Source organism: Pelophylax lessonae (genome assembly GCF_965119305.1).
Source record: "Pelophylax lessonae genome assembly, chromosome: 1".
In the NCBI taxonomy this organism is placed as follows: Eukaryota; Metazoa; Chordata; class Amphibia; order Anura; family Ranidae; genus Pelophylax; species Pelophylax lessonae.
The window spans coordinates 646,390,599-646,534,777 of NC_138768.1; positions in this window are offsets into that span (position 1 = coordinate 646,390,599).

Here is a 144,179-nt window from a genome sequence, read left to right on the forward strand (position 1 = left end):
GGATTATTAGGACTTCTTGTCCCTCTTTAGGGGATCAGATGGAGTTTTGTTCTTCTTTTCTGTTTCATCTCCTGCTCTGCAGTGCCATAAAGTCATTGCACGGGACAGCAAACCTTTCTAGCATTATAATGGTCCTCTGCTGTGACAAAGGATGAAGCAGGTGGCATGCAGCAAAGCCGGCTCCACCGCCACCTCCAGGGTGCCAGAACATCCCAGAAAGTTTGTGTTGGAGGAATTTGTTGGTGGGATTTGGATTGTAAAGGCACGCGAGCATCTGCCGCCTGCTCTGTCTCATTACCATTCATACAATTAACTCCAACAGCCAGAGAAAGGCATCCAACAATCCTAATTAACATAAATCAATCTCCACTCCTTCTCCCTGGGACATGGAGAGGGATTCTAGCCTGCATTCACACTCCACACTCCATCAAACGTGGTTTTCTCCTTCCACAATAGCCTCTTATTACACTCAATACAAGCAAATGCTCCATCACAATGCACCAAGATTAGACCTAAAACTCACATTTCTAAAGATTTTTTTTGGGGTGGTGTGGAATGGGGAGGGGGGTGCAAATTGCTGAGAAACTGCTTCTGAAAATCTGGAGGTCATTTGGAACAATTGCATTTCAATTGTGTGCATTTTTATTTTTTTCAGGCGATAATCAACTATTATTATCGCAGAAAAACTCTCTTGGTCAGACAATCCGATTGGAAACATCTGTAAATTGATTGTAAATGAATGAGATTCCAATGTAATTGCTGGAGCCTGGGCTGATGGAACCAAAATACATAGCAGGGGCTGACAAGCTGCTTGGAAAATTGTATAATGGTGCGAACCAAACTTCAGTGTTCATCCAGGGGGTCTTGTTAGTGTAGTTAGTGTATTTAACCACTTTACCACTAGAGCATTTTGCTGTCTTACGTCTGGGCCACTTTTTGCGATTCGGCACTGTGCGACTTTAACTGACAATTGCGCGGTCATGCGACGCCGTACCCAAACAAAATTTACGTCCTTTTTTTCCCACAAACAGAGCTTTCTTTTGGTGGTATTTGATCACCTGTGCGATTTTTACTTTTTGCGCTATAAACAAAAAAACAGCGTTTATTTTGAAAAAATAACAATATTTTTAACATTTTTTTATATGAAATTCCCCCCAAAAAAGAGGAAAAAAACAATTTTTTTTTAAATTTTTGGCCAATTTGTTTTCTGCTACCCATGTTTGGTAAAAAAAATCGCAATAAGCGTATTTTGATTGGTTTGCGCAAAAGTTATTGCGTTTACCAACAAAGGGAAAGATTTATGTCATTTTTGGTGGTTTTTTTTTAACGAGTAATGGCGGCGATCTGCGATTTTTTTTGCGGGACTGCGACATTGCGGCGGACAGATCGGACCCTTGACTGACATTTTTTACACTTTTGGGGGTACCAGTGACATTACTGCAGTAATCAGTGCTATAAATATGCACTGTTACTGTAAAAATGACACTGGCAGGGAAGGGGTTAATTTTATTGGAGAGGGAGGGGTTAATGTATGCCTGATGCTTACTGACGTGTGGGGGGGGGGAGGTGACTGTGTGAGACAGGGACAGATCGGATGTCCAGCTATGCTGAACAGTCCGATCTGTCACTCCCTGTCACTGAGGAGATCCGCCCGCTCTGTTTACACAGGCGGGCGGATCTCCAAACTGGATTCCCCGACGATTGGGGCAGAGCAGCGGCGATCGCCGCCGCTCCTCCCCTGGCCCGACTCCCGCTGTGAATGAAAACAGCGGGAGCGCGCCTCCGGCGGCGCGCGAGCGCCGCCTACAGGGGAGGAGTCTGGCGACGTAGGTCTATGTCGTCAGACCTACAAGAGCCACTTTGCTGCAGTAGTACTACGGTACTCAGCGGTAAAGTGGTTAATCATTGATTTTTATTTTTTTTGCTATTGCTGTAATTAAAAAGGCCCTAAACTCTAGCTGCAAGAAAAAAAAAAAAAAAATATATATATAAACACACACACACACACATATATATATATATATATATGCGGAACTCACTCAATCAACTTTGACAATTTTAATCTTTATGTTGTTGCATTAGTAAATAGATAGGAAAGTTTATAATATTTACTTGTTTTTGACCAGTTTCCCCACATCCAATTCGCTAAAGAGAGTGTAACTAGCTCTCAATGGAGCTGGTTCACTCTGCGGTCCCCATTTGGAAAGGGTTGATTCCGATTCAGGTGCGAAAATCGGAGCTGATTCGCACCTGAATTGGTGAACAGAGATGCACTGGACCCCCTGCTGTGAACTGCAGCTGCATCATGTGGGAAATCAGCCTAAAAACTTTGGTAATCAGCATCCTGTGTGCGATCGGTTGCAATTTTCCTGTAGCAGATAGAAAGGTATATTATATTTGTTTAAAACGTTTTTTTTTTTTATTTCTTCAGTTACTTCCTGGTTTCTGGCCTAGGCAAATGATATAATTTATCCCAAGAGTCTTCAGGAGGGGTTTTCACAGCTAAGTATACAACCCTGCCTGCATGCCGGAGCTAAGGGCAGATGGATTCCAGGAAGTAAATGCTACATGAATGATCTGCCCTTACTCAATACGGCCAGAAATGCTAGAGAGTGTTTCTCAGCAAAATGAAACAAGGAGACATAAATGGGTAGGTGAGTTTGCACCAAATTCTTTATTTTTTTACATTTGCGATCTGACTTCCTTTTAAAGAGTGGCTACATTTGTTCTCTGTGGTCCCACTGTATGTGAAAATATAGCCACCGTCTCTTGTTTGCTGCTGAGATTATTATTATTATTATTATTATACAGGATTTATATAACGCCAACAGTTTGCGCAGCGCTTTACAATGTGAAGGAAGACAATACAGTTACAATACAGTTCAAAACAGGAGGAACTAGAGGGCCCTGCTCGTTAGAGCTTACAATCTAGATGGACTTTGAACTATGGACTGTGGCCTATGCGAGGTATAGTGTGCATAGAAAAGTACACATGACCACCACTAATGTGCATTGCTTCTTACAAACCGGCCGCTGTGTGCTGCAGGGACACATCACGGAATCCCAGGGACAAGGTAAGTAACCTCTACCAGGATCCAGCGATGCTCCCTGGCGGTACCCCGAGTGTGGCTCGGGGTTAACGCTAATGGCACTAAAATTCCACCCCGAGCCACACTCAGGAATACCGCTAAGGAGGTTAAGTAGTGGATGTTTATAGAATATTTTTGGAGAATATGGATATCCTTGTGTGTCATTAACTTTTTTGGCATTAATTGCCACTAGATGAGATAAGGAAGCTCACATGCCTGGTTAGTAGATACTGTAGGGCCAAAAATAAAGAAAATGATGTACCCTGCTAATCAGGAGGGAATACACATAGAGTGCAGCTTCAAATTCTGCCTAAATGATCCCTTTTATTTCATTTATTTATAACAGATATTTAAACTGCAACTATGCATCTATTCACATCAAGCGATCACTTAAAACTGAACCCTGGGGAAAATAAAAATCCTCACAAAGGTCACACTCATACTCAGTGCCGGGACAAGGCCATCCAGTGCCCAGGGCAAAGATGCCAAACTGCGTCCCTTCCTTCCCTATTGGATAGTTACTGCATGTGCCCAAATAATGAGGTCAGCTGACTACCTGAATATACTGAATGACCAGGTTATTCCATCAATGGATCTTTTCTTCCCTGATGGCACGGGCATATTCCAAGATGACAATGCCAGGATTCATTGGGCTCCATAGGTGTGTGCAGCCTATTGCATTAGGGTGTGCACCCCAAAGCTCAAACACATAGACATGTGTATATACTGATGGTGTCAGTAGGTAAGAGATCAGTGTCTATAGTTTTATTGTTATTTTTTATTCTTTTTTACAATTTTTTTTTTTTTGTTAGCCTAGTTAGGGAGCTTTGGTGAAATATCAGGGGTCTAAACAGGGGAAATCTGCACCACAAGGGGTGATTAGGGTGTGCCCAGGCACACCCTGTGCGCACGCCTATGTTGGGCTCAAATTGTGAAAGAGTGGTTCAGGGAGCATGAGACATCATTTTCACACATGGATTGGCCACCACAGAGTCCAGAACTTAACCCCGTTGAGAATCTTGGGATGTGCTGGAGAAGGCTTTGTTCAGTGGTCCGACTCTCCCATCATCAATACAAGATCTTGGTGAAAAATTATCCCAACACTGGGCGGAAATAAATCTTGTGCTATCGTAGAAGCTTATGGAAACAACTCCACAGCGAATGCGTGCCGTAATCAAAGCTAAAGGCGGTCCAACGTGTGTTATTATTTTTTTTTTGGTGGCAACTTTTTTTATGGCCAGGCAGGGTATATGAATGCAGCAGAATATGTGAATACAATGAAAAATGTCCAAAAACACTATCCCTGAGATACTGTCACAGTCAAATCCTCCTTCCCCTCTGCTCTGCTTCCCCAAACTGAAGACAAACTGATGTCAACTTTTCTTTGAAAAAATGTGACTGAACTGATGAAATGAACTGTCCGCATGTATGAAAGGGACCTACATGTATTTCCTTTAAAGCCCAAATCCAGGCTTCAGGATACTAGTATACAAGTCAGTATACTTTCCTCATTCTCTTCTTCTTCTGGTGACGGACACATCCTAGATGCTCTAGACAGGGATGCCATGTAATGACGTACTATTGCTCTTTACAGCCTTCTCCTTCAAGTCCAGGGTTGTGGGCAGGCCCTTGGCCCCCTGGGCTCACAGGAAGTGGGTTGAATGATGCTGAGTGTCATTTAACCCAGAAGAGGACCAAATCATTTGTGGACCTGCAGCCCTAACTCATTTTTTTATTCTTTGCCCAAGCTATACTTTGGCTTTAAAGCCTCAAAATCGACTTTGCCCCATCCGCTTGCTGTAATGTAGCTGAAAAAGAATTGGATGATTTAATTTTTTTTTATGTACTTACCTTGTTATTAAATAAAATATACTTACCTTACTTCTACTTCCTCCCTCTGCGGCCGCGGCCCGCGCCGTGACTCCTAGGAGTCAATGCGCCTGCACCGGCCCTACTCGTTACTTCCGGTGCAGGCACGTTATACCCTGCTAAACAGCTTCTGGGCATGCCCAGAAGCTGTGCAGGGATGACGCGCCTGCACCGGAAGTGACGAGCAGGGCCGGTGCAGGGCATTCTGGGACTCCGATGTCACCGAAGAGGATGCTCCAGCTTCAGCTGCCCACACCTGAGATGGCAGCACTGGACAAGACATTTTCAAGGTAAGTATTTCTTCTGAAAGGTAAGTGAAACAGGGGACAGTTCAGAGGCTATCGTTGCTGAAATGCACTAGCCCTGACTGTCCCGGGGGTCTTTTTATCGAAAACATTTTTTAAGGCCGGAACTCCGCTTTAATATACACTTCTTGATCTTGTTCTCTCTACAGTTAGCACATTATATGGACCATTAAAGGAGTTTGCTTTACTCCTGACAACACATGAGCCCTGTTTTATCTGATCATACATTTAGATAGAAGTCAAAGTGATTGCAAAATTATTTTTGTTCCTTTTTTTGTATATTGATTGGGGTCACGGGACACTTCTGTGTGGTGGTTTATCACCGGCAGACAAAACAAGAAGACATGCACTAAGATTACCATACACCTTACTATGTAAAACAACAACCTGCCTTGTTGGATAGCACTTGTTTAGGTGTGTCCTCATAATATATAGTTTTGTTAAATCTAAAAGAGATTGCACAGAAATTGTACAGATTGTATAGTGTATTTCCAGCTCCATTGTTTGAGCTGTTACAGTGTAAAGGTGGGAACAGACTGTAAGAAAATTGGGCAAACGATCGTCCAGTTTTCCTTGATGTTTCACAGCAAGTCAGAACTGAGAATGGAAATATGTTTGCTGTTTCTGATCATGCACAGTCTTTGGTATCTGATTTCTCTCATACAAAAACAGGACACATTATAAAGATTTGGGTGACGCTATGTCGAGGACCGGACGTGATGCAGGCCCCGCTGTGTGTAAAGCATGCTTAAAGTGTTACTAAACCCAGGACTCTGCATTCACTATATCTGGTCTCCCACAGTACACAGAACATGGAAATGCAATAGTTTTCATAAATATAAACTGCTAAATACCTTTTCTCATCAGCAGTATATAGCAGTCTTGTGACTTCTATTGGTGCCTGGTTAAAGCTTGTAGGATGAGTTTTCATTCTTCTTTGACGGTCCCATGTGGCTGCAGGACCCCTGACCCTCTGACTGGACAGTGCTGATTGGCCCTGTGCTGATCACATGCACTCTTCCAAGAAAAAAAAAAAAAACTCTTTAGCAATACACACCAAACTCAGCATGTGCTGCTTGCCCCCAAGGCTGTGTTCTATCAGGAGATGGATTGGGTACAGTGGAAGAAGGGGAGGATCATAGAAGACAGGATCAAACAGTCTTTTTTCACAATGTGGAGGATTAACCCCTTAGGTTCCACAGTGAGTATAACAAGCATGCTTTACTGCAAATCCAGACTGATTTTACTCATTTAACACTTATGCCTTAAATCAAATACAGTCATTGCAGCATTAGCAGCACTCACCCAGTGTATTGCATACCATGTGCTTCCAAAAGGTTCAAGGTTGGTCCACCATGTTATTAATAAGATAAATAAAAGAGTTCTATTGCTCTGGTCATCCAGAGGATAATAGGAGTGATTGAACACACCAATCCCTTCACCACACCTCATGTGAGCTGCTCCCCTTAGATGTTACACTCACCAGATCCCCAAAAAAAAAAAAAACGCCTTTATTATTGATATCCTTATTTGCATGAAGCTCCACTAGATGCAGAGTCCTCCTCCCATTACAGTGTCCCTCCTACTCCACACTGCAGTGCCGCCCCTCACATCCCCATCCAACTCTGATTGCTGCCCCCTGAATTGGACGGCCCTGCTCGTTAAAGCTTACAATCTAGAAGCACATTCTTATTATTTTTGGTTGGTTTATTTAACATCACATGTGGTAAATGTAAATAGTACAGTTAAAGAAGTTGTAAAGTCAGAAGGTTTTTTTATCTTAATGCATTATATGCATTAAGATAAAAAGCCTTTTGTGTGTAGCAGCTGCCCTAATACCTACCTGATCCCCATCTCTGTCCAGCGATGTCCATGAATGCCTCAGCTGTCTGGGACTCTCTCTACTGATTGGCTGAGACACAGCAGCAGTGCCATTGGCTCCCACTGCTGTCAAGCCAACTCAGTTAGCCAATCAGGAGAGAGAGGGGGGGGGCAGGGCCGAACGGCAGCTCTGTGTCCGAGCTACAGCTTGGCTCGGGTTCCCCCATAGCAAACACCGGCGAGGGACCCGAGAAGAGGAGATTGGGGCTGCCCTGTGCTAAACCACTGCACAGGACAGGTAAGTATAACATGTTTGTTATTTTAATAGAAAGGAAAATGAGTCTTTGCAATCACTTTAAGGGAGTTATAACTGTTTAGTTGAGGTAGGATCAACAATTACATAATTAAACAAAAATCGTTTTGTTCTGTTCAGGTACGAGAAAAGTTTTGAAGTTTGTCCCTTTGGAAATTTTTGAGTCGGATGTTGAAAGTTGTGTACACACTATGCAATAATCAAATGATCGCCTCATACAGAATGTTTCTTCTGATTAAGTAAATACATATTCGCCAGCACACCAAGGCTCTTGCAAAAGCAGTCCAAAAACTTTATTCAAGTTACGAATTGCGATCACATAAAAAAAAATAGTGCAACGTTTCGAAGCCGCACAGGACCCCTTCGTCACATGTCTGACGAAGGGGTCCTGGGCGGCTCCGAAACGTTGCACTATTTTTTTTTTTTTATGTGATCGTAACTTGAATAAAGTTTTTGGACTGCTTTTGCAAGAGCCTTGGTGTGCTGGCGAATATGTATTTACTTGTAACTAATCCAGTTGCCAACTGGTGATCCCGTCAGCACCCAATATACACGAGCCTACAAACCAGGAAGGTGTGCGATAGGAATATGAACTATATGTTTCTTCTGATTTTCTCATAGTGTGTGCCCAGGTTAACGGTGGCAACTTCAACCGTGAGCAAGCATATATATATAGCTATGCTAAACGACTATAGACGTAGCACCAGTGGAGGTCAGGCTGACGGTGAGCATCATTCTATTCATTAGTATCAGGGATAGATGGGCAGGAAAATGTTCATTAATTCGCCATGATAAAAGCTAAAATAAAATCTGCCATGATAGTAATATAGTATCTGCTGTTGCTGGCTTGTTTTTTTTAAAGATGCATTCCATGGGAATGTCATCCTTATCTTTGTTTTACTACTTAGCGAGTCACTGACCTGAAACAAGTATGCGGGTCAGATGTCCCAGCACATCACTGGCTGTATAAACTTTCTAGGACACTGAGCTTCATTTACTAGGGAACAGAGAATGTTCATTTAGTAAAGCGGTGTTCAATCAGAATACAAAATTAAGTAGAGGGGTATTTAAAATATGACTTTGCATAGTTCATAATAAGATGAATAAAGTAAATACAGTTTATTTTTTTTACTAAGTTATTATTATAAGTACTTATATAGCATCATCCATTTTACACAGCACTTATATCATACATTCACATCAGTCCCTGCCCTCAAGGAGCTTACAATCTAAGTCCCTAACTCACATTCATACAGATGCTAGGGCCAAGTTAGAGAGGATCCAATTACCCTCCCAGCAAGTCTTTGGAGTGTGGGAGGAAACCAGAGTAACCCCACACAGGCATAGGGAGAACGGGCAAATTCCAGGCAGGTAGTGTGGTGGTTGGGATATAAATCGATGACCCTAGTGCTGCTAGGCAGAAGCGCTAAACACTTAGCCACTGTGTTGCCCACCTAAGCTAACTAATACTTTATTAACCACCTCTGGACCGGAAAGATTTGCCCCCTCAATGACCAGGCCATTTTTTGCCATTCAGCACTGCGTTACTTTAACGGATAATTGCACGGTCGTACAATGCTGTACCCAAATAAAATGTATGACCTTTTTTTCCCCACAAATAGAGCTTCCTTTTGGTGGTATTTGATCACCTGTGTGATTTTTATTTTTTTGCGCTATAAACAAAAAAAAAATTGACAATTCTGAAAAAAATATATTTTTTTTCACATTCTGCTACATAACATTCCCCCCAAAAAAAATAAAAATCAAAAAATTTCATCCTTTTAGGCCAATTTGTATTCTGCTACATATTTTTGATAAAAAAAAAATCCCAATAAGCGTATATTGATTGGTTTGCGCAAAAGTTATCACGTCTACAATCTAGAGGAAAGATTTATGTCATTTTTATTTATTTTTTACTAGTAATGGCAGCGATCTGTTTTTTTTTTTTTTTGCGGGACTGCAACATTGCGGCGGACAGATTGGACACTTTTGGGGGACTTTTGGGGGACCAGTGATATTATACAGTAATCAGTGCTAAAAATATGCACTGTTACTGTAATAATGACACTGGCAGGGAAGGGGTTAACACAGTGGTGATCAAAGGGTTAAGTGTGAGCCTAGGGGAGTGTTTTCTAACTGTAAGAGGGAGGGACTTGTGAAATGACCACAGAGACCTGTGATCCTATTTAGAAGTTTTCAGCAGCCAGCCATTCTTCTCTCTCAGCCGGGAGCGATTGTGGGTGCCCAGCCGCAATCGCAGCCGCCGATCCCGGGGATCGGCATCCCCGTTGCCTAGTGGGGGCAGGAGCGTGCCACCAGCAGAGCTCCCCTGAACGGGCATACCCATACATCGATTTGCGCAGCCGAGTCATCCTGCCGCAGTATATGTGCAGCAGGCGGTCGGCAAGCGGTTAAAGGCACATTCACTTAAACCCCGCATTTGGGGAGCGTTTTTAATGCTCATTAAATGTTTATCAACCGCACCTATTAATGCACATTATTGCTATAGGCGCCTTTGATAAGCGTCAGTATTTTGAGCAAGTGTGAATGAGCCCTTGGTCATCCTTGGTTATAACATTTTTTTTCCTTCTTAAAGTGACATTATCTTATATTTATAAATATATTAGCTATGGTGCCTTAGTGAGGTTTTTCTCCCAGAGCTCATCTCAGTATTTGAACATACAGTATGCCATTGCTCTTGGCCTTCCCAATATTATTTTCTTCAGTGTGTTATTGTGTACATTTCTTCATTCACAGACCCATGACAAATTTAACTGACCCGTGCGTTTTTCAAATAAAGTAAACTCTGTGTGCCATGGAAAAACAATTGATGTGAGAATCAATTCTGTCTCCTGTGGATAATTTCATCTTCAGGGCAGCATGCAATATTAATTATCTTTGAGTATAATTGTAAAATAAGACGGGATGTTGAGGACCCTCCAAGATCAATGTAAGCAAAATACAATTTCAGCTAAGAGGTTCCGTTCTGTTTAAAATAACATGTTTTCATCTTTCATACTATTTATTTAGGAGGAACATTTTGTACTTAATGATACTAAAAATATTACTATGGAAAACCTTAATAAGAATGTATCATTTTGTGAATCTAATTCTGTATAATGGGAGAGAAAACACACAAATGCTTTGCATTGGTTCATGTGAATATATACATAATGTGCCATAACAAAACATCTTCCCTAAGCAATATCTGCGTCAGATTCATGGCAAAGGTGATGAAATTAAGACTTTTAATTAGGGAAATAACAATTAGACCTCATTTTTATTACTCATTTTCTCATTTTCGTGGAGGAACATGCAGAAACAATTTCAGATTTTACATACAACATTACTCAAGGTCAAGCCTAGAATAATAAACCACACGGTCAGAAATGGTGGCACTGATAATGATATAATCAGACAGACTGTCTTTAAATATAGATGCAATTTGCAGCCTAAAAAAAAAGTTTCTTAAAAGAGCAGAACCAAATTTTTTTTTTTTTTTAAGAGTACCTGTAGCATTAATGAAAAGCCTTACTTATTAGGGATATTAGGCACTTCCAAGTGTCTTGGAAAACCCCAAACCTCTGCTCTGTAATGTAGGGTCCACTGTGGCCCTTCTCTCAATTCATGCACTTCTACTACTGGCTCATCACACCAGTATTGCGAATAGGGACAATTAAATATATGTCTATGGAATATGGCCTGTAATTTTATTACAGAAAAACTGGAAAAACTGGGTTTTGAGGTGCCTAATATGGATAAAAGGCATCCAAGCAACTGGATGTCTCTACTATTTAGGAAAGTAAGGCTTTATAACTTTTTTTCCTGTCTTAAAGTAGGTTTACTGTTATGAATGTGTCCATCGGCAGTAGTTAATATAAAGGATCAACTATGACTCTAATATTTTTATTTTATTTATTTTCAGGTACTTATATAGCACTGTCAATTTATGCAGCCCTTTACATATACATTACACTTTTCACATCAGTCCCTGCCCTCAAGGAGTTTACAATCTAAGGTCCCTAACTCACATTCATACATACATAGTAGGGCCAATTTTATACAGGATCCAATTAACCTACCAGCAGAGTGTGGGAGGAAACCCACGCAGGCACAGGGAGAACATGCAAACTCCAGGTAGGTAGTATCGTGGTTGGGATTCGAACCAGCGACCCTCTTGCTGCTAGGTGAAAGTGCTAACCACTATACCACTGTGCCGCCCTAATGCTCCTCTTTTCTTCAGAGCTCCCCCCAGATTCACTGCTCTTGGTATTGTTTCTCTTCCAGATTAAATTGCCTTGACTACCTTGGTCATTTGACTTCTTGTGTTCCTAGGTTTTTAGGGATATGGCCCCTGGGAGTGTATCAATATGCAGCCAGGCTCATAATTATTATTATTATTAATATTATTAACGATTTCTATAGCGCCAGCAGTTTACGCAGCGCTTTACAATATTAGAGGGAGACAGTACATATACAATACAATAAAATACAAGAGGATTAAGAGGGCCCTGCTCAGAAGAGCTTACAATCTAATGGGGTGGGGCAGGTGTTACAAGAGGTTGTAAGATTAGGGAATGAGCTGATGGCAGATTAGTTGGCGGTGTGATAGGCTTCCCTGAAGAGATGAGTTTTCAGGGATCGCCTGAAAGCAGCTAGAGTAGGAGATAGCCGTACAGGTTGAGGTAGAGCATTCCAGAGGATGGGGGAGGCCCTGGAGAAATCCTGGAGACGAGCATGAGAGGAGGAGACAAGGGAGCTTGAAAGTAGGAGGTCTTGAGAGGAGCGGAGAGGACGGTTTGGGTAATAATAATACTCCTGGATTGAGTTAGCACCCACACATCATTACATGAGTCCCACTCAGTCCAGGAATCCAGGAGGAAGAACCATCACAGATGAAGAAGAGGAAGGAGCCATGACCTCACGTCAGTGAAGAAAAAAGAAAAATTATGAGAATTACAAATAATCCTATATCCGTTGTACATATTTGGGACATAGCATTTCTCCACCAACCTATCTCTACTTTATTAGTGTAGATGAATAATAAACATGTCAAAGTTTTCAACTCAATTGAGTGACAATGGCATTGGTTTCTTTAGATTCTCTGGCCCATTTTTGTTCCCCTATATATGATAAGATTATAAAATAACTCTCCAAAAGTATTCTGCATCATGTAAATATCTCTTCCTGTAAGCAGCCTTTGCCCAAATGTAGACAGCAGTGAAATGAAAGTCTTATTCTTGGTTATAGTAAGAATGCCAAGGAGTGTTTAAGGTATAGTCAGAGATCTAACTTTCCTAAAAAAAAAAAAAAAACCTGAAAAGGAAATATAAATTGAAAAAATCTAACCATAAAATATAAAGAAAGCATTGCTGTAGACTTGCCCAGAGGTACACATTCTATTTTAGTTTGTGTTTCTAGATGAAAAGTATCAAACGGTCTCTAAAATCCAGCATAGGATTTGAAAAATATAGGGCTTTACATGTTTATAGCTTGAATAGCACTATAAGGAATGCACTTATGTTTTATTCAGTCATTTTGATAAAAAAAAAAAAAAAAAAAAATCAGGTCAACACAGCTAAAATGTAGCATACAGGGCTGCAATGCAACATAGAAGCTTTATACTTGGTAAAGTAAATGTTCACTTTGAAAATTGAGAGCTCACTTTGCAAAATGAATGATAGTAAATAGGGCTCAACCTGTGCTCACTTTGAATACACAATCCTGTGCAAGTGGAAATTAAACAAAACATGATTTTGCTAGCACATGATTTTTCAATGAAAGTGCTTATTTACTAAGCCTATTTACTAAGATTAGTGAAAATTCACTCCGCTAAACAAACCGTCTCTATTCCTTATATAAATCAACCCCAATGTGCTATTTTTTTCTGTTATTCAAACTTTTTTTTTTTGTATTTTAAAATGCATGTTGAGGTTTTGTGTCAATATTACTTTGATATACAACTTATTTGACACAGAATAACCAGTTATATGCTTGGCTGATTATATAATCATGGTTATATTGTTACTAAATAGATTCTGAAAAGAAATAAGTAAAAAAAATAATAATACAAAAACAGAGGTATAATGTTTTAGGTCAACCCTGCTTGAAAAAAATAAAAAATAAAATGATATTACCTGCATGTATTATTGTCTCTGATTTTGATCCAAATAAAATGTATCTATAATCAAAACTTTTGAGTAGAGTAGAAACAAATGGACCTTCTGTAAGATATTTATTAGTCTCAATTTACCTATTTAGGATGTCATAGGGGCAGGAAATAAACCATCTCCTACTGGGACAGTAATTAAAACATTTTAAAACAGGCATGTCCAACCTGAGGCCCGGGGGCCGCATGCGGCCCGGAACCGCATGCGGCCCACTGCCCCCGGACAAATTTATTTATTTTTGCTGGGGAGGAAGGAAGGCGGGTCGGGGGCATGGCCACAGTGGCTTCCAACTAACTGTAGGCAGAGGCTGCCTCGGAAGGGATCATCCTCTAGTTGTGTTAAATTAGTGCTAGGGGGGGGGCGTGGCAATGCGGGAAGGGCGTGGCAGCATTTTATTACTTATATACCTTAACTATAGTATATAGTTTATATGCGGCCCGAGAAAATTTCTCTACACTCAATGTGGCCCAGAGAAGCCAAGAGGTTGGACACCCATGTTTTAAAAGAATGAGGAAGGGTTAGAACTTCTGTCATGTCTTTATTACTAAGGATGCAAAGGGAAAAGTGCCATAAAGGTTGTGCGAGCTCCAGAATTTTATCAAATTCCATAATCAGTGAAAAGACAATGTGTATTGGGGATTCAAATAGTTCCCGTTTATAGGGACTACGAAAGATTACATAAGAACTACAATAAGCACTCTATTTGGATGGTACACATAGGGTTAATGTATGTATTCAGTAGGCATGTATAAGAGCTTGAATAATAATTTTTCATTCTGAATGCAGAACAAACGAATAAGATATGAATATTATATTTATATATTTGTCCTGTATTTAGTGTAGTAGTCCATTATTCAATTCTATACACTTCTACTGAATACATATTAATTTTATGTGTGCCACCGGAATTGGTGACCTATTGGTCTTTCTAAGTAATCTTTTATAGCCCTGAGAAAGGGGGAATGTTTGAATGCCCAAAACAGGTTGGCTTTTTACTGAATGGGACTTTTATTATAAAATACTTGTGAACCTCACACAACCTGTCTGTCTCTTTCCTCCTTGCATCCTCTAAAGACCTGATAGAATAAGTTCTAACCCCTTCCCATTGCAAAGTCAATCTGAGATATGCGCCGACCCACAGCTGTTACCCTTGTGAGATTGGGGTGAAAACATTCAAGCGGTAGGTGCGTTTACAATGAGTTGAGCTAGTCCAAAACTGTATTTTAGGGCATAGCAGTCCACTTTTATTCAATAAAAGGAAAAGTTCACTTGTACATCAATTGCCTATGCAGGGGATTCTTCCACATAACATGCATAAACTAAAAGATCGAACTACCTGGATCACTTGATGGCAGTACTTCTGCTCCTCTTACCAATCCCTATGACTGTCTTGTCCAGCTCTCCTGGAACACTTGGCTCTTTATCCTTTAGTCACAGGGTGCACGGTCCACCACTAGCCTAAGGATTGGAGTTCTCCTGACACCCCCAATAGGAGCCAACCTTACTCCTGGAACTGAGAGCTGCTGTCTCTTGGCTTCTGGCTGGATCCTCTGACTCCTTGATAAGACCCTCTGTCTCTTGGCTTCTGGCTGGGTCCTCTGACTCCTCGATGAGACCCTCTGTCTCTTGGCTTCTGGCTGGGTCCTCTGACTCCTCGATGAGACCCTCTGTCTCTTGGCTTCTGGCTGGGTCCTCTGACTCCTCGATGAGACCCTCTGTCTCTTGGCTTCTGGCTGGGTCCTCTGACTCCTCGATGAGACCCTCTGTCTCGTGGCTTCTGGCTGGGGACCCCTGACCTCGGTGGAGACCTTCCATCTCCCACACTGATAGGGGTCTCCAAACTGGAAACGGTCTCCAAACTAGGAGCTCTGAGAAATTCTCAGACCTGAGTATATAATGACCTTGCACACCCGTGCAGTCAGTCAGGTTGCAGTCTTATAGCAAAACCTGAACACAGGATTGACTGTTCTGATCCAAAATTGCAGAATCTGAAAAAAAACAAAAACACAGCTTTCTCCACTCAGAAATTATAGTTCTGAACCTCACATTAACCCTTAATGGGCGGCAACCGTTGTCACATTTTCCTATATTTTTACAGTGACAGAGGCTCCCTCTGTCCCACCATCCAGAGAGCCAACTAAAGTAGCCTTTCTCCCACACCAGACCTAGTATTCAACCATAATTCCTGCCCAAAATCCAGCACCACACACCCTTCTTATTGTTCAGCTCTTCCTTACTGTTTGTGTTTTTCTACTCGAGTGACATCTCTTCTCTCATTTCTCATCTTTGCTTTTTTTGGGGCTAAAAACTGAGAGGATATCTCCTCAGGGAAATGTAGCTAGTAATAAATTGGTGGTAAAACAGGTCGAAAACACATGCCTTAACTGCAATTTGGCTAAAAGTCAGACATCACTTGCAAAGCATAGTCGCAGATCACATTTTTTTTTTCAATAACCCATGTCTAACATGTGATAACATATCACAAAACGGCATCACGGCAGAGCTGATAAACCGTCCAGAAGAGGGAAGAGTCAGAGAGCAGCGAGGAGCCGTTGGATTGCGGATTGCCCGGGTCTATATGCTGCGGTGTCTGTCATCTTGCTGGTCTGAGGGGAGTCATCCTGCTGGTCTGAGTGGAGTTGCCAAGGGTCCTGGTTTGAGCTGGTTGGATCTACTCTTATGAGTGCTACATGCCTGATTATAGCCATCATCTGGTAAGCGCATTAGCGTGATTTAATTCCCAGCACGGTGGAAAGAATATAATTTGGTGGTGGAGGATTCTGTCCCTGAACACTATTTATTCACCTTTGGACTATTTATTCACCTTTGGACTCTTTATTTATTCCTTTATGGACTTTTGTGTTTTACTGTATTTATTGCATTAACCCGGAGTCACTTCTATTGATTTGTTGAATGCACTATTTTTTGATTAGTCACCAATTTTTTTGAATAGTCACCAATTTGATAGTTTATTGCTAGAGATAATTTTCACTCGATTGTTTTATTACATACATCATTTAGCACAGCTTTACCCCCTTTTACTTGTTACTTTGGTGTCTCCCACTGTAGCTGCAGCTTCGATTTAATGAAATTTTTCACTTTATTGGATTTTTTTGTGTTCAGCTCGGTTATTTTATTACACGTTTTGATATCACAAAAAGTATCGAATCAAACACAGAATAACATAGCTTGTTAGCAAAAAGGGCTACAATGTGGGTTGCTAGCTTAAAAAATATAATAGTGGAATTTAAACTGGCCAAATGAGGTTAGCTTAGGGCTAAAAACTGCCTGTTTCTCATAAAATAGCTAAATGTGGGAGGTGAATTGGTTATCTACTATGTTAAGACTTTAATTGATTCACTTTGTTTCATATGTAATCTTCTTCCCTTTAGTGAAAGTACAGAAAAGTCAGTGATGTCACTTAATCAAAACAAGCAAATCAAGTTACAAAGAATGAGATGTAATGAAATGCTAGGGAATTGTTCTTCAAAAGCAGTCCTCCCCCAACCCCAGTCCTGTTTTCAATAGGTGCATTAATGGCCATCTGCCTGATGTAGCAAGTCTAAATAAGCCCTAACAAAAAGAAGTCAGGAAAATAAATAAAAGCTCAGCAATGGCAGAGTAAACTGTCCATAAGGTCTGGGTGACCCATTTCATCCCTTCTCCTTTCAAATTTTACCCCAAATAAAGTCAGACAACAAAATAGTGAAACCTATATTTATTAAAGAATATCAAATTTTAAATCACTACTGAGCCCTACTAACTCTGGAGTCCTCATTTCATATTCCTGGCCCACTTGGACCCCATCCTGAAGCTAAAAATTGTTGCCTAGAGGGAGGTTGAGACAATTTTGTAGAACGCTAACTGAAAGGTCAGAATTTGTTCACACTTTTAGCCCACAGAGAATAACAACATCACCTTGGGGGTGCATTGCTGGCATGTCAAGATGAACCAGACCTGCGAAAAACAGGCAAAAATTGTGTTTGGTGGAAAAGCCTCTTCCTCCATGTTAAATGTATACATGGTAGACTGTACCCACCACCCCTGCCTTCTGAAACAATGGTCTTGCCCTCTTTCTTCTCACACTTGCTGGCCACTCCAGTCGAGTGCCAACTTTTTTTTCCACCCCCTCCTCTTTCTACTCTGCTTACACTCAGCACTCATTTTCTACAAAATAGACTACAGCTATTTTACTAACATCCTCTACAGTCATTATTTATACATATAAGACTGTTCTTACCAACTCTTGCTAATTCTACACAGACATGCTGATAAAATCTCCAGGACTCTGGGACATGTCCCTTCAAATAAATCGCACTCCCACATTACCTCCCTCACCCTTCTTCTTCTCCTGACATCTGGTGACATATCCTCAAACCCTAGGCCTTCGTCATTGAGCTTTGCTCAATGCTCCCATCACCCTTCACCTTCTGGCAGCAGTTGAAATGCACAGAACTTTGTTTTTATTCCTCTTCTTCCCAAAATAAGCCTCCCCTTTGCCCTCTGGAATGCCTGCTCTGTCTGTAACAAACTCATCTACCGCCACAACCTTTTTATCACAAGTTCCTGTAACCTACTTGCCATTACCGATACCTGGCTTCATGAATCCGACATGCACTCACTCCCCGAGACCAAGTGGACAGAAGGGAGGTGGAGAGGGAATCCTTCTAGCCTATGAGATTCTTCACCCACCTCCCTCTCCGACACTCTCCTCTTTTGAGGCACATAGTGTTTGTCAATTTTCTCACTTTTCTCTGAGAATTGCTGTCATCTACTGGCCCCATGGACCGGTATCAACCTTCCTTGATGACTTCTCTGCCTGGCTACCCTACTTTTTTTCTTATGGAATTCCCACAATCATTCAACAGTTACCCATAGAAACCTTTGCAAACACAACCCTTCTCTTCTCCACTCTGCTACTGACCACCTGTATGACAAAATCTCACCCCTGTCCTGCCCCAACCTAGCCACTTATGTCTACAACAGCTCACAGTCATCCTCCCTAGACAAGTTCACCCCCCTGACTACTTGCAGAATCAGGCCCCATCCTCTACAACCCTGGCAAACAGATGACACCAGAAGTCTCAGAAAATGTAGCTGTGCTCTTGAGCACCTGTGGCGTAAGACTAAGTCCCAGGAAAACTTCAACCAATATAAATCTGCCCTCCCAAAATACTGTTCCTGCCTCCTCACTGCCAATAGATCTATTTTATCACTCCCATTAGCACATTCTCCTCCAGTCCCCGTCAACTCTTTTATACCTTTAACTCTCTACTCTGTCCTCCACTGCAGAGCCAGCCCTACCATGGGTTTAACTGGGTCCATTGGACCCACGCAGAACTTGAAAGGGGCAGCAAAGGCAGCTATTTAATTAGGCAAATTAGGCAGTCGTTTTAGGCCTCGTGCTCGCAGGGGCCTCCCGGCCGCCTAATTTGCCTAATTGAAGAGCCCCCTCTGAGCTCCAAAGATTGACCACCTCACTCACATCTCCCTCCTTCCAAGCCAGGCGAGGGACCGTATTGCTCAGCTGGGATTGCCGCCCACACGGACAGCTCTGGGGAGAGCAGGTGAGAGAAGGAGGCAGAGCCACAGCCACCACAGCACCGTGACTGGAACTTAGTCATTACCTCAACCGCCGCCTGCCAGGCACACTGCTGGAGTGGACAGAAATCAAGGACACACCACGTTATTAGAGCCAGCCAGGCCAGCCAGGCCAGCCAGAGAGTGATCACCTCGGCCTGACTGTTTACAGGTCATAGATGAATCCCAGTCTGGACAACCCTGTCCTCTCCTCCTTCCAGGTGGGAGACTGCATGTGGCCATGGAAAGCACTGGGATGTATGGGGGATTGATTTTAAATTGTAAAGTCAACTGTAAATGACATGCTCATGTCATGTGTGGGGGTCTGAGGGGGGCTCCCTATTATACCTGGTTGATTGAGGGCTGGTTAACAGTACACGGTCGATGCGGCTAAGGTGCGCCATGTGCGTGTTTCCCACGCAGCAGGTGAACACTATACTCTTGTGCGTGTACACCATACACGCATCAATTCACGGTGGGGACACCGATTTAGATTGGCAGCTTTTTCTTTATTTTTTATTTTTCACATTTTTTATTTTTTTATTTATTTGATTTTTTGGAATTGATTTACTCCTATCAAACCCCTCTGGGTAGCGCATTGATCCTCTTATTTAATATACTCTTGTGATCTGCTGCATGTGGTTGCCAATGAATTGTTAATACCACAGTGCTTTGCGGGTTTGGTGCAGTGTGTTTTTAAAAGTAGTGAAAACACTACTTTTTCCACAGTGTGTAACATTTTGCAGCCCATTCAAATGAATGGACTGTAAAAATGCTCCACACAGGAAAGAGTGTGTTCACATGTGATTCTGGAATGAACTGGCCAATAACCTAGGTCCACACTTCTATGTTTAGTGTGAAATCTGACTTCCTGATAAATTTTATTTTAGTTTTAAATATAATGATATAAAATAATGGATGTGGGGGCCTTTTGGTGGATGCAATTTTTTTAGAGGGGGTGGGGGGCAGCATTTTATTCTTAGACTCAGGCAGCACAATGTCTTGGTCTAGCCCTGCTTAAGCCCCGGTTCACACTTGTGCGTGTGCGGGGTTCGCATGTAATATCGGAGTGCACTGCTCCGACATTACATGCGATCGGCTGTGCGGTGCGAGTTTAGCCATACAGTTTGTATGGCTAAATTCGCACCGCAGCCGCACCAAACACGCACAGGACCCTTTTTTCTAGCCGCATCAGGATCGGATCGCACAGCGGTTCACACTTGTGCGATCCGATCCTGTGCGAGCTGCACGATCGCACTGCGATATGCGATCAAACTGGGAGTGTCGTTAAGATGACATTGACACCCCCAGCGTATCGCATATGGCAGTGTGAACTGCCGGGGGTGCGTGTGCGATGCGGGAACAGGCTGCGAATTCGCAGCCTTCCCGCATCGCATATATGTGAACCGAGCCTCACTGCCTCCACCCACTAACTCACTCACTGCCCAGGAGATCGCCAATCACTTCAAAAATAAGATTTATACTGCAACTCCCTCCTCATCAGCTAATCTTTAAATAGGCTAGCCCTCCTTCAGTCCATCATGAATGCTGTTGCCAGGCTCATCCACCATACCAACAATTTGCCAATCGCCCCACTGGCTTACACTCACCCAACAAAATAAATTCAAGATACTAACAAAAAACTTACAAAGCCAATCATAACTTGGCCCCCAGCTACATCACTAACCTAGTCTCAAAATATCAACCAAATCATTCTCTTCATTCCTTCCAAGAGTCCCTGGTCACCTCATCCCACTACCACCTCCATGACTTCTCCAGAGCCTCTCCCATCCTCTGGAACTCTCTACCCCAATCTGTCCGACTATCTCCTACTCTGTCCACCTTCAGACAATCCCTGAAAACTCATCTCTTCAGAGAAACCAATCTGACCCCCACCTAACAACTGCACATTTAGCCCACCCCCCCAGTTATTACTTCTTGTATCACTTGACCCTCCCTCTTCAATTGTAAGCTCTAACAAGCAGGGCTCTCTGATGCCTACTGTATTCAATTGTATTGTATTTGTACTGTCTACCCTCATGTTGTGAAGCACTTGGTAAACTGTCAGCACTATATAAATCCGGTATTATAATAATAATAAAGATTAGAGGGGTGGACTTTATTAGCATAAGAAAACCAAAAATAATTAATATTAAAAACAATGGGTTTAAAGCACAGCAAGAATAAACTTATACCATCCTAAAAAAATAATATAATGTCTTCAGGCATCCCTGCTTTTTTTATTGCTAACCTGTACCCTGCAGTAGAAATGGAGATATGTGTCTTAGATCTTAAATAGCTTCCATATTTACAACATTTGAGATACTAAAGAGATGTAACCACTTATCAACCCTTACATAGAGCAAACTCTTGCTTACAAAATGGGGTTCATAGTTTGCATATATCACATTACATGTTCAAGCTGGCCAACTGCATCAACGTGATTCCTCTTTGGCCAGTCCCTACTCTATCTTTCAGATTTGTCAAACTCTTATTTGCTAAAATATTGCACTTTAGAGAGTGTGGACATACAGTATAGTGCCAATGTAGGGCAAGCAGACACAGCTTGGGATGAAATGAGCTCTAGACCAAGGTCAAGTGATGCACAGCCTCAATGGTAAAAGATCAGGCCCGGATCAAGGGGGGTGCTGGGGTAGGCTGTGCCTCCCCAGATTTTAGTTGCGCCCCACCGCCCAGGTCTCAGAGAGTGAATGCACTGATCTGATAGGGGCAATTGATGTAAGGGGGACCCTGATGTAAGGGGGCACTCTGATGGAGATATTGATATAAGGGGGCAATCTGATCGGGACATTTGATGTAAAGAGGATTCTGATTGGGCAATTGATGTAAGGGGGACCCTGATGTAAGGGGGCACTCTGATGGAGATATTGATATAAGGGGGAAATCTGATTGGGACATTTGATGTAAAGAGGATTCTGATTGGGCAATTGATGTAAGGGGGACCCTGATGTAAGAGGGCACTCTGATGGAGACATTGATATAAGGGGGCAATCTGATTGGGACATTTGATGTAAAGAGGATTCTGATTGGGCAATTGATGTAAGGGGGACCCTGATGTAAGGGGGCACTCTGATGGAGACATTGATATAAGGGGGCAATCTGATTGGGACATTTGATGTAAAGAGGATTCTGATGGGGCAATTGATGTAAGAGGGCATTCTAAAGAGGATATTTGATGTTAGGGGAAATTTATGTAAGGGGGCACTCATATGGGGAACAACTAATGTAAAAGGGCACTCTGATTGGGACATTGATATAAGGGAGCACTCTTATAGAGAAATTTGGTGTTAGGGAAACTCTGACGAGACAATTGATATATGGGCCACTCATATGGGGACAACTAGTGTAAAGAGGGGCTCTGATGATGACTCTTTATGTGAGAGGGAACTCTGTATGGCACACCTTATATAGGGCGAGACAGGTTCTCTTTAATTATCTTGCTCTAAAGACAGCTTACTATTGTACATACTAGCATTCCTGGTTCACTCCTGCACTGCCTCTGCACTACCTTTCAGATTCTACTTCTGAGTTGGGAATACTGGTTTCCAGCATCTCTGTCACACTGTTGACATTATGCCCCCTGACTTTCGTCACTGCACCCCCAGATCAGATAGGCTAGATCCAGACCTGGAAATAATACAAAGTTTAGGAGGGTGGACAGCACCAGCATGTAAAAATAGTTATCTAACATCAAACACACACACACACATCATAGGTTGAACTGGATAGATTGATGTCTTTTTTCAACCTCACAAACTATGTAACTATGTAACTATATATATCTATGCATATAACCAGTTGTTTTCTCCACACATAAAAACACAAAAAAAATAATATATAGAACAGGGGGGTTACAGCACAGGGAGCATAAACTTATAGCCTCTTCAAAAGCAGCATAGCAACCCCAGTCACCCATGCCCTTTTTATTACTAACTTGCACCATGCAGTAGAAATGGAGATATGAGCGCATCTGCTCAAATTTTAAAACCAAGAGAAACATCACAGAAAACATAAGCTATGCTCTATAAAGTACATTTCATAAGGGTAATGTTCAATAAAGAACAAACTTACATGTAAAGCATAACCTTTATCATATTAATTAAAGCCATATCAAGAGATTAGCCTGACTGTATTGATTTTACAGGCTTTATTTTACAGATCTAATTATATATCCAATATGTCATAGTGGTCTTTTTTAATTAATGCAATAAAGGTTAAATTGCAAGGATTAGTTGTCTTCTGTAGATCGTACTGGGTTTTTGTTCTAGAGGGAGATATGTTTGGGAATTTAGTGCATTCTTGATGTTATTTAGTTCAGTTTTCTCTGTGATTTTTGGATTCTTATTGAGGTAGTCAAGTACAAAGCAGCATGCTTAAAGAAGTTGTAAACCAAAGAAAAAAAAAACTGAAAGACAAAGGCGTAATGATTTAGTGTGCATCGCATACTAGCTTATTATAAAATACTTACCTTAAATCGAAGCCCCCGCAGCGCCACCCGCTCACAAGTGACACAGCCGACAAGTTCAGCCGTCTTACTTCCGGGTTCATGTCCTCCGGCCATCTGATTGGCCGGAGCTGTGATGACATCACTCCTGTGCGTGCGCGCAGGAGTCGCTATTCACTGCACAGAGTTCTGAAGGAACGGGCGGCCGTTCCTTCAGAGCCCATGCACCAGTGATGTCACTGGCTGCATGCAAAGTAAATATCTCCTAAACGGTGCAAGTTTAGGGGATATTTACAGCCTTATCATAGGCCTACCTATAGGTACAATTTACAGAGGAAGCTTTACTTCATCTTTAAAACAAAATTCTTATGTAACAGTGACATAAGTCAAGAGCCACAGCAGTTGGCACTTAAAGCAGAACCCAGGGCAAAAGATAAAACAAAATGTAACCCAGTTATTAAACATTTTTAAATACAATTATGGCCAAAAATTGGCACTTCTGCATATCTGTCAGATAATGCCCCACTTCGCCCAGAAAATTGTTGCAATTACAAATGTTTATGTGTTCTTATGTTTATTTATTTTTTTTTGTATTGGTATGACACAAAAAAGTGGAGAAGCCAAAAGCCAAATCTGACACATTCCACGCGAAACTCCAAAAATGGAATGGACAAAAATATTGACACCCTCTCAAAATTATAAGAAATATTTAAATTCCAAGTTTGTGATGCTCCTGTAATTTGTATTTAAACTCACCTGTATCAGTTACCAAGTACTGACAATATAGAAATCCCACTTGCAACCAGTTAAAATGGTGAAAAATGTGTGTGCCACACGAAGCATGGAGAAGAGAAAGAGCAGCAAAGAATTGTCTGAGGATTTGAGAACAAATATTAAGGAAAAGTATGGACAATCTCAAGGTTACAAGTCCATCTCCAGAGATCTTGACGTTCCTGTGCCCACTGTGCTCAACATTATCAGGAAGTTTACAGCCTATGGCAGTGTACCAGTAGCTAATCTCCCTGGATGTGGACGAAAGAGAAAAATCAATCAAAAAGTTTGCCAAAACTTACCTGAGGAAGCCAAAATGTTTTTGGGAGAATGTGCTGTGGACAGACAAAACAAAATGACAGCTTTTTGATAAAGTCCATCATTCTACTGTTTTCGAAAAAAGAAATGAGGCCTTTAATGAAAAGAATACAGTCCCTACAGTCAAACATGGTGGAGGTTTACTGATGTTTTGGGGCTGCTTTGCTGCTTCAGGCACTGGATGTCTTGACCGTGTGCATGGCATTATGAAATCTGAAGACTACCAAAGAATTCTGGGGTGCAATGTAGGGCCCAGTGTCAGAAAGTTGGGTCTCTGTCAGAGGTCATGGATCTTACAGCAGGACAATGACCAAAAAGCCCACGTCAAAAAGCACCCAGAAATGGTTTAGGACAAAGCTACCGAACTGGTCAGCAATGAGTCCAGATCAAAATCCCACAGAGCACCTGTGGAGAGATCTCAAATTAGCAGTTTGGAAAAGGAACCCTTCCAATAAGAGAGACCTGGAACAGTTGGCGAAAGGAAAATGGTCCAGGTGTAAGAAACTCATTGATGGTTACAGGAAGCAATTCATTTCAGTTCTTTTTTCCAAGGGGTGTTCTATCAAATATTAAATTGAGGGTGCCAATAATTTTATCCTGTCCATTTTGGAGTTTTGCATGGAATATGTAAGATTTTGCTTTTTGTTTCTCCACTTTTTTTGTGTCATACCCAGGGGCGGACTGACCATTCGGGGATTAGGGCACTGCCCGAGGGCCCAGGGTCAGTAGAGGCTACACACTACAGAAAGAAGCCAGGAACTTCCATGCAGGCTATGTTGTGGTAGATATTTAAATGCCCACTCTATGTGGCTGAGCTGCAACTTGTAGGTGGGCTTTGTGTGGACACAGGGGGCCCCATGATCTCTGATTGCCCAGGGGCCCCATGAGTTGTCAGTCCACCCCTGGTCATACCAATCAGTGGCCCTCAGTGACACCAATCAGTGCTGCCTTTCAGTGCCAATCTGTGCCTGCTCATCAGTGCCGCTCATCAGTGCCCATAAGTGCTGCCCATCAGTGACCATTAGTGCCGCCTATCAGTGCCCATTAGTGCCACCTATCAGTGCCCATTAGTGCCACCAATCAGTGCCCATCAGTGCCACCTATCAGTGCCGCCTATTAGTGCCACCTATCAGTGCCCATCAGTGAGGCATTTTATTGCCTCCTCATCAGTGCCACCTAATCATTGCTCATCAGTGCCACCTCATCGACGTCCATCAGTGCAGCCTAATAGCGCACATCAGTGAAGGAGAAAAAACGGAAAATTGTTATCAAATACTTACCGTAATTTTCCTTTCCTGATGGACTCCATGGCAGCTTACGTGTGGGTTAGTCCCGCCTCCTCCTACCTCATAGGACCCTACTCCCATAAATTTTTACTCCGTGCCAGAGGCCGTGTTCCATAAATAGCCTACTCCAGCAGATGGGAGGGGACTCCAGCTGCCATGGAGTCCATCAGGAAAGGAAAATTACGGTAAGTATTTGATAACAATTTTCCGTTTTCCTGACAGACTCCATGGCAGCTTACGTATGGGAAATAACTAGCCAAACACACAAGGGTGGGAAACTGCTGGCCAAAAGAAATTTAATTTGCACCATCAACAGACAGTACTTGCAAACCAAAGTTAACAGAAGACAATGAAGCTGGCTCAATACAATAATGAGTCATGAAAGTGTTAATGGAAGACCATGATGCCGCCTTGCATATTACTTCAGGGGCCACATGACAAGAAGCCGCCCAGGATGTGGACACCCCTCTTGTCGAATGCGCGGTCACCGCTTCTGGATGGAGGAGCCAAGCCCTTAGCCTTATATGCCCATTGGATGGTCTGAACAATCCATGCCGCTATGGATCTTGAAGAGGCCCGCAAGCCCTTGTTCTTCCTATGGAGGAGAACAAATAGATAATCTGAACGCCTGAAGGAAGCTGTTGCATCCAGGTACAGTCTCAGAATTGCACCCACATCTAATGGATGTGTATTCGGATCATCTGACGATTTGAATGTTGGAAGGACAATCTCCTGGTTCTCGTGGAAAACAGAGACCACCTTGGGGTGTGATCCCAACATGGGGATAAGAACCACACGATCTGGGAAGAAGGTCAGGAATGGTTCTTTGCAACCCAGAGAACTAATCTCGGAGACTCTTTTAGCCGAGGTGACGGCAACCAAGAAGGCCAATATCAGAGACAGATCTTTAATGGAGAGTTGCTCTGTGTGACTTCTTATGACGTCAGAAAGGAAGTTCAAGACGAGTGGAAGATCCCATTTAAGGAACCTTGGCTTCCTCTGTGGCCTGAGTCTGGAAGCTCCCCGAAAGAATTGACGAACAAGGGGATGAGACGCCCAAGAAGTTCCTGTGAAGGCCGAAATAGCAGAAACTTGCACACGTAGTGAGCTAACGGATAATGGTAGGTCCAGTCCCGACTGCAGGAAACCAAGAATATGCTGGATATTCAGGTCATTGCATGACCCCCCTTTCTTGGTAACAAAATACATGAACTTGGACCAGATCCTTCCGTAGACCTTGTTAGTGCCCGCTCTTCTGGCACTTAAGAGAGTAGAAATTGCCCCACTTGGGCAACCTAACGCCTCCAGCCTTTCCCTCTCAAAAACCATGCCTTCAGGTGCAGATGAGCCGCGCATGGGTGCAGAGTTGCTCCCTGGGACAGAAGGTCCGGCCTGATGGGTAGAGGAACTGGATCCCGAAAACTGAGGAGCATCAGCAGTGGAAACCATGGCCTGTTCGGCCAGTACGGGGCTATTGTTAGCACTTCCACATCTTCCATCCTGAGTCTCGCCAGGAACCGGAGAATGACAGGAACTGGGGGAAAGGCATATGCCCTGTGGAATCTCCAATGGTCTGTCAGAGCATCCGTCCCAAAGGCTTGGGGACAACGGAACCTCACATAATACTTCGGAAGCTTGTGATTGCATGGAGATGCAAAAAGATCCACTCCTGGGTGAAATTCCAGAGAAGTGAGCCACTGGAAGACATCGTTGTGAAGGCTCCATTCGTTGTTGTCCAAGCGGACTCTTGAGAGGAAGTCCGCTTGAACATTCTGTACCCCTGGAAGAAACACTGCAGTGAGGTTGACCAGGTGTTTCTGGGCCCAATATAAAATTGGATCTACCTCCTTCAACAGGGAGTGCCTCCTTGTCGCTTCACATAGGAGACCGCGGTCGTATTGTCCATCCTCAGGATCCCAGAAGTCCCTTCTATTAGGTGACGGAATGCTTTCAGAGCGCAGAACGCGGCTCGCAATTCTAGAGTATTTGACATTACCCTTTGAGCTTGGAAATCCCAGCTGCCCTGGGCTATCTCTGTCTGACAGAGGGCACCCCATCCGGTGTTGCTGGCATCCGTGGTAACTGTGATCCAAGAGATGGGCATGATGGAATGGCAATTGAGGAGATTTTTGCTCTGCAGCCACCATGGAAGGCTCTCCCGCATTGATGATGTTATGCGAATGAGGTGATTTTGATCTCCTGGACGCCACTGATGGAGAAACCCCACTTGGAAAGGCCGCATATTCCACTGTGCCCACTTCACCATTGGAGTCGTGGCTACCATGGTCCCAACCAATCTTAGACACTGAGATGCTCGAAGGTGAGTGGCCGTCATAGCTAGGCGTACCCTGTCCCTGACTACCGGGATCTTCTCGAGGGGCAAAGAAATTGTGCCTCGACTTGTGTCGAACTGAGCTCCCAGAAATATTAATGACTGGGTAGGCTCCAGATGGCTCTTCTCCATGTTCAGTAACCAGCCGAACTCGCGAAGAGTGGCTATTACCTGAGACCTGTGTACCAGAAGTTGTTCTCGGTCTTGTGACAGCAGGAGCAGGTCGTCCAGATAATGGTGTAGACGGACGCCTTTGGTCCTGATCAAAGCCACCACTGCTAGTAAGACCTTTAAGAATACCCGCGGCGATGTAGTAAGCCCAAACGGGAGACAGACAAACTGTAGATGATTCTGATCTACTGCGAATCGTAGGAACTTCTGGTAATCTGCTGCCACTGGCACATGGAAATTGGCGTCCTTGAGGTCGATTGACACAAGCCAGTCTGCCGGTTGTATTGCTTGACGGATGGTGAATAGCGTCTCCATCTTGAATTTCTCCTTCTTGATAAAAGAGTTCAGGTGCGTGAGGTCTATGACCGGTCTCCAAGCACCGCTCTTTTTCTGAACCAAGAAGAGAGGGGAGTATAGACCCTGGAACTTCTCGTTGGTTGGAACTGGAACCACTGCGCCTTGAGCCACCAACAGATCTACGTAAGACAGAAGGCCTTGTCTTTTCTCTTCTGACTGTGGCAATGAGGTTGGAATGAACCTCAGTCTGGGCGGACTGCAGAATTTCCAGGAATGGCCTGTTGATACTGTCTTGACGACCCAGAAGTCGTTTATCGAGGTTGCCCAGACGTGTTGGAAGCATAGTAGCCGAGCCCCGACTTGCTCCGCCTGGGCAGGCACAACGTCAAAAAGACTTCGTGGCCTCCCGACCACCAGAAGACCCTCCCTGGGTGCTTTCTGTCCTGAAGGCTGCGGTCTTCTCCAGTTCTTTCGGAATTGATGGCCAGGCTTATATAGGCGAGCATCCCTTGATCGATCAGCCCCTTGCCTGGGCTGAGACCTCTTCTGGTCCAGCAAGCGCCTATCCTGGGGAAGGAACCGTGACTTACCACCTGTGGCATGGGAAACGGCGCTTTCTAACTTTTTGCTGAATAGGAAGGACCCCTCAAATGGAATTCGGCACCAGGCCTGTTTTGACGCAGGATCGGCCAACCAAGGACGTAACCAAAGAGCCCGTTTTGCAGTAACCGATGAAAGCATTACCCGTGCCGCAAGGCGGACCATGTCTAGGGAGGCCTCCCCCAAAAAGCAGCCGCCAGCCTCAGCTCATGTATTGGCGAATTTCTTGCGACTTCTTCCGACACGCTTCTGAGTGTTGTGTCCACACTGTCTGTCCACACCTCCATTGCTTTAGACAGGGCTGCGAGAGCCAATGCTGGCTTGCATGCCATTCCTGCTGACACATAGATGCGCTTGAGGTCTGAATCAATGCGTCTCTCAAGGCCATCCTTAAAGGTCACTGTGTCTTCAAGCGGAAGGGTGACATGACGCACCAGACGCATCAGTGCTGCATCCACCAGAGGTGCAGATTCCACGTGTTTAACCTCTTCCGTTTTAAACGGGTACATTTTGTTCACTTTGGAGAGTAGAGAGTTTTTTCTCTCTGTGCAGCCCCATTCATCTGTAAGGATTTCGCCGACCTCCCCTAACAGGGGAAAGAAAGGGCGTTCCTTCTAGAGGTGCTTAAAATACCTCTTCTGTTTAGAGGGTGACTCTACCGGCTCATCCCACTTCAGGGCTTCCTTCACAGCTTTGACCAAGGAGGGAACCATGGCAAAGTCAAAACCCGCACCAGGGTCGTCTGCTTCAAGCTCACCCTCAGAGTAGTCAGATGAGGAGTGGCTGTGCTGGGAAGGCCCAGGGATATCAATATTTTCACCAGCCGGAGTACTCGCCATCCTGGGGGAGGAAGTTCCAGCACGAGCAGGATCCGAGGTTTTTAAGGACTCCATAACTATTCGCCTGACCAGCGACTCCATCTGCTGGTTGCTGTCTTCCCTTTTGTTTGCAGCATGTGCAAAACAGGGCTCACAGAGCGACTTTCCATCAGGATCTTTTGTCAGAGTGGTGGTGTCCTGAAGTAGCTCCAGACTCTTCACCATGTCGCCTAGAGGACGACCGATGATGATTGATGATGAATGCCGCGTTTGCGACCTGGGAGGATCTTTATCTTCACGGGCTGAGTGACGTCTTTCAGACCTAGAAGGGCTTTAGGAAAGAAAATAAAGACTCAACAGAACAGCAGAAACCCCCCCCCCCCCCAAACATTACAGGGAGAGGAATAAAACTAATCTTACCTGTAATGTAAGGGCTGTCCACCAGGGGGCGGTGAGACATCCATATCACTTTAGGAAACTGCAAGAGATTATGAATGAGTGACATGCAGAAAGCAGGCAGGAAGCCTATTCAGCATAATCACAGCCATCTCTCACCTTTAAAGATTCCTGCAGAGCACGGGGAAGCCGCTGGAAACTGCTGAACAAACCCACAGATAGCTGAAACTAACAGCTATTTGAATTTGCTACTGGAATGATGTCACCGCCCCCATCCCCCCCCACCTGTGCAAACCAAGCCTCGATTCAGATCGAGCCTGGAAGGCACCGCCCCCCCACCTGTGTGAACCAAGCCTCGATTCAGATCGAGCCTGGAAGACACCAGGAAGCAGTGGAGTGGAGGGGAAGGACCTGGAATGGAACGCCATGCATCCCACAGCCAAACTAGAACCCAGGGAGAGATAAGTAACAAACAACAGGAGAATATACAAAAACAAACTGCTGCCATAGAATGTAAAGCAGGATACATCACCACTTCCACGACCAGGCCCTGGACCATACGGACACCACGGCTGCACACATGATGGGGCGTATTAATGGGCCTCCCGCTAATAGCTGGGACGATTGGCCAAATGTCGCTTTGCCTGCCATTGGCCAGGTTTGTAAGCTCTTCCGGCAACTGACTCCACACCCTTGTCCTACCCCGCTAATAGCTAGGGCGTGCTGGACATGAAGGGGACACCACTCGATCCAACGTGCAGACCGCCAGGCCTGAATCGGGAATCTTCATGAGGTAAGATTTGACTATAATCCTTTCAGGAGGAGGACAAAAAAGGAACACGGCCTCTGGCACGGAGTAAAAATTTATGGGAGTAGGGTCCTATGAGGTAGGAGGAGGCGGGACTAACCCACACGTAAGCTGCCATGGAGTCTGTCAGGAAAATAGTTTTTACAAAATTTTCTGACAGAAACTAAGAAAAAACTTTTTTTTCACTATTTTTGGCCTTTTTTTGTTTTTGTTTTTAGCAAAAAAAAAAAAAACAGTGGGGAATAAATACAACCCAAAAACGCTCTATTTGTGTAATAATAATAAAAAAAATAAAATAATAAAAATAATAAAAATTTCATTTGGGTACAGTGTAGCATGACTGCACAATTGTCATTTAAAGTCTGAGAGCACTAAAAGCTGTAGGTTGGCCTGGGCAGGAAGGGGGTGAAAGTGCCCAGTATTGAAGTGGTTAAAATAAGTTCAGTTGTTATTACATCCATGAGCTTATTTGAGATCTTTCAATCTCACAATGTATCTCAATCCCATGATGTACTCTACATGTCTTTGGCAGTAAAAAAAAAAAAAAAAAAAATCATTAAATGTCTTTTTTTTTTAAATAAAAATAGTTGAAGTATCTGAATTTGACCTTGTATCAGTCTCTTGCATTATCCTTTACAGCAGAGCTCATCTGTACTGTAGTGCCCATGAACCTAATAAGGACCATACTGATAGCAGAGCGCAGTGAGAGAGAGATGAGCTCATCAGTCTTCTGCTTCTTCTTTGCCTATCCAGTAACAGCAGACTGGGGGAGGGGCAAGACCTGAAAATGCCACTTATAGCGATTTTAAACCCAAAACCAAAAATGTAATATATTGCATCTTACCAATCCTTAGATGTGGTGGCTACATTCATTTTTTTGGGGCTTTTTCCCCTCTGTTTTCACCTGGTGATCTGGCCAGTACACTTCCTATAGTAAAGCGCTCCCACTCTGGAAGAAGGAACACAGGGAACACCTTTGGACAACAGCATTGTCAGTCTGGGGGAGGGTAGAGTTAGATACACAGATACAGATTTAGATACACTAACAATTTGAAGCCAATCTCCAATTAACACCACAGGTACACAAGCAGTTACAGCAACAGTTTTGTTCATTTTGGATTAAAAAGCTGATCATTGTAATTCCCCCTGTCAGTGGTAAATGGTTTGTCCCAAAGCTCTAACTGCTACATCTGCTTGTTCAAAGATTTACCAGCCAGATTACCAAGGTGAAAGGAAAGAAAGCCTGAAAAAGAAAAAGTATGCAGACACCACAACTAAGAATTTGTAAGCTGCAATATAATACTGTAAATGCTTTTGGGTTTAATACTGCTTTAACCACTTCAGCTCCGGAAGGTTTACCCCATTTCATGGCCAGGCATTTTTTTGCGATACGGCACTGCGTTACTTGCGCATTTGTCCAACGCTGCACACAAATAAAATTGATGTCCTCTTTTCCCACAAATAGAACTTTCTTTTGGTGGTATTTGATCACCTCTCCGGTTTTTATTTTTTGCACTATATAGGTTGACAATTTAAAAAAAAAAAAATATATATATATATATATATATATATATATATATATATTACTTTCTGCTATAAAATACACTCAATAAAAAAATGTAAAAAATCAAATTTCTTCATCAGTTTAGGCCAATATGTATTCTGCTACATGTTTTTGGTAAAAAAATCCCAATAAGCGTATATTGATTGGTTTGCGCAAATATTCTAGCGTCTACAAACTATACAATATATTTATGGATTTTTTTTTTCTTACTAGTAATGGCGGCGATCAGTCATTTATAATGGGACTGTGACATTGCAGTGGGCAAATCGAACACTAAGTAACACTTTTTGGGAACGAGTGACACCAATACAGTGATCAGTGCTAAAAAATATGTACTGTCACTGCACTAATGACACTGGCAGGGAAGGGGTTAACATCAGGGGGATAAAAGGGTTAAATGAATCCTTAGGGGGTGCTTGTGTTGTGGGAAGACAGAGATCTGTGTTCCTGCGTAGCAGAAACACAGGATCTCTGTCTTCCCTTCTGCCTCAGTAGGGAACGATCGGTGGGTCCCGTCAGACATCGGGTCCACTGACCCACTGATTGACTCCTGCTGTGTACAATCACAGCAGGAGCTGGTCGTCAGCAGCACACGTGCGCTCTCCCAACTCGGAAAAGGCAATCGTGTGCAGGTACATGATTTCACCTGTAGAACCCGCTGCACCGCAGTATATATATATATGTGGGGCGGTCGACAAGTGGTAAGAAAAATGCAGGTCTCCTGTCCTGCAAGACATGGCTGTGATGTGTAGTAGAGCTGTGTACATCCCAGAATTGCATGGACAGAAATACAAATCCCGTTGTCAAGTAAGTCATCTATAAATGAGCTGAATTGATTATATACGGAAATGTCATTTTTTGACAGTTCTTTTTTAGATTTTTAGCTGAATTGCAGGAATTAAGTCGAAATGTAGGACTCCTAATCAGCTTTTCTGATCAAATGCCCTTAATTATGAACCTATGACAGCAGCATAATGCTATTCATGAAGACGTCATTGCATCATTAGTGATGATGTCCATGTATGTTGGGAAAGATATAACTTCATCATGCTCACTGTCATTCATATTGACTTTGTCAGCTTCAATGTCACATCACAGCCTCTGAAAGCATAAATATGCCTGTGTGGTAACCATTAATTATTAACATCCATTAATTCCAACTTTCCTGTCAGATAAAATTATAAAAAGAGTGGATTAGTCAGACATGTTTTTTGCAGTTTTGCAGTTGTGAAGTTGGTCATATGCAAGTCCAGTATCGGGCACTAGACCTAATCCTAAATTTGTGCAGCTAAAACCATACAGAGCTCAGCTGTGGGTGTGCAGTAGACTGATGCACTGACAGATGTCAGTTGAATAGGTGACCATGTAGGCAGGTACCCTACTGTGTATTTAGCGCTCAGCTGCCCAACTCAGGGGGAAAAGATTAATGTTTTGCCTCCTTTCCCCTTTGTGTTTTTTGGGCTTTCGATGGGTTCCAACCTCCCTCCCGTGTTCTATTAAAGGGAAGAGGTCTGGATCCTATGGAGGCTCCAGGGAACACTTGGAGAAATGCATGAGGGACACGGGCAACTAAAGACTTCCTGGGACCTATGGTCCGCTCTGGAGCATCTATTCGCCAGAAGAACCCTGGAACGTTAGAGCATTGCCAAGCCTGGACTTTCCTCAAAGAGACTTCATCTGTGCAGGTAACCTGGGGCAGCCACAGTTAGGTTTAGTTATGAAAATAGCGTTATTGCATGTTATACATGTTGTACCAAGTTTTCAGTAAAAGTTGATTCAGAGCCTGGTTTGAAGCTATCCAAGGGGTGCATGTGGGGTCTTGGTATATCACTAAAGAACTTGGGTTCATGACCATGATATGGGGCATGTGTTAGATCACTATGACAAAGATTCATGAGTAATCCCAAGGAGAAAAGGCAAGTAATCATTGGTGTGATACCTGTAAGATGAGCGAAGGGGTCGGTGCTTTGACTCCCTCCCTAGCTCTCTGTCTCTGTCAGTCTCCGGGAGTGGACTAGCATTACAGGGCCCTATGGCCTCATCACTAGGTATGGGAACAGAAGAGTTAATTGAGAGCACGTATGAGGTCTGCGCTATGGGCTTGGTGTGACTCCATTCTGTTACTGGGAATGAAGTAACAGAGGTACACTGAATGGTGGAGTGGGCAGAGGCTCAGCCTGTCCCTCTGAGTGCAACACATTCTTCAGCACACGTGTGTAGGACACGGGACAAGCAGCTTAAGGAGGAACCCTGTACTTTAGGTACTGCACACATTTGGCTCATCTCCCAGTTGGGAAATCTCCCTAATGTTTGATTTTTCACATATCATGCCTCCTGTCTGGTCTTGGGCATTGGTGAACATGCCACCTGATGAAGCGTTACCCCGTTCCATGCCTGGCATAGCCCAAAGAACCCACCCTGGGGTAGGCCTCTTGTGTGACCCTCGAATGGCACCCAATGAGAGAGGGGAAACATGAAGATCGTGAAGAACACCTCACCCTAACTACCCCCCCCCCCTTCAAATAGGTATAGGTGGTATTTTTGTTCCATGTATAGGTGCTAATATCTGCAAATTAGGTCTGAAGAAGCCACATATGCAAGATTCCCCTTATATATATGGAGCAACACCATGTTACCACACTGCACTCAGAGTGTGAAGCTGTTTACTGAAATTTATTGATAGATAATAATTCAGACTGAACACTCTTTTATAACAGACTTGCACAGTGAAATCCAAGATCTATGTGTCCACACATTGCCAGTGCAACCACAATTCCAGTAGCATATCCATTCCCAGGCTTCCCTCTTTGGTAAAGAACTGAAGGTGCTGCAGCTAGAACGCACTGCAGGTCGAAACAAAGCAAAAATAGTGTAGACCCAGGGGTTTGGATAGTTTTAATTTACTCCCATCTGGATTACAATTAAAAGCAGGATTTGTATCATGAACAAGGGACACCGACATACAAGTGGACAATGCTTACATATTAATACCATAAAAATCACAAGTACACCACAAAAACCATCACAATATTGTGTAATATTCATAGAGCACAAAACTAGCTATATAAGCTTTATTAAAATCTCTGTTCCTCACTAAATAGAATGAAAAAATGGCTTTGGTACATGTTCCCCAGGGAAGTGCCCAGCCCCCCATGGCCATTAGTTTTATTTTATTTTATTTTTTTAAACATTCAGCTCCCACTGACTTCAGATTTGGCCTCCGGACCTTCAGTATATTTTGCAAAGTCAAAGTAGGTTTGGCTCATCCTTAATAGGGACCTTAAATTATAATCCAATTTACTATCTAGCAGGAAATTGTATTTACCAGTGGAGCATAGAATACCTTACTACTCAGGAGCAAGAGGACTAAGAGACAACATATTTACCGTCATATGGAGGATTCCAGAGATGTATAATAACGAAGTAGAACTACTTAAGTACTGTACTTAAGTACCGAAATGCGGTATCTGTACTTTCCTAGAGTAGAATTTTTTTCTCCTACTTCTACTTTTACTTCACTACATTTTTTCAATGATTTCGATACTTCTACTCAAGTATTTTTTTTTGTGCTGCATAGTTACTCGTTACTTTTAAAAAAATTACCACTGCCAGAACAGTAGATGGCAGGTTACATAAAGCTCAAAAAAATGTGTATAATGTCATTTGTAAATCAGCGCATACGAAAATAAAGGCTGTGTATAATAAAAGCTGCTATACCAAATCTTTCCAATAAAAAGAAAATATGAAACAAACAAATAAATTGTGCTACAGCGCTAAGGCTCCGTTCACATTATAGTGTATGGATCACGGGCAGAACCGCCGCGGTTCCGCCCGCGATCGGGAGATTATTGCAAATCGCGGGACGCCTGTGCGTTGCCCGTTGATTTGCAATAGACCCCCAAACGCTGAGCGATGTTGCCGTGATTTCCGCCTGCCGAATCGCGGTAACATCGCGCAAAAAAAATCACGGGACGCAATACGATCCAAAGAAGCTCTTGTACTTTTTTGGTCGTATTGCGTCCCGCGATTTTTTTTGCGCGATGTTACCGCGATTCGGCAGGCGGAAATTGCGGCAACATCGCTCAGCGTTTGGGGGTCTATTGCAAATCAACGGGCAACGCACAGGCGTCCCGCGATTTGCAATAATCTCCCGATCGCAGGCGGAACCGCAGCGGTTCTGCCCGTGATCCATACGCTATAATGTGAACTGAGCCTTAAAGTGCATCAAGAAACTACTAACAAACACAACTTGGCTGTGCGAATAAAGTGCCTGTGCAATCGATATAATATAATTGTTGCCCCCAGTGCCCTGCCCACACTCCACACAGTATCAAAAATAAAGTGACATGAATGTGCTAAAGCCTAAATGCAGTGAAAATAATTATTCCCACAATGTAACAGTAAATTCAATTCATATAAAATATGACAATAAATCACAATAAAATAAGTTATGAAATAAGTTAGGTCAGGAGCGTGCAACAAGTTGAAGTGTGTAAACCTATCTATAACGAAAAGTCCATAAATGAATTCCAGTGTGCAAATCTAAAGTGTCACTTCACTTGTCAGATGCTTCCACCTCCTTCAGTGCTCGAGTGACCGACCAACACACTTAATGGTGGTGGCACTGGTGGATAGCGTCTGGGTGGCACTGTGGCACTGACTGCACTGGTTCAAAAAGCCATATATATATTTAATTATTTCAATTCTCAATCTCATAGGTCCTCTCCTCATAAGATATTAATAACTTAAGATTAGGTGATGAACTTCTTGGCGGCCCTGGCAGGATGACGGGGACACCCGCCACTTCTGGAGCCGAGCCGCTGTGATTCCCCAACATGTGACAAAGTGACAGCCAGGAGATCTAGTGGCTAGTAGTGCTCAACAATACCGCTTTTATATATATAAAAATGAAATAAAATATACTGACTCACAATTTAGTAGTAGTAGGTAGCGTGTAGCAGTAGGCAGCACAAATCAATTTAATCAATCCCACAGCCTCGCTCACGCCGCGGCCCGCGGAATCACTGTCATGATCATCAAGTTAAGACCGCACTGGAGGAGCCATGCTGCCGTCTTCCCGCTCAAGGTCTCCGCCTCTAAACGTGTTGTGTGTCACTCAGACTCCACCCCTTAGGGCCCTTACTGAGAGGAGTTGTGACACGGGCGGCGGGACTCGGAGCATTTTCTTCGTTATCTCATCTTCTTCTCTATGAGGTGAGTGAGGTGGACCGTGGAGAGGGCCTAATCCTTGCCATGGCAAATGTGCCATTTGAGAATCAAATAATCAATATAAAATATTAATATATTATATACACACGGGTCATGGGTTGCTTTTTTGAACCAAGAAGAGTGAGACTGAAGGCTATGATGATTATCCAACCATCCATGGTCCATGGACCATAAGTGTTGTGTTGTGGTGGTGCCTGTGCTTCCTGCGGCCTGCCTCTGCCTGTGCGGCTGTGCCTGCACTGCAGTGGCCACTGGCAGTGGCACTTGACTTGAGCAAAGCAAATGAGCACTACTAGTGTGAAGGACAGGTGGTGGAAGCATGTTCTGACAAGTTCTTATAATGAAAATAATATAGACAGCTTTTTGAACCAGTGCAGTGCCAGTGCTACTAAGGTGAGAGGCAGAGAGAGAGGCTATCCAGTCCACCACTTTACTTGAGCAGATCACAGAAGAAAGGTGGAAGCATCTGACAGCAAGTGACAAGCACTGCACTTCTTAGATTGCACACTGGAATTCAGTTATGGACTTTTCGTTATAAAGTTTAGTTTACACACTTAAACTTGAACCTAACTTATTCACAATCACAACTTATTTTATTGTGGTATTGTCATACATATTTTATATGAATTAAATTTACATTGTGGGAATAATTTGCACTGCATTTAGCACAGACATGTCACTTTATTTTTGATACTGTGGGCGATGATTTTGAATACAAGAAGAATATATATAATTGCAGGCACTTTATTAGCATTTTTAGCACAGCCACTTTGTTAGTAGTTTTTGATGCATTTTTCACTTTAAGCGTTGTAGGTTTGATGAAGCTGGCCTGGCACATCATCATCAATTGAGCAAATCAAATCAAACCGCGATTAAGAAGACTGCGCATGCTCCTGTTCTGCCTTTTGATCAGCTGAAAAGATGGATGAACCAAAAACACCACCTTCCACCCCTGGCCCTTCAACTTCAAGTGATCTGCCTGGCTGTGAGAGTGAGGAAGCTCAGGAAGGAGACCACCCCTGGCTTTAAAAGGTGGATGCTTTAAAAGGGGAAGGGAGGGACATACTTTATCTGTTTTTTGTTTACAAAAAGTTACAGCCTAAGGAATTGTGATTGTCCTTTAGGTTAATCATTTGAATAAATCATTTGAAATAATAAAAAACAATATTATTATGTTCAAACTTTTGACTTCTTTCTTTAATAACTACATAACACAGTACTTCTACTTCTACTTTCAGTACTTGAGTAGAATTTTTTTTTTTCAAAAAATTTTTTTTTCAAAACTACTGGTACTTTTTACTTTTAGTACTTAAGTAGCAATTTTTTTGAAAAAACTACTTGCAATACTTAAGTAAAAAAAATGTTGAATACTTTAGTACTTCTACTTAAGTAACTTTTTCTGCGAGCACTTCCACTTCTACTCAAGTCACTTTTTGATCGAGCACTTGTACTTTTACTCAAGTAGAAATTTTGAATACTTTATACAAGTCTGGAGGATTCTCTGCTGATCGTGGTCTGTAAGTAAAATTTATGTTGTTGCAGACTTTGCTCTCTGTTTCTCCCTGTCTCTACAACAATAAACTTTTAAACAGCAAAAGTTTGTTCTTGTAGTGTCAATGGTTCATGTGTGGGCACCTCAAACAATCTCTGTAAACACTCTATCTATACATAGGGTCTGGAATTCTCAGAAAGCCCTTTTAGAAGTTATAGATGCAATGTCATGTAAAAGCAGTTTGGCAATTTGGCTGATTTCCATTGTAAAACCATAAAATAAAGCCATACCATATTTACCACAGTCCTAATTTATGAAGGTGGCATACTTACAACAATGTAGTGCTCTAGCAAAATAGAACGTACAATGTAGTTTTAATGGGTGACTACTAACTCTCCCTCTCAAAACATCTTGAGACGAATTTTATAGTTCTGATGCAGTGGTATTTGGTCCCAGTAAGGATCTCTAAATTTCTATCTGGGTACAGTCCTGTTTGTTTTGTGCATGCAGCCAAGAAGGCACTCATGTTCATATCTGGTGGACCTGCCCTGTTGTGCAACAATTTTGGGCTAATATTTTCAGAATGGCCTCTACATTAACACCACGTTAGATCCAGACCTGTCCCTCGTGCTGTTGAACCATAATACTCTGGACTGTACCGGAGCCCAATTCTGCCTTATACTGCAGGTCATGACAGGAGCCAAATAAACCATAGCATGAGCTTGGAAGACCCCCACACTTTGCACTACTGAAACCAACCAAAGGATAACCAAGGCCATTATCCACAGTAACATTTATGCTACCATTCAAGATAAAATACCTTAATATTTTAAAATCTGGCAACCCTGGGTGGACCATTTTCTACCCCCTGGTTTTGATGAGTCTTTCCTCCAACCCTGGGTCCTCAACCGTCGCAGTTGTTATAGCCTAGTCCTGCTCTGGCTCGGAGCCATCAGCCTCCCTCTGTCTCCCTCCTATTTTCCACCTTCTCTTCTTTTTCTCCTTCTCTTGACTTATTGTCGTAATTAAATGCTCTAATCCACTGGAGCACGATATTGTGAGTTACTACTTCAGTATATCCCTTATTTACCAGTGCTGACCATTTTCTATTTTTCTTTTACTGATTTCAATGTTACTTGTGTTTTTCTTTTGTTATATGCGTGGAGACCTTGTGCCTCTTTTCTTATGTATGCTGCATACACATTGTGCAAGTTCTGCACTGATCCTTTTTATTGGAGTACTTCCACATACTTTATGTATACTGTATGTTACATTTTATTCTGGAGCGAATACAAAATATATGAAATATGCACATAACATACATTTACACCATAGAAAGTGTTTATATGATTTGTAACAATCAAATCAACGCTTACCATCCATCCATTGTGTGACTATGTTGATATATACAGATATACAGTATGTGTTTGTTATCTCAACCCCTTTTATAACAGCAATATGCATATATGCGGTAGCAAAGCAGGTGGCACTCACCTCTGCATATCTGTCGCTGTCTTGTTCTCTTTTTTTTTTTTTTTTTGTGCTCCATCCATGTCCTTAGAACTGTGACTGAACTTTTATGGACATTTTATGGTCCATCATAGTGCTGCATGTTCGGGAGAACCTCCTACCGGCCTCTGACATTACTTCCCATTAAAAATGCTAGCTCCTGTCCACACAAAGGGGTTAACAATGCCAGTGAAGAGGAAAATACCTGTAGATATGCAGCATCTTAAAGTGGACCCATCAGTAAATCCACAGGTCTACATGAATAAATTACTGACATTTCAAAATATACAACAATATAATTTCTGAAAAAAGGGCCTCTTTATTTTAATAAGCAGTTCCTAAAGTGGGACAATACTCCCAAAAGACACTTGATTCCACTTACACTGCAGGTTTAGGAGATATTCACAGTACCTACAGGTAAGCCATATTATGTGCTTAGGTGGGTCGGAACGTTGGACGTACGCACGCTAACACCTGCAGTCTCTTTCCATCTGTGTACACATGCCTGTATTAATATGATCTTTGTAAGTGCGCTACTTTTGAAATAAATTGCCAGTTTGTATAGATATACTACACTATTAAAGTCCATTCTTTCTGAGGTACTTTGGATGTTGGCGGACTTGAGAGGGTCACGGTCATTAATCTATACATTCCTATGGATCGGAATTGATTTCTTGAGGATATCGCTGGAACATCTCATATTCCTGTATAATCATGCTGGTGTTGCCTTCTCTCTCTTCTTGGTCACTCTTCATATAGATTTTTATATGAACTTTCATTATTGTTTTATCATGCATTGGCGCTGCCCTTTTGTGTACATATTATGTGCTTACCTGTAGGTAGACGTGGTATAACAGGGTTTACTACCACTTTAACCACTTGCCGTCTGCTCACATTGCTGCTACTGCAGCAATGTGGCTTGTTATCGTCCAGCGACGTAGTACTACGTTGCTGGACTCCTCCCCTTGTGGGCGGCACGCGCGCGCCTCCGGAGGCTCGCTCCCACTGTGTTCAGTCACAGCGGGAGTCGGATCAGGGGAGGAGCAGCGGCGATCGCCGCCGCTCTTCCCCGATCGTCGGGAAATCGAGTGTGGAGATCCGCCCGCTTGTGTAAACAAAGCGGGCGGATCTCCTAAGTGACAGGCAGGGTCAGATTGCAGGGTTCAGCATAGCTGAACCTGCGATCTGTCCTTGTGTCACTCAGTCACCTCCCACCACACATGTCAGTAAGCACCAGGCATACATTAACCCCTCCCTCTCCAATAAAATTAACCCCTTCCCTGCCAGTGTCATTTTTACAGTAACAGTGCATATTTATAGCACTGATTACTGTAGTAATGTCACTGGGTACCCCCAAAAGTGTCAAAAATTGCAGTCAAGGGTCCGATCTGTCCGCCGCAATGTCGCAGTCCCGCAAAAAAAAATCGCAGATCGCCGCCATTACTCGTTAAAAAAAAAACACCAAAAATGACAGAAATCTTTCCCTTAGTTAGTAAACGCAATAACTTTTGCGCAAACCAATCAAAATACACTTATTGCGATTTTTTTTTACCAAAAATGTGTAGCAGAAAAGAAATTGGCCAAATATTTAAAAATTTTTGATTATTACATTTTTTTGGGGGGGGAATTTCATATAAAAAAAACACTTTTTTTGTTTATAGCGCAAAAAGTAAAAATCGCACAGGTGATCAAATACCACCAAAAGAAAGCTCTGTTTGTGGGAAAAAAAGGACGTAAATTTTGTTTGGGTACAGCGTCGCACGACCGCGTAATTGTCAGTTAAAGTCGCACAGTGCCGAATCGCAAAAAGTGGCCTGGACGTAAGACAGCAAAATCCTCCGGTGGTAAAGTGGTTAAATGACTTGGTTACAGCAGAATTGGATACACAATCATAGAACCATGACCAAAATTTTGATAAAGAAAATCTGTGTCCCTTCTACATATGATTATATTGGGAAGACTGTAATGCATATGATTCAAACCCTATATAAAACTGTCACCCTGCATAGACAACTGTAGATAGAGTAATGTATGTTACAACAGGCAATGCTACAATCTATGGTAACCAAAGCTTAGCCATGCAGGGGGGAACTTAGCGAAGAAACACCTCATTTAAGAAATAGTTTTCTGCAAATTTTTAATTAAAATTATATGTTTTTTAAGGCAATATTTATAGGCATAGCAACTGTGTTCTTGTAAAAAACGATGGTGACTTTATTTGTGAAATGTTCATGGTGGTTATTTTAAATCAGAGCTGGTTTACTGTCATAAATCCTTGTTATAGCTTACTGTCTCTCTTCATGAAAATTGATTAAATGTTACGCTTCTATGTGTGGATAATAAGCACAAAAAGTCTAATGTACACAGACAATAGATAATATTCACTTGGTTATGAACTCTTGGTATATATAGGGATTCCATTAACTCCACACTGTCATCTATTCAAATTAACATTTATTGAAGTGAAACCGCACATTCAATAGGATCAACAAGATAATGGCCAGGTGACATATCAGCCCTTCCCAGCAATTTATCTATCATAAGCATGCTTTGTCTTCATAAAAAATTCAGAGATGCCAACGCTCAAGAAGCTGTCTGTCCACTGCCTGGATGCATTTTATATTTTATAATGTAAATTACAATTTCAGATGGATGACTTTTCTCTATTATTGAGTGAAAGCCCACTGTATTTCCATATTCAGATGTGGAGAAAATTGCTTTGTAAGTGACACCGATGGCTCCAGAAAAAAACATACAATCAGGAACTGGACATGTTTAAGAAGAAATGTTTATCAGGGTTCTCCCTGGATGATGTGCAGAAGCTACTGCCAGAATTATTGGTCTGATCCAAGTTCAAATTTAAAGCCGAAATTGTAGCCATAGCGCCTTATGCAAATCCTTCGACAGTCAGTGGCCCAGGTAAGTCAATATGCATGTAGAAAGAAAGCGGCACTTCCAGTCTCAGGAAAGTAGAAACTTGAGTTTTATTTCTTCAAATCAAAAAGTCCAACATCGACATGTAGCAAGACAAACAGGATATATCCCGTTTGTCTTGCTACATGCCGATGCTGGACTTTTTGCATATGGACTTCTTAGGTTGCGGACCTTGGTGAGCACCCAGTCTTGCAGGACTACTACAGTTTACTTGGGAATCCTACTGGCCCAGCTGTCAGCCCTTTGAGCGGTGATTTGTTTCTTTGCTTCTAGTGGCCCAGGGAACCCCTTGCAGTTAGCTTGCCTAATGATTAGATCCAAAAAAACATATAACAACTACTCTTTAGATTTTCTCATATTTGTTTTTCATCATTGCGTAATTACAAGACAAGACAACAGTGTTCCTTTTTATCAGGTTATACTCCCATAATGTGAAATAAATGCAAAAGAATTTTTGAAGCCTGAGCCCCTGTTGTCGTTCCTAATTATTTGAACTTCACTGGGATTAAAGCCACCCAAAATTACTGTTGAGCTCCAGCAATAACATAATTACTTTGGCTCTTGGAATGTTACACCTTTTCCTTGCTTAACGAGGAAGGAAGCAGCAACATCATTTATCAAGTACTTTTTTGAACACATTTTTTAATCAATGTGTATATAGCTGAAACACTAATACAAATTTCCTGTGCAATGAAGGGGAGAGTCAATCCAATGGTGATATTTTATCGTGTGTGCTAAATTCTGGAAATTTAAACCATCACACAGTTTCTTTTTTCTCAGGGGGACTTTATTGGTTCGATATTTGCTCTGAAGTTCCTCAGTTGGGGCTTTTACGAGGCATTCCACTTTCTCTATAGGACTGTTATCTGGATCAATTTTTTTTTGTTTTTCACACACATATTAAAAATCAGCCTTTTTTCAGGCTGTCGGTCCTTCTCACCATTGTAAAAGTGTTTGGGCGGCTCTGCAGTTGCTAAGATCACTTGTACTAAATAGCTGATCACCAGCTATAAAAAATAGAAACCATTTGCTGACAGGACATTTTTTTCTACTTTTGGCAGTCAGCAACTGGTTAATTTCCTTCATTTATAAAGAATGTAACCAGCAAAAAAATATGGAACATGTATGTTGGAACATTGTGGGGACGCCCACAATTCACAAGTGGACAGAACTGTGACGGGGACATGTTTTTTTTGGAAAAACCAAGAACTGACTTAGCTCACTGGGCTCCATGTCAGTTAAAGATCCCCTCTGGGTTGACTGACCATTTTATTAGTCTGCTGCAATGATAGCTGTTGTATTAGTATCGCAGAAACCTCAGTATTGAGGTTGAGGTTTGAAAGCCAAAATGCCTCTTAAAGAGGAAGTAAACCCTCCTCTGCAAGTTGTACCTATAGGTAAGCCTATGATAAGGCTTACCTATAGGTACTGTAAATATCTCCTAAACATGTACCGTTTAGGAGATATTTACCTTACATGCAGCCAGTGACGTCACTGGCGCATGCGCTCTTAAGGAACGGCCGCTGATGCCGTTCCTTCAGAGCCCCATGCCGTGACCGTCGGCTCCCGCGCGCGTGCGCGGGAATGACGTCACCGTGGCTCCGGCCAATCAGAAGGCCGGATGCCGCGATCCCGGGAGACAGGCGACTGTACCTGTCATACAGGTAAGCGGGCTCGTTCTAAGGTAAGTATTTCAGGTTGTAAAAAAAAAAAAAAAATGTTAAACGAGTTTACAACCTCTTTGAGAATTCTCATCCTGGACCTCCTTTCATATAGGCGAACCCTTATTACAAATACAAATTAGTGCACTTCTTTAAAGTAGAAGTGAACTTTAAAATTGAAGATTTGCTATGCTATAGAGAACATTGAGAAATGTTAATTGTGCATTAGCATTAGCCTGAATAATCTATATTTTGTCTCAAATTCTTCTTGAAAAAGAGCAGTGCACTTCCCAGTATGTTAGGGTCCCTGGGCACTCCTGTACTTGCAGCCTCATAGCTGTATTTCTTTAATGTGAGATCTAAGGTACTGCTGTCTCTAAGTGCTAGTCTCAGAAGATATGAAGTGATATCACTGCTTACTGTTTCTTTCTTTCATTCTTACTGTTCTCCTTGCTGGAGGCTCTGACATGAGGAAGCAAAGTCCTGTCTTTACCAAGATGGCCGCCTTTTCCTAGAGATACAGTGTTGAAGAAGGAATGGAAAGTCAGTAATGGGGAAAGAAACCAGCTGCAGTGGGATAATAGGCAATAAATGCTTAACTCAGTACTCAAAGTGATATTAAAGGCTTGGATTTAGAAAAAAAACATGTCATACTCACCTGCTCTGTGCAGTGGTTTTGCACAGAGCAGCCCCGATCCTCCTCTTCTTGTGCCCCCTGCCAGCGCCCCTGGCCCTTCCCTCATGACAAGTGCCCCCAGAGCAAGCAGCTCTCTAGTTGCTGCTCTGTGTGTCCATTCGCACGGGGAGCCATGGCTTAGCCCCGCCCCTAGCTCTCCTCATTAGCTCACTGGAAGAAGAGTCCCCGGAGAGCCGATGCTCTCATTCACATCACTGGAGGAAGATCAGGCTTAGGTAAGTATTAGGGGAGCTGGGGGTGCTGCTACACAGAGAAGGTTTTTTACCTTTATGCCTAGACTGCATGAAAGTAAAAAACCTTGAGTCTTTGAAACCACTTTAGGTCAAGCTAAGTGCAGAGTGGAAAGAGTTATGCCATGGCCTCTGGAAGGCACTACTTAGTAGAGACGGTGAACCTATGCTTGTAACTTGAACCATGTGGGGCTGTGCCACTTCAAAGTCAGGTTATTTATGTAGAACTGTGTATATTGTTATATAGTTTTAAATGTACCTTGGCTCATGGTTATTTATAAGAGACTGGATTGTCAAATGAATGAACAAAGCTCATGTTGTTTACCACCTGATTCTGCTAGAAGTGTTTCAAATTGGCAACACTGAGTTATTGAGTCTCATGTTTGATTCCCATGCCTGGGGCCACCTGTGTAGCAATGACCCTGTTTATTTTAGTTGAAAACAACCACTTACACTTTGTAAGTGCTGGTACATACAGATTGTAATTATTGCAGGTATATTTTTTATTTTTTTTGCCAAATAAATTCTGTTTTGTGAACACCACATGTTTCACACAATGAATATACACTTTCTTTGTCAACAAATCATTTAAAGGGTTCAGTCATGTCCATTAATTATTATTGCTCATTGTTTTCAAAGCAGGGGTTTGCAATCTTCCTAATTAACATCCAGGACTACATGTCTGTTCGGTATATGCCATGTAACACTGGGGCTTAAACCTTAAAGTATATGAGCTGGAAGAACATCATTCGAGATTCATGGCCACACTCACAAAAGATGTATTTACAACATTTTCACTGCAAAGCACTAGGGTTGAGCGGACACCTAGATGTCCGTGTTCGACGGGTTCGGCCGAACTTTAAAAAAAAGTCCGGGTCCGTGTCCCGGACTTTTACCGAACTTTTCCCGGACACCGAACCCCATTGAAGTCAATGGGGACCCGAACTTTAAGGCACTAAAATGGCTCTAAAACACCAAAGGAAAGGGCTAGAGTGCTGCAAATGGCAGCAAAACGTAATTAAGAGCATGGCAAGTGCTCTGCAAACAAATGTGGATAGGGAAATAACTTAAAACAACAAAAAAAAACAGAAAAATAAAACAATGTTCTTCTTCATCTCTGAAGGACGAGGCCCATATGGAGTAGGAGGGAGGTTGAGGTGGTGGTGGATGTGGCGGTGACATAGGCGTGCGCACAGGGTGTGCTGGGTGTGCCTGGGCACACCCTAATCACCTAGGGCACATAGCATTGCCAGTGAGGAGATGGGAAAGATCTCCCTGGGACCTGCTCTGCTCTATTTCTCCTTGCCTACAAGTACATGGCCCCGATACATTACTCTCCCTGCTGGCAAACACATGCATGTGTATTTCAACTTTGGGGTGCACACCTTAATGCAATAGGCTGCGCACACCTATGGGCGGTGTAGGTGGAAGCGGCGGTGGAGGAGGACCAGGGCCGGATTAACAGCATCATGGGCTTGGTGCTGAGGATTTTGAAGGGCCTTAAGGGCCGTGCCTTGCCATGCACCCAGAGGAGGAAGGGTGCAGCCATGCATGCCTAATTCAACATGGGATGCTGTCTCTGAAGCCCATAAACACATCCATGCATCGCCAACTGTCCCTCCTTGTCCGGCCTTCACGCTGTGTGGGGAGGTTCTGAGGGTGCTGCCTGGGGAAGCGAGCATAGAAGCCAGACTTCTGTGTTTACAAGTGACAGAAGAGCGGTAACAGTGAATATGGCCAACCCGGGGCCTATATAAAAGGTAGGGGCCTGGAGCTGCAGCTCCAATAGCCCCTACATTAATCTGGCCCTGAGGAGGAGGACGAGGTAGCCAACACTGCTTCTTTTCAAAAATTTTAAATGAGGGTACACCCCAAAAGAGTGAGAAAGAGCAAAAATGGAACAATGGGTGGGTAAGGTCGGTATCCATTGCTATTCTGCATAAGGTACGGAAAAGTCCCGTGGGATCCATGCCTGGTTCATTTTAATGAACGTGAGCTTGTCCACATTGTCTCTGGACAGGCGGCTGCGCTTGTCTGTTATAACGCCCCCAGCCGTGCTAAATACCCGTTCAGATAATACACTGGCTGCAGGGCACGCCAGCACCTCCAAGGCGTAAAGGGCAAGCTCAGGCCATGTGCCCAATTTGGAGACCCAGAAGTTGAAGGGGGCAGACCCGTCATTCACTACATGTAGGCGTGTGCACACATACTGCTCCACCATGTTGGTAAAATGCTGCCTCCTGCTAAGACGTTCCATCTGAGCTGCTGGTGCTGCTGTTTGTTGTGGCGTGCTGACAAAGCTTTTCCACATTTCGGCCATGCTAACCCTGCCTTCTGAGGTGCTGGCGGTGCCCTGGTTGCGTTGGCGACCTCCTCCTCCTCCTCCTCTGCCTTGTGCTTCCACTGTGGCCCCGCTGTCAGATGGGAATGCCAGCAGCATGGCGTCTACCAGCGTGCGCTTGTACTCGCGCATCTTGCGATCGCGCTCCAGTGAGTGAATTAAGGACGGTACGTTGTCCTTGTAACGGGGATCCAGCAGCGTGGCCACCCAGTAATCAGCACAAGTTAGAATGTGGGCAACTCGGCGGTCGTTGTGGAGACACTGCAGCATGTAATCGCTCATGTGTGCCAGGCTGCCCAGAGGCAACGAAAGGCTGTCCTCTGTGGGAGGTGTATCGTCCGTGTCCTCTGTATCCCCCCAGCCACGCACCAGTGATGGCCATGAGCTGGCCTGGGTGCCACCCTGCTGTGAACATGGTTCCATCTCCTCCTCCAGCTCCTCCTCCTCCTCATCCTCCTCATCCTCCAGAACTGTGCCCCTGCTGGACAATTGCGTCCCTGGCGTTTGCGTGTGCAGGAACCCACCCTCGGAGCCCCTTGCGAATGACTGCCCTGAAAGCCTTGGAAATGTTACCTCTTCATCCTCCTCCTTCTCCTCATCCTGTGCCACATCCTCTTCCATCATCGCCCGAATTGTTTTTTCAAGGAGGCATAGAAGTGGGATAGTTAAGCTGAGAACGGCGTCATTGCCACTGGCCATGTTGGTGGAGTACTCAAAACAGCGCAACAAGGCACACAGGTCTCGCATGGAGGCCCAGTTAAATTAAATAGCGGAATAGAAAATATGATCCAAAAAAAGTGTATGTATATCACACGTACACAACCACACTGGGCCCCAATTACTATTGTTTGTACCCCTAAAAGGCTAGATGAGGAGTAGGGGGGGTATGGAACAGGCAGCACCCTCAAACCTTCAGAAGTATGAGATGAACCCCAACAACTTGGAAAGGTGGATCTCTCTCACACGTACCAACACAGACTATCCCCCAATTTAACTGATCCCCAAAGGTTTTTGATTAAATAGCGGAATAGAAAATATGATCCAAAAAAAGTGTATGTATATCACACGTACACAACCACACTAGGCCCCAATTACTATTGTTTGTACCCCTAAAAGGCTAGATGAGGAGTAGGGGGGGTATGGAACAGGCAGCACCCTCAAACCTTCAGAAGTATGAGATGAACCCCAACAACTTGGAAAGGTGGATCTCTCTCACACGTACCAACACAGACTATCCCCCAATTTAACTGATCCCCAAAGGTTTTTGATTAAATAGCGGAATAGAAAATATGATCCAAAAAAAGTGTATGTATATCACACGTACACAACCACACTAGGCCCCAATTACTATTGTTTGTACCCCTAAAAGGCTAGATGAGGAGTAGGGGGGGTATGGAACAGGCAGCACCCTCAAACCTTCAGAAGTATGAGATGAACCCCAACAACTTGGAAAGGTGGATCTCTCTCACACGTACCAACACAGACTATCCCCCAATTTAACTGATCCCCAAAGGTTTTTGATTAAATAGCGGAATAGAAAATATGATCCAAAAAAAGTGTATGTATATCACACGTACACAACCACACTAGGCCCCAATTACTATTGTTTGTACCCCTAAAAGGCTAGATGAGGAGTAGGGGGGGTATGGAACAGGCAGCAACCTCAAACCTTCAGAAGTATGAGATGAACCCCAACAACTTGGAAAGGTGGATCTCTCTCACACGTACCAACACAGACTATCCCCCAATTTAACTGATCCCCAAAGGTTTTTGATTAAATAGCGGAATAGAAAATATGATCCAAAAAAAGTGTATGTATATCACACGTACACAACCACACTAGGCCCCAATTACTATTGTTTGTACCCCTAAAAGGCTAGATGAGGAGTAGGGGGGGTATGGAACAGGCAGCACCCTCAAACCTTCAGAAGTATGAGATGAACCCCAACAACTTGGAAAGGTGGATCTCTCTCACACGTACCAACACAGACTATCCCCCAATTTAACTGATCCCCAAAGGTTTTTGATTAAATAGCGGAATAGAAAATATGATCCAAAAAAAGTGTATGTATATCACACGTACACAACCACACTAGGCCCCAATTACTATTGTTTGTACCCCTAAAAGGCTAGGAGTAGGGGGAGTATGGAACAGGCAGCACCCTCAAACCTTCAGAAGTATGAGATGAACCCCAACAACTTGGAAAGGTGGATCTCTCTCACACGTACCAACACAGACTATCCCCCAATTTAACTGATCCCCAAAGGTTTTTGATTAAATAGCGGAATAGAAAATATGATCCAAAAAAAGTGTATGTATATCACACGTACACAACCACACTAGGCCCCAATTACTATTGTTTGTACCCCTAAAAGGCTAGATGAGGAGTAGGGGGAGTATGGAACAGGCAGCACCCTCAAATCTTCAGAAGTATGAGATTGTGTTCACTGTACCCCACAAAGATTGAGTTCACTGCACCCCACAATGATTGTGTTCACTGCACCCCACAAAGATTGTGTTCACTGCACCTCACAAAGATTGTGTTCACTGTACCCCCCAAAGATTGTGTTCACTGCACCCCACAAAGATTCTGTTCACTGTACCCCACAAAGATTGTGTTCACTGCACCCTAAAAGGATGTTGTTCACTGCACCCCACAAAGATTGTGTTCACTGCACCCTAAAAGGATGTTGTTCACTGCACCCCAAAAAGATTGTGTTCACTGTACCCCCCCAAAGATTGTGTTCACTGCACCCCACAAAGATTGTGTTCACTGCACCCCAAAAAGATTGTGTTCACTGTACCCCCCAAAGATTGTGTTCACTGCACCCCACAAAGATTCTGTTCACTGTACCCCACAAAGATTGTGTTCACTGCACCCCAAAAAGATTGTGTTCACTGCACCCCAAAAAGGATGTTGTTCACTGCACCCCAAAAAGGATGTTGTTCACTCCACCCCAAAAAGATTGTGTTCACTGCACCCCACAAAGATTGTGTTCACTGCACCCCAAAAAGATTGTGTTCACTGCACCCCAAAAATGATTTTGTTCACTGCACCCCAAAAAGGATTTTGTTCACTGCACCCCAAAAAGGATGTAAGTTCACTCCACCCCAAAAAGATTGTGTTCACTGCACCCCAAAAAGATTGTGTTCACTGCACCCCACAAAGGATTTTGTTCACTGCACCCCAAAAAGATTGTGTTCACTGCACCCCAAAAAGGATGTTGTTCACTGCACCCCAAAAAGGATTTTGTTCACTGCACCCCAAAAAGATTGTGTTCACTGCACCCCACAAAGGATTTTGTTCACTGCACCCCACAAAGATTGTGTTCACTGCACACCAAAAAGGATTGTGTTCACTGCACCCCAAAAAGATTTTGTTCACTGCACCCCAAAAAGATTGTGTTCACTGCAGCCCAAAAAGATTGTGTTCACTGCAGCCCAAAAAGATTGTGTTCACTGCAGCCCAAAAAGATTGTGTTCACTGCAGCCCAAAAAGATTGTGTTCACTGCAGCTCACACACAGAAAAATGGATGTGGATCACTGACACCTGCCTATCTCCAATCCCACACCACACAGCAATATCGATTGTAGTTTGTAGAACACAGTTTCCCTAAAATTCAGCAGACTCTGTCCCTAACAGGATTGAGAAGAGATCGTAGATCAGGATTGAGTGCAGATTCACCCCACCCCCCACACAGCAATATCGATTGTAGTTTGTAGAAGACACTGACCCTATAATTCAGCAGACTCTATCCCTAAAATGCCTACAACTCGCCCTGCCTAAACACTCCGACCTGTCCCTCAATTCTATCCGGACACAAATGGTTTTTTCCTGCCTATCTTTCCCTAATCAGCAGCCAGCACATTGATGTGTGCTCTGTCCCTTAGCTAAGCAGCAGAATGACGCTGCTGCGGCGGCTGCCTCGAACTTATAAAGACTTGGTCACATGCTTCAGACGGCCAATCACAGCTACTAAGACATTTGCAGGCATGGCTGGGATGGCTTAAGGCACACCAGTTAAACGATTGTTGATTGGCTGTTGAAAGCCCGCCATGAAAAGAGCGCCAAAGCATGCAAAACCCGGAAATAAAACGACCGAACACGGATTTTTACCCGAACATACAGTAAAGTGTCCGTGTCCGTGTTCGGGTAAAAAAAATCCAATTATTCGGTACGAACACGAATAATACAGTCCGTGTTCGCTCAACACTACAAAGCACCTGTGTGCAGAAACCTGTACTGGGAGAACATGGAAACAAGCAAAAGGTGTGCCGCTCCCGTCGAGATTATTAGGTGGATTGGACTTCACACATGGGTGCTAGACCCAGCCCACCTCCATGGGATACATATGTCAAGAACAAGTGGCTCCACACCATGACAATGTGAGTCCATTTATTGCAACATCCCAATAAAAGCAACAGTGATCACCACAGGACAGTAGCAAATACAGAGGTTGACGCGTTTCACACAATTATACTGCGCTTACTCCTAACCCTGTCATCGTGTGCAGCCACTTCTTGACAGAACATGAAAACAGACATTATTAACCTTTCCTTCAAAAAATGTGATTATCCTAGTTATCATGTTGATCCAGAGATTTAATTCCTGTCTAAGGAACCAGGAACAAGTCAGCAAATTAGTTCTGACTTTACCCCTATTTTCTAATCTTTATTTTTCTGGGACTTTACCAGAAAAAGTATTAAAGCGGTTGTAAACCGCTGACTTTTTTTTTTTTTTACTTACCTGCAAGGCAAAGACTTACCTGAAAACGAAGCGTTCCAGCGATACAATGCCATCGCTGGAGGCAGCTCCCATCTCCACCCAATGTTCCTTCCGGGTTTGCGGCTCCGGCTTTGTGACTGGCTAGAGCTGCGATGACGTCACTTCCACGCATGCCTGCAGGAGTGGCCATTCACAGCACACTACTCTGAAGAAACGGCACAGGTGGTCGTTCCTTCAGAGCCCATGCGCCAGTGACGTAACTGGCTACTAGCTCAGTAAATATCTCCTAAACGATGCATGTTTGAGAGATATTTACACTACGTATAGGTAAGCCTTAAAATGGGCTTACCTATAGGTAAAACTTAAAGATAGAAGTTTACTTCCTCTTTAAAGCCAGAGACAGCCAAGTCACTAGTATAAAAGAGTAGAAACTTCTTTTGAACCTGATTGGATATGAAGATGGGTTCATTTCAATTTACTTCAAACTCAGTCAATCAGGCAATATAGCACTTTTTTTTTTTATTTAAAATTTTTCGACAGTTTAACAAGTCAGAAAATACAACAGGTATACACAAGAATTGTACATAGCAAAATGCAACAGTGGCTGGAAGGATCCAGCAGGAGGGAAGGGGAAGAGTGGAAAGGGGGGGATGGCCAGAACTCCATGGCCAGACATTACATGAGTCCCAGGTTGGCATGGGTGGCGGGGATGGAGGAGGCACTCATAGAGAATGTAAATGCAAAATCTACCGGGGGGGGGGGGGTCGTCCGAGGTTCTTGACACGTGCTTGAGAAAGACGTTCCACTTGGCGTGGAAGAGGCCAGTAGTAGAGGGGGACACATTGTCCATGTTGATGCGGTCAGTGGAAAGGAGTGTGGTTAGCTCTGGCTGTAGCATGGATGCAAGGGGGGGGGTATTTGTAATCCAATGTTTCAGAATTAGTCGCCTGGCAATGAGTAGAGTGGTAAGGATCCAGAGACGAGGGGAAACGTCTGATATGCTTGACCATTTCTGCAGGCGTTTGTCCCAGTAGCCAAACAGTAGGAGAAGAGGGTCTTTCGGGACAGTCAGTTTGGTGACGGTTTCAATGTAGACAAGCACCCTATCCCAAAATGACGCAATAGAAGGACAGTCCCAAAACTTGTGACAGAGGGACGGGCGTTCAATTAGGCAAAAAGGACATTTGTGAGCATCCGGGATCGTGTTATCTGAGAGGAACGGGATATGTGCTCTATGAAAGATCTTAATTTGCGTTTCCTTCCAGATAGAGTTAGGGGTGAGTGCAAGAGTTGTCCGAAGACCACTTATGATCTTTGGTAGGGTGTCCTCTCCAGGAAAGTCTTTGAGCCAGTTCTTTGCGGATGATGTAAAAATCGCCGGTGGGCATGAGTATAAGAGGGGTTTATACACGTCAGAGATGGTGTATTTGCCCGAAGCTATAAGAGAGTCCACTAGTGACGGCTGGAATCGCTGATCAGGTTTGGGTGAGGCGGTACGGATGAAGTGACGACATTGAGTCAGGTAGAAAAGATCCGATGCAGACAAGTCATAAATCTTGGAGATGTCCGCAATAGGGAGTAAGAGACCAGTTTGGGTGTTGCAAAGCTGGGCGAAGGTGACCAGTCCTTTCAAGCTCCAATGATTATAGACCGTATGATCCAAACCAGGGGGAAAAGCCGGGTTGCCCCGGATCGGCATAAATTTGGAGAAATACAGTGGTAGTTTTAGCAGCTTGCGTATCTCCCTCCACGCTATAACCGTGTCCCTCAGGAGCAGGCTATGTCGCAGGTCGGGAGGGAATTGAACCCATCGGACATGGAGAAGGGCTGCCAGGTCGAAAGGCTTGGACATCTGGGACTCCAACTCATAGTTCGAGAATTGAGACGCCCGAGATATCCAGTCCAAAGCCACCCTCAGCAAGCATGACAAATTATACATTCGTATGTCAGGAAAATTGATACCTGCGTCTCGCCTGGGGAGGCTTAGCTTTTTGGAAGATATGCGAGGCCTCTTCCCTCTCCACAGAAAACGAGAAAATGCTCTGGAGAGGTCCTGTACGTCCTTGTGTTTGATCAGTAATGGTAAGGTTTGCAAAAAGTACAGTATGCGTGCAAAGCTGACCATTTTAACCAAATGGCATCTCCCCAAGAGAGACAGCGGTAGATCCTTCCAGTTTTCCAGTTCCCCTTTAACCTTGGCGAATAGTGGGGGGTAATTGAGGGTGTAAATTGATGCAGGCGTCCTTCCGATTTTAATACCCAGGTAAGTGATAGCATGAGGTGCAATCTTAAAGGGGGAAGTACGTTCCCACGCACGTTGTACATTAGACCCCAGGGGGAGGATTTCGCTCTTAGAATAATTTATTTTAAGGCCCGAACATTTCCTGAAGGCGTCAAAGGTAGAGACTATCGTGGGTATGTCGTCAGCGGGTTGAGAGGTGAATAGAAGGACATCGTCAGCAAATAGGGAGATCCGGAGTTCTCGGTCCCCTACACAGACACCGTGTAAGGCCGCCTTGGTGGAAAAGTAACGCGACAGGGGTTCCATCGCCAAATTAAAGAGCAAAGGGGATAGGGGGCACCCCTGACGTGTACCTTTGTACAGTCTAAAATCGTCCGTCATGGATCCACCCACACACAGTCTAGCAGTCGGAGAGGTGTACATAGAGGCAACCAGGTGCACGAATGGGCCCCTGAACCCCATAGTGTCCAGGACCCGCCTAAGCCAGGTGAAATTCACATTGTCGAATGCCTTTTCGGCGTCTAGCGTTACTATGGCCAGGTCTTTGTCGGGATGAATGCGGGCCTGTTCTAGCACCAGTAACACCTTCCGGATATTCGCCATAGCCGAACGTCCTTTGGTGAAACCGGATTGGGCTGGGTGAATTAGAGTGGGCATGATAAGCGCCAGGCGCGAGGCAACAATTTTTGATAGAATTTTAACGTCGAGATTGAGTAGCGATATAGGGCGGTACGATCCTGGTTCCAGAGGGTCCTTCCCTTTTTTTGCAAGCAATTTAATAATAGCCTGGTTACCTGTCGGCAGGTAGGGCCCCCCGTCCCAAATATGGGAGTAGACGGCAACCAATGTAGGGACCAGGCATGTCATAGCAGATTTGTAAAATTCCCCTGTGAGACCGTCAGGACCAGGAGATTTGTTAGCCGCTAGGTGTCGAATCGTTTGTGTGATTTCTTCCGCCGATATCGGAGCGTTCAGCATACTCAGTTGTGCAGGGTCAATAAGAGGAAGCCCCGTGTTTGACAGAAATATATCGCCCGCCGATTCCTCAACATCTTCCTGCCCATATAATGAAGAGTAGAAGTTTCTCATGATGCGCTGCACGCCTAGGGGAGAAGAGTCTACCAAGCCCGAGGGATCCCGAAGAGAGCCTATGTGTGTGGGAGAAGGCCGACCCTTGCACATGCCCGCCAACAGCCTGCCCGCTTTATTGCCGAACCTGTGCAAGGACGCAGCCAAGTGGGCAGTGTGGATGCGTTCCACCTTTTCCGCCCAGTCATCAAAAGCCTTCTTAGCCAGAAGCTAAGCTTCTGTGGCCTTGGGGGTGTTCGTGAGAAGGAGGTGCCTGTGCGCCGCGTGTAAACGTTCACTCGCTGTCTTGTAACCGCTTTTGGCATGTCTCTTGTACGCTGCCGCATACGAAATTATGCGGCCCCTTAGGAAGGCTTTGCCCGCTTCCCAAAATAGATGTGGGGAGGAGGAATGCACCGCGTTAGCCTCCGAGTAGTTTTGCCATTCACGCTCGAGATAAGACTGGAAGTCGTGATTTTTAGCCAAAAAGGAGGGGAATCGCCAAATGAGTGGGACCGTCGGGGAGCCTGCGAGATCAATGGACAGGGCTAGAGGAGAGTGGTCAGAAATAGCCATATCGTGAATGTTTGCGTCTTGTATCAGGGGTAGGAGAGAGTCAGAACAGAAGAAATAGTCGATCCTAGTGAAGGTCTTGTGAGGGTGAGAATAAAAGGTATATTCACGGTCTGTCGGGTGGAAATGTCGCCACACGTCAATCAATGATAATGAGTCTACAAGAGTGGCCAGGGGAGTAGGAGTTTCCATAGTGCGGGGGCGGGATGATTGAGGGTGCAAGGATTTGTCCACAACTACATCCATAACCGCATTAAAATCACCCCCCAGCAGTCGTGGGGTCTGTGGCAGTGTTAGGGCCCGCGTCGATAGCGACGAGTAAAAGGACTGGTCAAATACATTAGGGGCATACACGTTGGATATGACTAATTCCCTACTGTTGATGCGAATGTGTGCAGAGACGTATCGGCCTTCCTCATCCGTATCCACAGTCAGGATTTCCACTGAGAGCCGCTTGTGGAAAAGAATGAGGACGCCAGCTTTGCGGCCCACTGCCGCTGATCCTATCACCTTACCCACCCAAAGTTTTTCCATGCGGTGCATATCCGCCGCCGGAAGGTGCGATTCCTGGAGAAGAGCTATGTCTGCCCGGAGGCGTTTTAAATGCCGCAGGACTTTCATCCTCTTCGCCGGGGATCTGAGTCCCTTAACGTTCCAGGATATCAGCGTCATTTGTCATACAAAAATGGTCGATACATCAGACAATGATGGTATATTACACCCAAAAATATGATATAGTTACGCCAGAGTACGGTGGGAAAAGTTACAGAGTTAAATGAAAGAAGCTCCAGGTATAGTCTAGAGTCCGAGGGGTGACGACCGTTGGGGGGGGGGAGGCCCAGGGGAGAAGGGAAGGGATAACTGGAAGGAACAACATCTAGAGAACAAAGAAACATAGCAAAACAGTGGCATCAACTTCACTTTTTTCCGCATGTGCGTGCGATAGAGCGCAGCCCCCCAGGCGTGACTCCAGAAACGACCGGGGCAGATCAGGCCCTATAAGCGAACGCAACTGGAGTGAGACCTGGGTCGCGACGGACAAGCAGAGCTGTGCGCTGCCACGGCACAAGATGCGGAGCATAGAGAGGAGAACAGTAAAACATTAAGGGCTGAGAGAGCTATAAACGTCATGTAATAAACAGGTTAATCTACTCCAGCTTGTGAAGGGTATGCTTACGGAAATTGCCGTATGACGGCAGGCGTATTCCAGGGACAGGTCACAGAAGAAGAGTACTGAGGTCCCAGGAGACATAAGGTAGCACCAAGGAGGCAGGAGAAAGGTCAATGAGTGGGTCCAGAGCGGCCAGAGCTAACCACATCCGCATATCGCTGCCTTTTCGGAGATCCTTGCCGCGGGCTGTGCTGAGAATCCGGTCTGGAGAGGGAGGACGATTTATATGTAGATGACTGACCCGATTCGCCATGATGAAGGGATCGAACAAATTTTTCTGCTTCCGAGGGGTCCTGGAAGGACAGTTGTTCGCCATTCGGGGCACGAAGGCGTAGCGTCGCCGGGTAGGCCAAGGTAAATTTTAAACGTTCATTATGCAGTTGCGAGCAAACGTTTTGGAAAGCTTTACGTCTTTTTGCGACGTCAACAGAATAGTCAGCGAAGATCAGTATTTTCATACCTTCTATTTGGAAGTGTGGAGTTTGGCGAAATTTCTGCAAGATGGCCGATTTGTCCGCATAGTTAAGATATTTTGCGATTACGGGGCGAGGGGTCTTCCGCTCCTCAGAATAGAGTCCCATCCTGTGCGCCCGTTCCACCACACAAATCCCTTGTAGGCCCAGGGCGGCAGGTATTTTGCGTGCACACAGCTCAGGGATAGCCGAGGGGGCAACAGATTCCGGGATCCCTATGAACCGAAGGTTACTCCGCCTGGATCGGTTCTCCAAATCCTCCAGCTTGTCCATTATCACCCTATTAAGTTTATCCTGGGATTGCTCCGTTCCCTGCATTTGGTAGATTTCGTCTTCTATGCTGGAGATTCTACCTTCAGCTTCATTTAGGCGACGGGAGTGAGACTCCAGCTCTTTTCTGATGCAGGCCATGCCTGCGGCCACCGCTTGTTCCACTGAAGCCTTTATGGTGGGGGTGAGCAGGGCGACCACTGCCTGAGCGATCCGGTCCGTGGAAGGGTCCGCAGCTGAGGAGGATATGGCAGAAGTCGGCTGCGAGCTCTCCTCGTGCTGCTGTGAGGTATCCATGGCAGCCGGAGCAGGCGTTTTTGCGGAGTAGGCCGCGACCGCGGCCTCGATTTGGGCCGTGCCCGGCGGAGGACGCGCCGCCGCCTTTTCCAAGAAGCGCTCCATGGCGGAGCAAAGGAAGGGACTGTGCCGGGTCCGGAGGGGTTCGGGAGGCAGACAGAATGCCGATGGGGCAGGCTGGATGTGCTGGGCCGGCTTTTTATGCTGGATTTCAGAGCCACGCCGCGGGAGCTGAGTAGTGCTCAACTACTCCATGCGGCGCCGGAACCGGAAGTGATATAGCACTTTTAAAGAAGCGTAAGGTTCATAAATTAGAAGTAAAGGGATGTTTTACTGCTTTGTAAGGGACTACCTATACAGTGAAATACTTGAAATATAGAAAAATGAAGGCAGAAAAAAATACCAAGTGGCCCATCTAGTCAGCTCTTTTTTTCTTTTAATTTAAAATAGTTTTTGCATTTTCTGCTTTTTTTTTTGTTAACTTTTTTTTGTCTGAGTACAGATTTATGCTTGTCCCAACCATGTCCAAATCCACTTACTGTTGACTCACTACCTATGCTTGAAGATGATTCCATGCATTAACTACTCTTTCAGTAAAATAATACTTTCTAGAAATATTTTTGAACTTTCTGGCAAAGCTGCAAAGGGTGGGCCAACTCAATATTGAACCCTACAGACTAAGACTGGGATACCATTAAAGTTCATGTGCATGTACAGGCAGGTGTTCTAATATTTTTGACAATATAGTGTATAGAAAAGTTTCACTCATGTCTCCCCTTTCCCTTCTTTCCTCCAGACTGTACATATTACATTCCTAAAGTCTCTCCTGTTATATTTTATCCCTTAGACCTTTCACCATTTTTTAAAATTAACATTTAAGAGTGCTTTTTATCTGACAAACATTCATACATTAGAGCTAAGCAAGTTGTTGACTGAAGAAAGAAAAATAGCTGTTTTCTTTTTTTTATAAAGAGGCACACGATAAAAATACATTTCAGCTAGAACAGAGACAAAATAAATGTTACTAAATATCAACTGGTTTGCAGCATGCTAGTTCTACATGGGCTACTAACAGCCTAAAGTGAACCAAAATTAAAAAAAATGTATATTTGTCGTGTTATAGGGAACATTTAGAAAAGTTAATTGTGCCTAAGCAGGACCCTTAAAATGTACATTTTGTCTTAAAGCGGAGTTTCGGGCACGAAAACTTTTTTTCAATAAACATACCTCCGGGATAGGCAGGGCTAGTACATTCCACAATGGCTAGCCTCTGATCTGTCCCGGTTCGCACTTACCTGCAAGAAGAAATACTCACTTATAAAATTTCTTCTCCAGCGTTGCCATCTCTGCTGTGGGCAGCTGAAGCCGGCGCGATCCTCTTCTGCGTCCTCTTCCGTGTCTTCTTCTCCCAGAATGCACCTGCACCGGCCCCTCTCGTCACTTCCGGTGTGGCCCCGCACTCCTCCACAGCTTCTGGGCATGCCCAGAAGCTGTTTAGCAGGGAATGCGGCGTCGCCCCGGAAGTGACGAGCGGGGCCAGTGCCGTCGCATTGATTCCTGGGAGAGATGACGTTCAGCTCCCAGGAATCATTGCAAGACAGGAAGTGACGACGGAGCCGCGGCACAGAGGGAGGAAGTAGAGAATAGGTGAGTATTTTCTATCTACAATTACAAGGTGAGTAAAAAAAAAAATATACCTAACTATCCAATTCCTTTTCAGGTGAAGGATGGGCACAAAAAAAAAAGGTTGATTTTGTGCCCGGAACTCCGCTTTAAATTCCTCCTGAAAAATAGCATAGCAACTTTTGGTATAAGAGGGTTCCTAGGCACCCCTATGCTTATAGTCTCATAGTTGACTAGGTAATATTAGATCTAAGGGATTACTGGCTTTGATTGATAGTCCTACAAGATTTGAAGGGTGATTTGATGAAGTCATTAATATGATTCTCACTGTTCTCCTTATTTTAGTCTCTGAAATGAGGAAGCAAAACCCTGCCTCTACAAAGATGGCCACTTCAACTTAGAGACACAGGGGTTGATTTACTAAAGGCAAATAGACTGTGCACTTTACTAAGTGCAGTTGCACTCTGCAAGAGCAGTTGCTCCAGAGCTTAGTAAATGAGAAGAAGCTCTGCTGACTTCCTTCATCCAATCACGTGCAAGCAAAAAATTCAGTTTTTCTTTTTTTTTTCCTTGCACGGGATTGGATATTCTTTCCAAAATGAAGCTTTATCTCATTTCATTACCAACCTCTGAAACAACTGCACTTTTCAAAGTGCACAGTTTATTTGCCTTTAGTAAATCAACCCCCTAGTGCAGAACAAAATATGGTAAATCAGCTACAGGGAGACCATAGGCAATATTGAAGACTAGTCCTGTGAAATCAGCCTACCTTCTTTTGAACACAGCTTCCAGATTTCAGCTCCTCTTTAAGATGTCATATAGATTGGCATTGTTAAATGCAAAATTGATATTTCACATATCCAAATACCCAGTGGCGGCTGGTGCTCCATGGGTGGGGGGAGGGGCGGCAGACGGGCCTGACCATGGACCACACCAGCTCCAGCCTGCACCGCACACCATGCACCCCCCCAGTCACCGGCTCACTCACCCTGTGCTGCCCCTGGACTGACACGTAGAGGCAGCGGCGGCGGATTCCCCCTCAGTCTTCTCCGTGTCCCCCTTCATTGGTTAGGCTTCCCCTGAATCTCCTCCCTCCTCGTCCTTCGCCAATAGGATGGCTTCTCCTTTCGGCCAATCGGTAAACAGGTCTCAGGACCCGCTTCCTGATTGGCCAGGAGGAGAATCCGTGGGACAATAGCTAATATTTATTCGCTATTGTCACACAACTGGGTAGGCTCAGGGCGCAGTGCTCTGCGCCCCAAGCCCACCCTTTTTTGAAGCCTATTAGAGCCTCTGGCTCTCGTCACGTGCTTCAAAAAAAAAAAAAATCCCCCATTGGAATCCAAGCATCTGGTGCCCTGCATGTAGATTAGGGGGCTGGAAACATGGATAGGGGGGGGGGGAGGGGCGGCGCGCTAATGGAAGGGCAGCCACTGCAAATACCTATCTTTCACTTTTTCAATTGGTAAAGTGGGATCCTTTATCAGTCTCCTTGGGGGATGACAACCCCATTAATCCGCTGCTGAGTTTGCTGCTGATGTGTTGACATCTGTTCATGAAAATGCTAGTTGCCTGGCTGTCATGCTGATGACCTGCCTTTCATATTTTCTAAGTCACTAAAGCAGAACAAGTACAGAGGTAAAGAATTCTGACACTTTTCAGACACTCATTCACAGCAGACTCGCCCTGAATTTGTAAAATATTAAAGGTAGTCAACCATCATTCTTAGAAAGAGGCCAATAATGGCAGCCTCCGTATTCTCACAACATGTATACTTTATTTTTTTTCTTTCCAAAAATGTTTTATTGAAAGGAAAAAAAACAGTACATTGTAATGACCTTTGTAAAGTACCTCGCCTAAGGACGAGGAGCATATTGTACCCATAGCAATCATAAGCCAGGCAAAATATAACATCTTAAACAACGAACAGTCTAAAAGTTCAAGAGTAACGGAATATAACAGCTGAAGGTAGGACCCATCCGTGATGTTGCCAAGAGGAGAGTGTGAAGAGAAGGAGCCTATTATTCATGATTAGGCTACACCATGGTGGGGTATTTGACATAGTTTATTATTACTTTGTTTTATGTGGGCTGGGTCCTAGAGGGGTTGTTTGTCAACTCTACTGGTTGCTCACTTTGAGCTGCTTAATGATGTAAGGGGATAAGATAAAGAGAAAAGAGGAGGTGTAGGGAAAGTCAGGGAATGCAAAAAAGAGGAAGGGCTATAAGGGAGAGGAGAAGATGGAAGGAGAGGGTTGGAGGGAGGGAAAGGGGTAGGGAAGGTATTACATCCTCGGTCTCCCTCAGAGGTATAGTTATGTCACTTAGTCCATGGTAAGAACACGTGGCAAAGCATTTATGATCTATGATCACTGCATATATCATGGAATGGTGGTAATCCATGGCGAAGGTCCTCCCAGACTCATCCCTTGGATAGGGGAGGGAGGGAGGCCTAGCGTCACGTGTACTTTATAGCTGAACTCCAGGCAGATATAAAGGGATCAAATGAATGCTACTCTGTATTCATGAATACATCCTGAAATATATTGTTTAACCACTTCTGGGCTGGAAGGTTATACCCCCTTACTGACCAGGCCATTTTTTGCGATACGGCACTACGTTACTTTAACTGACAATTGCGCGGTCATACGCCACTATACCCAAATAAAATTGATGTCCTTTTTTCCCATAAATAGAGCTTTCTTTTGGTGGTATTTAATCACCTGTGCGATTTTTATTTTTTGTGCTATAAACAAAAAAAGAGCGACAATTCTGAAAAATATTTATATTTTTTTTTGTACTTTCTGCTATATAACATTCCCCCCCCCCCCAAAAAAAAAAAATGTAAAAATCAAATTTTTTCATCATTGTAGGCCAATTTGTGTTCTGCTATATATTTTTGGTAAATAAAAATCCCAATAAGTGTATATTGCTTGGTTTGTTCAAAAGTTATTGCGTCTACAAACTAAGGGAAATATTTATGTAATTTTTATTTATTTACTTTTTACTAGTAATAGCGGCGATCTGCGATTTTTATTGGGACTGCGATATTGCGGCGGACAGATAGGACTCCTAACTGACACTTTTGGGGGGACCACTGACATTACTACAGCAATCAGTGCTAAAAATATGCACTGTTACTGTACTGATGACATTGGCAGGGAAGGGGTTAACACCAGGGGCAATCAAAGGGTTAAATGTGTCCCTGCTTTCTAACTGTGTTGGGGATGGGCTTGCTGAATGAACACAGAGACCTGTGTTCCTAAATAGGAGGAATACAGGAACACACAGGATCCCTGTGTTCATTACTGATAGAACAGCGGTCTGCCGTGCTCCAAGGGGAGCGATCATGGGTGCCCGACGGACACCGCAGCCGCCTGGACCCGCTGATTGGCTCTTCCTGTGGCCAATCAACGTGCATGCACCTCCCCACTAGAGGTCGTACGGTATACGTTGTTTCGCGGGACAGAGCCAACCTGCCGCAGTAAAACTATGGCGGCTGGTCGGCAAGTGGTTAAATACATGCAGTGTAGATACCTGAACTTTACTTGGTATGAGCCTCTTGCAGCAGCACTCATACTCAGAGAGCGTATTAAGCTGCTTGCTTCGAGTTTAACTTTAAGGGATTGCTTTCACTAAATTCATTTTTATACAGGTTGCTGCATTTTACAGCACAAGCAAAATGCATGGAGAACAGAAGATCCTTTATTTTCATTAGTGTCTATACCTATCAATGCTTTGCATTATAGAACATGCTGGATTCCAAGTGTGTTGGCCAACAGTTTGTAGTTCTGGTCAATATGATGCAAGCAATTAGGAAGGCAAAGAGCAATTACTGATGCAAAATTCATTAAATCATATTAGAAGCAGTTCATTATTATTTTTAATCCAAAAAATTGGCTTAATCTATCTGAGTAGAGTAAATGAAATTCTGATTAGTTACATTGGGTCACTTCATTTACACACAGTTGCTGTCCTTTGGCACTGCTTCACCAAGTATGTCTTAGAATGTTACTAAAGGGCTATCATTGAGCTCACTATTAAAATAATAGTAATCTGGTTTATTTTTGTTAATTCTCTCACTTCTTAAATTATTGTTTTAGCTCCTGGGTGACGTTTGAAATTCAGCTGTGTTGTTTATGCTGCCTGATTCATTTTTATATTGTGTCTTTCTATGTCTGTCTATACTTTCTCCAACTGCTATGTAGGTTGGTTGTCATTGTGATTAATTAAAATTGCTTTTGCTTTGCAATGTTAAGGATTAGTTTAGAGTTGTGTAATTGCAAGTACTGGGAATGTGTATGTTAGTTGGCTGATTAATATAAACAAATATACAAACTCTTATTGCTTTGTATAATGAAGTTCATAAAAATGTCTGCAAATATATTCTTTATTCTGTTCTTAGAGTTTGTATCAGAAAATCATATAGATGACACCAGATGTTGTGTTGGCAAATAAAAATCATTTTGTTTCAGCTTCAGAGAATTGGATTCACAAAGACTAGAATGAAAGTCTTCACCCATAGCAACCAAATTCATTTTTTATCTTTCTTCTCATTTCAATTATAAAAACATAATTGGTTACTGTGTAAATATTCCTCTTTTGCTTCTTTTTCTATTACATTCTGGTACTGGTTTATATTTTGTGACCCCTGGAAAGCAACAGGCTTCTAGATCAGTGGCCTCTTCTTCTATAACTAATTCTGCACAGACACTTTATTATTATTATTATACAGTGCTTATATATAGCGCCAACAGTTTGCGCAGCACTTTACAATGTGAGGGAAGACAATACAGTTACAATACATTTCAAAACAGGAGGAATTAGAGGGCCCTGCTCGTTAGAGCTTACAATCTAGAAGGGAGGGTCAAGTGAAACAAAAGGCAATAACCGTGGGGGATGGGCTGATGGAGAAAAAGAAGGTATATTTGTTAGGTGTGGGTAGGATAGGCTTCTCTGGAAAGGAGGGTTTTCAGAGATCGCCTAAAAGCTAATAGAGTAGGAATTTATATTAAAACTATTTAGATAGTTTTATTTAGATAGTTTTATATCTCCCCAGTACTGTAATGTGCTGTACATCCATACTACTGCATTACTTTGCTGTAAGATCCCATAACAACTTCTAGTCGGAAACATGGAGCTACAGTTTACAGTATATCCCTCTGTGTATATTTCATTGTCTTCAGCTTCTGTAGGATAAGCAGGTCCTCATAGATCAGATAATGCTTTTCAAGCCTCAGAAGGCTCCAATCCAGCACTCCCAACTCAAGCACTGGCCTTGCAAGCAAAAAACCCTTCCTGAAGTATATTTGTTAAAGAATGGTCTAACCTACTGATGGCAAACTCTTCTTGGATTAGCAAGCCAGCAAAAATGCAGAGTAAGGCCCACATACACTGGGCTTTTAGCCCCAGTGAATTGCACTCTAGCAAACAGCTGCAGGCAGGGGGCACATGTTCGTCATCCAGAGCAGCTGTCAGCAGCCTATTAAACTCTACATCAGGGCCTGGACATGAACCTGGGACCTCTGCTGTGTATAGCAATGGCTCTCCTTGCTGAATTACCTGAGATGCTGGACAGCACCCTGTCTGATCCATTAGACAGCCCTTCTCCTGAACCTTGAACTCTTTACTCCTTACATGAACTTCAGATTTAAGCCATGTCTCTGCACTTACTGTTTTCCACATTATTGTGCTCTCTTCAGCCAGTATCGCGCTCTCGTCTTCTCTGCTGCCATCAGTATTTTGCTACCACTCGTTATCAACCCTTGGCTTGTTCTTCGACTATGCTTCTGCCTGATCCCAACCTGTAACTACTCATTACTGGCCTTTAGCTTGTTTACTGACTACGCTTCTGTTTGATCCTTACCTCCTTATCTGCTACTGGACCCTGGCTTGCTCACCTCCTGGTGGGGTTATTCTGAGGACTGCGATCTGGTAATAACACACAGCAAAATCCATCTGCCCCATCAGGAGCACTGGCAAGTACCTGGACTCTGCACCTCACGTGAGCCTATGTCATCCGCCAGGGTGTCTTCCTGTGTACCTATCCTGCTGGAGTAGTCACGCTACTGCTATAGCAACTGGACTTCAAGCCTGACCCTTGATTGTGACACTCAATAAGAGGTTGATAGCTGCTGTGAGTGGATGGTGCACCTAGCAGTACTATATTTAGGGCAATATGCACCCAAAGATGAATGTCCAGAATGCATACATCTTGTGTTCTGAGTATCATACTGCACTGAACATAAGTATTACTAGACGCACCATCATGCCCCATCCAGCCACAGCAGCTGTTTGTGTCTCATATACAGTAGGTTAACAGGCTGCCATGGAACCTGGGTTTTCTACTGGCAACTAAATGCCAGAGGCTAAATACACAGAGTGCATGGGTCGCTGAACTGCATAGCTAGAACTCTTGCAAAAAAAAAAATGCTTAAATCAGGCCTGATGGAACAAATCCCAACATTACTGAAATGTTTGAAGACAAATTCCAACCAAAACATTTTTTATATATTTTTAATAATGGTAATACACATTTGACAGGTTTCCCTAATCATTCCTCATTTATAAAAAGGTTTTTTATCCAAAGGTATCTAAAATATTTTGTTGCTGTTGCTGTCTTTGTTAGAGAAATGTCCATTAACGTCTTGTTATTCTAACCCCTTGTCAACAGGAAAGGAAATTAAGAGATATTTTTCTAGTGGGAACAGACAGCAATAAAAACACTTACAAAGGTTCTAATGCTTGCCGGCCCTCCAAAAAACATTTTTTGTTGTGTCCACATATGATTAGACAATACTGGGTAGTTATCCTTTATAAAAGGGAAGTGTCCAAAAGAGTTATCCAATAAAAATAATAGTTTTAATATAAAAATTGGCCTGGCCTAAAAATGTTTTTCAGATAACTATAGAGCTGAAGTAAAGGCACATTGTGGAATCTGCAAATACGTTTTTAAAACTTCAAATTGATCCTTGTGTGGAGCTCTTGGATCCAAAGCCCAAGCTGTACACGGGGGCCACCACTTCCTAATAAATTGAGAATAAAATGATGATAAACCTCAGACATGAAATATGAACAAAGCATATCCCTTTATAATGTGTACTTGTTTCTTTTCGGAGCACTAAGTGTCATTTCTGTCTGTTGCTTTGTTCCTCTGCTGTCATTTCTGACAAGTTTCCTTGACACCAAGGAGAAAAAAAGTGACAGGAAGGGATTTCCAGCTGATTGAAAGCCTTGGCTCTGTTTTTGTGTGCTGTATGAAGGGGGATGTGTCCTGTGCCTCCAATCAGCTGTCAGAGCTCTCCTCACTGCAGAGTGTAGTTTTAGCTCTCTGCCCCCTTTTTTCTGAAAGCTCGGACAAGCTTTATCAATTCTGGAATTTGACAGGATTTAGAGAAGAGAAGACTGCAAATAAACAGGTACAACTTACGTAGGAGAATTTGTTTCATCTCTATGTATCATCCTAGACCAATCTCTTCACTATGTATATGGAAGGGTTTACAACCACTTTAAGCTGACCCCTTCTGGGCACTGATTCCTACTGTCTTTCATTTATCTGTTTTATGTTTTGACAGATGGTTGATAGGGGTTGGGAATACTACATGTAGGGGCAGGGCTTAAAGTGGTTGTAAAGCCTAAATATTTCTTACCTAATGCATTCCTTGCATTAAGGTAAAAAATGTTTAGGTGTCAGCATCCCCCCTAACCCCCTCGCCTTTTACTTACCTGAGCCCTGATTGGACCCAGTGCTGTGCACGTCTGCAACTCTTCTCTCCCCTCACTTCCAGGTCTCACTGGTCTCATTGGGTCCCAGGGCTGTCAATTAATTTAAAGCCAGTGACGAGGGAATGGGGGGCCGGGCCAAGCCCCGCTGTCTGTGTCAATGGACGCAGCAACGGGGCTGGGGTGCGACCACAAGTGAGTGCCCCCATGGGAAGTGGCTTCCCATGTGGCACTGCACAGAGGAGACAGGCCAGAAGCAACAGCGCTATGTGTAGCTTGAGAGTTGAGTCCAAAGGGGCTCCACAGGTACAAGGAGATCTATTTGAAGACTAATGCATCCATCACACTATTTCCTAAACTATTATGGTTGTGAATATTGCAAAGCCTGTTGTACATACACAAAAATAATTTTGTGAGGAGCTGAGCTAGCCATTTTAAATATATTTAGATGTACCCAGAGCAGATTTCCCAGTAAATGAAATCAGAGAGCTAATAAATGAGACAAATATCTATCTATCTATCTATCTATCTATCTATCTATCTATCTATCTATCTATCTATCTATCTATCTATCTATCTATCTATCTATCTATCTATCTATCTATCTATCTATCTATCTATCTATCTATCTATCTATCTATCTATCTATCTATCTATCTATCTATCTATCTATCTATCTATCTATCTATCTATCTATCTATCTATCCATCCATCCATCCATCCATCCATCTATCTATGGCTACCCATCTGTCTACCTCTCTGTCTGCTCTCTGTACATAACCACTATTCATGTAATTATTCTGCTTGAACTATATAGAAGCACTTATTTTTTACCTAGCACAATAACAATTTCCTACACATCTCATTCATTAATTCATAGATTACTCTTTTGCATTTTACAAATAATGGAAACAATTTATTCAGTTTTTTTAACTCATTTTCCAAGGGCATAAGTACACATTTCTGGTGAATTATTTCTGTGGCACAAATAAGGTGACCCAATGCATTAATTATCTTGACAGTACTGGCTCAAATTATGTGTAACTCAGCATGTATTAGGGACTAATCCTTCTAAGGCTTATGCAATAATGTGTACTATTGTCTATCATATCTCTATACTCAACTAATACAATTTTTGTTTTCTAATTTCAGTTGATATTTTTGGGAATTGCCTCTAACTGGGTTACAAAACAGATAATTTATTTTGTTTCTTTCATTCTTTAATGCATACAGTTTTAAAGCTGCAGATTGTAATGTAAGATTCACCCTGTTTTCAAGGGTTGCAATCATAAAATATTATAAACTATGATAACTGCAGAAAAACAAACTTTATCATTCAAATTATTCATCGGTTATGCTGTCTTTTTTGCATGCAATTAACTTACTGATTATTGTAGAAAGGAATGCACTTTCATTTCATATATCATCACGTGTACCAGATAAAAATTGCATTTAGCCTGCTGATTTGGTGAATGCAACTAGTTAATTGGAAATGAAAGCCAGCAGTTTGACAGTTTAATTGGTCTGATGCTATATATAGTATAAACAATAGTAAAGTATGTAACTGTTTTGTAAGCACAAATCTGGTTTTGGAAAAAGGTGTCACTTGGAGGAGATGGATACCAGGGACATACTTGACTTGATGGAGTTTACATTGCTGCTGAGAAGAAGAATCAGACTGAGGGAGAAAATGGAAAGTCACCAAAATTGAAAATATTAGGTACATCTGCTCACATCCCAGAGCCTGTCATTTAGCTTTGTTAACCTAATGTTTGTAGAGCTATGCTGACACCCTGAAAAATATATGAACTTTACCTGAATGACTGTGAGGATATTAGATAGTTTGTTGGCTATTGTTAGACAGGGGCATTCACTAAAACTGGAGAGTACAAAATCTGGTGCAGCTCAGCATAGAAACCAATCAGCTTCCAGGTTTTTTTTTGCCAAAGCTTAATTGAACAAGCTGACGTTAAAAGCTGATTGGCTACCACGCACAGTTGCACCAGATTTTGCCCTCTCCAGTTTTAGTAAATCAACCCCTCTGTCTTTTCGCTCAGAGTATAGAGGATGTTGTGTATGCCACAGCTCTGGCTTCTGCTGCGCTGTTACAACAAGATCTCTATGGGAGAATTCTCTGATATAAAATCTCAGTGCAAAAATCAGCTGCACTTCTGGGAGCTAATAACGTGTATGCACTTCTGCTAACTATGTCAGGAAACAACTTCAGAGTCAAAGGGACAAAAAGCTAAAAAAATTACCTACATACAGCAGATAAATGCATATAAATGTTTGTGTTTACATCTGTTCAGTTTTAAGCCTACAAAACGAAAGCCAGCCATAGATGGTTTGAATCTCGGCCAGTTCAGCAGGGACCAGCCGAGATTCGATCCAATTATGGGCTGGTTGATTGTACCCAAAATGCAATTCTTTTTTCATTTGTTAATTGGATCTAAACGTTTCTAATGTAAATGGTTCTGAATGTTGAGTGAACAAATGTACATAGATCAAACCAGCCGCTTGTAAAATTGAGTCTTTATTAAAACTTGCAAAGAATTCCAGAAAAACAAAACAGATTATATCAGCAAACAAACAGAAAAAAGCCCAACATTCTGTCCCAATGAAAAACAAGGTAACGGCTCACTGGAACTATTCTGTCCCACGCCAAGGTTTCTGGGATTTCCCATATGTTTCAGGGGTCCTTCAGGACCAAAGTCCCTGGAATAAGAGTTTGGCGGTTCTTCCCGCCCAAAACTCTTTGAACCTCTGAGTTCCTAATAAAGATCTAGCAATCCAGATATACAGCGCCTTGCGAAAGTATTCAGCCCCCTTGAACTTTTTGACCTTTTGCCACATTTCAGGCTTCAAACATAAAGATATAAAACCGTAATTTTTTGTGAAGAATCAACAAAAAGTGGGACACAATCATGAAGTGGAATGAAATTCATTGGATATTTCAAACTTTGTTAACAAATAAAAAACTGAATAATTGGGTGTGCAAAATTATTCAGCCCCTTTACTTTCAGTGCAGCAAACTCTCTCCAGAAGTTCAGTGAGGATCTCTGAATGATCCAATGATGACCTAAATGACTAATGATGATAAATAGAATCCACCTGTGTGTAATGAAGTCTCCGTATAAATGCACCTGCACTGTGATAGTCTCAGAGGTCCGTTTAAAGCACAGAGAGCATCATGAAGAACAAGGAACACACCAGGCAGGTCCGAGATACTGTTGTGGAGAAGTTTAAAGCCGGATTTGGATACAAAAAGATTTCCCAATCCCAAGCGTTAAACATCCCAAGGAGCACTGTGCAAGCGATCATATTGAAATGGAAGGAGAATCAGACGACTGCACATCTAAGAAGACCTGGCCGTCCCTCTAAACTTTCAGCTCATACAAGGAGAAGACTGATCAGAGATGCAGCCAAGAGGCCCATGATCACTCTGGATGAACTGCAGAGATCTACAGCTGAGGTGGGAGACTCTGTCCATAGGACAACAATCAGTCGTATACTGCACAAATCTGGCCTTTATGGAAGAGTGGCAAGAAGAAAGCCATTTCTTAAAGATATCCATAAAAAGTGTCGTTTAAAGTTTGCCACAAGCCACCTGGGAGACACATCAAACATGTGGAAGAAGGTGCTCTGGTCAGATGAAACCAAAATCAAACTTTTTGGCAACAATGCAAAACACTATGTTTGGCGTAAAAGCAACACAGCTCATCACCCTGAACACACCATCCCCACTGTCAAACATGGTGGTGGCAGCATCATGGTTTGGGCCTGCTTTTCTTCAGCAGGGACAGGGAAGATGGTTAAAATTGATGGGAAGATGGATGGAGCCAAATACAGGACCATTCTGGAAGAAAACCTGATGGAGTCTGCAAAAGACCTGAGACTGGGACGGAGATTTGTCTTCCAACAAGACAATGACCCAAAACATAAAGCAAAATCTACAATGGAATGGTTCACAAATAAACATATCCAGATGTTAGAATGGCCAAGTCAAAATCCAGACCTGAATCCAATCAAGAATCTGTGGAAAGAACTGAAAACTTCTCTTCACAAACGCTCTCCATCCAACCTCACTGAGCTCGAGCTGTTTTGCAAGGAGGAATGGGCAAAAATTTCCCCAAAAAAAAGTCTCTCCATGTGCAAAACCGATAGAGACATACCCCAAGCGACTTACAGCTGTAATCACAGCAAAAGGTGGTGCTACAAAGTATTAACTTAAGGGGGCTGAAAAATTTTGCACGCCCAATTTTTCAGTTTTTTATTTGTTAAAAAAGTTTGAAATATCCAATAAATTTCGTTCCACTTCATGATTGTGTCCCACTTGTTGTTGATTCTTCACAAAAAATTACAGTTTTATATCTTTATGTTTGAAGCCTGAAATGTGGCAAAAGGTTGAAAAGTTCAAGGGGGCCGAATACTTTCGCAAGGCACTGTAGATACAGTGTATATATATATATATATATATATATATATATATATATATATATATATATATATATATATATATATATATATTACTGTATATATATTACCAAACTGTACCTGGTAGGAGTTCAGACAGTTAGGAGATAAGTGCCACACTTTACAGGGGTGCCCTGACAGAGTAGTGTAGCTTTGCATGTCATGCATGCAACAAAAGAGTTAAAATTGGATTTTTGAAAGTGTGTATAGAACTACTCACAGAGGAGTGTGAAGAGATCTGAAAAATAATATGAAGCAGAAAAATACATTCAGAAAAAATAAATAGGTTAGATGGTATCTAGGCTTTGCTCTTATATACTATTGTTACTGTACGAGAGACCAAGCATAGTATTTATTTAATGTATGATATTGCTGATGCAGTATATGGACGCCCTGAATATATCTTCTTAGTAAGCAATACGTTTGTCCTTAGCTGTCAGAATTTATCTCACACTTTTAATGCATATAGTAGACAGGTTTAAATCCTCCCAATATTCACTGTGACCTTCAGTAGCAATAGCTGGGTCAATGTAGTGGTTAGCTTTTATGAAATGAGTGAAAGAGTTGGAAGTGTTCCATATTAGTAAAGCACAGTGACCAATTAAGGACTGTTCATTTTTCTTATAGGAAAAGGAAAGTCTCTTACCCAGTTTGTGTTTCATTTAATCATCACAAGAGAAATGGAAAAGTTTGGTTCTGTGACGTCAACATGACAGGAGGTAACAGAACAGGAAGAAGAGGTAAATCCTTCTAATGTGGCCCCATAAAGTTTAAAAAAACTGACAATTGTTCTAACCTTTCCCCACCTCTAAAACTAAAAAAAAAAATGTTTTGGCTGAACATACACATGCATTCACATTATATGTACATGACCTCACCTGGATCATAGACTAACATATACAACATAGTAAAACGTTTTTTTGTTGTTTTTCAAAGTATAGTAGCGACTGGTCAGAGATGGATTACCGTAATGCAGTTGGCAAACTTGAACATGTATTGCAATATACGAGCCAAGTATCCCCATGCAAAAATATGCTAGATGTAAGGGTGTAAAGCAGTGCACAAAGGGTTAATTAAGAATATTCCTCATAAACTAACATAACCATCTAACATATTATGTTGAAAAAGTGCTGCGTAAACTGTTTATGCTATATAAATTCTATATAATAAGACTAATAATAGTAATATTCCAAGAAAGGACACAATAGCCTTAACTGAGGGTAGCATCAGGCTGCCCTTATTGTTGTTTTATTATGTTGGTTCATTCTTATAGAATCCTGCATTGAGTCTGAAACACTTACAAATAAATATTTCATTACGCTAAGATTGCACTTATTTATTTAATGAAATGTGCATGAAACTGTGCAGCTAAAATAATCTGTGGTCATGGGGCAGAGCAGCAGAAATAGACACTGGGGAATATCATTGACCTTATTCACCGAAAATATATTCACAAAACACAGAGAGCAAGAAACAGAAAACAAGTATGAGTTGTTAATATTTTAAATGTAGAGAGCACAAATTGCTTATTTTATAATCAGTATGCCTTTGTATTTGTTTCATAGCAACAAGGAAAAATTTAACTATTATTAAAGTTATACTAAATTCTCATTTTTTTTTTTGGTTATAAATAGCAAACTTGTCATACTTACCTGCTCTCTGCAGTGGTTTTGCACAGAGTAGCCCAGATCCTCCTCTTCTTGGGTGCCTCTTCGGCTCTCCTAACCCCTTCCTCCTGTTGAGTGCCCCCATAGCAAGCAGCTTGCTATGGGGGCACCCGAGCTGAGCTGCAGCTCCCTGTGTCAGACACAGAGCCCCCTTTCTCTCCTCATTAGCTGACTGACTTTGATTGACAGCAGCGGGAACCAATGGTGCTGCACTGTTGTCTCAGCCTACGAGGAGGGGAGTCCCGGGCAGCCGAGACACTCCTGCAACATTGCTGGATCTAGATGGATGGGGGGCTGCTGCATACAAAAGGCTTTTTATTTTAATGCAGAGAATGATAAAAAAAACTTCTGACTTTACAACCACTTTAAACAAGTTACATCATCGCCTTTATAAAATCTGAAATGTTTAATGTACATGCATTATATAAATGCATTAGTAGAAGAGAATTATCCAGAGTGAGCTCAATATTGCAGCACCCATGACTGTTTCATAAGATTGATGAATTTGTTTTTTACTATAGAGCAATTACGCTTTTTACTTCTATTCACGCATAGCAAGATTCAGTTTGAGCTTTCTTTAATAGTGCATGCTGTAACAGTCATGAAAGTAATATGAAGGTATCTTTCAGAAAATTGTTCTGGCTGACATTTTAATACAATAAATCCAGTGGTGTGCCTGCTTCATTCATTAAGTTTTTCCCCTGACCTTGAGCAAGGTTGCCAGTCCAGAACACTGGAGTAAGGTCAGAGCTCATTAAATATTTGACATGCTGATATATTTTAAAAGTTATTTTTGCAATCTTCTTATATCTACTGCTTTCATTAGCATTATTTTGGTGATCCTGCCATGTAGGTCTTTCTTCAGCTACTTCCAGCTAAGAGGTGAACGCAACTACTCCACTCATTTGTCAACCTTTTAAATGCACTTTTAATGGAAACTGCACAGTTACGTTCACCATTATTACAAAAAATAAATAAATAAATGGATAAAATATGAAAAAACACGGAAAACATATAAGAAATGGAAAAAATGTTCCAAAAAAAAAAAAAAAACATTACAATAGCATGTCTAGATATTACTTTAGCAAATAAAACCTTTCAGTTGGGGCTCATGCCTACTTTTTTGAGATGTAAGTGGTATGAAAAAAACTTTTATAGTTTAGAAAAATCTAAAAAATATCTAGTAGACACAATTTGAAAGGGTTTGTTTTTTTCTGGCAAGTGTGTTTTCTAAATACATTGATTACATTGGAAAGAGATTTTGCCAATCCATTTTATTATTGATGAGTCCTCAATACAAAGGAATATCCTTGCTTTACCATATCTACTGCTCTTTACTAAGCATAGGATTGCTTTCTGTTAAAATTAAATAGTTACAAAAAATAATAAAACCCCTCAAAAAATGAGTTTAGTAGTAAAACTGTGCCTAAACTTTTGGAATTAAGCCATTGAGTGTACCAAACACTTTTTTAGGTATGGGCACTGGAATAGGCATTTGTACAAAACTCAACAAACAATGCTACCAGTAAGACTGGTTATACTTTAACAAACATGGAATGGAAAGACAACTGCTTTAAAAGCGATTCCAAATCACGAAGACCACCATTAGAGCCATAGGCATCCTATTACTAATCAGAACAATGCCAGTAGGAAGGCCACCTTCTTATTCATTCTAATAACAATGTTTCATTGTAATACAACACTTCTGTTCTAAAAGATTTTCACTCTCTTTGTAGTTGCTGCCTCTGGCTCATCAGTTACAGTTGTCACTTGGTGACAGGATGTATTTAGTCTGTTTTAGTGTCAGAAGGTTGAACAGCAGTAGTTTGGTTGCAAATGGCTCCAGACATTTAAAAAAGAACAAACACAATACTTTCTTTGACAACATTTAGTTATATAGTCGTGTAGATAAGTTCAAAAAGACACATGCCCATCATGTTGAAACTTTTTTCTTTAAATTGTTAGAAAATTGTGTATATTATTTATTTTATTTTTTTAAATGTATTTCAGGTTCTTATATAGCGCTGTCAATTTACACAGAGCTTTACATATACATTGCACATTCACATCAGTCCCTGCCCTCAAGGAGCTTACAATCTAAGGTTCCTAGCTCACATTCATACATAGTAGGGCCAATTTTTTTATACAGGATCCAATTAACCTACCAGCATGTCTTTGGAGTGTATGTTATAAAACGCCAGTTTAACCACTTTACCACCGGAGGATTTTGCTGTCTTACGTCTGGGCTACTTTTTGTGATTCGGCACTGTGCGAATTTAACGGACAATTGCGCGGTCGTGCGACACCGTACCCAAATGAGATTGACGTCCTTTTTTTCCCACAAATAGAGCTTTCTTTTGGTGGTATTTGATCACCTGTGCGATTTTTACTTTTTGCGCTATAAACAAAAAAAGAGCGTCAATTTTGAATAAATAACAATATTTTTCACATTTTTTTATATGAAATTCCCCCCCAAAAAAATGTAAAAATCTAAATTTTTTTAAACTTTTTGCCAATTTGTTTTCTGCTACCTATGTTTGGTAAAAAAAATCGCAATAAGTGTATTTTGATTGGTTTGCGCAAAAGTTATTGCGTTTACTAACTAAGGGAAAGATTTCTGTAATTTTTTTTTTTTTTTTTTTTAACGAGCAATGGCGGCGATCTGCGATTTTTTTGCAGGACTGCGACATTGCGGCGGACAGATTGGACCCCTGACTGACATTTTTGACACTTTTGGGGGTACAAGTGACATTACTACAGTAATCAGTGCTGTAAATATGCACTGTTACTGTAAAAATTACGCTGGCAGGGAAGGGGTTAATTTTTATTGGTGATCAAGGGGTTAATGTATGCCTGGTGCTTACTGACGTGTGTGGGGGGAGGGGACTATGTGACACAAGGACAGATCGAGGGTTCAGCTATGCCCTGCCTGTCACTTAGGAGACCCTGCCTGTCACTTAGGAGATCCGCCCGCTTGTGTTTACACAAGCAGGCAGATCTCCACACTCGATTCCCCGATGATCCACCCCCCGGCGATCGGGGAAGAGCAACGGCGATCGCCGACGCTCCTCCCCTGGCCCGACTCCCGCTGTGACTGAATACAGAGGGGAATGTCTGGTGACGTAGTACTACGTCGCCAGACGTTATCGAGCCACTTTGCCGCAGTAGCAGTGCGGAAGTGGTTAATTAAAAAAAAAAAATTATATATATATATATACTGTATATATATTTTTTTTTTTTAATAAACAACAATATTATCTTAAAACCATATGGATTTATCAATTCAAGTAGCAAAAGAAGCAAAAACAATGTGTAATATACAGCCATGTGTAATATACTGGCTGAAGCTTTTACTTGTAAATATCACAAGCCACCACCATTCTATGACTTTTGTGAGTGTATTCTTTAAAGAAAATAACTGTGGTATTGATTTTATGAACAGTAAATGTAATGCTACGCAGGTAACATAGACCAGAAGAGCAATGTAGAATATAAAGTTTAGGAGCATTTGTGTGATAGTAGAGGCTACTCATGTTCCAATCACACATAGTAACAATATAAAAATAAGCCTAGTTTCTATTCCAGAACATATTTTAGCCCTGCCCGTTGCTCCTACAACCAAACAATAGAGAATTTGTTTTCACTGAAATGATACCAGGTTACGTTATGATAATATTTGTTCAGATCTGAATTTTCAAAAATTATTTTATGTTTGCAAAAATTCCAATATAAACAGTACACTAAAGGCTTCCAGTTAAGAAAAAAAAATGGAAAGGTAATGGGTGGCCCCGTACTATACATCAAAAGCTCCATTTGGATATTTAATGCCATCAGCTTTGGTAAGGTTTATTTTAAATTCTGCTAGGTCATGAAACCTTGTAAGTGTAGCCATAATATTGAGGAGTGTACAATTTTAGCCATAATATGTGGCTGTGATATAAAAGGAGGATATTATCTGTAAATGCTGCAGTTTTGTGCTGCAAGGAGCCAATGTGGGTACCCATGATATCAGAGTTGAGTCTGATTTTCCTCTGTAAAGCCCCTAAGAGAAGCACAAATATTAGGACGGACAGGGGACACTCCTGCCTTGTGCCATAACAGATATGGAAAGGGAGGAGAGATGATATTAATAACCTTAATTCTCGCAGAAGTATTGTTATAGTGTATTTATGAATGTAAGTTAGGGACCTTAGAATGTATACTCCTCGAGGGCAGGAACTGATGTGAATGTACAATACATATAAAAGCATGGCGTAAATTGATGATGCTATATAAATACTTGTAATAAATAAATAAATGAATTTATTATTATAGAGGGCCCTGATTCCGGTGAGCATTTTATTCCATAAATAATATAAATTAATAAACCAGGTAGTAACGCTGGTTACAAATGGGGGTAAAGCCTCACCTTCTCACCAATTAGGTGTGGGATAACCTACAAATGTAAGAAGCCAATGAAAACAGATTAAACAGCAAGGGGCTGTTCAAAGGTAGGTATATATAATAATCCCACGCGGTATGAATAGGCTGAAAAAATATATATGTATAACTTTATTGAATGTAAAAAAACATATAAAAGATCACATTTGTCAACAAAAGGTCACATATAATAACATACAGACACAGGTTAAAAGAAACCCAGGTGACAACCAGATCGGGAAATTGTTGCACTCAAATCCAAGGTATATAGAAGAACCTGTATGAGGATAAAAGGACGGACCAAAAGGACCCTGAACTGAATAGGTCCCAGCCACAGGATATGCAAATGGATGCAAAGATATCGTTATCTAATTGCTATAGTGTGGTGGAAAGTCTGGACAGCTGAAATCATGCTGTTAGGGAGCCAATCATGGAGTCACAGCTGATACAGGGTATACAGTGTCAATTACCTATGAAAGTTTCAATAAGTAACTGCCAGAATAGCAAAAAATTAAAAGGCTAATAGTAGCCGTCTTCAGCAAGGTAGAGATAACGCTTCAATGGCAGTAAGGATGGATACAATGCAAATAAATTTATCAAGAGCAATGTTATTAGCATCCAAACAAATGTTTCCACAGTCTAGCTAACAAGTGGCAAAGAATAAATGTTCTATGTGGGGTATAGCAGTGTAATTTCAGCTGTACTTTCGGTTCCGATTGACAGCTCTTTCCATGCAGAAAGCAGGTTTAACAATAGCAGGAAATCCTTCTGTCAAAGTGAGGATCCGAAGAAGTCCACGGATTGGTGGATGAAACGCGTCATCCAGTGACGTCTGTTTATTCCAGGTGATTCCAGATCAGTTTGTGTTACCTCTGTGCCGGTTGAAGCAGCGAGGAAGGACTTGTACCTCTTTGCTCTCTTTTGATATGTGTTATGTGTGCCAAATAGAATTCGGGGGGCATCTTTTCACCTTCAGTGATCATGTTAAAATAATTAAACATTCTAACACAATGTCAGGAAATTTAAATAACTAGTAAGATCAGTCCTAGGCTTTTCAGGGGCACCATGGCTTTCAGTATCAGAGCCTTCTCATCCTTAATTTTATCTTGTTTAAGGAAAAGGGCCAGTTATTCTGTGAGTCTAGGATATGAGATTTCCTCTAGATATTGTTTGATCTATTGTCCTTGTAAGTATGTCTTTTCCATCTGTTTTTTCAAGGCTCCAGCAAGCATCCTCCCACTTTTTCTCCCATGTTCATAAAACTTCTGTTATCCAAATCCAAGCTTTCAGTGAATTTGTTGGTCCTGCTGTAGTTGGGAGCGTAAAAATTGCAGTAGTTGATCGTTGACTTTGCTCCCTGTCCTCTTATACTGCTGCTCTTTTGGTAATTTGAGCTTGCCTCTCATTTTTTCTTCTAAATCCATGTTTAATTAGGTCACCCCTACTCAAAGTTTTATTAGCTTCCCATATAGTTCACCCTGATATGTCATCTGAGATAGTTTCTTTAAAATATACCATGAGACTGTCGTTATTATCAGAAACCACTCTCAGATCATCCAATAGATTTTCATTTAGCCTACATGACCATATTCTAGACCTTCTAGAATGGGCTAGAGAGATGGTTAGCCATTGCAATTAATTTTGCGGAACCATTACTTGGAAAAGTATTTAGGTGGAAAGGTGGGGGGTAGTGGAAGAGTGATAAGAGTGCATGTCTAGTAGCATTAGATCATAGGGTTTGGGATGCTCGAGTTTAACATAGCTTCTACTCCTTTTGGCAAATGAGAAAAGTTAAAACATATAAGCTGGAGATGGAGAAAGCATAGCATATAGCATATCCAATACATGTACAAAACACCATTTGAAGGGGCAATGAACTCAAACTGTGTAAACAATAACATAATAAAGCATCATCTCTAACATCCCTTCATCAGGCCATCACCCCAATGTGGGGAGAAATTCTAAAAAGCCAGAAGATTTCCTAAATGGAGCAAGCAACCCAGTAAATGTTGGGCTCAAATAGAGGGTTTATTTTAATGTGCTTCTACTGCTTGTTCAGAATATGTGAATACTTTACTGTGCATGATCTGTGCATAGGTTCACTTCAGCCAAAGATTGAAAGAGCAGCACTATGAATTTTAACCTGTTATGGTGCCACAAGATGTTCATCAGAAAATGTATGAGTATAATGTAAAAAGACACATATAATCTTAATGACCCTTATTATTTACTTACAAGTTCAGACAACATGAATATTTACAAAAATCTCCAGGAGACTTCTGTTGAAACTAGTTTATGCAACAGGCGTTTCCTATTTGCCTGGTATATACTTTTTGATTCATCCTCAACTGTTGCCCAAGTCGGTGTTGAAAAAAGTGCCACGTGCATCAGCCTTTACACACTTTTATTATATATGAGTATGTCTCAATATAAAATGAGATGAGTTTCAGGAGGCTAGGTACATGGGGGTTGCAGATTTTACTATCTAGCCCTGCCCTCTAGGTCCGCAACTCAGCATAGCTATCCCAACCTCTCTGCAGTTTGCCCTGTTGGAAAACATGCAAGATATTCCTTCATGTGCTTTGATATGACTGCACTTTGAATTCTAACATTACTACACTGTACAGGATGATTTCAATATGTCAATTGGTACTGGACTTGATATTAAAGCAAGACAACTGACACATATTTAGGGCTAAAGTTTTCCATGCATATGGGTATTAATTAAAATAGCAGATGATTCCATTGTACCAAGGGCAGATTGTGTTAACCTTTTCTGTGCTACTATGAAAAGCTCTAAGGGACAACCAACCTTCCTTGAGAAATTTGAGAATTGTTTGATTCTGATTATCAGACAAGGCACAAGTACAATAGGGTAGCATACAAATTTCCAATACATCCCTTTCCATTCTAGTAAAGGATAAAAGTTATGCAGTGGCATCTCGCTTTAATGTATCTAAGTCTACACAGTCTATATACAGTGTTTTCTACTCAGAAGTATACTAGGAGACTAAAGCGCAGGCACTGCCCTTTTTCTTCTCTCTGATATTTTGATATCTTTGATGTGGCTTTCTGAGAATAAAGTCTGAGTCAGTTCTACTCAAATGACTAACACTCACACGACTACAGCTATAATTTTTTTTTTTTTTTATCATACCTCTGCAAGGTTCTGTCTTTGACTAAGAAAAATGTATTCATAGTAGAGGACAGTTGTTTGCCATAGTACGCAATGCAGCTTTTTCAGAGAAGCCTGATATATATTTTGTTTCTGGCAATCGCCCTATAAAAAAGAAGATAAAAACATAATTTTTTACAGGGGTTCCTAGGGGGTAAATATAGGAATATTGAGTGTACGGATATATATATATTTATTTAGATATTATATATATTCAGTATTATATGTGTATATATATATATTCCTATAAAGTTAATAGTTCATCTTTTTGTTCTGCAGGACAGCGCTATGTGTAACAGACATGAATCGCTGAGATAATGCTGTGCAGGGTATGGCTGCAGAAATGTGAGCACAAGTGAGGCACTGGAAGAAAGTGTTGATTACTGTTATCACACCCGCTATAAAACAAATTACTTTTTCTTGGGTCCTGCTGGCTATAACATTTTGTGGCCTTAAAATATTCATATGGTTTAGATATGAAACAAAGGCTCGATTAGGTCAGATGCTTTGATAGCTGACTCATTCTGGATTCATAAGGACACAATGAAAGCAGTAAGTACGGAATCAAAAATGAGTACAAAATGATGGAAGATGCACAGTTAAGAGCCACTGCAACTTTACAAAATAAACGCACATATACAATAAATAACTTTACCATGCAAATGTGTTTTTATGGTAATGTGATGTACTGAACCTATACTATACAATTTACATGATAGAGTTTTCAAAAATGAACTATTTATATATTAAACTTTCATTTTGCTTTTTGCTAATAAATGAATATCATTTAGATGCTAAAAGCAAACATTAATAAATCCAAATGAAACCTTTAGTCTACTAAGTAGGATACTATTTAAATAATGAGCTTAAGTATACAGGTATATCTACAGTAATATAGAATAATATTAAAATGTATAATATATGACATATTAATAATTTAGTCACAGTTCCTGAAGATAGGAAGACTGCTATTATTCATACTAGTTGGACCACACATCCTTAAAGCCAGCATTGTATTGTGTCCACCATTCCTTACAAGGGAGCTATGCCACATCTGTGCTCACCCCCCACCATTGCATTCAGCACAGCAGGCAGAGCAGGTTGGAGCTGACAAGTAAGGAATCAGGACTGAGGAATGAACTGGACCAATTCAGACCTGTCTATTTATGGCATGCTGAGCAAGAAAAAGTGGCAAAACACGGGATCCTATTATTTCTTTCATATACTGTGTGTGTAACCCATAAAGTCATGTGGATCCTAATGAACATTAAAGTGTTTTTCCACCGAAAGGATTGTTGATTTACTGTAAGATTACAACTGACTAGCGAGACGTCCAAGGCATGTAAAGGATTACGCATAAAGCTGACATGCACATGTGTATACTATTAACTTTGAGAGCAATAAAGCTATACACCAGGCAGCCATTTAAATACACAGATGAAATAAATATATGGGAGCTGATCTAAATTCCAAAGAATAAATATTTCTTCCCCCCCCCCCCAGGCCTTAGATATACACAAACCTTATACACTGTACATCAAAATGAATGACACCACAAATAGTTAAAGAATGCAGTGGTGTCTTCTCTTCTCCCTCATCCTGATGACTGGACAGTAAAAGAGCAGCAGCAGACTGATGAGGTCATATGCTCACCCTGCTCTCTCTCCTTCTATCAGCATGTTCCTTGTCAACACATTTGTATACAGCACACCTGATTGACTTCCTGTCCTACCCCTCCCTTTTTCAGGAGAGTGCTGCTCTATAGGGAAACTGAAAGAGACTGATGCTGAGTCAAATTCAGGCCTTTAAACTAGGCTGCAATAAAAATATATAATTTACCCTTGACCAAAGCCCAGAGGATTGTGGGTTTTGTCTTTATGACAGCATGACAATAGCTAAGCCATGCCTTAACCTGAGGTTAAACAGTGCCTTCTGGGCATCATGGTACAAGAGAAGCTCATGTTCACTCTATTGGATGGTCATGCAAGGTTTTTGAAGGCCAGAGACCCTTGGGTAACCTTAAATGACCAGTTGGATCTTGACCGTTCCCTGCTGTCGATATAATCGTTGTACCAATCAGCTTTGGGCTGCTAAGATAGAGTGCTCCACATGAGATGAGCTTTCTCCCTCTTTTATGCCCCCCCCCCCCCAGGGAAGTTTCTCCTTATTCTTCCCTTCTTGGCCCTTTCCCCCCTTTTTCCTTTGTTCAATCCTCCTTCTTTATCTATTCCCTCTCTCTATGACTCCATAAGTGACCCTTTTTTCAATGGAACTACTGTACATTGGGTACGGAAAGTATTCAGACCCCCTTAAATTTTTCACTCTTTGTTATATTGCAGCCATTTGCTAAAATCATTTAAGTTCATTCTTCTTCCTCATGAATGTACACATAGCACCCCATACTGACAGAAAAACACAGAATTGTTGACATTGTTGCAGATTTATTAAAAAAGAAAAACTGAAATATCACATGGTCCTAAGTATTCAGACCCTTTGCTCAGTATTTAGTAGAAGCCCCCTTTTGATCTAATACAGCCAGGAGTCTTTTTGGGAAAGATGCAACAAGTCTTTCACACCTGGATTTGGGGATCCTCTGCCATTCCTCCTTGCAGATCCTCTCCAGTTCTGTCAGGTTGGATGGTAAACGTTGGTGGACAGCCATTTTTAGGTCTCTCCAGAGATGCTCAATTGGGTTTAAGTCAGGGCTCTGGCTGGGCCATTCAAGAACAGTCACGGAGTTGTTGTGAAGCCACTCCTTTGTTATTTTAGCTGTGTGCTTAGGGTCATTGTCTTGTTGGAAGGTAAACCTTCGGCCCAGTCTGAGGTCCAGAGCACTCTGGAGAATGTTTTTGTCCAGGATATCCCTGTACTTGGCCGCATTCATCTTTCCCTCGATTGCAACCAGTCGTCCTGTCCCTGCAGCTGAAAAACACCCCCACAGCATGATGCTGCCACCACCATGCTTCACTGTTGGGACTGTATTGGACAGATGATGAGCAGTGCCTGTTTTTCTCCACACATACCGCTTAGAATTAAGGCCAAAAAGTTCTATTTTGGTCTCATCAGACCAGAGAATCTTATTTCTCACCATCTTGGAGTCCTTCAGGTGTTTTTTAGCAAACTCCATGTGGGCTTTCATGTGTCTTACACTGAGGAGAGGCTTCCGTCGGGCCACTCTGCCATAAAGCCCCGACTGGTGGAGGGCTGCAGTGATGGTTGACTTTCTACAACTTTCTCCCATTTCCTGACTGCATCTCTGGAGCTCAGCCACAGTGATCTTTGGGTTCTTCTTTACCTCTCTCACCAAGGCTCTTCTCCCCGATAGCTCAGTTTGGCCGGACGGCCAGCTCTAGGAAGGGTTCTGGTCGTCCCAAACGTCTTCCATTTGAGGATTATGGAGGCCACTGTGCTCTTAGGAACCTTAAGTGCAGCAGAAATCTTTTTGTAACCTTGGCCAGATCTGTGCCTTGCCACAATTCTGTCTTGGAGCTCTTCAGGCAGTTCCTTTGACCTCATGATTCTCATTTGCTCTGACATGCATTGTGATCTGGAAGGTCTTATATAGACAGGTGTGTGGCTTTCCTAATCAAGTCCAATCAGTATAATCAAACACAGCTGGACTCAAATGAAGGTGTAGAACCATCTCAAGGATGATCAGAAGAAATGGAAAGCACCTGAGTTAAATATATGAGTGTCACAGCAAAGGGTCTGAATACTTAGGACCATGTGATATTTCAGTTTTTTTTTTTTTAATAAATCTGCAACAATGTCAACAATTCTGTGTTTTTCTGTCAGTATGGGGTGCTATGTGTACATTCATGAGGAATGAACTTAAATGATTTTAGCAAATGGCTGCAATATAACAAAGAGTGAAAAATTTAAGGGGGTCTGAATACTTTCCGTACCCACTGTATGTCACCTTCATAGGGTTATAACATTGATTTGAAGAGGTTAAAGTAAGTCATGGGGCTGTTTGGGCTCGTTGTTGTATTCTATGTTCCATGTGTTTTTTTATATTTGCCAAAGTTGGTGGTTCTGCTGCTAATCTGCATTTGTGTGATTGTAGTAGCAAAAGCTATGGGGTACCAAAGCTTCATATTATTCCTGACAGTGATTTCAGTGTTTCATGCATTGAGATGCTAGTATATCAACTTCCTGGCCTAGTCCCTAAGGCCTTGTTGCGACCCAAAAGACCCAATGCGTGAGCCACTCAGGCTCTCAGAAGTAAGTCTTCAATATCCACCGCAATGAGTGCCAGTCTGGGAGGGAACTTGTCCTGGCTTCTATAATTACTGGGCATAAGAAAGGTCTCCTTTTATCCACTCATCTGAACAACCTCATTGATCAATGTGTTAGTGGCAACCTCAGTCTGGACTCCAACCAGGCCACAGCCTGGGGTTGCCACTAACACATTGATTGGAGGCATTGTTCAGATATTCAGCTAAAGGGAGACCTTTCTCATAACCTAGGGCGTTGTTCTCATGTGTGGCAGCCCTTGCCACCCCTCTAAAAAGAGATCTGCGGAGGATCACTTTTCAGAGGGTGGGTGAGAGGGCGCTGTGAGGCATTATGTCACCTCCTTAGCACTTGTATTGACCCTAAAAGAGTAAGCAACGAACTGAAACCAAGGTTGCAAGTCGTTTGTGGTACAGCCTCATTATTTTTAATTGGTAGCATTCAGAGGTGGTACTGCCCACTGAATGTGAAAGGGTGTTTAATTTTTTTTTTTTTTAATCTTTATTTTAACCTACAAATATATGAAGGAACATCTCTTTATTACAGAATAAACAGATCTTATACAAATAAATAAGTGTTCCATTTTTGCCATGGCCACAGTAAGTGTAAAACCTCAAAAATATCTTTGTTTAGACAGGCTGTCGTGTGGACAAGCCCATGACATCTGTGTGAAAGAGCCCCAAAGGTCACACTAAGTGAATGTAGGGAGGTTGGACTAGACCACATAACAGCGTGTGTACTTTTTTGTAAATAGGGTTTGAGGAAAAGATAAAAAAAAAAATTGAAGATTGTAAAATGCCTGAACAAATACTGAAGCACATACAGAACTTTGGATTCTGAGAGAGGTCTATTCATTACTAGAGTTCACTTCACTACCGTGCCAATTCTGACACTTCTCACATACATGTAAAAATCAACTTATTTACTGCTAGAAAGCTAGAAATTACTTAGAACCCCCAAACATTATATTTATATTTTTAGCAGAGGCCCTCTAGAATAAAATGATGAGTGTTACAATTTTTTATGTCACACAATATTTGTGCAGCAGTTTTTAAAACGCAATATTTTGGGAAAAAATACATTTGAATGAATTTTATTGCACACAAACACAATATATTTTTTTTTGGAAAATATAAAAGATAATGTTATGCTGAGTAAATAGATACCTAACATGTCATGCTTTGAAAAGTGCATTTGCCTGTGGAATAGCGCCAAACTACGGTAACAAAAATTCTTCATAGGCAAAGTTTTAAAGGCCTTGACAGGTTACCAGTTTAGAGATACACAGGAGATCTGGTGCTAGAATTATTGCTCCCACTCTCACTCTGATGTTCAAGACAATGCCTCACAAGTGTGGTGTGATCACTATTTACATATGTGTGCGTGACTTAGGAATGTGTTTGCATTTGCTCTTAAGCACAGGGATGGGGGGGGGGGGGGCAGTGATTTTTACATTTTTTTTATTTTATCCAAAGCATATTTTTTAAACTGTCTCTTTAACTTTTTTTGGTATTAACGTTATGTATTAACAACATGCCTTGTGACAGCATGGGCTGTGACAGGTTCACTTTGTGTGGAGATCTGGGGTCTATTAGAGCTCAAATCTCATCTCTGGGCTCCAATGCAGCCGATCAGACACAGATCAGTCTGATTGGTTGCTTTCCTGGCCGCTAACTGCCAGATGAACAATGAGCCAAAATCAAAAGTGACTAAATCCTGGTATTTTCAGGGGCACAGAGAGGGAGGAACAATGTCAGTTCCCCTCTCTCTCTGTGAAATGTGGCCATTGCCACCAGTCACATCGCTCCTAGGCTCCATGATGTGATGGCAGAGCACTTGACTTGCTGTTTTTTGTGTATATGCTTTCTAAGTACTCTATATTTACTTTTTTGACTGAAATTCTTCCCCTAGATGACAGGTTCCTATACTATGGAATTCTGCGATGTGCACAGATTGCTGTGGTGAATAATAGGTGTGGCCAGATTGTATTAATCAGTAGGAGGAGCTCAGGAAAGACTGGAAACCTTTGGCATGGGTGGGGCAAACCAACCAACTAGCTCTTTGATAGTAGAGGCAGATTTACCTTTCGAAGTATGTCACATTGGGAGACATGGCAAAAGGTGAGTGTTTCTAAAAGAAAAACCATGGTTGATTGTGCTTAGGGATAAGTTTAAATCAGATCTTCAGTGCATCTGAGCACCCCAACCAAAAACACTATTTCATTTATTTTTAATATTCAAAGCAAACATATACTTGCCCCTTTGGCAAGTATCACAGCTTGTAAACGCTTTTTGTAGCCAGCCAAGAGTCTTTCAATTCTTGTTTGAGGTATCTTTGCCCATTCTTCCTTACAGAAGTCTTCCAGTTCTTTGAGATTTCTGGGCTGTCTGTCATGCACTGCTCTTTTATGGTCTATCCATAGATTTTCAATTATGTTGAGGTCAGGAGATTGTGAAGGCCATGGCAAAACCTTCAGTTTATGCTTCTTGATGTAATCCCTTGCCGATAATTGTTCGATCCCTACTCCCAACTCCATATTGACTGAGACAACATTGGCTCCCGCTACTGTTAATCCCAGTCAGTGAGCCAGCCAATGAGGACAGAGAGAGGGTGGGGCTGAGCTGCGCTCCATGTGTGAATGGACACACAAAGCAGCAGCTCGGGAGAAAGCCTGCTCGGGTGACACCATAGCAAGATGCTTGCTATGGGGGGAACTCGGCAGGAGGGAGGGGCCAGGAGCGCCGGTGGGGGACCCAAGAGAAGGAGGATCCAGGCTGCTCTGTGTAAAACCATTCCACAGGGAAGGTAGTGTATACCATGTTTGTTATTTTAATAAGAAAAACTGCCTTTAATATCACTTAAAAGTCTGTAAACAGTACGATGCACTGAAATAGCATAGCTCAATGTTCTCTCACCACACATGAAAACAAAAACTTGTCAACACAGGTCCTTAGGTCCTTACTTATTTAGCTGAATGTTGTAAGAGTGGTAACCAGGGCTTTTTTTCTCAGAAAATAGGTGCAGGAACTCAACCAAGCCCCCCCCCCCACACTTGCACACCCTATAAACCACATCAAATAGTGGGTGTGGTCAAATTTCACAAACAGTGGAAGGGTTTTAAAGGAGCATTAAATACCAGGAGTGCATTACGTACAGAGTGCAGAGTTCGGGGGTGCGATACACACAGAGCACAGAGTTCAGGCTTCATCCACAGCTGCTTACCTCTGCATTTCACTTTCACCCCCCTCCACTGCCCCCATCCCCCCCCCCCTTAAAATCTCCACCATCTTCCACATGTCCTACTTTTGTTGCTGTATTAAGCTAAAGCACCCAGCCGACTCTAGTATCTCCCCGCACACAGTAGGTGGCTCTGCCTCTATCACTTACAGGGACGTCATCTAGTTGGGGTGTCATCATCCGCACTGCACCCTAGGCACCTGCATCTCCCTTGTCGCTGTCCTGCACTCAATGGAAGCCACTGGGAGACAAGCTATAATTTCTGTGTTTACAAGTGATAGTGGTGAGCAGGGAGCTGAGGGCCTGAGCCAGAGGTGGTGGAACTAAAGCCCCGTACACACGCGTCGAAAATTGGCAGGGAATTTTCGTCCGACGACCGATCTGCCGATTTTCGGCTTGTTAGTATGATGCTTCCGAGAACCAACTTCAACTTTTCGGCCGAAAAAAATCTGGTGTGCAGGCTATAAAATTTTTGTTGGCCGTCAACATAACGGCCGATTTTCATGCAGTCAGTACAGATTTCGACAGGGAAAAATCTGATGAGCAAGTCTGGGCATGCTCAGTGAAGAAAGAATACAAAGAAAGCAAACCAACACATGACATCACTTCTGAAGTAGAATTGGGCGAGAAAATTAGTGTGCAGTCTAGGCACATTCCAACCAACAAAACACAACTCTGGACAAAAGACGGACGATCGGTCGGCCGATAATCGTTGCGTGTGTACGGGGCTTAAGTTCCACCAAGTTCCAGCTGAAAAAAAGCCCTGGTTGTAACAGGTAATTAGGGTTTTTTACTAACTAGCTGGACAATGTGCTAGGGAGGATTTTGTATTGTTCTTTGTATGGTCCTCCCCAGGCCTACATTTCTATTCACTAGTTATAAGTTGATCTCAGTGGCTGACATTTTTCTTTGTTAGATCACTGTCTAAAATTTGATTGGCTGCATTTGCAACCTATGACTTGTATTTTGCTAGTTATTGTAATATAATAAACATCTAATTGTGCAATAATCTAAGCAAGCCTTTTTAATTTTCGATTGCAGTTTAAATTATTAAGGAAAATATGTTTGCTTCACCTATATTTTCTCAGGATCCCATGTGTAACATTGCAACCTTTTCTTTTCATCATAATAAGTAGCTTTTATGTACATTTTGACATTGGTAATTGTTGAAACAGTTTCACCAATAATAATTTATTGAGAAGAAATTGTGGCTTGTTTTTGCTGAGTATAAAGGAACACTTAACCTGTGCACACTAAAATGGCAGGTAGGAAGCAGCTCGCTATTTATAGATCGTTCTATGCTTGTCAAATTGTCGCTTGGGTAGGAACAACAACATTTCAAGAAAAGAAGTTAAGTTTTACTATGGGGACTGGTGGTGGGTAGAATTTTGGAGGATATTAAACAACATATTAAAGGTGAAGTCCGGAAAGATTTCAAAAGTAACAGCAGTTTTTAAGTCAAGTAAAATGAGCACAACTTTCATTAAAGTACTGTATATCTTATACGCTTTAAAAAAAATGAATAGTGAAGAGAATAGTTCAAAACACCTGTCAAGTGATTTTTTATTTTTGCTGTCTATGTTTCATCTGAAAGATTTTAGTTCACTTCCTGTCTCAAGGTCGAAATTGGAAGTTAGGGGAGATCTCTCCGAATTAGGGGAAATCCTCACTTGACAGCTGTCACTGGAACAAATGTCCCCATTGGAAGATTTTTCTCTAATCCGGACACAGTGACAACTGGAATCTGCCCAGAAGAGACACAGAGCTGAAGCTCTGTCAGATTGGATGGAGAGCATCTGTAAACAGCAATTTTCAAGTCTTGCCACAGATTCTCAATTGGATTTAGGTCTGGACTTTGACTGAGCCATTCTAACACATTAAAAAAAAGCTTTGATCTAAACCATTCCATTGTAGCTCTGGCTATATATTTAGGGTCATTGTCCTGCTGGAAGGTTAACCTCTGCTCCAGTCTCAAGTCTTGTGCAGACTCTAACAGGCTGTCTTCTAAGAATGCCCTGTATTTGGCGCCATTCATCTTCCCATCAACTCTGACCAGCTTCCCTGTCCCTGCTGAAGAAAAGCATCCCCATAACATGATGCTGGCACCACCATGTTTCACAGTGGGGATGGTGTGTTCAGGTTGATGTGTAGTGTTAGTTTTGTCAAGAATTGATTTGTGGTCACTCTCGCATTACACTAAAGAAGTAGTGTAATCCTAAATTTCCAGAATACTTATTCTCCATATATATATATCTATATATGCTAGAATTGGTCTTTTGATCCTGAGTGTTGAACCTTATTCAGTCACAGGTTGGGGATTCAGGATTCATTTTATTATTAATATTTCTGTGTTGGCATTTAATTAAAACTGTTTGTTCATTTTACTAAACGCAAGCAAAAGATTAGTAAAACCTGATTCTTTACTGCAAACTCTGGTAGTTTCTAATCATTATATATATATGTGTTTATATATTAGTGGATCTACCGATTATCAGAAACACCGATATATCGGGGGCCGATATGCACTTTCCCCGATAGATCGGAATCGGCCCCTGAGGTTACTAATATTGCCGATATTTTGGGAAAGTGCTTGTACCGTAGTGAAGCCTGCAGCTAGAGGCATCACCCTGTTACCGATGTCCATAGCTGATGGTCGGCTGTCTTGTAATGACAATCGATGCGGCTGAGAGGCAGCTCGACTGTCATTACAAGGAGCGGGAGGGGGCGTGCACTCCCTCCCGCAGCCTTCCGTGGCTCACCCGGGTCTCCCGTCCCACCGGGAGACCCGGGTATCCTACCTGCACGGCTGCCGAAGACCCGATCAAAGCCGCATTCGGCTCTGATCGGGTCTCCAGGTAAAAACCCTGAAGTGATTTCATGACATCACTTCCGGGTACTCGACAGCAAATTAAAAAAAATGACAGCATTCAAAACAGCCAAAACTTGGCGTTTTGAATTCTTTTAGGTGCAGAGGAGGGGTTTTGGGTCTTTTAGACCCCCAGATCCCTCCACAAGAGTATGTGTGTATAAAAAAATATAATGACCGAAAATATTGGCCGATAAAGATATTCGATGACCAAAATATCTGTATCAGCATTAAAAAAACGATATTGGTCAATCACTAATATATATATATATATATATATATATACACTGTATATATTTTTTTTTCAACATCTTACTTTAATAGTTTGCACAGAATGGAGAAGGGTGGGACAAGGGTCCCTCAGGCTTTGATGCAGTGCACATGTGCTGACAGTGAACATGCTAAAGAGAGATCAGAGGACTAACCTGTGTAAGGCTTGGTTCACATATATGCTAATTGGATGTGTTTTTAACTATATCCAATTCGCATAACATGTAAATTAGACCAACTTTCAATGGAGCCGGTTTACACATTCGTGGGGCTGCTGCGGTGCGGTTTTAAAATGAGTCCTGTGCGAGTTTGGGTCTGGTCCGGTGCGATTTCAGGATCGCACCTGAAACAGTGAAGAGAACTGCACTGGACTCTCGCACTAAAACCGTGGCCGCATATATGTAAACGGAGCCTTAGAAAGATGTATATACAGTACTTACCTATTTTCAGGCCGCTCTGGCTCAGTCACATGATCCCCTGTTTCAGACAGTGGTGGCTGCAAGGGGCAGGAGAGAATCTTTGACAATGGCTGGTAAAGCTTGGAATGGTGACGTGACCCATAGGCTTTAATAATGGCCCATCTGTTGTCAGCTTTAGACGCCGCTGTTTGATACAGGGGTATCAGATCATCTACTGAATCAAAGTGACCTAAAAATAGGTAGGTACATGCATCTTTCTTACACAGGCTAGTCAGCCTATGTCTTAAGAGAGGCACTACTGGCGGGAGACTCTGGTAGTCGATTGAGGCTGCTCTGTGCAAAACCATGGCATAACATGTTTTTTACTTGAAAAAAATAAATAAATAACTGAACCTTTACTATCACTTTAATTTATCAAGTAAAACAGTTCCTATATACTGTATGTATTTCAGTTGCGTGTTTAGCTTCTTGCTGTGAGTTCAGATTTATTGTGAAGAGGAAAAAAATAAAATCAACTTTATTTTGAAAAAATTAGGGGTAAAAAACCCTGCTCCAATTAAATTGACACTATATACACAAAAAATCTTTATATTCTGTGTGTAGTCCTTATTCACAAACATACCTTCTCTTAGCCTCTCACAAATCTTCACTATTCTTTTTTTTCTGCTGTGATCCAACTTCCTGTTAGAGGAGGGCTATATTCATTCTCCATGGTCACACTGTATGTATACATGTATATAGTTACCATCTCTTGCTCACTCCTGAGATGAACTACAGACTATGGACTATGGGGTGTGTGGTGACTGCAACTAATGTGTATCTCTTGTTCCAAAGAAAGGGAAGTGAGGGGAAACGGAAGAGTGCCTTATGGGTGCAGAGAGCTGGCTCGGGAGTGAGCACGCTTGAGTTCCCCCATAGCAAGCGGATTGATTTGGGGGCAGGGGCTCAGAGCGACGGCGGGGTACCTATGAAGAGGAGGATCAGGGCTGCCCTGTGCAAAATCAACTGCACAGAAGAGGTGAGTATGACATGTTTGTTATTTTCTTAAATAAAACAAATTTCCTTTACAATCACTTTAAGAGTCGGTTCACACTAGCGCGACTTGTCAGGCGACTTGTCAGCCTGACAAGTCGCGCTCCCTCGCGGTCCATTGACCACTACAGGACCTGTTCTAATAGGAGCGACACAAGTCTCTCCGACTTAGAAAAAGGGTCCTGTACTACTTTGGGGCGACCTCGGAGCGACTTGCATAGACTTCCATTATGTGAAGTGCCTGCAAGTCGCTCCGAAGTTGTGGTGTATGGTAATGCCCAACCTGCCCCTGAAGTAGTAAGGAGTCGTGTCGCCTCAGTGTGAACCGGCTCTAAGTAATCCGTTTGTCTGTGTGTTCATGTCATGACAAGCTTGGCAAAATCTATAACAGATTGGGCAATATACTAGACACAAATAGGGTAATCTGCAGTATCCAAACATTTGGTGTACCAGCTGAATTTACAGATTGTGTTTAATAAAAGGCACTTGTTGATGTTATACATCATCTCATGATAAATCTGGTCATTCTGGACATCCTCACAATCTGGAATCTTACAAAGGACCATCAGTGTTACAAGATGTCATACCAGACAAACTCAGAAGGCTTCAGTTATTAGCCTGTGTTGTACACCTAAAAATTATTCCGGCAGGGAAACAAACATATAGTCATCAGTTAAATAAAATGCAATCACTAATTTTAATAATTTAACCAACTGTCATTTATCATTTTCAAGAGACCTTTAATTAAAGCCGAAAGACTTAATGTAATTGAATCAGAAACTCCACTGGCCGACAGTCTTGTGTGGTAAAGCCCAAGGCATAGCTACATAGGAATTCTTTATAGATCTGAAAAAATACAAACTTGTCAGTCACATTTTCCATATGACTACACTCGTTTTCAAGCAACACGCTCTACAAAACGCTATGGAGTAAGTTATAATTTGTTATTTTTGTTATTATTTATTCATAGGAACTTGAAAACAGTCAAGTAATTAGCATATGCTCCGCAAATCAAAGGCTTGACTTAGTTTCCCATCAAAATATTTTGCATATTTGTCATGCGTCAAAAACATATCCAATGCATAAACAGTACATTGAGGGTATTTGCAGTCAGCTTGTTTGTCTTCGTTTATTTGGCAATTAAGCAGCTTAGTGTTTAAATTGGATAGTAAACGTAACAAACAAAAACTGTAAAGCATAATAAAAAATAAATACCTTTGAAAAATGACTCAATTAGGCAAGTCCTTCTGATCCTTGCCCAAGCATGGAAACATTCAAACATTAATGAAAGACTTCTGAAGATTGATTAAACTACAAATGATTTGACTGAAAACTTGAGATAGAAATGTATGATGGAACGAACATTAATAATTCTGCATGTTTTCTTCTGATATATTGAAATGTGTTGACTTCCAAATGAGCTTGGATTGTTAATGCCGAGTCTGACGCATAGGACCATGTCACATTAGTAATCCTGTTGTTGGCGGTACCTTCTCCAATGCCTTCACTCCTTTTCTAGCCAAAACACTACAAAATCTTGTTCGTAAGCCAAGGGTGAAACTTTAGTCATAGCAGCCCTATGTAATAAAAAATGTGATATCAGTGATCAATTAGTCAATTACCGCTGCTGCAACCAGTGTAAATATACCAACACTCATACAAACAAAATAAAGAAATATTGCAGCGCTGTAAGTGCAATCCAAAATTATATAAAAATATGTCTCTGTTATAAAAAATACATTGAAGTGTATAAAATAGCGGTAAGTGTCCTTAATCACAAGAAAGTGTCCTTTATATTGGATCTAAGTGCAGAAAAATGACAGTCTCAGGTGTCACCCGTGATATCTTGCCTCCACCATATAGCTGAAAAACAAACTGACCAGAATACATTGCGGTCTAAATTATAGGACAGCAACAACGCCTCTATCTGCTAGTGTTCTTCCTCTCTGGTTATCAATGTTACATTAAGGTAAAAAAAAAAAAAAAACAACTTTTACTTTTTCAACCACTTTAGGTGTTTCACTTTTATGCTGCAGAAACATGCTGTGATTAGAGGAGAGGCAGGTCCAGTGTTGCCAGCCATCAATATTTTTAGTGGAAGCTAGTAACCCTTTTCTCCTGCCACTAAATTCCAGTGACAAGAAATGGTTGCCAGAAAAAAAAAATGTCTGTGACGCTCGGCTCAGAACTGTGCATGCACAGTGTCATGTCGGTGAGATGTCATCATCATCATCTGTGCTGCTGCACACTGCTGTCAGTGTCACTGTGAGAGGCATTTTCATGTGTGTGCCCCTGCCCATTCTAATTTCTTTCCTTCCTTAGTCCTGTCCTTGAGCTACTTACTATATCAAAAATAAAATAAGAAATATGTTTTTAGCCTTAATATTTACCTAAAATCACATTGCTAATTGCATATTGTACTTATTGGTAGCCTGAATAATGAAATTTGCACATAAAACTGTAATTTTGTAACTTTTGGAAATGCCAGTAAAAACTTGACTGTTACAGTCAGTGTTAATTTTTACATCAAATTTCGATTTAGTTTTAGTCATAGTCTTTTGACTAAAATACCATTTTAGTTTTAGTCATATTTTAGTCATCTAAATCTTTTCGGTTTTAGTTGTATTTTAGTCAATTAAAATCTCTAGTATGTTTTAGTAGACTAAAATTGAATGGGTTTAGTTAAACTGTAATGCCTTATTTAAGCGTTTCTCTAGAATTGCCAAACTCATTATATACTTCTGGAGTAAAAATCTAATAACGATATTATTTATGGTATTAGGTTTGAAAATACACTAAAGACACAAGATTTAGGCATTGTGATATATAATGTATTTTTAAAAAAAAAAGTTTCATTAACAAATATATATATATATATATATATATATATATATATATATTGCTTTTTGACAAACAATAGTGCAACTTTAAAATATATAAATCTAAAAATCTGTAAACTTTATAGGCTGTAATGCCATTGCACATAACACCTGAATATATAACCAACATTTAATATTACGGGGAAAAAAGAAAACCCCTTTTCTTATTTTTATTTTTTTTTCTTTCAGCAGCTTTGAAGATGCCTCCTATGTATGCTTATGTGGCAGTGCAGTGTTCATTTTGAGTAAAATGTCATTTTTGTTTTAATTGTATGTTAGTCATCCGGATTTTTTTTTGTTTTGTCATATTTTAGTCTACTAAAATAGTGCTAACTTTGTCAAAGAAAACATTTTAGTCGACAAAATGAACTCTGGCGCCAGTACATTTCAATCTGGCAGGTTGGCAACACTGGGCTGGTCTATTACTGGCTTTTTATTTTTATTTTTTTGCATTTTAATTGAGTTTTGATCTCTTAAGGACTCTGAAGCAATGCACATATGTAAAGCATCCTGCTGTGCTTTTTACATGTGAAGTGCTTTTATTTTATTTTTTTTATAGCAGGGGGTGGCTGCTTATATCTATCACGTTTGCTATTGCCATGTATCTCACCTTTTCATACTGCTGCTTATGCCTTTATGCTTAAAGCTGAACAATATTATCATCATCTTCCATGCCCACACTAGCTTCTGTTGGTGCTATCCTTGCTGCAATGCCCATCAAAGATGAGAAAAAGGGAAAAAAGATATATCGTGGAAAAGCAAGAAATTTGTAGCAGATTTGTTTATCATAAAGAGGAAAAGAGGTGAATCAATTTCTCTTTGTTCATCATGACACATCTTGCTTGGAATAATGTAATTTACTATTTTGGACTGTATAGTGTACTGTTCATTAGGGATGATCGAACGGTTCGGGTCAACCATCGGTTCGACCCGAACATTGGGTGTTCGAAATTCGGCCGAATTCCGAACTTTTTGCTGAAAAAGTTCGGAATTCGGCAACCAGAACCGACCAAAATGCAATGGGACAGGAATGGGCTTTAAAAGCCCATGATTAGACCAGAACCATCAGTAAAAGCCAATTGAGGGGGCAGGAGAATGATAGGAATGTGACTGGAGTGACTAGGGGGCCCAGAGGCCAATCATTAGTGAATACGCCCCCCAGGATATAAGATAGCCCCGCCAAATTCCTAGCATTGTAATACAGGGACGTGGAAGAGAGTGGAAGCAGTTCTGTTACTTCTGCTCTAAAAGTGTCATTTAGCAATTATTAGTGTGAGGAAAGGGATATCTAGTGTAGTTAGGGTGCTATTTTCCACTATAGTTAGATTCAAAATTCTAGTTTCTGCAGGGAAAGTGTTAAGTGTCAGGGGACTGTAGTGTAGTGTAGGGTTAACTGACTCTGACTGCTATGGCAGGGTGACCAAACCCTTCCATTTCAGGGTGACCGCTATAGAGAAAAGATCGTTTCTCTTAGGTCACTTATAGAACAGTGATATGGCTTCTTGCCTGTCACCCTGCTTTTTGCTGCAGGCGTTTATAGGGCTTTTTTGAGGACATGTTTGGAGTCAGGCATGACATCTGAACTTCTGTATAGGGGTATATATACACACACATATGTATGTATATATACACATACACATATATAGGTGTGAAAGTAGCAGAACACTATGCTTGCGCTAATGAAATAATTAGCAGGCATATGGCTCCGCTCCTATCACACCTATATATGTGTATGTGTATAAATACATATAAGTGTGTGTGTATATATACCCCTATACAGAAGTTCAGATGTTTTGCCTGCCTCCAAAGACCGGGTGTGTTATTGCAGGCGTTTTTTGGGGGCATTTTTTGTGGGTCTATGTATTTATACACATACACACATATAGGTGTGAAAGGAGAGAAGCCATATGGGTGTTAATTATATAATTAGCGCAAGTATAGTGTTCTGCTACTTTCACACCTATATATGTGTATGTGTATATATACATATAAGTGTGTGTGTATATATACCCTTACACAGAAGTTCTGATGTTATGCCTGCCTCCAATAACCCCCAAAAAATGCCCAAAAAAACGATTGCTACAAAACCGGCAAGGTGTGAAAATAGCGGAGCCATATCCCTGTTCTATATTAATTCTAATGCAAACAATCTTTTTTTTTTTCTGGTTCTGGACATGCTACAGAGCTGAAACTTCACAGGTACACTTTTTAGACCCCCCACACACTAAATCCAAAGAAATCTTTTTTTTTTTTCAATAATTTTTTCAATAATTGGCTCTCTATCAAAAATGACAATTTTTAATAACTTTTTTTTGTGTGATTAATAGTCTCTGGGGCATGACCCAGAACCCTAGGCACTTTTTAGGGGCATTTATTGGGTTTTAGGGCTTCAAAATGTTTTTTTTTGATTACCGAAGTTCGGGTCCCATTGATTTCAATGGGGTTCTGAAATCCGGGCCGAACTTTAGGGAAGTTCGGGTGTTCTGGTCGAACCGAACTTTTGAAAAGTTTGATCATCCCTACTGTTCATTAGAGCTACAGTTTGGGGTTGATTTACTAATAGATACTAATACAAATAGACAGTGTAGTTGCTCCTAAACTTAGTAAATGAAGTAAAGTTTCACTTTACAAAGAACACCCAATCACATGCAAGGGAAAAAAAAAAAACATTATTTTTGCTTGCACATGATTGGATGATGGAAGTCATCAGAGCTTCTGCTAATTTATTAAGCTCTGCAGCAACTGCACTTCCAGAGTGCAACTGCACATTGCAAAGTGCATATTCTATTTGCCTTTAGTAAATCAATCCCATTGCGTCTGATATGCCAGCTGTGAAAGGGTCCTCAGTGTAAATGAAAGTTCATGCACAGGTCCATAGAAAGCTTTCATTTCCAAAGTATGGCAAATACAACATAATCTGTCAGTGAGTTCTTCCCATGTAAGATAAGGACAAACCATTGAGACCGGAAATAAACTATTCACAATACATTTATTAAACTTAAAAAAAACTCAGAAACATTTTACATTAAATGATACTTATTTCTTATGGGTGTAATGCCACTTGTGATAATAAATAAAGGTCCACCTTTGAATGGCCTTATAAAGGAAAGGTAATACGATCTAAATAAACCACACCATCAGTAGATATCCCTTTTTAAGACACGATAATTATAATGACTACCAAGGGAGAAAAGAGTGACAGATGGTGACTTGCCTTAGATCTCAGCCTCCTTGGTATTAGTGGCTTGTTTTTGGATTGGTTGCTGCAAGGACAATAAAGAAGCTCCTTTTTCTTTGCAGTTTTAGTGGCAGGCAACCTTCCAGGCACATTCGCAAATCTGACTTGCAGAATATGTGCATTTAAACAGAAGTTTGGGATTTTGGTGCATTTTGTGAATTTATAGTCAGAGGAACTGGACATCACGACTTATAGGCTGCCTAACTTGCGTCCGATCCCATCTTTGAAGCTGCAGGCTTTTTATGGGCAGGGGTACTATGGTACAGCAAGCAGAGATCTTCCAAAGCGAGGTTGTGGTAACAATGCTGTGCAGTTTGGAAATGGGAACAGGGAGTAGTGCAAGGGGTTCTTTTCTAAACACCGGGGCTGTAATTGGCATTTCTATGCTCTTCAACCTAGGTTTTCTTTACAGTAAACTATGGTAGTAATGTTGGGTTTGGGGGATCAAACCACTGAGCACAATAGGGGGACCGAGAAATCAACACTGAATCAATCCCAGAACCACTGAATTCTGCAGCATTGTCATGTTATTGCTCCTTAATATATCATCAGCTTCTAGCTGGTTCTATGCAGTATCTACCTGGAGGAGCAGAAAAAGGATCCTGAATTTGGTAGGGATAACATAAGGCTTTATTATATACAATACAGATTAATGTGAAATAAAGGCTTAATGTAATTAAAAAAAAAAAACATGTGCAGAAATGACTTTTGCGCACCTATGGATTTAGTTTAGTTTGAGCTAATCATTATAATGGGAATATTGCCAAGTAAAAGTTACATTAACTCATAGTTAATGATTTGAACATATGTTCTGCTGGAATTGCCATGTTTGCTGCAAGGATGTACTGTAGCTTACTTCCCTTTTCCTTTATTGCCTGGGGTTTGCAGTACAGAAACAAATGCATCTTAGTGTCTCTTTGTTGTCTACTGCATAAAGACAATATGTCACATTTTCTGTCCTCAAATGATATTGTCTGTATAGTAGAACACGTACAATCAGGGCTGCTGTTAGAAAATCAGGGGGCCCCCTGATACAGCCTATCTGACAGGGCCCCCTGATACAACCTATCTGACAGGGCCCCCTGATACAGCCTACCTGACAGGGCCCCCTGATGCAGCCTATCTGACAGGGCCCCCTGATACAGCCTATCTGACAGGGCCCCCTGATAGAGCCTATCTGACAGGGCCCCCTGATACAGCCTATCTGACAGGACCCCCTGATACAGCCTATCTGACAGGGCCCCCTGATACAGCCTATCTGACAGGACCCCCTGATACAGCCTATCTGACAGGACCCCCTGATACAGCCTACCTGACAGGGCCCCCTGATGCAGCCTATCTGACAGGGCCCCCTGATACAGCCTATCTGACAGGGCCCCCTGATACAGCCTATCTGACAGGGCCCCCTGATACAGCCTATCTGACAGGGCCCCCTGATACAGCCTATCTGACAGGGCCCCCTGATACAGCTTATCTGACAGGGCCCCCTGATACAGCCTATCTGACAGGGCCCCCTGATACAGCCTATCTGACAGGGCGCCCTGATACAGCCTATCTGACAGGGCCCCCTGATACAGCCTATCTGACAGGGCCCCCTGATACAGCCTATCTGACAGGGCCCCCTGATACAGCCTATCTGACAGGGCCCCCTTCCTCTGGCAAAAAGTGACTGAAGACATAGATTTATCAGTCCCTCTCTCTGTAGCCTCAGCTGCACGGATGAATGAATGGCAAGCGCTTTGAGGCTTTCTGCTCATTCACAAACTGAAGCATAGGAAACACAGTTCCTATGCTTCAGTGATGAATGGACACAGGGGTGATTGGTACCAATTGCTCATTGTGTCCATTCAGGAAAGGAAGGGGACAGTAAATGACATATTAATTGACCTCTTTCCCTGCTTTCTATCCTGAAACATCACCCTGTGAGCCCCCAGCAGCTGCCCATGGGAGAGGAGGGAAACTGGCAGCACTGCAGGGGAAAGGGGCACATAGGGAGGCCCGGACAGCAGATGGAGGGGGGCATGTGCTAGAACCAATCCCCTCACAGTGCAGCCATAAGGAGGGATAGGAGGAGAAGCTGGCAAGACTGAAGGGAGCGGCAGAAGAGGATCAGTGTCTGCATTAAGACAGTACAGCCGGCCCTCCTGTTCAACAGGTCCCTGGCCCCCCTTTTAAACTGATGGGACCCGGGCCCAGTGCAGGAGGGCTGGCTGTACTGCCTTACCAGCGGCCCTGAGTAGGATCATACATCACCTATTTGTCTGCACTGCTTCTCCAACACCTGTTCGCCTATGTGATGTTGTGATACTCATTCTCTTCATCTCATGCAGACTCTTGAGTGAAGTCCAGAGCACACACAGAACAAGAACAGTCAGTGTACACACAGGTTAAAGTTAGTACACAGGTACAACATTCACACTGCAAACACAGAGCACACACAGAACAAGAACAGTCAGTGTACACACAGTGTAAAGTTAGTACACAGGTACAACATTCACACTGAAAACACAGAGCACACACAGAACAAGAACAGTCAGTGTACACACAGTGTAAAGTTAGTACACAGGTACAACATTCACACTGCAAACACAGAGCACACACAGAACAAGAACAGTCAGTGTACACACAGTGTAAAGTTAGTACACAGGTACAACATTCACACTGCAAACACAGAGCACACACAGAACAAGTACAGTCAGTGTACACACAGTGCACAGTAAAGGCCCGTACACACGTACCGATCGTCGGCATACAAACGTCGGCGGACGAAAGATCTGCCGATTGTACGCGTGTTAGTATGGTGCCTCCGACAGATGTCTGCGCACAATCCGCGGACAAAAGTCTTTCGTGCAAACATGAAAATTTTTGTCTGCGGACACCAGAACGGACGATTGTTCGCCTGTCAGTACAGAATTCGGCCGACAGACCGCAGATTTGCAAGACTGGGCATGCTCAGAAAATTAAAAACACAGGGAAAGTTAACCATTACATGACATCACTTCTGCAGTCAGCTGAAGTCTGCAGACAAAATTCTTGTGCTGTCCTTGTGCTGTCTTTGCACTTTTCAACAGACACCGACATCCCGGGGAGAAAAGACGAACATTTGTATGCCGACGATCGGTACGTGTGTACGGGGCTTTAGTACGCAGACACAACATTCACACTGCAAACACAGAGCACACGCAGAACAAGAACAGTCAGTGTACACACAGTGTACAGTTAGTATGCGGGCACAACATTCACACTGCAAACACAGAGCACACGCAGAACAAGAATAGTGATGTCGCGAACATAAAATTCGCTGTTCGCGAACGGCGAACGCGAACATCGACGAATGTTCGCAAACCGGCGAACATTGCGAACCGCCATAGACTTTAATAGGCAGGCGAATTTTAAAACCCACAGGGACTCTTTCTGGCCACAATAGTAATGGAAAAGTTGTTTCAAGGGGACTAACACCTGGACTGTGGCATGCCGGAGAGGGATCACACAAAAAAAAAGTTCTTAAAAATTGTAATTTTTTGATAGAGAGCCAATTATTGGAAAAATTAAAAAAAAAATAAAAATAAAAAATTTCTTTGGATTTAGCATCTGGGGGGTCTAAAAAGTGTACCTGTGAAGTTTCAGCTCTGTAGCATGTCCAGAACCAGAAAAAAAGATAATTTTTCAGTAGAGCAGGGATGGTGGGAACCCCTTTACACCTATATGATCTTTTTTTCCTGGTTCTGGACATGCTGCAGAGCTGAAACTTCACAGGTACACCTTTTAGACCCCCCAAACAATAAATCCAAAGAAATTTTTTTTTGTTAAGTTTTTTTTTTTTCCAATAATTGGCTCTCTATCAAAAATGACAATTTTTAAGAACTTTTTTTGTGTGATTTAGTGTCTAGGGGGTCTAAAAAGTGTACCTGTGAAGTTTCAGCTCTGTAGCATGTCCAGAACCAGAAAAAAAAGATAATTTTTCAGTAGAGCAGGGATGGTGGGAACCCCTTTTACACCTATATGATCTTTTTTTCTGGTTCTGGACATGCTACATATATATATATATATATATTAAAAAAATACTCAAATACCAGCCCTCAAAGGGGCTTTTGGGGACAATATATATATATATATATATATATATATATATATATATATATATATATATATATATCACAGAACAAAAAAAATTACACAAATACCAGCCCTCAAAAGGGCTTTTGGGGACAATAGATATATATATATATATATATATATATATATATATATATATATATATATATCCAAAAAAAAACCTCAAATACCAGCCCTAGGAAGGGCTTTTTGGGGTGCTGTCCTTACAGCAGGAGTGTACCAAGAACACTGGCTAACAAGACCGGGAACTGTCCCCAGCTATAACAGCAGCAGCAGCACCAGCACTTTCCCTGCTCTCAGTAACACAGAAATGATCTAAAATGGATGCTGCCCTTGCTTATTTATAGGAGGTGGGAGGGTGTGGGAGGGAGGTATGCTGATTGGCCTGGAATGTGTCTGCTGACTGTGATGTTCAGGGTCAAAGTTTGCCTCAATGATGATGTATAGGAGGCAGACCGAACATCGCATATGTTCGCCCGCAGCGGCGAACGCGAACGTTCGAAGTTCGCCGGGAACCGTTCGGTACATCTCTAAACAAGAACAGTCAGTGTACACACAGTGTACAGTTAGTACGCAGGCACAACATTTACACTGCAAACACAGAGCATGCACAGAACAAGTACAGTCAGTGTACACACAGTGTACAGTTAGTACACAGGCACAACACTCACACTGCAAACCCAGAGCACACACTGGGGTTGATTTACTAAAGGCAAATAGACTATGCTGGTGCAGTTGCATTAATTTTCCAGAGCCAAACGAATGTGGCAAAGCTTTACTTTGTAAAGAATACCCAATCAGGTGCAAGGGGAAAAAAAAACAAGCAAACAGCATTTTTGCTTGCACATGAAAGGATGATGGAAATTAGCAGATCTTTACATCATTCACCAACCTCTGGGAGAAATAAGTGCAATTGCACTTGCAAAGTGCACAGTCTTTTTGCTTTTACTAAATCAACTCAACAGTCTTTACATGCACAACAGTCAAAACCCACGCAGTTAGATGACACTTATAGAACACATGCACAGAGCACACAGAGAGAGCACACAGACAGAGCATACAGAGAAAAACACACAGCTAGAGCATATAGAGTAGGATTTTGCACAGTGAAAGCATATTTGATCATTGCAGTCTGGACTCCAACAATGAAAAACAGACATAGCACATATATTTTGAGCATACACATTACACAAACACATACTCAACCAACATGGCACACAATGCTTAAAAAATACACATCACATGGCACATACTACCCGAGAACCACACACACAGTACACACATACATTTTAGAACACATACTACCCTACAAAGCACACAACACACTTCTCTTTGAGAAAAAGTGCAACATACAGGACTCAAACAGGCTGAGAACACAAAGAGCGTTCATGGTATGCATAGCCTGGGACGGCACAGGGCATGTGAAGTCTTAGAACACGCACAGTACACAAAGTATGCACAGTATGATCAGCAGAAAGAACTCATACCATTTGAGAGGCACACAGGGAACAAACACTCAGAGAACACACACAAATAGAACAAAATGTTCAATACCACTTATTAATGCTATGGTAAGTAGCATTAGAACAGCAAGGCCTAAGTACCATGTCTGGTCTTAGTGCAGCACTGACAGGTAAAATATTTGTCCGTTTTTTTAATGCTACCTGTGGGAAAATTAAATTTTACTTCCAGTACTAGCAGTGCTAGGACAAGGTCCTCTGACACCCAAGAAGAAGATGCCAAGCAGCAGCCCCCTCCTCAAAGGGCTTTCATTTTGTGCTACAAAAAACAACAGACATTTAAAATGGTAAAAATAAATAAATAAATAAAACAAAGGAATGGAAAAGTTAATAAAAATAATAAGGTTAACCAAAATGTTGACTACATATTTTAGGGGTTCAAAAAGATTAACATTGTTATTATCATTATAATTATTACAATTAATTAAGGTAACCACAAATTTAATTTTGAAATCTGTCCCTTTAATAAGGGCATTGGAGTCATGTTTTTGATACAAAGGATTTATCTTTATTTGGCACCAAAAATATGAATGAATACTGATTTTAAACATTTTAGGCTGGGTTCACACTTATTGCGAAATGGATGCCGGTTTCCCCACATCCAATTCGCATGACAGGAGAGTGTGCCCGCCTCTCAATGGAGACTGTGCACACATCTCCGTTGCGGGCGGGTGAGCGCACTGCAGAAGGGTCCTGCGTGTCTTTGGCTCTGTTTCAGGTCAGAATTCAGGCAAAAATTTAGACCTGATTCGCCTCTGAAACAGAGAACAGGGACACACAGGACCTGTGAGCTGCTCCGCAAATAGTGTGAACACTGCCTTACATGCAAACAATTAAAAACAATTAGGAAAAAAACACTAATTGAAGACGAAGGTAATAAAAACTAATCAGGCTTTACAAAAGGCTAATAAGTGACTAAAATGTTGTTTATAAAAAAAAAATTCTTTTTACACATAACATTGATTTTTGGATTAAAATACAAGAGTAGAATTTATGCATACATGAATGAAGAGCAGGAACCGAGCTCTCAAACTAGCTCAGTCCTGAAGATTACACAAGGAAAACACATCTCTCCCTGTGTAATCATCGTGGCCCTAAAGCAGGGTACACACTAGTAGAAAATCTGCCGAAAATTACCGCCCTATTTTCGCCTGGTGTGTACACAACTTTCAGCAGCCGATGCCGACATTTTCAACGAAAAAAAACGGAGGGACAAACATCAAAAAATTTTTCGTCCGTCCCCAGACGACCGATTTTCGTTTAATGTGTATGCAGTACGTCCGTGAAAAATCGGATACGATGATCTGAAGTTGCTGACAACCCGGAAGTCTAGGAACAAATGTGCCAAAAAAAAGAAAAATCGGACGAGAAATTTCGTGAACATTTATGCACTGTCGACTAAAAACGGTAATGAACGCTGAGAAGACAGAGAAAAATCGGAGGTGTGTACGGCCCTTAACCTTCCTAGCGGTATTCCCGAGTGTGACTCGGGGTAAGATTTTTGAGCCAAAAGCGGTAACCCCGAGTCACACTCGGGGTAGCGCTGGGAAGATCGCTGGATCCTGGTGGAGGTTTCACTTACCTTTTCTCCGGGATCCAGCGATGTATGAGAGCGGCGTCCGGCGGCGGAGCTTCCTCTCGATCGTCTGTAAGCCCCGGCTTCCGTCTCCGGCGACGTGACGTCCGCCGGGGGGTGGAACCGGCGGCAAATTCAAAAAGTATAAACACCAAACACACTGACACACTGTAATCCTATTGGATTACATTCCCAAAATATAATAAAGTGACCTTTTTATGCCCCCCAGTGCTTTCTCCATTGCACTTCCTGCATTATTTCCATACTTTGTATCTGGATTATTGCAGAGCGACCATGGCCTCAAGCAAGCGTGCCGCAACATCAAAAGTGATGTATGACCTGCTGGGCGATAGCGACAGCGATCCCGAATTGCACGGAGAGTGGAGTGACAGCGATGCATGGGAAAGCTCATCATCCGACGAAAGTGAGTTTAGTGATGATGATGTGCCGAGCGATGTGCGTACGTGGTGCGTGATCGACTGCGGTACGGAGCACGTAGCGCCCCCAAGGTTCCCGTATACCAGAACGCCTGGTCTCAAAGTTGATGTTGAGGAGGATAACCCCTTGGCGTATCTGCAGCTTTTTTTGACCGATGAGGTCATCGAAAAAATTGTTGTGGAGACCAACCGGTACCAGCAACAACAAGCCGCAGCACATCGGCGGTTTTCCAGGAGCAGGATGTGGGAACCCGTTACCAGTGCGGATATCTGGAGATTCCTGGGCCTTATTATTCTGCAGGGAGTGGTGGGGAAACCCCTGCAGAAGTGGTATTGGACCACCAACAAATTATTGGCCACTCCTTTTTTTGGAACCATAATGTCGGAGTACAAATTTTCCCTTATAATGCGATATTTGCACTTTGCCAACAATGAGGAGTTTGATGAAACATCTCATCCGGCTCCGAAGCTGAAAAAAATCTGGGACATTTATCAATTAATTTTGAAAAACTTCCAGCGGTCCTATGTCCCAGAAAGAGACATTTGCATTGACGAAAGTCTTATGGCGTATAAAGGGAGACTTAGCTGGATCCAATATATTGCGTCCAAGCGAGCACGCTTTGGAATAAAATCCTTTATGCTGTGTGAATCCAGCTCTGGCTATATTTGGAACTCGGTCCTATATACCGGAAGAGGAACTAAGTTCAACCCAAGGTTCAGCAGCTATGGGATGGCAACTGCTTCAGTTCTGACGCTGATTGAGCCTCTGCTGGATCAGGGGTATTGTGTCACTACAGACAATTTTTACACCTCCCCAGAACTGTTTGAGTTCCTCCTACAGCACAAGACAGATGCTTATGGGACCGTCAGAGCAAACCGGCGTGACATGCCCCCCAGCTTTGCCAACAAAAAACTCAAGCCTGGAGAGTTAGTTGCCTGGCAGAAAGGCAAAATGTTGGCATTTAGATGGCGCGACAAAAAAGATGTCTGCCTGATGAGCACCATCCATAACACCGCCACTGTCATGGTCCATACAAAAGGGGGAAAAGATGTGCTGAAACCGCAACTGGCCCTGGATTACAATAACACCATGGGAGGTTTGGACAGAGCTGACCAGGCCATGACCTTCTATCCAGCAATGCGGAAACAGCAGAAGAAATACTATAAAAAAAATTTCAGACACCTCCTGGAGCAGTGTTTATGGAATGCCTTCATTCTGCTGAAAAAGAAAAGCGACCGGCCTATGATCCATGCGGACTTTGTGTGGAAAATTGCGGAGCTGATTTTTCTCAGGCACCAGACACCAACTGTAAGTCGATCCGGACGCCGTGCGGCTGGTGTCGTGAACCCCGAACGACTGACCGGTCGTCATTTTATGGACCTCATTCCGCCGACGGAGAAGAAGACTGCACCCACAAGAATGTGTGTGGTGTGCTGTTCCAAGCACGACGACACCGGGCGGAAAATAAGAAAAGAAACACGGTACTACTGTCCAGACTGTGATGTTGGACTTTGCGCTGTACCCTGTTTCAAAATTTTCCACACCCGGGACGTTTATTGAAGCAGTATGAAGAGTAATATTGCATCCTTTTTGGGAAAAAAAAAATATATTGCATCCTTGTTTGACAAAAAAAAATGTCAGTGTTTTTGATTACATGATTTACTATCATTTATTGAATAAAAAGTGTTATTTTTTGGAAAAAAAAAAGTGTTATTATTATATTATTATTTTATAGTTATTTATTATATTATAATTTAGGATTTTGTGTTTCAAACTTTATCATACTCGGGATGTTATAAAGAAGAACACACGGTAAAAAGAAATCATTAGTAAATAGCTGGTTTGGGCTGCTCATTCTCCAGAATTGCAAGCAAAATAATGGTACCGATTTCAGCAACTAAAATACGAAAGAATCATACCACCAGGGAGGTTAAGACAGCCAGACCCTGGGAAATGTGAATCAGGGCCAGACAGAGCTCCTGCTTCCTGGCGGATGGCTCTCACACTGGGGTCGATTTACTGAAACTGGAGAGTGCAAAATCTGTTGCAGATTTGCATAGAAACTAATTAGCTTCCAGGATTTTTTTGCCAAAGCTTAGTTGAACAAGCTGAAATTAGAAGCTGATTGGCTCCTAGCACAATTGCTTTAGATTTTGCACTGTCCAGTTATAGTAAATCAACCCCATTGCTGGTGGAGTGGAGTACGGCTGATTACACAGGGAGAGTTGCAATCTTCCAGAACAATCTGTAAGTCTGAGCTGTTAATGCAGCGGAAGGAGAGGATTGCACCCCAGTATGGAAACCAAGGCTTTTTTATCCTAATGACACCCTTAATTTCATGTATTTATTTATCTGGTGTCGCCAGGATAGGGGGTGGTAGAAAATCTCACCAATGAGGAAACAATTCGGCAGAAGTTCTCACTCTTTATAAAAGTAAAAAAACATATTGTACAGAGTTGGGCTTTAAAGGGTAAAGTTGCACTTTCATGGAAAAAAATAGCAAATAAAAAAAAAATAGTATAGCATACACAACTTGAACACAAATCATATTGTAATTGAATGTTATTAAAAATTACATTTCCTTTTTAATCTGCAGCTGCTGTAATTTTCTGAAAATGCAATGCAATATGGCTACCTGGAGCTGTTCTGTTCACAGAATGTGCACTGACCACACCCCAGAAACATCATTGGGACAGCAAGCAGTAATCTTTTATCTCTAAAATATACATTAACACACAGACAGCTTGTTTGGATAACTAAATTGGCCTTTATTTATTGGTTTTAAAATTATTAACTTGTTAAACCATACATCAATTTATTTCTTAAAATTTCAACAATAATAATAAATTCACAACACAACCCAGCTTTGAAGCTCGGGTTTTCTTTAACCATGTATAACTTTCCAACTAAAGTTCCCCTTTTATTAAAAAAGGTGACCCACCACATAAACAAGGCCGCAACATTTTTCTGGGCGGGCGGGCAAGTCGCTCCGCTCTGGCTTTCCTTCTGAGGCGACTGGCATCTCGCTACTGCGTACTCTACTTTTTATAGCCTGCTCCGATCTTATAGAACTTTCCCGGTCACCTGACCCAGCAACCAGCTCCCTAGCCAAACAGCACAAAGCTCCCCTCAAACTGCTTCCCGCCTATTTGCAGGGAAAAGGGGTCCTTGAAACCCCTTTCTGCTTTTCCCTCACATTCCTGCTTGTGTGATTGGCTCACTGATTTTCCCAGAAGTCTGCACTAAGATACAAGTCAGATATCAGACATCCCCTGATACAAAAAGGCCATTTTTGGTGAGATAATCCCAATAGGAAGTCACTTCTAAAGGAATGCAGAGCCAGCAATTTTCCTCACTAGAGCTTTTCTGGTGTAGCAGCTGGTTGATAACTAAGAAACCATTCCTATTAGACTCACTTGTGCACATGGACACAGAGAAATACACAGTGATTTCTTCAGAATAATAAAAGGTAGTGTAGCACTGCCCCCATGGGAGCTGCTTAGATTGGATTCCCCTGGGTTACCCATAGCAACAGCTTGTAAATTCTTAGCACTTTAAGTCCTTGACTCAATCAGTAAACAGTCCAGGGGATTTGGTTTTTGTATTTTATTTGAACTTGGATGAGAGAAGGGATGAGGGGGATACTCCAACTTGATAACTATGCACAATCTTGAGGACTCCTATCTGTTCTGAGTGCGGCAAGGCCGCTGCTTCACCCTGCCACTGAAGTGAAGGTTTGAAAGGCAAACTATCCAATATGTTACTCTTCAGGGTCTAACCTGGTACCCCCCTTCTCACTGACTGTGTGTGCTGTCCTTCTGACTAGGGATGATCGAACGGTTCGGGTCGACCATCGGTTCGACCCGAACATTGGCTGTTCGAGGTTCGGCCGAATTTAGAACTTTTTGCTGAAAAAGTTCGAAATTCGGCAACCAGAACTGACCAAAATGCAATGGTTCAGGAAATGGGCTTTAAAAGCCCGTGATTGGACCAGAACCATCAGTAAAAGCCAATTGAGGGGGCAGGAGAATGCTAGGAATGTGATTGGAGTGACTAGGGGGTCCATAGTCCAATCATTAGTGAATACGCCCCCCAGTATATAAGATAGCCCCCGCCAAATTCCTAGCATTGTTATACAGGGACATGGAAGAGAGTGGAAGCAGTTCTGTTACTTCTGCTTCAAAGTGTCATTTAGCAATTTTTAGTGCGAGGAAAGGGATATCTAGTGTAGTTAGGGTGCTATTTTCCACTATAGTTAGCTTTAATTATTCAGTTTCTGTAGGGAAAGTGTTAAGTGTAAGGGGACCGTAGTGTAGTGTAGGGTTAACTGACTCTGACTGCTATGGCAGGGTGACAAAACCCTTCCATATCAGGGTGACCGCTATAGAGAAAAGATTGTTTCTCTTATGTCACTTTCAGAGCACTGATATGGCTTCTCACCGGTCAGCCTGCTTTTTGGCTGCAGGCATTCATAGGGATTTTTTGAGGACATGTTTGGAGTCAGGCATGACATCTGAACATGTGTATAGGGGTATATATGCACACACATGTCTGTATATATACACCTACACATACATAGGTGTGAAAGGAGCAGAACACTATACTTGCGCTAATTAAATAATTAACACCAATAGGTCTCCACTCCTATCACACCTATATATGTGTAAGTGTAAAATACATATAAGTGTGTGTGTATATATATATATATATATATATATATATATATATATATATATATACCCCTATACAGAAGTTCAGATGTTTTGCCAGCCTCCAAAGACCCCAAAAAAATGCCCAAAAAAACGCCTGCTGCAAAAACACACCTGGGCGGTTTTTTTTGGCGCAGGCATTTTTTTGGGCATTTTTTGGGTTCTTTGGAGGCAGGCAAAACATCTGAACTTCTGTATAGGGGTATATATATACACACACACTTATATGTATTTTACAATTACACATATATAGGTGTGAGCGGAGCCATATTGGTGTTAAGTATTTCATTAGCGCAAGTATAGTGTTCTGCTACTTTCACACCGATATATGTGTATGGGTATATATACATATAAGTATGTGTGTATATATACCCCTACACAGAAGTTCTGATGTTATGCCTGCCTCCAATAACCCCCAAAAAATGCCCAAAAAATGCCCAAAAAACGCTTGATACTAAACCGGCAAGGTGCGAAAATAGCGGAGCCATATCCCTGTTCTATAAGTGACATAATACAAACAATCTTTTTTTTTATGGTTATGGACATGCTACAGAGCTGAAACTTCACAGGTACACTTTTTAGACCCCACAGACACTAAATCCAAAGTCAAAATCCAAAAATCTCTTTTTTTTTTAATTTTTTCAATAATTGGCTCTCTATCAAAAATTACAATTTTTAAGAACTTTTTTTTTGTGTGATTAATAGTCCCTGGGGCATGACCCAGAACCCTAGGCCCTTTTTAGGGGCATTTATTGGGTTTTAGGGCTTCAAAATGGTGTTTTTTGATTACCGAAGTTCGGGTCCCATTGATTTCAATGGGGTTCTGAAATCCAGGCCGCACTTTCGGGAAGTTCGGATGTTCTGGCCGAACCGAACTTTTGAAAAGTTTGATCATCCCTACTTCTGACCACTGACACTCTACTGGAGTGGCCCCCTACCTGGGCAGACCCTTGGCAAGCTCCCTGGTCCTCACGGACACTGTTTTTCCCAGGTAGCTCTGCCTTCAGCTCCACTGTCAGTTTCCTCTGAACTTCTTGCTCAGCAACACACCTGGCTCACCAGGCCAACTGTCTTCTCTGACAGGAGGAGAGACAGCCGTTACCCTCCTCCTGGGACCTGGCTTTCCGCCCAAAGATGCCCTGTCACATGTGCCCTCGGCTTTTATGATCAATCCCAGGATGCACTGCGGATGTGAACTCCCAATGGGACTGCCACAAAAGCCTGTGTGTCACTGGTTGCATTTCCTCCACTGTCCAACATGCTCCCATATTGGATACAGTGGGGACACTCCCTCAGACCCGGTGAATCACACCTGGACACATGTAACAGGCCTGACTAACAATCCTGCTCCCTGATAAGCAGAAGAGCAAACAAATGAGTTAGGTACCTTAGGTTGTAAGCTACTTGAGGGCAGGGACTGATGTGAATGTACAATGTATATGTAAAAGCGCTGCGTAAATTGACAGCGCTATAGAAGAACCTGAAATAAATAAAAATAAATAAATGCTTTTTCCTAGCACCTATCTAGGAGGGTGCTACATCAGGAATCTGCAATTAAGTTTGTCAAAATCCTTGTAATGTACATAGATCACCCAGAGGGGAATGTTTTTTTCTCAAAAAAAGGTGGACTTAGTCTTTAACAAAATGAACTATGACTGCAAGGCTTTGGAAATACAGAGAGCATACACATACTGCTATCCCTAATGAGCCATTTGCTAACATTGACATTTTACTAGAGTTTATCATCTGGGCATGTGCAAATATCCCCCTTGTTCGGGGAATATATTAGGCACATTAGAAGATGGCTTTCTGACTTTGCCATAATGTTATACCACGGCTTATATTGTATTACAAATATTAATAATAAACATCATAAAATACTAACTAAACCACCTAAGAAATGCTGGTTTATGCTTAAACAAAGAGAGGGAGAGATAAAAATAATTTCTCTTTTTAAACATAACCAACCTTTTATATTAAACATCTTGAGTTCTCTGTGTATTGGATAGAATTAACAAAATCTTTCTTATACGGCTGTAACAAAATGATCCCCTCGTAGAAGCTTGCATTTTCCCAAGTACGGTCTGTGATTCTTATGCCTACATGGGTAGCATCTGAATCGTGTATGACGGAATTTTACCTGCAGACCCATCACAATCCTCCCAACACATCTCAAAACAGACAGATCCCTAGACCTTCCTAAAAGTAGCAGATGTGAATTGGCATACTGCTTTGCCTGCAGGTACTGCTAAAATAGATTGAAAGAATTGTCTTGCCAGTCTATTGCTATTCTAGACATAATTAATGTATGAATCGCTCGCCTATTTAAATCCTTGCATGCCTCCTTTTCACAAAGCTGACAGTTTAATGGTGGAGAACCTTTTCATTATCTAAGATGATGGCACTTGTTCTCCTGTGGTTGTATCTTTCAGTGACTTGGGCAAGACAAGGAAACAGATTTATAACAATATACGGATTCAGTGAATTAGAAAAGACATTTTCAGAACAGTGACATGTTTCTTTTTCTTCAATGCACACAGCTTAGAGATAGGTCAGATATACTGAATTAAAACTGTAAGAGGTTTTTTCGTTTTTTTGTACTTTTTCTGTTGATGTTCTTATGTCATATATATTTGTTGAAGTACATCTTGCCTAAGGCTGTTTACAATGAAGATGACTGTCCAGAAAATGCCATTGTAACATTACATGTCTCCGATTTAACCCTTTTCTCTTGGTTAAAAGCTAGTTTTTCTGTGTTTTCCTCTTACATTTAGATAAATAGTGGTGGTAAGTTTGTGATTATCTTTTTTTTCTATCTTCTTCTTATCTTTTTTTATCTATAAATTTATTTATTTTTTTTTTTCAAACATATTATTAATGCGTATATAGAAGAAAAAACACAAAGAATAATGAACAGTATAACACAACTTGCAGTACTGAATACAGTAACATGGCGAAAGAGTACAATTACGTGAGCATTTATCTTTCATTTTCTACCCTTTTATGCAGCAATATCTGTAATAAAGCATACTACTAGCAAGTATGTTATAAGTGCTGTGCATATGGGAGCAGTCATTTTTAAAATTGGATGGAACCCAGGCAGCCACCCTTCACTCTCCTTTACTCTCCACTTCACAATGAAGAATCATTGCTATTTGTATACAATTTCTAGGCTTGACCCCCTGCTCTGGGTGGGTGTCATTCAAAGCTTTCCCATAAGAGATGAGTGACTTAGAACAGAAAGAATGCAACTAAATTCGCCATGGTTGCACATGGGTCCAATTTTTGGAGTTCTCAGTTAATCTTATAGATAACAGCAGGAACAGATGAGCAACCCAACCATAAAAGATGAGGATTTGTTCTAGACCGAACAGATTTAACAATTGATTTACTGGTCTTTGCTTCCCATGCATAGAAGTGTGTTTCCGAAATCTAGTCTAGTAAGAATAAACAATGTGCAAATGAGAGTGTAATTATTATTATTATTATTATTATTAATAAGGATTTCTATAGTGCAAGCAATTTATGCAGCGCTTTACAAAATTAGAGGGAGACAGTACATATACAATACAATAAAATACAAGAGGATTTAGAGGGCCCTGCTCAGAAGTGCTTACAATCTAATGGGGTGGGGCAGGTGTTACAAGAGGTTGTAAGAGTAGGGAACGAGCTGAAGGCAGATCAGTTGGCGGTGTGATAGGCTTCCCTGAAGAGATGAGTTTTCAGGGATCGCCTGAAAGCAGCTAAAGTAGGAGATAGCCATACAGGTTGAGGTAGAGAGTTCCAGAGGATGGGAGAGGCCCTGGAGAAATCCTGGAGATGAGCATGAGAGGAGGAGACAAGGGAGCTTGAGAGTAGGAGGTCTTGAGAGGAGCGGAGAGGACGATTTGGGTGATATTTGGAGACAAGATTGGTGATGTAGCTCGGGGCAGAGTTGTGAATGGCTTTGTATGTTGTGGTTAGTATTTTGAATTTGTAATCTGAATTTAAAGAGATACTGTTGCCATATTAAACTTTCTTCAAAATCATGTTTAGGTACAGCTGATTACACACACAGGCTATTTACAGTAAAATCTCGGATTGAGAGTACCTTGGTTTGAGAGCGTTTTGCAAGACAAGCAACATTTTTCTATAAATTTTGACTTGATAAACAAGCGATGTCTTGATATACAGGTAGCGTCATGTCACAACTGAGCATAAAAGAGAAGAGAGGTGCCTCCAAGTGTAGCAACATGGATACATTTAATGAAGGTACAACATTTAGCAACTCACATGGTTGATGATTAAAACAGGCACATTGAAGTATGCAGGCATCTGGGGTAAAGCTGTCCACATAGTCCATTCTCTGCACCTCCATTGATGTCATCCCTTCCACACTGCGCTCCACAAGTGCTTCAAGCCTCACTTTCAGATCACTCTACTGCAGGGTAGTCTTCTCAGTCACGATTGCAGACTGATATCGGTGAGAGTCGGCGGTGCAGAGGATGGTCTATGTGGACAGCTTTACCCATGATGCCTGCATACTTAGATGTGCCTCTTTTAATCATCAACCATGTGAGTTGCTAAATGTTGAACCTTTAATAAATGTACCTATATTGCTACACTTAGAGGCGCTTCGCTTCTCTTTTATACACTGTAGCTCCTGCTGGATTTTGCTTCTATTCCCCTTGTGGAGGCTGCCATTTGTAAATGGACATTTTATGGATGCACAACCTATCACATTGCTATAATAATTTTATATGGACTATAAACTTAAGGACTTATGAATAAATGGTTGTGGAATGAATCTTCTGAGTTTCCATTATTTCTTATGGGGAAATTCGCTTTGATATAAGAGTGTTTGGACTACAAGCATGTTTCCAGAACGAATCATGCTCCCAATCCAAGGTTTTACTGTATTTCTTAAAATAATCCACAGCAGTCCAGAAATGTAGGTTTAAATTAGCAAAGGAATGCAACACTCCTAGGGGCGTCAGATCCTTTCCCCCAATATCAGCTGCCTCTGCAGCACCTTGTTGTATATTCTCACAAGAGCTCAATTGACAGGGAAGAAGCACATTGCTTGAGTCTATTTGCTTATTGGCAGCTGAACAGACAGTGGGAAGCTGGACCACCCATGAGCAGAACTCTTGAGGAGTGTCATAAGAGGGGCAGCTTACTGTCCCCTGAGTACCACTGAAATCAGAAACAAGATGGCATCATCCAGTAGTGATCAGACAGCTGTAATATACACTGACAAGAAGACTTTGGAGACACAAACCAAATTGAAATATATGGTACAGCACAGGCACTGAACATGCAAATGGAAAGGAAATATAACTGGGACCAGAGTCTCCTTAAAAATGATTTACTACTAACATGAAACATTTCTATTATGACAGGTTGATGTTATACATGTATTGATAGTATTTAGTATAATAATTCCTTTTTTATTTCACTTGCCCTTATTTATATTTGTATCCTCATTTATATGCTAACTACGTTTTTTTAATAAAAAGGTTTATGACAGAGCCAAATAAAACACTGCCTTTTGGTTCTTAATCAGTTTGTTTAAAAAAAAAAAAAGGTTTACATCAACTGAATAAAAGATGACTGTTGCTCCTCTGTCATTCTACCCAACTATCATACAGAAGTCCTTTGGACCCCAGTTAAACACTACAAATAACTTACACCACAGGTGTCAAACACAAGGCCCGCGGGCCGAATGCTGCCCCCCAGGCCATTTCATGTGGCCCTCACACCTCCCTTGTCTCTGCCCCCACCTTGTCTCAGTAGTCAGCAGCAGAGAGGACAGAACTCCTTTGCCAGATCCAGCGTCTCATGTGCAGCTGCAGAATGACTCGTCTTTGCCCCCCCCCCCTTTCTCAGCAGTCCGCAGCAAAGAGGAGGGCAGAAGTCCTCCTAGAGATCCTATACCTCTCTGTGCAGCCACAATACCAACTTGTCTCTGCCTCCCCTGGTCTCAGCATTCAGCAGACTCTGGAAGCTGACTCCAGCCTTCCTCTGGTCCTCCTCCAGACCCTGTACTTTCTTCTTCCCAGAACCACCTGCATCTTCTTTCTGGCTGCAGCTTCATCTTTCAAGTTCATCTTTTGGAACATGTCACAGGTTACACCCATATTTAGAATGTAACATGTAACATGTTCCAGATCTGCCCCCCCCCCCTCTTCCTTGTGACAGTGGGCAGGGAATCCTCTCCCCAGACCCGTTGTCACATTTTTTAAAACATTCATTCACAGGAACCTGTAAATGAGAAAACTATGATGGCTTGTAGTTCTCAATGAATCACAAGCACACTTAATAGTCCATTCACACTGATTACATCTCTGTACAGAGGTCCAGGCAACAGAGCTTCAGGCAGTGTGTGCAGGAGCCTGATATTGCACCTATGATCCACTGATCGTGGGTGCAATGCTCTGCAGGCTCCATTGAAAAAATAATAAATGCACTTTTTTTTTCCCCAGCAAAAATATGTGCATTTATACTGCCCAATGACACTCACCTTCTCAGTCCATTCCATGGCTGCATTTTGAATCCTCTTCAGTGGAACTCATTTTTTTACTGGGTTTACTCTGGGTTAAATATGTCCACCCCAAGGACCTCATTCCCCTAATTGAAATAGTTGGGCAAACCCTTCACTTATGGCAACTGTATCAGGGCAAATTTGACATAGCCTCTTCTACTCCCTCTTTAGCCTAGTTTTTGGGTGACCCTGCCTTCCCTACACCATTTCATACCAGATCCTCTTTCTCTTTCTAGCTTGATAAAGACCTTTTATCCCTCAAAATGTTGACAGACAATTCCAATTTTATCTCTTTTTCCATATCTACAACATTTGGGTTTTCCCAGAGGGGAATTTTTTAGGTACCTTCACATTAGACATTTTTATAAGTTTCATTATAAATTAGTCCTAGCAATGCCTTACACAGATTTTGAACAAATTTGTCTCCACTCCGCTAGGGATAGAGTTACTTTCTCTACTATCTATGGTTTCCTTAATGGAGTATCCTATTAAGATAAAACCTCTTCAATGTTACAGTGGGAAAATGAACTCGGGGAGGACCATAACAAGGAGGACTGGCTATAGATGCTCTCTAACATGCATAAATGCACCAGATTAGTCACTTAAAGAAACAATAGTAAAACTGCATACAAGATGGTATTATACCCTTGTCAGGCTTCACACTATTTTTACCAGGAGTGAGTGATCTATGCTTTAGAGGTTTCTCAGATAGAGGCACGTGCTTGCATATATTTTGGAGCTGCAAAGCTTTTCGACATATTTGACGAAAGGCTGTCGGTCAAGTTACGCAAATTACTGGTGCACAGATTTCCTTAACGCCATCCATGTGCCTCTTTTTTAAGTCTATCCCTGAAATTTATAGACCTTCCCTGAGACTTACTCACACACTGTTTAGTGCTATTTTTTGGGCTATGGCCCTCAATTGGCGCTCTTCCTCGGTTTCTTGGTCTCAGGTTATTTAGAGGATGGAGGCCATCAAGCTGATGGAAAGTATTCATCACAGGATATTTGATACCATGCACATATTTGAGCGAAAATTATAAAATTGGTCTTTTTATTTATTCTACTCTATAGCTTTGATTAAATTAAAACCCCCTAAGTGTGTCTCCTGGTTATTTCGGTCTCCCCTGTGTTGCTTGTTCTCATACATCCTATGGTTATTTTGTAATTTGTCTTTTGCTCTCTACTTTCATATTTAGTGTGTTGTCCTACCTTTAGCAGTTGTGTGACATCTTTTGCTACTGTGAATTTTGTTTGGTTACATTCAATTGTTGAGTCATAATGCTACCATATCTGTATTGTGCTCTAAAAAAAGAGTTAGTAATAAAAAAAAAGTGCATTTATGAGACATTGGACACAGAGAGATGCTGGTATCTTCAAATAAAATGTTTCTATTTCTCCTCAGACCTACCCTCTCTCCCCTCAGCCCCCAACACAGTTTTATATTATATGTTCAACTTTTCTAGAAACAAAGACATTGGGGTTGATTAAATAAAGGCAATTATGGGCACTTTGCAAGGGGATTTTCGAGTTTAGTGAATGCGGTAAAGTGTCACTTTGCAAATATATCCACTCATGTGTAAGGAGAAAAAAAAAACAGCATTTTTGTTTCCACATGATTGAATTATGGAAGTCAGCAAAGCCTTACCTCATTCACTAACTCTAGGGCAAACTCCCTTGCAAAGATCAACTCCCCATGCAAAATGGAAAGCCTATTTGTCTTCAGTATATCAGACCCAATATCCCTGCTCTTTATATATATCTGTCTCACCAGTAAATGCCTAAAAAGCTTCCATCAATGCTTTTATGGGAAACAGAATGAAATGTGAAGAACAACTTACATCCCATCAATGAAAAACCATAATCAATAACCTGCATATGTGTTCATGCTCTCTAACAGTTAAAGAAACAGCAATTCAACCACACACACATGACATTACATACCTAAAAGGCTCCATTTTATCTTCTCAGATGTCCCTAGCTCATATTTCTAAGGCTTTTCAACCACTGACTCTTTTCAACATCTATTTTAGAGCTGTGGCTGTAAGGAAATGTCATAAAGAATATTCTCACTAGCTGTATTTATACTTGTGGGTTTGATTTACTAAAACTGCAGCACACAGAATCTGGTACCGCTGTGCATGGCAGCCTATCAGCTTCTAACTTCAGCTTTTTCAATTAAGCTTTGACAATAAAACCTGGAAACTGATTGGTTTCTATGCAGAGCTACACCAGATTTTGAAATCGTCTGTTTTATTGAATCAACCCCTTTAAATAAAAAATATATTTAATTATAAAATATCCAGGTTGGTTGTTTTTGATCAGATGCAATGGGTTTGATTTACTAAAACCTGAGAGTACAAAATTTGGTGCAGCTTACCCGTATTTATATTTTGTGATTGCATTCCATTAAATAAAAAAATAAATTTAGGATTAAAATATTTAGGTTGGTTGTTTTTAAACAGGCACAATGGGGTTGGTTTATTAAAGCCTGAGAGTACAAAATCTGGTGCAGCTTTGCATAGAAATCAATCAGCTTCCAGTTTTTTTTTTTGTCAAAGCTTAAGGCTGGGCTCACACTTAATGCAGACGCGGCTCACAGCAGGGGTCTGGTGCATCCCTGTTTTTCGTTTCAGAAATGAATCAGGCCCAAATTTTTGCCTGAATTTGGACCTGAAACAGAGCCAAAAATGCACAGGACCCCTGTGCAATCTGCTCCGCAGCAGCCATGAAGATGTGTAAACCAGATCCATTGAGAGTCAGGCACACTCTCCTGTTCGTTGACTAAAATGGCATTTTAGTTTTAGTCCCATTTTAGTCTTCTTCAATTGTTTTAGTTTTAGTCGTATTTAGTCAACGAAATCTCCAGTTCATTTCGACAACGATTTGGTGAACATAGACGCTCTATTGAATCTGGAAAAGACAAACGTAGTGTCCCCCGACATTTTGCTGAGGCCCACCAGGGGTCCACAGCTGGCCTCACTGTGTGGGTCATTGAACAAATGCCCAGGACCCTCACTGGGGCTGAATGGTTTAAGAGATTATGCGCCAGGGAAACATATTGGATCTATTCCCTGGACGCCCTTTCGCCTGGCGGCCTAAATGAGGGTATTGAAATTGCTACTATCATGTGAGTCCCCCCTATTCACATTTCTTCTTTCTTCTCCATTTTTTTCTCTCCCCTCCCCTTCTTTTCCCTTCTTTTCCCCTATTTCCTTCCATAAAGGATCTTTTAGTGTATAACATCTTATGTGGTGCTGTGTGCATATATGTGTCTGCATGTTTATGCAGTCACATATATGGATAAGATTTTTATCCACAACATGTTCCAAGTATATGGATACACCAGCATGTTCTTATATATGTTAATTCTTACATATTTTGGTATTATTGTTTTTAATTGTCACATATCCATTATTCTTGTCATATTAATTGTCCCCTTATTGACTATGCAAATAGTTCATTATTGCCTTCAATCCATTCTCTATTACTGATTTATTTTTATTTTTTATTCTTTATTTTTTATTATTATTTATTTTTATTTTTATTTTTTATTTTTTATTTTATTTTATTTTTATTTTCACACTTACTTTTATATTTATTTTTATTTTCATTTCCGTTCTCATTTTCCTAATTTCAACCGTAGTCTTATCTCTGTATTATTATTCACATCCCACTGTTTATTTATTTTTGATACATTTAAAAGAATGAATCACTTCCGCATCTCCTCCCCTTCTGATCGTTTTATAAGGCTAGTTTTTTGTCTTGCTGTATTCCTATGCCTGGTGCTTTGATGCCCAACGGCAGCACGCACGCTTGGAAACACGTTGCATTCCAGTGACGTCATCCACATGTTCCCGCTGACCAAGCCTCGCTTTCAATCCACGGACGCTTACGCTCCAGCTTCGCCGCTTACTGCCGGCTGCGGTGAAGAGGAGACCGGCTCCCCATAGCTGGCAGCACGGACTTGATGACCTCTCATCTACCTATCTATTTTAATGCAATAAATGTGTCTGTTTTAAGTCTGCACTTAGAGGCGCCTCTTTCTTTTCCTTTTTTTTGCATTTTAGTAGACTAAAACGTCCTACATTTTAGTCGACTAAAATCATTTTAGTCGACTAAAATCAAATGTGTTTAGTTAAATAATGTATTGTTTAAGCATTTCTCTAGAATTTCAAAACTTATTACACACTCCTGGACTAAAAAAAACACCTAATATTATGTTATTATTTATGGTTTGAACAAACTACTCAGACACAGATTTAGCCGTTATATAATAATTTACTCTGTAAAACCAAGTTTCATTACAAAAATTTTACTTTTTTGAGTCACAGCTTCATTCCTTGCTACAAATGCAAGGAATTTATGCTGTTGAGAACAAGTAGCCCAAAATCACTGTGTGGAGAAATGCTTGCACAATGGGACATACCAAAGAGGAAGATCCTAAGAGTTATAATAGACAATAAGTGTAATATGGTGGGAGCATTTAAACAAATCACAGCAGCAACAGCAGCAACAGCAGCAGCAACAGCAACAACAGCAGCAACAGCAACAACAGCAACAACAGCAGCAGCAGCAGCAACAGCAGCAACAGCAACAACAGCAACAAAAGCAGCAGCAGCAGCAACAGCAGCAACAGCAACAACAGCAAAAAAAGCAGCAGCAGCAGCAACAGCAGCAACAGCAACAACAGCAACAACAGCAAAAAAAGCAACAAAAGCAGCAGCAGCAACAGAAGAACCACCCAGCTCTAGTGAGGAAGACTCCCCCATGACAGAAAGTGACTGTGAGGCTAAGTCCAAAATTAATGATCTGCGGTCCGTTAGCCATATTTATTATTCCTTTACATGATGACACGACTACAGTCAATTATCAAATGGATATGAGATAAATAATTTTGGGGCAGTCTGCTCTACTGGTGTATCTGTGCTATTTTTCCATTTTAGTTGTATCTCGTGTAAAACTATTTCCAAAAGATGTTGGACCAGATACTGTGTGTGTGGTCTCGTCTGGTGTATACCTTGTGGTCCACTCAGTGCAGCAGAAGGAGGCAAGTGTTAAGAGAATCAATAGTGAACATCTTCAAATCTTCCATTCCATTGCAACACTGAAGATATTTGAGCATTGCGGCCTTACTCTTTTAAATGACTGCCCCACACGCTGGTCAAGTAATACTACTAGTACATTCAACATGATAGAAAGACTACTCAAACTGAAAGAGTCGGCCTGCCAAATTGCAAACAACATGGGATGGGACACAGCTTGCTCCCTAGTTTAATAGAAATAGATCACATCATTGCATGACCTACTGCTGCCTTTTGCAGGGTGGAATATATACGAAAACCCTCCAGAGTGACACCATGTCCATGTCCCTGCCCTCTTTGATTTACTCTCTACTCAGCCAGCTTGAGGACTTTAAACAGAATGCTATCTACCAAGACCTAAGTTGCCACAATTGCACAGAAAATGAAAGAGAATGTGAACCAGCGTTTTGCTTCATTCATTCTTAGATCCAAGTAACTGATGAAATGTTCTCGCTAGTGCTTGCAGCAGCTGCTTGTTTTTTTGTCAATTCTGCTGTCTGTGAAAACCCTTGTTGATGTTGCGGATGTGAATATTTAGGAACTGCTTAAGAAAGCAGGGGAGTATGCCCATGCTGTAAGAAAATCCACATTGCCCCACTTACAAGATGAGGATCTGTCTGAGTCTGAAGATGATGTGTAATGAAAAATCACAGGAAGTGGAAGAAGCACCATCCAGTCTTTCAGCTTCTTTCAAAATGCCACAGAAGACCCAGGCAGAGCATCTCCCCAAACAGGCAGCACAGGGCAGCAGATCAGTCTGACTGGTAATCTGGTGCACACAATCCATTTTACTATGGCCTTCTCACTGGCCTCAGGGGCCTGTTGTTCCTTACATTAAATTTTGTATTTTGAAACACTTAAAAGAGCAGTGCAAATAGTTGGCTGTGGTGGTGCACTGGCTTGACTTGGCCTGTCATTTGAGGTTTTATGTATCTGTATGGTTGAATTAGGGGAGAAAAATCAAGTTATTCTGATTTTCCATTCTCTCTAACCCACACAGTCAGCTCTAAGTTGTCTCTCTATAATATACTTGATGTATGGCCCTTCCCAGGGCCGGCCTTAAGTCTTTAGGTACCCTGCGCCGTGCGAAAATTATTCACAGGGCCCCTCCCAGTGAGCACGTCCCTCTATATATATTTTGGTAAGATACCTAAATTCTATGAAAGCAGCACTGCAGCAGCTTAGAGATATTATGAAATCATTCCCATTAAGATTCAGTGGCTAAGTGCTCAACATGACAGACAAACAAACTGCTATTACTTCAGAATAACGAAAGGTATGTAATCTGACTGCAAAATTTAAAAAAAAAAAAAAATCCCTGCAATGTACATAGATAAGACTGTTCTCAACAAAAGTGGAGTTAAGTGTGTACTGTGCTTACCTTTGTATGAGTATTGGAATGAGTTGTCCGGAATGTCTGCAAATGACACTTCAAGTTTGTTGTATTTTTACCAGCGAGTGTCGCTCCACATGGTTTGCAAAGGGTCTTGTTGTCCTTAAGATCACAGACCTGGATAGTCTGAGGACAGTGAGGAGGCCGGTAATGCTGCAGACTGCTCCGGAAGGTGGTCTGATGAGGCCTGTAATGCTGCATAGTGCTGTTGAAGGTGGTCTGAGGAGGCCTGTAATCCTGGATAATGCTCTGGGTGGTGGTCTGAGGAGGCCTGTAATCCTGGATAGTGCTGTGGATGGTGGTCTGAGGAGGCCTGTAATGCTGGATAGTGCTCTGGATGGTGGTCTGAGGAGGCCTGTAATGCTGCATAGTGCTCTGGATGGTGGTCTGAGGAAGCCTGTCAGAGGCGTAACTAGAACCTTCAGGGCCCTGGTGCAAGAAACCATGAAGGGCCCCCCCGGACCCCTGCCCGGGGCCCTTCCCTTCAAGCCTGGGGATCTTTGGACCCTTTACTCTTGTTGCGGGGCCCTTTATTACGGTCCCGCAGCGGGACCCTTTCACAAGTCCTGCAAAGACAGCAGAACACAAGTGAACTGGATGGGAGGAGTGGTGGGGGCAGCATACAGAAGAACCAATCTCCTCCATTTTCCTCCTGCAGCTACAGGTGGAAAAAGGAGGACAGTGATTTCTCTACATGCTGCCCTCACTGCCCCTCCTATCCAGGTGTACAGGGGAGCCGAGTAGGCCCCCTGGAGCATGGGGCCCGGTTGCAATTGCACCCCCTGCAACCCCTGTAGTTACGCCCCTGAGGCCTGTAATGCTGTATAGTGCTCTGGATGGTGGTCTGAGGAGGCCTGTAATGCTGGATAGTGCTCTGTATGGTGGTCTGAGGAGGCCTGTAATGCTGGATAGTGCTCTGGATGGTGGTCTGAGGAGGCCTGTAATGCTGCATAGTGCTCTGGATGGTGGTCTGAGGAGGCCTGTAATGCTGGATAGTGCTCTGGATGGTGGTCTGAGGAGGCCTGTAATGCTGGATAGTGCTCTGGATGGTGGTCTGAGGAGGCCTGTAATGCTGGATAGTGCTCTGGATGGTGGTCTGAGGAGGCCTGTAATGCTGGATAGTGCTCTGGATGGTGGTCTGAGGAGGCCTGTGCTGCAGAGTGCTTTGGACTGTGGTCTGAGGAGGCCAGTAATGCTTCATAGTGCTCTGGATGGTGATCTTAAGAGGCCTGTAATGCTGCATAGTGCTCTGGACAGTGGTCTGAGGAGGCCTGTAATGCTGGATAGTGCTCTGGATGGTGGTCTGAGGAGGCCTGTAATGTAGCATAGTGCTCTGGACGGTGGTCTGAGGATACCTGTAATGTAGCATAGTGCTCTGGACGGCGGTCTGAAGAAGCCTGTAATGCTGCATAGTGCTCTGAACGGTGGTCTGAGGAGACCTGTAGTGAAGCATAGTGCTCGTCGAGAGCTCCGTGAAAAACAGAAGTTAGTTCACGAGGGTAACATCCCTGCCTCACATTTATGTTTAGTTTTTGTTCGTTAACGAAAACTGATTTGATTTCCGTCAAAGTTTTCGTCAGTGGACGAAAATGTGCTGTGCTTTTCGTTTTGTTTTCGTCACTGTAAAAATGTGGCTGACAAAAACTTTGATGAAAACTTTTTTGTTGACAAAATTAACAATGATGTCAACCCAGCCTTAAATGATATTAAAGGCAAACATTTTGAAAAAAAATAACAAACATGTCATACATACTGCTCTTCTTCTCAGGTCCTCCACTCTTGTCCCCTAACTCCTTTTGAGTGGCCCCAGAGCAGACTGCTAGCAATGGGGGCACTCAAGCAAGCGCAGTCCTGAGCCACTGCTCTGTGTGTCCATTCAGACACAGAGCCCTGGCTGGGCCCCACCTTCTCTCTCTCTCTCTCAATTGCTGTCTGGCTGGGATTGACAATGGCTCCCACTGCTAACTTAGCCAATGAGGAGAGAGAGTCCCTGAGAGCTGATGCTCTCATACACATCACTGGATCAAGAAGCAGCTCAGGTAAGTATTAGGGGGAGCTGGGGGGATTGCGGCACACAAAGGTTTTTTTTTTACATTAATGCATAAAAAACCTTCAGCATTTACAACCACTATAATTGAAGAAGCTGAAGTTAGAAGCTGGTTGACTACCATGCACAACTGCACCAGATTTTACACTCTCCAATTTAGTAAACCAACCCCATTGAGATAATGGAAGAGATTAATAGTGAGTATTTGTGCATGTGTTCATGGATGAAACATGGTTTGATATTTGCTGGTTGGTTTATAACATTTAACATAATGAACATTATTAACCGCTTGCCGACCGCCACACGACTATTTACTGCGGCGGTCAGCCCCGTACAGGCAAAGTGACGTAGGACTACGTCGCTAGCCTGTGAGCCTCTAGGGAGTGAGCACGCGCCGCTGGAGGCGAGGCGCGCTCCCAACCCCGCTCGTTCCCTAACAAGTCCGCGCGTGTGACCGGCGGACCCGATGTCCGCTGGTCACTCGCGATCTCCCGGTGGAGAGGGAGAAAGGCAGGTGGCTGATGTAAACAAAGCCGCCTGTCATTCTCCCTGATCTGACTGCAGAGATCATACGATCCTGCTATGTAGGATCATATGTCTCTGTGGTTACATCACTAGCCACACCCCTTTACAGTTAGAAGCATGCCCCTAGGGACACACTTAACCCCTGCATCACCAATAAAATTAACCCCTTCCCTGTCAGTGTAATTTTTACAGTAACAGTGCATATGTATAGCACTGATTACTGTAGTAATGTCACTGGTACCCCCAAAAGTGTCAAAAATGTCAGTCAAGGGTCCGATCTGTCCGCTGCAATGTCGCAGTCCCGCAAAAAAAATCGCAGATTGCCGCCATTACTCGTTTAAAAAAAACACCAAAAATGACAGAAATCTTTCCCTTAGTTAGTAAACGCAATAACTTTTGCGCAAACCAATCAAAATACGCTTATTGCGATTTTTTTTTACCAAACATATGTAGCAGAAAACAAATTGGCCAAAAATGTTAAAAAATTTAGATTTTTACATTTTTTTGGGGGGAATTTCATATAAAAAAATGTGAAAAATTTTGTTATTTTTTCAAAATTTACACTCTTTTTTTGTTTATAGCGCAAAAAGTAAAAATCACACAGGTGATCAAATACCGCCAAAAGAAAGCTCTGTTAGTGGGAAAACAATTTTGTCAATTTCATTTGGGTACAGCATCGCACGCCGCGCTATTGTCCGTTAAAGTCACACAGTACCGAATCGCAAAATAGGCCCTGGTCAGGAAGGGGGTAAAATCTTCCGGGGCTTAAGTGGTTAAATAATATTATGAGCAGTAACACTGTGAAAAAAGTATAGTCTATTATATAGATAAAAGCAATGGGACCATGCTGTACATTTATGATATAGTGGGTGTTTCATGTGTATATTTTGCATATGCTGTCCATCATTGATATTGAATTGATATTCTTTAAGCCATAATTGTCTGATAAAAAGACCAAAATTCAACTGTTGCTTTCCATTATTGAACATAGACTTTAGCATTCTATACTTTGAACTTTGTCATCACACCGAGTGTTTGGTTTTACTAGTTTTAGCTTTGTATAATTGAAAGCCAAGGGAGAGTACCTTCAAACAGTAATGCGGGCAGTTAAAATACAAAGGTGTTTCACAGCTTGTCTCCGGCGAGCAGCACTCTCATGAGATTGCTTAGTACAGGGAGTAAATTTCTATTTAGAAGAAAGGTGATGCAGCAATAACCTAGTAAATTATGCTCTGAAGAAAAGCAATGATCCCTGTGAAATGATTCCTTTTCAGTTCAGCAATTGCCTAATTAATGTTGCTGCTTAATTGGAAAATGGTCTACCTCATCAGTGTTTAATTCCGTATAAAATCATTAACATGCAATTAGAACATAAATAAATTTGTTGCAAAAACATTGTTTCTCAGTGAAGTTCTAAAGGTCTGTTCTGATATGTGACTGACAATATTTCTACTCCCTCAAGACATGAAAATAAACTAATTTGAATGTATTCTGTAAACTAAGTATTATGATGAGGACAGGTGTGCACTCAAATGAATTTTCAATTATTAAGGGTTATAAACACATAAATAAGGAAACTTAATATACACATTAAAACAAAGTACAGCACAGGGCTGCTCTACTTCATTAAGTAATGCTACCTTTTCTGATAGCCGCTGTTTGATAATAGTTGTTGTTTGCAAAGTTTATTTTAATTGCTTAAATGTTTTCTGTAGCACTCTAAAGAAAATATTGAGATATTCACATTCGTTGATGGCTTGTAGTAGCTTAGAAGTCTAATGTCATAATAATACACTCATTATGGGACAAATTTGTTTGGGGGTGAAAGCAATAATAGGTGCTATGGGCCTACCTTCATAGATAGAAAAGTCAGCAATTGTCTTTAGTAATTGATCATAGCTCATTGGGGGACATGGCCAGGCTGGACTTCCCAATTCATCTTCTGCTACACCCGTGCCCTACTCTATGTCCTCTTTGTGCCGCTGTTTCCACTGTTCCCTTTTCTGCAGCATTATTTTGCTCTCAACTCCTTTTCCTTGATCTGATATGTGAACATTTGCTCTGCTTATTTCATTAGGTCAATTGCACGTGAGGGGCAATAGTGATATGTATTCCAGCCCTGGTGTGCATTGGCACACGTCCTAATTGGTACATACACCTTTACAATGCCACTAGTGTCCACATTTGTTAGCTTGTTGTAATGGTTAGTGAGTGTGATTCTGTCTAATGCTTCAGATTGAGATTGTTGCTGACTTTGCTTCTCTGGGCCTTGTTTAGACTTTAATTACCTTGGCCTTACTGTGCCCTCCCACACTGTACAAACTTGTGATTCCTGTTATGCCTGGCATTGATACCTAGAAATAAACTTCTGCCCTAATACCATCTACACTTAGATGGTATCACTTTTGATCGATAATTTCTAACCTGTTCTAAATTTTTTAATAGGGTGTTCATCTACACTACCCAGACACCATAGTCTGATGTGAACATCCTGGAGATCCGAAGTAGCATACCACTCATATCTAGTGTATCTGAAAGGTAGCTTGCTATAGGAGAAATTGGCAGCAGCAGTAGCCACAAGGTTTGAGCTAGTGGATGACCATTGCAAAAAACCTACTCAACAGTGTTGCAGTTTAATTTTTTCCCCCTTGACAAATATTGTGGGCTATTTTTTTTTTTTATTAATTTTTGTGACTACACCCAAAAACATTATAGATATGTGTATTTTGGCTTTGTGCTGCAATAGGCAAGACTAAAATTGGGAGCCCTTCTCCTCCTCATATGTAAATTTGCCCCACCCCTTCCTGTTTAATGGATGTGACTCCCTCCAAAATGGAAGGACTCAAAGTCCCAGCAAGGACCCCTGAGATCTCAGGAGAGGGGGACTTGGAGGGGGTGGGAGAGAGAGAGAGGGGGTGGGTAAGGGAGGGTGAGGGGGAGATGAGAGAGAGAGAAACAGGGAAAAGAGAAAGAGAGAGAGAGGGAATATGGTGGGAGAGAGAGGGAAGGTGGTGGGTGAGAGAGAGAGGGGGGGGGAGGTGATGGGGGAAAGAGAGAGAGAGGGAAGGTGGTGGGAGAGAGAGAGAGAGAGGGTGGTGGGAGAGAGAAAGGGGGTGATGGGAGAGAAAGAGAGAGAGAGGGGGTGATGGGAGAGGGAGAGAGCATGGTGGAAGAGAGAGAGAGAAAGATGGTGGTGGGAGAGAGAGAGGGTGGTGAGAGAGAGAGGGGAGATAATGAGAGAGAGAAGGGTTGAGAGAGAGAGGGAGGATGAGAGAGAGAAAGGGGGGATGAGAGAGAGGGGGGGTGAGAGAAAGAGAGGGAGAGTAGGAGACAGAGAGAGGGTGTGGGTGGGAGAGAGAGAGGGGGGGTATGAGAGAGAGAGGGGGGGGGGGGTGGAGGGAGAGAGAGAGAGAGAGAGAGGGGGGGTGGTGGGAGAGAGAGGGGATTTGGAGAGAGAGAGAGAGGGGGTGGGAAAGAGAGGAAGAAGGGAGTGGGAGAGAGAGGGAGAGGGGATGGGGGGAGCTCTAGGCACAGAGGAGGAGGAAGTTAAATCCTCCTCCACTTTGAATTATGGGCATGGCCAGGGAGTAATGGCTGTGATGCCACTGGTTGCTAGACGCCAGACGGCTCTAGTAACCAGTGGCCAATAGAATCTCAGATGTAGACGGGAACCACTATTTTGCTACCCCCCCTGCAAAGTGCCACCCTAGGTCTTGGCCTTGTTGGCCTAGGCCAAAATACAGCACTGACCTGTATGTTGCCTTTTAAGTAGCCTAAGTTTACTATGAAAATATGGAGATAATACACAAAGTCTGGCATGTAGACATGTTTCTTGGTGGGAGTTAAACCCTGAACCTGAAAGTTAAAAATAGATACCCTTTTAGGTAATATACTGCCAGCAAAATATTTTTGTGGGTTAGCCTGTGTCAAATAATTCTTCACATTTACTTCCTTGCTGTAAACATCCCCTTGAAGTGGATATATACCTCAATAATCAGTTTGAAAATTAAAAATGATGCATTGTGCAAGAATTTACTTGTCTGTGTGGCATTATACCTATATGGCAATATGGGATTACCTCTGTTCATCTCTTGTAAAACTGAACATCTGATGGAACATTCACGCCTATCAAATACCTTGCAGCATCCCTGGTGTCCTGAGGTGCACCTGCATGATTATTCACACTTCATGCACAGGGAGAATGCCACATGACTGCATCAAAAACATTCATATTATGTGACAATCGTAGCCCAGCCATTATAACTGTTTTAAAAGTATATTTTATTTGTTAAAATGTTAAACTGTTCTTAAGTTATTTTAGCAGGCAGAAGTGCCACTGTGAGATTTTAGCATTGTTGCTCTATCTTCTTGAGTTTGATTTTAACTTGGGACAACATCAGCATATACTTTATGTGCTCCCACGATTGAATGGTTTACTCACTCAGTAAAAAGAAATAACAGAATAAAAAGTGTGTATGTATTAGGGATATTAGATGGGTGTGCCAATGATTTACCTGCAGAATGCTGAGGAATATGTAATTGTTAGAAATATTAATGGAACAAATTAATAAATACTGTATGCCGCTAGTTAAAGAGGTTGTACACCGAGATTTTTTTTTTTTCCTCTTCTTTAAATCCTGAAAGAGAAACCCATAATGAGCTAGTATGCATCGCATACTAGCTCATTATGAAATACTTACCTTAGAACGAGCCCCCGCCGTGCCGTCCGCTTACCTGTATGACGGGCGACATGTATAGTCGCCCGTCTTCCGGGATCGCGGCATCCGGCCATCTGATTGGCCGGAGCCGCGGTGACGTCACTCCCGCGCACGCGCGCGGGAGCCGACGGTCACGGCACGGGGCTCTGAAGGAACGGCACGATCTGCCGTTCCTTCAGAGCGCATGCGCCAGTGACGTCACTGGCTGCATTAAAGGTAAATATCTCCTAAACGGTGCATGTTTAGGAGATATTTACAGTACCTATAGGTAAGCCTTAATATAGGCTTACCTATAGGTACAACTTCCTGAGGAGGGTTTACTTCCTCTTTAAGGTTTTATGATTTATCACATATACTATTTGAGGAACTCAATATATTTTTTTGTAAAATATTCATATTAACTGCAAAAAGGGATGAGCAAATGTGCCTGGGTTCAGTTTGTGTGAGGCTCTGCAAATCTATTGTGAAGTCAATGAGCTCTGAACTTAATGTCGACCCCCACTAAAGTCTAAGGGAGGTGAATCTCATTATTTTCTGGACATTTTAAAAGTGAACAGGCCAGCTAATATTAAAAAAACAGGGAGCTAGACACTAGTATGGAGGGCATTTACTAATGCAAAAAAAAATAAATGTAAAAAATACCATTTAGCAGGGACAGAGTCTTTTCATGCAGCTTAAAGGTCAAACCCTTTAAATAACATTCTTGAAGAATGCTAAAAAGCTTCCATGGCTGGCCAAGAAAGAGGCCTGTACCAGACCATGCCATATGCCTTTCAACATTAGGAAATACCTTTCAAGGGGGTGGCAAAGTCTCCATCTTTGCAAGACACCCGTATCCCAGTGTTCCCCACATCAAATGCCCCAAAAAGGAGGTGGAGGTAGTAATAGGGACCTTGGAATCTGTGAGCCACCTTTATAATAAGGGGGTGCCAAGATTTCCACCTCCTCCCAGGGCAAATAATACAGGGGTACATTACTTTACACACAAAAAATACATTTTATTTATGAATACCATTGTAAATCCATGTTAATCAGCTATGTGAATCTATTGCCAATCATGGCATCCATTGATGCAAATCTTTGTCAGTTGCAATAACTTGAAAACCGACATTGCATATCCAATTAAGGCATTATAAAATAAGAAAAAAAAAATGACTTTGAATCTTACTCACAATAATGCACAGTAGAAAAACAATATGATCCCTTGAATGGAATACTCACCCTTTCCATAATCCTTACTCTTAAGCCAGCCATAGATAGATAGAAAATGTATTTATTTGTATAGAAGTCGATTTCTCGATCAACTTTTGTACAACCAGCCTGTCATGTTTTTTTTTTGCTTGATCTGTGCTGCCTGCTAAAGCTGGCAACACTGATCATGGTGTTCTAATGGTAGGGAACTCTCCCCATTGTCAAAATACAATAGCTCCGCAGGAGGGATTGCCCCATCCACACCAAGTGTGTTGATGGGGGAATCAAGAGCTTTTTTTTTTTTTTTTGTTCAAACCACTGTTAAAAAAAAATAAAAATAATAATTTATGGCCTGCCTAATGTTCTAAAAGATGTTCCAAGGCTTTCCAACCTAACCTGGGGGGAATGCTTGAATGTAACGCTGAGATGTCGCACACCAATGCCTAAAATCTCATCCCATGTACTGTGCATTTCTCAACTTTCTGTACAGTGCTTGTTATCTCTTACATAAGCAGGTCATTCCTTAAAACTAAGGGATGACATACCGGTAGCTGGTCCATTAGGTCTTCCAAAGATTCTAAAATTCTAAAATTTTGTATAATACAAAGGGATAAGCAGATAAAAAATATTTAGGTATAGTGAGCAGTAGTATCCTTAAAGAATGACCTGTATGCACCATATTTTTTATAAAAGTGTAAGTGGTTCTTGGATTCGTGTTCAGCCTAACATCAACTCTCTTAGCACACCAGAGTATGAAGGAATACCACAAGATCCATATAAGACAGGATGCTCCTCCTGTGAAAAAACACAAACATGGTATGTATAAAAGCAACAATCCTGCAAACCAATTCCTTGAAGACACTGCAAAAACATATCCAACAATTTGAGGAAATACTAAAACAGTACTACTGGGAGGTAGCAAAGAGACAAAAAATGCTATTAATGGCCACCAAGTGTGTTGATGGGGAAATCAAATGCTTTTTTTTTTTTTTAAACCGTTGGTTGAATGAAAAAAAAAAAAAAAAAAAACATCATCTATTGCCTGCCTTATGGAATCTAGATTTGAGTCATCTGTATGGGCAAAATGTTTTACTATTTTTCAGAGAACTTGTATTTTATAAATGGTCCTTGGGACGGTCATTATACATATCTAGAAAAACACGAGTAAGAGGAATCTGGACGGGGCCTGTTAGCTTGACTAAAAAAGCAAAGTTCCAAAAAACCCATACGGATCTCTTCACAGGGCTTTTCAGCAGCAATACAACAAAACATAAATTACCCTCCTGGCTATCACAGCTCTGTCCACCTTGGACTGCACAGGTCACCTCCTCTTGACACGAAGGTAGATAGTCGCATTGTTTTTTTTGTTTTTTTTTCTAAAGCTAGAGAGTGCAAAATTAGTATCAATTCTGCAGTGAAACCAATCAGCTTCTTACCTCATCTTGTTTAATTAAGCTTTAGCAATAAAACCTGGAAGCTGATTGGTTTCTCTGCAGAATTGTGACTAATTTTGCCCTCTCTAGCTTTAGTAAATAAACTCCATAGTGTCTCTCTCCCCACACATGCTACTCCGGCAGTAGATTGTCTCCAGGGGAAGTGGCCCTGAATCCAGGTTCAAGATCCCAATCCCGAAGTTACCAATCCAGGTGAAGACTGTAACACTAGTTTTACCCCCTCAGATTTACCATCCTGGAGTCCCCTAACCTGCACCATTGCAAACCCTGTGTGACATATACCCCATCTCACAACTTTACAGTGTGAAACAGAAAAGGTTAAGCAGCAAACAGATGAGCTCTCTCCTTTAACAAGTTCCTCGCCCATATGCACTACAGCACACCTGATTGGCTCTTATTGGTGCCTCTCCTAGTATGAGTTACATAGTTACATAGTTAGTGAGGTTGAAAAAAGACATCAGTCCATCCAGTTCAACCTATGATGTGTGTGTGTGTGTGTCTACTGTTAACCGCACATTGCATACCCCTGTATGTTGTGGTCTTTAAGGTGCCCATCTAATACTTTTTTGAAACTATCAATGCTCCCTACTGATACGACTCTTTGCGGAAGAGAATTCCACATCCTTATGCTCTTACAGTGAAGAACCCCCTGCGTATTTTAAGGTTAAACCGCCTTTCCTCTAGTTTTAGTGTCCACGTGTCTTATTGTATTTCCTTTCTCTTAATAGGTTTTTCCATATGCTAGGGTTGCCAGTACAGTATTTGTACATTGATATCATATCCCCCCTCAATCGTCTCTTCTCCAGAGAGAATAAGTTCAGTGCTTGCAGTCTTTCCTCATAGCTGATGTCCTCCATTCCCCTTATTATTTTTGTTGCCCTTCTCTGGACTTTCTCCAGTTCCAGCACATCCTTCCTGAGGACCGGTGCCCAGAACTGGACAGCATACTCCAGATGTGGCCGGACCAGAGTCTTGTAGAGTGGGAGAATAATCTCTTTATTTCTGGAGTGAATCCCCTTTTTTATACATTCCAGTATTCTGTTTGCTTTGCTTGCAGGGGCTTGGCATTGCATGCTACTGCCAAGCCTGTTGTCTACCAGTACCCCCAGGTCCTTTTCCATCCTAGACTCACCCAGAGGTTCCCCCCCCCCCCCCAGTGAGTAGCTTGCTTTCTGGTTTCTGGCACCCAGGTGCATTTCTTTACATTTTTCAACATTAAACCTCATCTGCCATGTAGTTGCCCACCCCATAATTTTGTTCAGGTCCGCTTGTAAGGTTTCCACATCCTGCCCAGAAGATATTGGCATGCTTAGTTTAGTATCATCCGCAAATACTGAGATTTTGCTCGATGTCCCCTCCTCTAGATCATTTATGAATAAAATAAACAGGATTGGCCCCAGGACAGAACCCTGGGGGACCCCGCTTTCCACACCCGCCCAATCTGAGTACTCCCCATTAATCACCACCCTTTGCAACCTCCCCTGGAGCCAGTTCTCTATCAGGTACTCACCTTATGGTCCATACCTACCTCCCTTAGTTTGAACAGTAAGCGTTTGTGGGGAACGGTGTCAAAGGCCTTTGCGAAGTCCAGGTACACCACATCCAAAAGGTTTGTCTTTTTCTAGGTGGCAGCTCACTTCATCATAGAAGGTTAATAGATTGGTTTGGCAAGAACGATTTTTCATGAATCCATGCTGATTACTACTAATAATACCGTTTTCATTACTAAAGTCTTGTATGTGGTCCCTTAACCTCCCCTCCAAAATCTTGCAGACTACTGATGTTAGGCTGACCGGCCTATAGTTACCCAGGATATATCTCGGCCCTTTTTTAAATATTGGTACCACGTTGGCTTTTTTCCAATCAGCTGGCACCATACCCGTCTGTAAACTATCCTTAAAGATCAAGAATAATGGTCTGGCAATCACCTGGCTGAGCTCTTTAAGAACCCCCGGGTGCAAGCCATCTGGTCCCGGTGATTTATTTATGTTAAGTTTCTCAAGTTTAGTTCTAAGTCTATCTTCTGTTTGCCATGGCGGTATTTCCTGAGGTGTGTTGTTTAGTTTGGCCTTACAAGCTGGGTTAGTGTAGCCCCCCAATTCTTTTGTGAAGACTGAAGAGAAGAAATTATTTAACACTTTCGCCTTTTCCTTGTCCTCTGTGGCCAAAACTCCCTTATCGTCTTTTATGAGGCCAATGTGTTCTGGCCTCGCTATCTTACTGTTTATATACTTAAAGAATTTCTTGGGGTTCTTTTTACTCTCTTCCGCTATATGTCTCTCATGTTCTATTTTAGCCGCCCTGATTTTGTCTTTACATTTCTTATTACACTCTTTGTAATGCTTGAATGCTGCCAATGACCCCTCAGCCTTGTATTTTTTGAAGGCCTTTTCATTAGTATTAATATGCATTTTTATGTTGGAGTTTAGCCACCCAGGTATTAGTTTTGCTCTTTTAAATTTATTTCCCTTGGAATGCACTGGTCAATCCCTTTGTTAAGTATGCTCTTGAAGCACTCCCATTTTTCCTCCGTGTTCTTTGTTCCCAGGGTTCTATCCCATTTGATATTTTCTAGCAGAGAGTGCACTTTTGGGAAATTGGCTCTTTTGAAATTCAGTGTCCTTATATTGCCCTTGTGTTTCCTATTACTGTAATTAATACTGAAACTAATTGACCTATGGTCACTGTTTCCTAAGTTGTCCCGTTTTTCTATATCTGTGATCAGGTCTGTATTGTTGGTAATCAGTAGGTCAAGTAGCGCATTGCTTCTTGTCGGTGCGTTCACCATCTGACCCATGAAATTGTCCTGCAGAACGTTTAGGAACTGCCGAGCCTTGGCTGAGTGTGCGGTTCCTTCTGCCCAGTCTATATCTGGATAATTAAAGTCCCCCATTATAATGACATTTCCCATCCTTGCTGCCAATCCTATTTGTAAAAGGAGTGAGTATTGATGTGCAACAAATGAAAGTAGGCTATTACCATGTCAAACTCAAGTACTTTGCTAGTTGCATTTAATACTTCCTTTAATGATTTTGTAAAACAAATACATAGCTACATTATGGATGGTGGGTTATATCTAGCTGAAGTTCTGCTTCAATTTAGCTTACACAACTATCATCTGAACTATCAGGCAAATACCTAAAGCGAATACTTTTGCACAGATTAATTCAAGCATTTGCCACAAACAGAAACAATTTATTGTGCTATTAATGCACAATGGCTTATTGATGGTACAATATGAAATGTGCAATTTTACTTACATTTAATGAAAAGGGATGCTGATTCTGTTTATTTAGATCATGATTATGATTATGTAGATTATAATTTTGAATAGCATGGGGTTGATTTACTGAAACTGGAAATTGCAAAACTCTGAGCAGTTCTGCATAGAAATCAATCAGCTTCCATTTTTTTTTTTGTCAAAGCTTAATTGAACAAGCTGAAGTTAGAAGCTGATTGGCTACCATGCACAACTGCACCAGATTTTTCACTTTCCAGATTTAGTAGCTCAACCCCTATGTTTTTAAAGTTAATGAATTAAGTTCATGATTATATTTCCATATGACCACTGTTTTTTAACTGCTTCCGGTCCGCGCTATAGCCTATATACGGCTGCAGCGCGGACTCGAATTTTCGGGAGGCCGTTTTTAAACGGCCTCCCAGAAGCAGTCTCCCTGCGCGCTCCCGAGAGCGCGCATCGGGGAAAATCTGTGTCGGCCGTGTCCCTTGGACACAGCCGATCACAGATCGTGGTGAATGGCCAATCACAGCGGCCATTCACCACGTGATCGGGCCGTCCAATGAGCGATGATCTCATATGTAAACATATGAGATCATCTCTCATCGCCGGTGCTCCTTCCTCACACGGAGCCTGCAGTGTGAGGAAGGAGGGGGAGCCTCACAGCGCCAGGAACACAGAAGAAATGTAATCAGGGCACCGATCACTAGTGCCCTGATTACAAGAGGTAAAACACATACACAAATTGCCCACAGTGCCCGCCTACAGTGCCCCCCATCAGTGCCCACAATCAGTGCCCATAGTGCTGCCAGTCAGTGCCCATCAGTGCCTGCTCATCTAGGCACTGATGAGCACTGACTGGCAGCACTATGGGCACTGAGTGTGGGCACTGATGGTGCTGCCCATCAGTGCTCATCAGTGTCACCCGTCAGTGTCCATCAGTGCCATCCGCCAGTGCCCATCAGTGCCGCCTGTCAGTGCCCATCAGTGCCGCCCGTCAGTGCCGCCTCTCAGTGCCCAGCAGTGCCACCTCTCAGTGTCACCTCTCAGTGCCCAGCAGTGCCACCTCCCAGTGCCCAGCAGTGCCAACTCTCAGTGCCCAGCAGTGCCGCCTATCAGTGCTCATCAGTGTCGCCTATCAGTGCTCATCAGTGCCGCCTATCAGTGCCTCCTATCAGTGCCGCCTATCAGTGCTCATCAGTGCGGCATATTAGTACCTCCTCATCAGTGCCCATAAGTGCCACCTCATCAGTGCCCATAAGTGCCACCTCATCAGTGCCTATCAGTGCAGCCTATCAGTGCGCATCAGTGCCGCCTCATCAGCGCACATCAGTGAAGGAGAAAAATTTATTTATTTTCAAAATTTACTCGCAGAAAATAAGAAAAACTTTTTTTTTTCAAAATTTTCTGTCTTTTTTCTTTTTTTTTGTAAAAAATAAAAAACCCAAAGATGATTAAATACCACCAAAAGAAAGCTCTATTTGTGTGAAAAAAATGATAAAAATTTCATATGGGTACAGTGTAGCATGACCGCGCAATTGTCAGTCAAAGTGTGAGAGCGCTGAAAGCAAAAAATTGGTCTGGATGGGAAGGGTGTTTAAGTGCACAGAAGGCAAGTGGTTAATTTTGTTCTAGTTCAGCAAAGCAACCAATGCTATTGGCTGTCACTGCCTTTGAATGGTAGACCACTTTAACCACTTAAGTCCCCAAGCTTTTTTTCTACCTTGACTCCCAGAACTTTTTTCCAGGCTTGGCTCTACACATTATTGGGTTGATAAATGCAAACATGCTGTTCACTTTAGAAACCTGGTAAAAAATGGTTTTACAGAAAATACCCAATCATGATTAAAAAAACAAAAAAACAAAAAAAAAAAAAACAGTAAAAAACAAAAAACAGTATAGAGATTGGATTTTGGAAGTCGGAAGAGCTTTACCTCATTCACTAAGCTAAGGGAAGATTCCCTTGCAAAGTAAAAACATTCCTTGCAAAGCTAACAGCCAAATTGTAAATGTGTCAACCCTTCCAAGCTCTTGCTCAAAACCTAAAAAGGTGTATATTGGTATATATCAATGAATAAATATGTAAAGTAAGCTATTGAGAATAAACTTCAGCTCCTATATCAAATTAATCCCTTAAACAAATATATCTCAATTTACTCAGTGCTTATAATCAAAGCCAAAACATGTATAAACTATAACATTGCCCCTAAAAAAGAGGTAAGAAAATTTTTGATACAAAAAGCCTTCAAATGTGACAAAGTCACAATCAAAAATCCATATAAACACTCCTTCATTAAGATATGTGTATAATCCAATGGTATATTGTCCTAAAATTTCCACCACCACAAGAATCATCAATATATCCCAAAATGTTCCTTTCACCACACTTGGAAATGTACTTACCAAAAGTGCACGCCTTTATTGTTAAAGAATAGGCAAATACAGCTTGTTCAGGCTAAATTCAGATGGGAATTACACTGGCTCCTTATTCAGAGTAGTACTCCAACACCTTATGCTTAGTAACCCCAGGATGAGCATATAGAAGCCAAAAAGAAGCTCACATAATGTGATATAATTTAAATAACTTTATTAGGCAACGTTAAAAAATATACTCACAAAGGCTCAGAACATCAAGCACAAAAACAAAAGGACAACCATATAGCTATATTTCTGGATCGGTAGTTTAGTAGACACCAGTATATCTGCCAGCAGCTCCTCACCTTTCTCCTGTTTGCCCACTCAACCCCTAAAATATTTTATTTTTTATAGTTTACCCTAGAGGCATAACTAGAACTTTCACAACCCCTGTACAGGAAACCATGAAGGGCACCCCCCATGGATCAGTTCCAGTGGTGGGGGGGGGGATCATTGGCAGAGGTGGTGAGGGGGTGGGATCAATGGCAGTGGTGGTGGTGAGGGGGGTGGGTTAAGTCCACTGATAGTGGTGGGGAGATGGGATCAGTGGCAGTGGTGGTGGTGGTGGGAGTATAGGACCAGTCCACTGATGGTGGTGGGGGAGATGGGATCAGTGTTAGCGGTGATGGTGGTGGGGGGATAGGATCAGTCCACTGATGGTGGTGGGGGGATGGAATCAGTAGCAGTGGTGGTGGTGGGATAGGGATGACATCAGTAGAGGTGGTGGTAGTGGGGAAAGGGGTGACATCAGTGGCAGTGGTGGGGATAGGGATGACACCAGTAGTGGTGGTGGGGATATGGATGACATCAGTGGTGGTGCTGGGGATAGGGGTGACATCAGTCCACTGCCACTGATGTCATCCCTATCCTCCCATCACCACTGCCTGATGGGAGGGGGATGAGATCAGTTAGAGGCAGCATTGGTGATGGGATCAGTGAGATGGTGGTGGTGGTGGTGGTGGAGGGATGGGATCAGTGGCAGAGGGATGGTGGCACAGGGATGGGGTCAGTGGCAGAGGGATGGTGGTGGAGAGATGGGATCAGTGGCAAAGGGATGGTGGTGGAGGGATAGGATCAGTGACACGGGCACTCACCTGCTTTTAGGGTCAGTCGATTCCCCCTCTTTGCTCAGTTTGTCTCTGCCTCTCTGCTTTCTTCCGGTGCCTCCAGTGATTCTTCTCCTGACATGGGTTCTCCACACAGAGAGGAGAGCTCCTCCCCCTTCACTCTACTTGCAGTCAGCTCATTAGCTAATTCACTGCTCCAGTCTGCTCCTCCTCCTGACATCATGTCATGCATCTGGCTGCTGCAATAGGGGCAGCAGCGGGCACTCTGCACCTACCCCCCAGTGGGTGACCCCCACAGTGGCATAACAGGTAGGCAGGGCCCTCCAAAGTGGCAGAATGAGCAGGCAGGCCCTCCCCCACAGTGGCAGAACTCCAGGGCCCAGTCGCAAGTGTGACTGCTGCGACCCTGGTACTTCCGCCACTGGTCTACCCTAAAGTAGAGTAAATAGAGTAAGTACCCTAAATCATAGTTTGCATAGTCCCCCCCCCCCCCATATTTTTACAGAAAAATATAATCAACAAAGTCTGTTGAATAAAATAATATTACATGAATAAGACTCATGTGTGAGATTTAAAGGTGAGACTCTTATGCAATTTAGTAGAATTCAAAGTAAATGTATGCTAAGAGAGTTTTATTCCCCTTTCAGCACTACAAAGTGATGCACACAGTGAAAAAAAACATTTTGCATAAATTGTTAGTGTAATATTAAGATAACATTAACTTGAATTGAAGAAGACACTTGCACAGAGTATGCAAATGTCATCCAGACCATCTAAAATTGCAAAGTGTTTACATTTGCTTCTACTGAGAACTCTTATGGAGCTGTGGGAGCCTTGGAAGTTTAGGAGCTGAACCTACCCCTAGAGATACCAGCCCCCATCAAACAATGATCAAGTCTGTTGAATATTCTGTGTAATGTTCTAAAAGATGTTCTAAGGCTTTCAAACCTAACCTGTGGGGAATGCACGAATATAACGCTGAGATGTCACACACCAACGGCTTAAGATCTCATCCCATGTAC